The sequence below is a fragment of the Hemitrygon akajei genome, chromosome 3 (genome assembly GCF_048418815.1).
Source record: "Hemitrygon akajei chromosome 3, sHemAka1.3, whole genome shotgun sequence".
Taxonomy (NCBI): domain Eukaryota; kingdom Metazoa; phylum Chordata; class Chondrichthyes; order Myliobatiformes; family Dasyatidae; genus Hemitrygon; species Hemitrygon akajei.
The window spans coordinates 10,340,124-10,484,302 of NC_133126.1; positions in this window are offsets into that span (position 1 = coordinate 10,340,124).

Here is a 144,179-nt window from a genome sequence, read left to right on the forward strand (position 1 = left end):
TGGGGAAAAGGGGAAAGGAGAGGGTGGGAGCAGGAAGCACCAGAGAGACATTCTGTAATGATCAATAAACCAATTGTTTAGAAACAAGTCATCTTGCCTGGTATCTCAGGGCCCGGTGAGTCTGCACCCACACCACCCCCCACCCATAGCTCTCCTGCTCTGCCACCTGTCCCACACTGATCCCATGGTACTCTGCCTTCACCATTCCCAACATCCTTTGCTCCCACCAGATTTACTTGCTCTCCACTTCATATTAAGAAATACAGTACTGTGCAAATGTCTTAGGCATCCTGGCTATATACTGTATATGTGCCTAAGACTTTTGCACAGTACTGTAAAAATCTGTACATTTCTTACTGTAGTTTTATCAGTACTTCCAGTTGAACTTTGCCCTTTTGTGTGTTTTCCCCCTAGCCATCAGTTTGTGGTTTTGTATTGCCATGTGCTCTTGTTTGTTTTCATGCCCCATGTGCTCCTGTCCCCACTCCTGCTCTACTCCGGCCCCTGTATTACTGAGTACTCCATCTCTCACCTATTTCTCATTACTACCTGTTTTGCTGCCACTTCTGTCTCACTGGGCTCCACCTGCCATCTGCCTCTCTGTTTATTGCTCAGTGTATCTCAGTCCTGTGTTTTCACCTGTTTGTTGCCAGATTGTGCCAGTGAATTTTCCTGAGCCTTTCCAGCATTCACATCCGTACTCTGGCCGTCTGAATATCGACTCCACCTGTTCCTGATTCTGGTTTTCGGATCTCCCTGGATGTTTTGATCTCTGCCTGAACTTTGGCGCCGACTTTGTTTGCACCTCAGGATTTGTTACTCATTTAATGTCACTGTGTGCACAGTACTGGGTCAGTGATTGGATCCCTGTTCCAGCGTCCTGACAAGTTCATTGTATTTTTTATGTATTGAACTGTACTGCTGCTGCAAAACAACAAGTTTCATGACATATGTCAGTAATAATAAAGTTGATTCTGATTCTGATTCTGATAAAAACAGAATTATATTGCACTTCAATAAAAGACATGCATGTTTGACACTGTAACAGTGATTTTATTTAATAACCTAGTTACACATGTTATGTTGCAAGGAACGGGGCGAACCCAAGCGCAGGACACAGACATGGAGGTAGAGTAATCTGAAGTGTTTATTAGCGGTTATAGGGAAGGCCGGGGGAGCGAGGACTAGGCAGAGGAAAGCTGAGGAGTGAAGAAGGCATATGACTGGGGACCGGTGGGAACGCAGCATTTAACCACCGAGCCTACAGAGAGTGTAGGTAGGGGGCGGAACAAGGCAGAGCAGGGTGCGAGCGTGGCTTGAGGAGAACAGCAGGCGGAAGGATGAACGGGAAGTCAGGCAGCATGCAATGCTCCTATTAACAAGGAGAGACAGTTAACACAGGCAAACAGCATGGAGCAGAACTTAGATTGCACAACTCCAAACGGTCGAGAGACAGAATTAACACCAGCAAAAAGCGCGGGTGAACGGAGGAGCAGGAGGCAAGCAAAACTTTTTTTGACACAGGGTGCTGCTGGAGCTGAACGGCAAACAGGAGGCAGGCAGCAGGCAACACTTATCTTGACACAGAGCGTAGAAAGGCAAGCAGCAGACAATACTTTTCTTAACACGGAGAGATGGAGTTACACAGGTAAACTGCCGTACTGAAGTAAAACTTAGAATACTTATCTTGACACGGAGAGACAGTTTCGCAGGTAAACCATGGTACTGAAGTAAACTTAGAATACTTATCTTGACACAGAGAGACAGAGTTTCACAGGTAAACCTCGGTTCTGAAGTAAAACATAGAACACACCATTCTAAGCGGCTAGGAATGTGAATTACTGCACTAACTGAAGCAACGGTCTGGCAACGAGTGGATACAAAGCTGGGGTTTTTATGCTGCAGGTTTAGATGGGAATCAGGTGCCACAATTAAGGAGCCCAGGAGAACATGGGGAAAAGGGAATTAGGACAGTGAGAGGAATTAAGGGGCGGGACCATGACATGTTATCGTATTTCTTCATTTTTCCCGATGCCTTTATCTGGAAATCTAATTCAGGACGCAAGGGACATATGTTGCAGTGCTATTACATGAATTCCAATTAAATTATTTTGTGCTCCTTGATTTTCAAAGTTATGCAGGTTTGAATTCCCCTCAGGTGTTGGCAGTATCTCTGAAACCCCCAGCATCATCCACTCAGCAGAAGCAGGGCAGCATCACACATCCCACCAGAGCGTTTTGCACCCCTTTGTCTGGAGGTTTACAACCATAGGAATGAGCAACAAAGCAACACTGTGTTGGTGTTCAAACAACAAGTGATTCATTGAAAGCTGATGTGCATCAGGAGACATCCATTCCTCCGTTGCTATGTAAGGTTCTCCCAGCCTGGATTCTGCAGTTTTATTCCCTTCAGTCTTCTAGATGACTTGGAGGGATGCAAGCTGTGAGGTGCCCACTGCCAACTCATTATAGAGTGCTGGAAAAGTATCATTGCAAATTCCAGAGCCATAACTTGCAGCAGCCGGAATGTTCCAATTTTCATCATTTTCTGTGGGCGCGCTTCTTATCATTCTCACTGGTGTCTGAAAACCGGTCAAATTTCTTTAGCCTTCTGAGGAGGAAGAGGCATTAGTGAGCTTTTATGGTTGTGACATCAACATAGGCTGACCAGGAAAGGTGACGTTCACTCCTCAGAAATTGAAGCTATTATTCCTCTCAACCACACCACCGTAGATGTCGAGAGGCGTATGTACACCAAACCCCTGCTGGAGGTCAATAACTGGTTCCTGTGTTTTGGTGATTTTGAAGGAACAGTTGTTGTTATGACACCATGTTACCAGGCTCTCTTCCTCCTTCCTGTGCTCTGATTCATCACTATTTGTGCTACAACCCACTGCAGTGGTACCATCTGTAAACTTGTCGATGAGTTAGAGCAGAATCACAGACTAGAATAGGGGGCTGATGGCGCCATCTCGTGGTCTGCCATTGTTCCGAATAATTGTGGAGAGGTGTTGCTGCCTAACCTTACTGATTGTAGTCTTGGTCAGAAAGTCAAGGATCCAGTTGCAGAAGGAGCCATTGACTCATAAGAGCCTTATTTTTGTGATGAGTTTGACTTGAATTATAGTATTGAAGGCAGAAGTGAGTGTGTTTGGAAGTATTGTATTGAGATTAAGTATTTAGAAGGAAAATAAGGAAAACTCTCTTGTTCTTCTTTGAAATAATATGAGATTATTTTCACTCCATCTAAAGCTGGATACTTTGTCAGTGTAATATTAGAAAAGGCAGTATCCTGGATCGGCCTCACCTTCCGTCAATACTGTAGCTAAAGTGTCTGATTAGATTTTTAAGCTAATGTTTCTACAACAAGACTTAAACCCAACATCAGTTGACTATAGGATATGAATGCTGTGAAATGAGAAATAGCAGAAACATTACCCCAGCTACAATATGGATCACTAGTCCTTCAAAGTTTATTGGTTCAAAACCTTGGAATCTTTTCATAATTACTGTGGGACTATCTATGCCACACTGTAACTGGGTGGTTGTCAGACTGGGTTAGAACAAAGAACATAGAAATTTACAGCACATTACAGGCCCTTCAGCCCACAATGTTATGCCGACCATGTAACCTACTCTAGAGACTGCCTAGAATTTCCCTAGTGCATAGCCCTCTTTTTTCCTAAGCTTCATATACCTACCTAAAAGGCTCTTAGCCTTTGTATCCGCTTAGCCTTTGTAATATTGTATCCGCTTCCATCACCGCCGCTGGCAGCACATTCCACGCACCCACCACTCTCTGTGTGAAAAATTTAACCCTGACATTCCCTCAGTACCTATTTCCAAACACCTTAAACTAAGCACCCTTGTGCCATTTCAGCCCTGGGAAAAAGCCTCTGGCTATCCACACGTGGGGGAGGAGGGGTGTCGGGAACTGGAGGACTGTTGTGCTCCTAGGTAGGTAGGCAGTGGTAATTCAAGAAGGATGCTCCACAGAACCTTCCCGAAAATAATTATCAATAAATATGAATAGTTTCTTCTCCTAACAGCATTGTATCTGAAAACAGTCGAAATGCATTAGTGCAACAACACCCTGGACATTGTGAACTCCATTCTGTTCTACCTGGTTTTTAAGCCTTGGCAATGTCTTACACGGTGGACTCCTCATCCAAGTTCCTCTGTTATCGTTAATTTTAGTTTACTTCATAAGACATAGGAGCACAATTAAGCCATTGAGCCCATTGGCTGATTTATTATCCCTCTCTTCTGCATTGCCCTGCGTTGTCGCTGTTAACCTTTGACACTCTGACTAATCAAGTATGCACTCTAGTTCTGAGGAGATACTACTGTATCTCAGCACAGTCACTGAAACCACTAATGTTTTAGAAAACATAGAAAACCTACAACACAATACAAACTCCTCAGCCCACTATGCAGTGCCGAGCATGTACTTACTTTAGAAATTACTGAGTGTTACCCATAGCCCTCTATTTTTCTAAGCTCTAAGTCCCTATCATATCCACCTCTACCACCGTCGTCGGCAGCCCATTCCACGCACCCACCACACTCTGCGTAAAAAAACTTACCCCTGATATCCCCTCTGTACCTACTTCCAAGCACCTTAAAACTGTGCCCTCTCGTGTTAGTCATTTCAGCCCTGGGAAAAAGCCTCTGACTATCCACATGATCAATGCCTCTCATCATCTTATACACCTCTATCAGGTCACCTCTCATCCTCCGCTGCTCCAAGGAGAAAAAACCCAGTTCACTCAACCTTCTCTCATAAAGCATGCTCCCCAATCCAGGCAATATCCTTGTAAATCTCATCTGCACCCTTTCTATAGTTTCCACGCCCTTCCTGTAGTGAGGTGACCAGAACTGATAGATAGATAGATAGATAGATAGATAGATAGATACTTTATTCATCCCCATGGGGAAATTCAACTTTTTTTCCAATGTCCCATACACTTGTTGTAGCAAAACTAATTACATACAATACTTAACTCAGTAAAAAATATGATATGCATCTAAATCACTATCTCAAAAAGCATTAATAATAGAACTGAGCGCAGTACTCCAAGTGGGGTCTGACCAGGTTCCTATAGAGCTGTAACATCACCTCTTGCATCTTAAACTCAATCCCACAATTGATGAAGGCCAATGCACCATATGCTTTCTTAACCACAGAGTCAACTTTTGAATGTCCTATGTTCTCGGACCCCAAAATCCCTCTGATCTTCCACACTGCCAAGCATCTTATCATTAATACTATATTCTGCCATCATATTTGACCTACCAAAATGGTCCATTTCACACTTATCTGGGTTGAATTCCATCTGGCACTTCTCAGCCCAGTTTTGCATCCTATCAATGTCCCACTGTAACCTCTGACAGTCGCCCACAACACCCCCAAACTTTGTGTCATCAGCAAATTTATTAACCCATCCCTCTACATATCCAGGTCATTTATTAAAATCACAAAGAGAAGGGGTCCCAGAACAGATCGCCGAGGCACACTTCTGATCACCAACCTCCATGATGAATATGACCCATCTACAACCACTCTGTGCCTTCTGTGGGTAAACCAATTCTGGATCCACAAAGCAATGTCCCCTTGGATCCCATGCCTCCTTACTTTCTCAATAAGCCTTGCATGGGGTACCTTATCAAATTCCTTGCTAAAATCCATATACACTACATCTACTGCTCTTCCTTCATCAATATGTTTAGTCACATCCTCAAAAAATTCAATCAGGCTCGTAAGGCACCACCTGCCTTTGACAAAGCCATGCTAACTATTCCTAATCATATTATACCTCTCTAAACGTTCATAAATCCTGCCTCTCAGGATCTTCTCCATCAACTTACCAACCAACCATTTGCTCTCCAAACATTTTGCTGAAGCTTTATTTTGCTAAAACATTGCAAAATTAAGATACTTTTCACTCTAACTGCTGCTGGGAGATGTATTACAATGTATTTGGGAGTCTGTTGGCACTCCTTTCTGCCTACTGACATCTTTTAATAATCTGTGTTGTTAACAAAGTGTTCCTTGTGTTGTAATATGGCTCATGGAAGAATATTGTGACTATAAAACATTTACATTACCCAAAAACAAGATCATTGCCAAAGTCTGTGAATTTTATTACATAACATGAAAGATGGAAACATAAAATTGCTTGCTATAGGCTGTCCCAGAAAATGAACGTCTCAGTTTTCAGAGTCATCGTAAGTCAATTTTGTCCGTAAATCGAATAATACACAAAAGCACTCAATTTATAACCACATTATTTGAATGAATAGCATCTAAGGCATGTAAGACTGATAAGAAAGAACAATTGTTAAAAGTGGAGGGTTGGAGGAAACTATTTCTGTCACTGGTAGGAAAGAATAAGTACGAGTAAAAAGTTATTACCCCTTAACCATCAGACTCTTGAACCAGAGGGGATAACTTCACTCAACTTTATTTGCCCCATCACTGAAATGTTCCCACAGCCTATTTATTATTATTTTTTTTTACTTATTTTGGTTTTTTTCACACTTTGTTGTCTTTTGCACACTGGTTGTTCTCCCTGTTGAATGTGGTCTTTCATTGATGCTATTACGGTTCTTGGATTTACTGTGAATGCCCGCAAGAAGACAGATCTCTGTATTGTATATGGTAACATAAATGTACTTTGATAATAAACTTACTTTGAACTTTCTGAACATTGAACAAGTTCAAGTTCAAGTTTGTCATTGACTGGCTGCAAATACAGTAACATACAACCAAAGGAAACATACATCTGACGTTTCAGTTCAATAATATTACAGGAACTTGCTCAAAGGTGCAATAAGTCAGGTGTTGTAATCCAGAGATGCCCTGCATCTTTACAAAATAAAGACCACGAAGCTTTACCCAAATTAGGTACTACCATTATCGTGCATAGGAAAAAAACTACTTGATTTAGCTTGCTAGCTATCCCGTACGGAAGTTTCTTCTTCAGGTACCCAACAGTTGCTTTCAAAGTACAAAAAGAGCTCACTGGGCAAGCATTTTTCACTTTGCACACAAAATGCTTGTGGAACACAGCAGGCCAGGCAGCATCTATAAGGAGAAGCACTGTCGACGTTTTGGGCCGAGACCTTTCGTCAGGACTAACTGAAAGGAAAGACAGTAAGAGATTTGAAAGTCTCTTTCAAATCTTTCCTTTCAGTTAGTCCTGACGAAGGGTCTTGGCCCGAAACGTCGACAGTGCTTCTCCTTATAGATGCTGCCTGGCCTGCTGTGTTCCACCAGCATTTTGAGTGTGTTGTTTGAATTTCCAGCATCTGCAGATTTCCTCGTGTTTGATTTTTCACTTTGCTTTGTTTGAATCCAGCTTAACTTATGGCAGAGAAGAAGGCCAGCTCACAGCTGTCCCATTGGTGCTGCTCTCAAGTGCTGAATCCCACAAAGACTGCCTGGATTGTCTTTAGCTGCAGAAGATGAGGAACTGCTGCATGCTTGTTCTTGCAGGAACATGGCTCCTAGGCAGTATCCAATGCACCATCAATCTGCAGGCATTGCCACTCAGTGACCAGTGCTAATAGCTAATTCTAATATTATTTTGTTACTGTGTGTGCTATTATGACTACATATGCTGTGTGTGACTGGTGGTACTTTGTTTTACATCTTGGCCCTGGAGGGACAGTTTTGAACCACACCAGCCAGCAACCCACCTATTGAACACTAGCCTAATCACAGTACAATTTATAAAGACCAATTAACCTACTAACCCATACGTCTTTGGAATAAGGGAGGAAACTGAAGCACCCAGAACAAACCCACTCAATCACAGGGAGAATATGCAAGCTCTTTACAGATGGTACCAGAATTGAACTTCGAACTCTGGAATGTCTTGAGCTATAATAGTGTTGTACTAACCGCTACGCTGCAGTGGCTCCTATAATAACCCTTTGCCGATTATGATTATAGTCCCTTTGCAATTAATGTTGAATTTCATTCTTCTAAAGCGCTAACATACAGCAAATGCTTTTGAATAAGGGCAAGATACGATAATTAATCAGTAACATAACCCAACCAATATTCTGGTAAATTTTCTTACTGATCATTAATAGATATTTTCCAAGTTAAACACTCTAATTTAAACCTGTTTTTTTTTCCAAAGCGTGACATTGTTCAATATGGTCAAGTTAGCAAATTAGTACTAGTACTGAAAAATATTAATTGTGACAGCAGGAGCAGATTAAATAAAAAAGCTCAGAAACCAAGTTAAAAAGTATAATTTCATGGGCTTCAAGGAAATTTCAGTAGCCTTGTAACCTTGTTTAGAAACTGAAATATTTGTATGAGCTATAAGAGAAGACTGTGTTATCTTTCCCATTGGACAGGTATGTAAATTGTTTCAAGTGCTCTCATTTCCCACACAGCCCTTTGAGAATGCTCAGCAGCAGGAGGTGGCATGGAAGCAGAAATGTATAAACAATCAGGATTTCAAAGTGAGCAAGTAAAACCCAAGGTGTGGTGTAAATTAGCTCACATTAAAATCTGCACCACCTACTGAATCTGAATCCATTCCATCGAGCACATCTACATGAAACACTCCCATAGGAAAGCAGCATCCATCTCCAGAGATCCCCACCGCCCAGGCCACACTCTGTTCTCACTGCTGGATCATGCTGAAGGTACAAAAGCATCAGGAGTGCACCACCAGTACAGGAACCATCAGGCACTTGAATAAATGGGGATAACCACACTCACTTGCCCCATTATTGAAATGTTCCCACAACCAATGAGCTCACTTTAAGGACTCATTATTTCACTATCTCATGCTCTTGTTATTTATTGCTACTTGTTTATATTTGTATCCGTACGGTTTGTTGTCGTCCACCCTCTGGCTGATTTTTCATTTATCTTGTTACAGTTATAGACTTGCTGAATATGCCGACAGGAAAGTTAATGTCAGGGTTGTATACTGTGATATATATATTCTTTGATAATAAAATGTACTTTGAACTTCGTAATTGCTTCAAGCTGTGTTAATCCATAAACAGAGTGCATCCAATATTGTATTTTGAGAGTCATTGTTTGATCCATTGAGATCAAACAAATTGGGCTGCCACTTTGCCTGTAAATAAGGCCATGAGCAAGTGCAGCAGAGTTGGTGTTTAGTTGTTTAAGTACTCTCAGGACAGTCACAGGTAAATTCAGATGTCTACCTCTCTGGAGCTGATGGTCTAGCATTTATAAAAACCACACCCAGGTAGCTTTAACTGTTGTCATATACCATTCAGCTACTCTTCTAATATACAGTAATAAACTACGACAAATTCAGAGTGGATCAAATTATAACCACTTGCAGGGGAAGATCTACCTCCATATGTTAAATCATTGGAAGGTAGCTTCAAACTAACGGCTCAGAACAAACCATTTTTATACTTTTACAGAGACATTAATTTTCATGTTTTTGAGGTCATTCCATCTCACAATGGCATCCATCTCACACATCTCACTTCTTTATCTGAATCCTTCTCTGGTTCCTGGCACCTGTTCTTTAATCAGTCCATTTGTCTTTTGAGGTTTCTTCCCCGTGACAGCTGTGTCCTGTTTTTCTCTGTTCTCAAAACATTCTTTATCAAAAATACACACCCTGTCGTAAAACATACATAGACTTATTGTAAGCTTCCATCCAAACCAACAAAACATTCTGGGATCGCACAGGTTCCATTTTGTCACATTAGAGTTTACAGAAGCTATAAATTCATAAAGACTTCGGGGTTACAGATATATTTCACACTGTATTGTGTTTAGTAATACTGCTCATGATGTGGTTAAACTTGTGTAATTGAGAAAAAGGAATATCACATAGATATTCTGAAGTTTACAGGTAATAGTCATTGTCATATTCATTTGAAAGTCTAATATAATTTTTCTTTGGCTATTGCCTGCATAACTGTTAATTACATATTATTTATAAAGCAGCATTTTTCCAAAATATTTCAGACAATACTTTTTATTTACTGATTATATATGATTTGTTCTGCTTTAAAGACTTTTAATCCTTGTATGTTTTAGTCCTTGAAAAGCTTTGAAAAATATATAGCATTTGTGGCGGTTCTTTGAAAAATCCGGAAGCCAATTACATGGTGCACAATTTGAGAAAAAATAGGGAAAATTACTTGTTATTTTTGCTTGTGATTGCATTGTAATATTTATCATATTAATGCCCTCAAATTGTAACCTAAAGCAGATCAAAAAGATATTGAAAGAAAACTGTCGATTTGCTTTTATATGTGGTGTTGGCTGAGGAGTAATTTCCATAATCACCATTTAATGACCCAATTTACAAAGAGAATAATAGTGAGGTTCTCAATCCTCAGTGCTATTATACAGAAAATCTGATAGGAGCTTCTGGAAAATGTGCATGCATAGTTAACTTAAAAATGAACCATTGACTGAGAGCATTTCTTGCTCCTCTGCAAGACATGTGGTTCTGTAGCCCTCTCCAGCAAAAACATGAGACATCAGCACACTCACAGGAACTTAAAATGTTTACAAGCAACTTTCACTACAAAATACCCTGAAAAATTGTGTACTTTATTACATGAAGGTGTGTCAAATTGCTCGAAACTGAAATACTATGCTATAATTTATTTACAAAACTACTTTGGTACTAAAATAAAATTGATTTTAAATGCATAGATTGCTATTTTCTGAAAAGAAATTACTTCAAAAATCAGTAATTGTTCAAGGTCATTGTGATAAATGTATTAAAATGGGAAAACTGTGTCCTATACACAGATCAGTAAATAAACATTTCAGAAATGTGAAAATGATTATGTAAATTAGGCTTAGCATAAGGATGTACAGCATACAACTCTTTTAGTTTAAAAGGAAACATTCCTTGTCTAAGTATCTGAATCACAAAGATAAATGAAATATTTGTAAACTGTTGCTGTGCGAGACTAATTACAACTTAAACAAGTTGGATGTAAGTATCTGAGAGAAAGAACCAGGCTTAGTCAGATATCAAAGAAAGGTCTTAGATAATATGACAGAGGCTGTTTACAAAATATTTTTAGATGCTTCTGATGGAACAGCGAAAACTTTCCTTGTTAATCTCTTTTCGGCTAAATCTCAAAAATAAAATACAATTATCTTGACCATGGCATTTCCTGGCATTGCTTCAACACTTTTGATAAGGGGTACAATGATGGCATAGCAGTTAATGCAACACTATTACAGCTCAGTTCATTGGAGTTCAGAGTTCAATTCCAGTGTCTTCTTTAAGAAAGTTCATACGTTCTTCACATGTGTGCATTGGATTCCTCCATTTGCTCAGTTTCTTCCCACAGTCCATAGAAATACCAGTTAATAGGTTAATCTGTCAGTGTAAATTGTCCTGTGATTGAGCTAGTGCTAAATCAGTGGTTTGCTGGCTGGCGTGGCTCGTTGCACCAGAAGGGCCTGTTTCACGTTGTATCTCCAGATCAGGGGGTGGCATTTCTAGATGCACGTCAGCAAATATGAAAACCAGTAGTCAGCTAAACCACTCCAGTGATTCATCTTTATACCCCTGTGGTGAACTACATATACCTGTTTGGACACGTCCCCTGCTGACTGCTCCTGTGGCTCCTCCCACAGACCCCTGTATAAAGGCGATTGAGGCCTGAGCCCGGCCCTCATTCTCCAGGATGTAGTATGGTGGTCAACTACTGCTTGTTCTTTCTTCCAATCAATAAAAGCCGATATCTCGACTTCACATCTCAGAGAGAGTTATTGATGGTGCATCAACCCCAAAGAGTATAGCCTGGTCAGGAACTATTAGTGGATGGCTACAAAGTCAACAAATCTACAAAGAGCAGAAGAAGTAAGAGAGCAGGCACAGTTGATCATGCAATCATAGAATTGTTTGACTTCCTGCTAACTTCCATCTTTCCATTAGAGTTGTAGGATCATAGAAATGTGCAGCACAGAAACGGGCCCTATGGTCCATCTAGTCCATGCTGAAACATTAAAACTGCTTAGTCCCATCGACCTGTATACCACAACCATCCATGTACCTATCTAAATATGTCTTAATTGTTGAAATCAGACTCACATGAACCACTTGCACTGGCAGCTCATTCCACACTCTCATTACCCTCTGAGTGAAGAATTATCTACCCCCTCATGTTCTTTTCAGTGTTTCTGCTGCCGAAAGCTTGCAGTTGATAAAGGATCTGTGTCAGTCAGCTTTCCTCAGGTGCTCCAGATTTTCAAAGCTTTATTTAACATGCAGATGTCACTGTGAAGTAGAGCATCATAGAATCATAGAACATTACAGCACAGAAACAGGCCCTTCGGCCCTTCTTGGCTGTGCCAAACCATTTTTCTACCTGGTCCCACTAACCTGCATCTAGACCATATCCCTCCATACCCCTCTCACCCATGTACATGCCAAGTTTTTCTTAAATGTTAAAAGTGAGCCCGCATTTACCACTTCATTTGGCAGCTCATTCCACACTCCCACCACTTTCTGTGTGAAGAAGCACCCCCCCATGTTCCCTTTAAGCTTTTCCCCCTTCACCCTTAACCCATGTCCTCTGGTTTTTTTCTCCCCTAGCTTCAGTGGAAAAAGCCTGCTTACATTCACTCTATCTATACCCATCATAATTTTATATACCTCTATCAAATCTCCCCTCATTCTTCTACGCTCCAGGGAATAAAGTCCTAATCTATTCAACCTTTCTCTGTAACTCAGTTTCTCAAGTCCTGGCAATATCCTTGTAAACCTTCTGTGCACTCTTTCAACCTTATTAATATCCTTCCTGTAATTAGGTGAACAAAACTGCTCACAATACTCCAAATTTGGCCTCACCAATGTTTTATACAACCTCACTATTACATTCCAACTCTTATACTCAATACTTTGATTTATAAAGGCCAATGTGCCAAAAGCTCTTTTTATGACCCTATCTACCTGTGACGCCACTTTTAGGGAATTATGTATCTGTATTCCCACATCCCTCTGTTCTACTGCACTCCTCAGTGTCCTACCATTTACCTTGTATGTTCTACATTGGTTTGACCTTCCAAAATGCAGTACTTCACACTTGTCTGCATTAAACTCCATCTGCCATTTGTCAGCCCATTATTCCAGCTGGTCCAAATCCCTCTGCAAGCTTTGAAAACCTTCCTCACTGTCCACTATACCTCCAATCTTTGTATCATCAGCAAATATGCAGATCCAATTTACCACATTATCATCCAGATCATTGATATAGATGACAAATAACAATGGACCCAGCACTGATCCCTGTGGCACACCACTAGTCACAGGCCTCCACTCAGAGAAGCAATCATCCACTACCACTCTCTGGCTTCTCCCATTGAGCCAATGTCTAATCCAATTTACTACCTCACCATGTATAACTAGCGACTGAATCTTCCTAACCTCCTATCTGGGACCTTGGTCAAAGGCCTTACTGAAGTCCATGTAGACAACATCCACTGCCTTCCCTTCATCCACTCTACTGGTAACCTCCTCAAAAAACTCTAATAGATTATTTAAACATGACCTACCACACACAAAGCCATGTTGACCCTCCCTAATAAGTCCCTGTCTATCCAAATACTCGTGGATCCTACCTCTTAGTACTCCTTCCAATAATTTGCCTACTACTGATGTCAAACTTGCCGGCCTATAATTTCCCAGATTACTTTTAGAGCCTTTTTTAAACCACCACAAGCCTTCTATTTGTGACTTTGCATAAACTTTTAACATCATTTATTTTCATCTCCGCTCCACTATGGCACTCTGGTTCTCATCCTCCTGCAAATCTAGTTTAAACCCCCCCCCCCCCACCCCCTAATTGCACTAACAAACCTCCCTGCAAGGATATTGGTCCCCCTGTAGTTTAGGAGTAACCTGTCTCTCTTGTACAGGTCCCACCTGCCCCAGAAGAGGTCCCAATGATCCTGAAATGTGAAACCCTGCCCCCTACACCAGTTTCTCAGCCACGTGTTCATCCCCCAGAGCATCCTATTCTTACCCTCACTGGCATGTGGCACAGGTAACAATCCTGAGATTGCTACCCTCAAGGTCCTGCTTTTTAACTTCCTACCAAGCTCTCTAAACTCACTCTTCAGGATCTCCTCACTCTTTCTTCCTAACAAACCATCCAGGAGTCTCTGTCACAACTACAGAACCTCCTGTCTGCACCTCTATCGAGTCCCCTATCACTAGCGCTCTTCTCTTCTTCCACCCTCCCTTCTGCACTGCAGAACCAGACTCAGTGCCAGAGATCCAGCTGCCACAGCTTGTCCCAGGTAAGTCATCCCCCCGCAACAGTATTTAAATCTCTCCCATTTCCCGCACATCCGCCCTCACCCCATCCGCCCGCCACCCCACTCGGGATAGGGTTCCCCTTATCCTCACCTACCACCCCACCAGCCTCCAGGTCCAACATATAATTCTCCATAACTTCCGCCACCTCCAACGGGATCCCACTACCTAGCACATCTTTCCCTCACCCCCCTTCTGCTTTCCGCAGGTATCGCTCCCTACGCGACTCCCTTGTCCGCTCGTCCCCCCCATCCCTTCCCACCGATCTCCCTCCTGGCACTTATCCTCGTAAATGGAACAAGTGCTACACCTGCCCTTACACTTCCTCCCTCACCACCATTCAGGGCCCTAGACAGTCCTTCCAGGTGAGGCGACACTTCACCTGTGAGTCGACTGGTGTGGTATACTGCGTCCAGTGCTCCCAGTGTGGCCTTTTATATATTGGTGAGACCTGATGCAGACTGGGAGACCGTTTCGCTGAACACCTACGCTCGGTCCGCCAGGGAAAGCAGGATCTCCCAGTGGCCACACATTTTAATTCCACGTCCCATTCCCATTCTGATATGTCTATCCATGGCCTCCTCTACTGTCAAAATGAATCCAAACTCAGGTTGGAGGAATAACACCTTATATACCGGCTGGGTAGCCTCCAACCTGAAGGCATGAACATCGACTTCTCTAATTTCCGTTAATGCCCCTCCTCCCCTTCTTACCCCATCCCTGACATATTTAGTTGTTTTTTTTTCTCTCTCTCTCTGCCCATCACTCTGCCTGTTCTCCATCTGCCTCTAGTGCTTCCCCCCCCACCTTTCTTTTTCCCGAGGCCTCCTGTCCCATGATCCTTTCCCTTCTCCAGCTCTGCATCACTTTTGCCAATCACCTTTCCAGCTCTTAGCTTCATCCCACCCCCTCCGGTCTTTTCCTATCATTTCACATTTCCCCCTCCCCCCACTACTTTCAAATCTCTTACTATCTTTCCTTTCAGTTAGTCCTGATGAAGGGTCTTGGCCCGAAACGTCGACAGTGCTTCTCCTTATAGATGCTGCCTGGCCTGCTGTGTCCACCAGCATTTTGTGTGTGTTGTCCAAATCGGTATTCTTGTTTTTGAGGGGAATGGTCACAGGGGAACCCTGCACTGCCTGCCCTTTCCCCTTCCCTTGCCTGACGGTAACCCAATTACCTGTGTGCATTCCTTTGGCGTAACTACCTCCCTGAAACTACTATCTATAAACTTCTCATTCTCCCAAATGATCCGGAGGTCATCCAGCTCCTGCTCCAGTTCCCTAACGCGGTTTGTTAGGAGCTGCAGCTGGATGCATTTCTTGCAGGTGTCATTGTCAGGGACATCAGTGGAGCAAATTCATTGTTAATTAGGGAACTTAGTTTGTAAAAGGGCACAATCTTACAAAAGGACATAATCATGCATGTTATTTTCTTCTCAGCATTAATTTGTAGTGAGTCTGGCACTTAATCAAATAGGTTAAGAGTTAGTTTTAAAGATTACAATCTTGACTGCTGCTATTGTAGAAATTCAGTATCATGAGGGTGAGGGATATGTGTTTATAGAACAAGCTGCCCAAGAAGTGCTTGATGCAGGTGCAGTAGTATCATTTAAGAAAGATCTGGATAGGTACTAGAAGGTCAGAGCTTAGAGCAGGGTTCCCAACCTCTTTTATGTCATGGACCAACGGGTATGTGGACCCCAGGTTGGGAACTCCTGGCTTCGAGGGATACGAATCAAATGCAGGGAATTAGGACTAGAAGGGTGTACACCTTGGTCCTCTTGGACATATCGGGCTGAAGGCTCATATATATGCAGCCTTCCTCTGTGGCTCTATCACCTAAAAACCTGTTAATTGGACGACACTTAGCTGAAGTCCAGTGTAGATGCAAAGAGCTAATTGAATAATCTGACCAAGAGATTCCTGAGCAATATTTCTGCACAAATAGAAGAAAAATTCCTAAGGCTGTCATCAATTCTTTAGGTGTGCTTTCTTTACATTAACACAGTCTTTGTTTGTTATGTGCCGTGTCGTATGTCGTCGGTGATCACGGACTTTCCATCACCACGATTATTCTTGGCAATACATTCTGCAGAAGTGGTTTGTCATTGCTTTTTTCTGGGTAATGTCTTTACAAGACAGATGACCCCAGGCATTATCAACACTCATCAGAGATCGTCTGCTTTGTATCAGTGGTCGCATAACTAGGACTTGTGATATGCACCGGCCTCTCATACAACCATCCACCCCCTGCTCCCATGGCTTCACAGGTAGGAGGGAGTGGGGATAATCAGGTGCTACACATTGCCCAAGCGGGCCATGATTGTTGCCTGCAGAATAATCTTCCAATCTCTGTCCATTTTCCATTATCAGAATCCTTCTCATCCCCCATCTGCTATCTTCCCTATCAGCTAGGCATTCTGGGTATAACCCACCCCACCGTATCTCTCAAGTATATTAAGTGGTAGTTAATAGTGTTATCCCACTTGGGAGGAGTTCACATCCCGTACAAGAAGAGTTCTCAGTAAAGTTCAGTTGAGTATCCTGCATGCTGGCATTCTGGTGTGATCTGTACTATCCCTCAATAATGCACACAACATTTTCCTTACCTTTACAAGCTTACAAGATTTGAATATCCCCCAAGAACTTGATTAGAGTCATTCATTGCACTGCAAGAATTCTTCCTTGACAATGTAGTACCCTGCCTGAGCTACCATTCCCACACAAGCAGATGAACTTTCCATTATGTTTCTTGTTATCATATTTTTGCCTTGTCCACTGTAAACTCCGTCTCCCTATTCTGTTCCAACTAGGATGAGGAGCAAACAGCCCAGGATCCCTTGGAACTCTCTTGCTTATAACTGAAGCACGTCTCTGATCAGCACTCTAAATCCAAAACCCTAAGATATTGTCAAAGGGGGAGGGGGCGTGGAGACTGAACCTAAATGCAGGACACAGACACTGAAGTACTAGGAACAGGACAGGACAAGTCGTGGAGACCGTGGCGTTAGTGGAGTTCAAGGAGACCTTGGAGTTCAGGGGATTTGGCGTCAAGGAGATCTTGGAGTCCTAAGAGGTCTTGAGGCTTGGCTTGAGGCTTGGCTTGAAGCTGGAGGCTAGGAGTTCTAGCAGGCTAGCCTTCTGGGTGGGCCATGGAACTCCTGGGCAGGACGCAGAGGCCTGGGCAGGACGCGGGGCACAACCTGACAGAGGCGAGTAACAAGAAGGGACAGAACCGGCTAGGGACTAGGTGCAAGGAGCTAGCCTCCTGGGTGGGCCATGGAACTCCTGGGCAGGATGCAGGGGCCTGGGCAGGATGCGGGGCACAACCCGATGGAGGCAAGGGACAGGAAGGGACAGCACCAACCGCAGGGCAACGGCAATCTGGCCTGGCTTACCCGACGGAGGCAAGGGACAGGAAAGGAGCTCGGTCTGGGGTGGCTTCAAGACTCAAGGCGGCCGGAAGACTGGGGCGGCCTACGGAACAGACAAATCTATAACTCACTCAAAGAACTCGCCTTTCAACGGTGAGTACTCCAAGCAGAGACTGACGTGACGACCCACCAATTACGCTCAATCCCAAAGCCCCTTATATACACAGCCAACAGGTGGGCATCAGGTGCAAATGCTTGAGTCCAAGCCGAAACGAGGGGCAGTTGGAGGACCCGGAGTCCGGAGTCCGCAGACCGGACTGTGAACCGGAATGCGGACTTCAGACCGGACCACGACAGATACAGGAATGGAATTTGGCCATTTGAGTCTTCTCCACTATTCCATCATGGCTGATTTACTCTCCCTCTCAACTTCATTCTACTGCCTTCTCCCCTTAACCTTTGACACCCTTATTAATGAAGAACCTATCAACCAGCACTTTAAATATACCCAAAGACTTGTCTCCATAGCAATGAATTCCACAGATTCACCATCCTTCTTCTTATTTCCATTCCAGATGGATGTCCCCCTATTCTGAGGCTGTGCCCTCTGGTCGTAGACTTCCCTACTAGTGGAAACACTATCTCTCTATCCACCCTATCAAGGTCTGCAATATTTGTATGATTCAATAAGATCACCCCCTCATTCACTCATTCCTCTAAACTCCAGCAACTACAGGCTCAGAGCCACAAAATAAATGCACATCCCACATTAACACTTTTGTTCCTGGAATCATCCTCTTGAACCTCCTCTGAAATCCGTATTCATTTTCTTTACCCCCACCCCCACCACACTCCAAACAACTAAGTTCAGCTTCTCAAGTTTTCTCTTCCACCCCTTCATCAGGGGTAAGATATGTTAAAGTGCCGGGGTTAGGACTGAGCTTAAGTTACCATTCAATGTATTTTAGTAAACTATTTAAGAACTTTTTAAAAGCTATTTATTAATGCTTTTTGAGAGGGTGATTTTAGATGCATATCATATTTATACTGAGTTAAGTATTGTTTGTAATTAGTTTTGCTACAATAAGTGTATGGGACATTGGAAAAAATGTTGAATTTCCCCATGGGGATGAATAAAGTATCTATCTATCTATCATGTTCTGGGCCATCTCCAACACACCTATCCACACTCCAGCTCACTTTAAATCAGGTGATGGAAATATATCCTACACCTTCCTCCAGATGGATGGAAATTGTCCCCACCACCTTGTTCGAGGTTTTCCCATTCCACAGACATTTGGCCTTGAAGTTGTCTACTCCTCAAAGGACAGATGGAATAAAGAATCTCTGCCACTAATTCTGACAGAATATCTCTAGACATGGCCATGTACTTTATTCATTTTATTTTAGAGGTACAGCACAGAACAGGCCCTTCTGGCTCAAAGAGCCACACTGCCCAGCCCACTGATCTAACTCTACCCTAATAGACAATAGACAATAGGTGCAGAAGTAGACCATTCAGCCCTTCGAGCCTGCACTGCCATTCTGAGATAATGGCTGATCATCTACTATCAACACCTGGTTCCTGCCTTGTCCCCATATCCCTTGATTCCCCTATCCATAAGATACCTATCTAGCTCCTTCTTGAAAGCATCCAGAGAATTGGCCTCCACTGCCTTCCGAGGCAGTGCATTCCAGGCCCCCACAACTCTCTGGGAGAAGAAGTTTTTCCTTAACTCTGTCCTAAATGACCTACCCCTTATTCTCAAACCATGCCCTCTGGTACTGGACTCTCCCAGCATCTGGAACATATTTCCTGCCTCTATCTTGTCCAATCCCTTAATAATCTTATATGTTGTAATCAAATCCCCTCTCACTCTCCATAATTCCAGCGTGTACAAGCCCAGTCTCTCTAACCTCTCTGCGTAAGACAGTCCGTACATCCCAGGAATTAACCTCGTGAATCTACGCTGCACTTCCTCTATAGCCAGGATGTCCTTCCTTAACCCTGGAGACCAAAACTGTACACAATACTCCAGGTGTGGTCTCACCAGGGCCCTGTACAAATGCAAAAGGATTTCCTTGCTCTTGTACTCAATTCCCTTTGTAATAAAGGCCAACATTCCATTAGCCTTCTTCACTGTCTGCTGCACTTGCTCATTCACCTTCAGTGACTGATGAACAAGGACTCCTAGATCTCTTTGTATTTCTCCCTTACCTAACTCTACACCGTTCAGATAATAATCTGCCTTCCTGTTCTTACTCCCATAGTGGATAACCTCAAACTTATTCACATTAAACGTCATCTGCCAAGTATCTGCCCACTCACTCAGCCTATCCAAGTCGCCCTGAATTCTCCTAACATCCTCATCACATGTCACACTGCCACTCAGCTTAGTATCATCAGCAAACTTGCTGATGTTATTCTCAATGCCTTCATCTAAATCGTTGATGTAAATCGTAAACAGCTGTGGTCCCAATACCGAGCTCTGTGGCACCCCACTAGTCACCACCTGCCATTCCGAGAAACACCCATTCATCATGAGACAATCTACAATGACCAACTAACTTGCTAACCGGTATATCTTTGGACTGTGGGAGTAAACAAAGCACCTGGAAGAAGCTCACACGATCATAGGCAGAATGTATAGACCCTGGAAGAAAGAGATTAAATAGTCAGAGTAAGAATGTTGAGTCAGGAGGAAAGAGGAAGAAGTAGGTTGTAGGTGGTAGGTGAAACTGGGCGAGGGGGAGTGGAGAAGTAAAGAGCTGACAAGTCAAGTGGTGAAAGAGATAAAGGGGTAGAGAAGGGGGGTATCTGATAGGAGAGGACAGAAATCCATGGAAGAAAGAGAAGGGGAGGAGTACCAGGGCAGGTAGGGAGATAAGCTGAGAGAGGGAAATGGGATTGGGGAATGATGAAGGAGAAGGGAGGAGGGCAATTACCAGAAGATCGAAAAATCAATGTTCACGCCATCAGGCTGGCAGGTTACCCGGACGAAATATAAAGTGTTGCTCCTCCAGCCTGAGTGTGGCCTCATCGCGACAGTATGTGAGGCCATGGACTGACATGTTGGAACGGGAATGCGAAGTAGAATTGAATTGGCTAATTTTGCGTATTACTTTGAATTCCAGCATCTGCAGATTTTCTCTTGTCTGAGATTAGGCTGGGTGGGTTGCAGGGCAGGGCAGTGCAGCTCATTAGCGGAGCCTATTCCGCATAGTATCTCTAAATTAAAAAATAAAATCAGCTTTACAGCTTAAAAGTCCCCACTATATATCGTCCATTGATTGGAATGCAAACTGGGGAAATGATCATCTATAACTGGCATTAAAATCTCGTTTTCAATCGTTCCTAAATTGCATGACCTGACATTGACAAATAATGCACTATAGTGTTTTGGCATTTAAAGGCAAACAGGGGATTAGCATAAACTGAGCAGATGTCCTGCTTTGCTGGTGTACCCCTAGGGGTGTTGTCTGTGCTATGTTTGTTGATGTTTAGTGCTTCACAGCTTTAATTAATGCATACAACACACATTGCAAAGAAATCACTAAAACATTCCAAAATTTGGCATTACTTGCTGTCTCAGAAAAAGAAGATAATGAGCAATTTCAAGCCATAATTTCAGGCTATTATGAATGTTCCCAATGAATTTCCTTCTTTAATTCTGTGCTACTTAAGTTTGCCTCAGTGAATGTGGCAGTACAGGACATCTATCCTCATCTGTATGGATATGCTTCCTCCGCGATTGTGATGTTGACCAGCTACTTGTGAAAGGCACTGACAATGTGCCTTAGAAAAGCACACGTGGTACTTTGGAGATATATTAATAGACCTGCCTATAATTCTTCTAGCATTCAAAGGTGACACATCATTACGATTGAAAAGAGAGTTTCTTCCCTCCATTCTGATCTTGACATGGACCTGAGTATCCCTGAGGATTAATGGCACTATTGTTACAGAGGCATCAGTATGGTGAACTATTTTTTCTCCTAATTCAATACTCAGCAAGCTGCTTTTCAGTATTCCAGTCGTATATTGTTTTGCTAATTTGGAATCTAATCAGCATCAGTACAAATTGGGAATGTCAGCCCTCTTGAATCTTTATCTGAAGAAAACAAGAAAACAAAGTACAATAGTAATATTAATCTAGTATTAAATCTTGCCTTTAGCATCAATAAAAAATGACCACACTCTTGTGTTCATAAAACATTGCAATGCATCTACCCTGTTCAATAATGGACAGTTATATTTTTCTATGAAGGAGCAGCGTCATTCTGTTTATGATTTTCAATATCATGCGGGGACATTTATTTACATCCTTCCGAGCTTTGCAGTCTTCCATCAAACTATTGAAATGAGGTGTGTCAACACTTTTTTACAAGGTAAAATAGGTCATTGTGTAGCAGTTCAAATCTTAAATGTGTTGGAGGTACACAAGGGAGATGCAGAGTTCAGACAGAAATACACTGTTTTGGTTTTTTCATATTCCAAGCAGGTTTAAAAGTTCCAACATGAATCAATTGCTTCAAATGTATCAGCAATAAAATGCAGACAAAGTCGTTCTTAGCTAGAGTGTAGTTTAAATCCACTGTGAAAAAAGATCAGGAGACAGTAAATTAGATGAGTTTCATTCACTGAGTGGAGCACATGCAGAAATAATTAATAGTCTAACCAGTCCTCCATACTAATAACGTGTTCTGAGAGATCACGAATTTAATACAAATTGACACATAAATCAACTGAGTTCTGACCACCCACTTAGATACCACATTTTTTTATTGTGCTACCTTCTTTTTGTTTGTGTTGGAGGTGTAGTGGCATCTGCCCCAGATTTCAGAACGAAAGGTCCCGCGTTTGAATCCAGCCAGCTCCTTGCATGGATTCTCTACTTGCACTGGGTTGGGCATCGAGCTAGCAACTCTATTTCATAGAACAGACAAATGTTAAAGAAAGGGCAAGGTTGCAACCCAATGTGCCAAATTGGTGTTGGGTAGAACTACCACCTTTTCATAGGTACACAGCGGAGATTGTGAGATGCTATGAATTTTTACAACCCTATGTGCTTTTTTGCTGTGCCTAATTGATCGTTTGACCAGAGAAGTCTAATGAGTTATATTATTTTTATTATATTTCCTTTTAATTTGAAATACATCAAATGCAAAAAAGGTGCATCTTCCTTCTTTCTTCTCCAGCCTTGACCCCTCCCACACACCTGGTTTCACGTATCACCTTCCAGTTGGCCTTTTTGCCTGCCACGTTTTTATTCTGGCATCTCGGCCTTGAAGAAGGGTCTCAGCCTGAAACATTGATTGGTTACTCTTTTCCACAGATGCTGTTTGAACTCTGAGTTTCTCCAGCATTTTGTGTGTGTTGCTTTGGATTTCCAGCATCTCGTGTTTGTGATCACTTTAATTTAACTCCTGCCTTACTGGATGGTTTCCTGCCACTAGGCAGGTTACAGGGAGGATTCATTAGACTCCACAAACACTTCGGTTAACGGTAGAGATCCATGGCATAAAAAAAGTTTGGGAATCCTGCCTTAGAGCATGAGAAAATTATATTAATGATCCAGAGACGTGTGTTTGAATTTCCCAATGACAGCCTAGAAATGTAAATTGAATTGGTTGCATAGTTAAACCAGAAAACCAAAGTTACTAATAGCAATTGAAAAAATATTAAATTGTTCCAAAAAAGGGACCACCTCACTAGCATTTTTTAGGGAGAGATAACTAGATACTTCAACTATTTTTAGTTTTTAGTTTTAGTCCTTTTGTGAAAACGGGGTTTTTGACTCCCAATACCAACTATCTAGTTGGCAAACATACAGTCTCTAATAAATAAAATTGAAGATATCAGAGCTTGAGTGCTGTATCAGAGGGGTATTAGGACTGCCTGCATCCTCTTAATCCTGATTAACCCCTTCCATACCGGACGCAGCGATTCAGATTGACGGGGTCACTATACACTGTCAGGATAGGACTGTCGAGTCTCTCAAAAGCAGAGGTCAAGATGGTAGTGCTGTATAAATGTATCAGTGCTGCCCCAATTCTGCTCACCAGACCTGGAATATCTCACAATTAAGCACTGTCCATTTTATCTGCCGCGGTAGATTTCTGCAATCATTTTAGTAGCGGTGTACTCTCCACCTCAGGCCAACATCAAACATACTCTAGGCAATAGGATTAACCTGCACAAAACAGCACACCCTGACACCTTCATCATCATTTTGGTGGATTTTAACCAGGACAGCTTGAAAAAGCCACTAAGTACTTTCCGTCAATAAATCAATTGTAGTACCAAAGGAAACAACGCACTGGACTACTGTTACACCACCATCGAGAATGCTTACTGTGCTATTCCATCCCCTCACTTCAGGAAGTCTGATCACCTGGCTGTACTTCTACTCCCTGAGTATAGGCAGGGACTGAAGACTGCCGCACCAATAGTAAGGTCCAAGAAAGTATGGACAAGGGAAGCATAGGAGTTCTTACAGGATTGCTTTGAATCAGTGGACTGGACCACATTCAGGGATTCATCTTCAAATCTGGATGAGTGTGGTGAACTACATATACCCGTCTGGACACACCCCCTGCTGACTGCTCCTGTGGCTCCTCCCACAGACCCCTGTATAAAGGCGATTGAGGTCTGAGCCCGGCCTCTCCGTCTCCAGGATGTAGTATGGTGGTCAACCACTGCTTGTTCCTTCTTCCAGTCAATAAAAGCCGATATCTCGCCTTTACGTCTCAGAGAGAGTTATTGATGGTGCATCAATGAGTATGCTACAGTTGTTACCAGCTTAATTAAAACCTGTGTGGATGAATGTGTGCCTACAAAGACTTACTGTACATTCCCAAACCAAAAGCTCTGGATGACCTAAGAGGTTTCTCGCCTGCTGAGGGCTAGATCTGTGGCACTTAAGTCTGGTGGCCCAAGTCTGTACAAGAAAAGCAGGTATGACTTGCGGAGCGCTATTTCAAAAGCAAGAAACAATTCCGAGCGAGGTTGAAGGCAACATCGGATGCAAATCAATTCTGGCAGGGTTTACAGGACATTTCTTTCTACAAAGTGAAACCCAATAGCATGAAAAGCAGTAATGCTTCACTACCAAATGAGATCAATGCTTGATCTGAAAGGTAGAATATAACTACTGTTGTGAAGATCCCTGCTGGACCCAGTAACTCTGTGATGTCTGCGTTGGAGGCCGATGTTAGCTGTCTTTAAGGAGCTTGAACCCTCACAAGGTGGCAGGCCGCGATGGAGCATGTGGTAAGGCTCTGAAAACTTATGCCAACCAGCTGGCAGGAGTATTCAAGGACATTTTCAATCTCTCATTGTTACAGCTAGAATTTCGCACCTGCTTTGAAAAGGCAACAATTATACCAGTGCCGAAGAAGAATAGTGTGAGCTGCCTTAATGACTATCGCCCGGTAGCACTCCCATCTACAGTGATGAAATGCTTTGAGAGGTTGGTCATGACTAAACTGAACTCCTGCCTCAGCAAGGACTGGGACCCACTGCAGTTTGCCTATCGCCATAATAAGTCTATGGCAGATGCAATCTCAATGACTCTTCACACGGCCTGAGACCACCTGGACAGAACAAACTCCTATGTCTGGAAGTTGCTTGTTGACTATAACTCAGTGTTTAAAACCAACATTCCTACAATTCTAATTGATAAGTCACAGAACCTGGACCTCTATACCTCCCTCTGAAAATGGATCCTCAACTTCTAACCGGAAGACCAAAATACTCAACTTCCAAACTGGAAAACCGCAACCTGTGTGGATTGGAGATAATATCTCCTCCTCATTGATGATTAACACTGGAGCACCTCAGCGATGTGTGCTTAGCCCACTGCTCCACTCCTTCTGTACCCATGATTGTGTGGCTAGCTGTAGCTCAACTACCATCTATAAACTTGCTGATGATACAACCACCGTTAGAATCTCAGATGAAGATGAGAGGGTGTACAGGAGCAGGATATACCAGCTAGTTGAGTGGTCTCGCAGCAACAACCTTGCATACAATGTCAGTAAGACGAAAGAGTTGAGTGAAGACTTCAGGAAGGGTAAGACGAGGGAACATGAACCAATCCTCACAGAGAGATCAGAAGTGCAGAGAGTAAGCAATTTCAGGTTCCTTGGGGGGAGGGGGGGCAAGATCTCTGAGGATTTACTTGTTCCAAACACATCGTTGAAGCTATAAAGAAGGCAAGACAGCAGCTATATTTCATTAGGAGTCTGAAGAGACTTGGTTTGTCACATAAAACACTCGAAAATTCCTATAGCTGTACTGTGGAGAGCGTTCTGACAAGCTGCATTACTGTCTGGCATGGGGCGTGCAGGAGGGCAACTGCACAGGACCAAAAGAAGCTGTGGAAAGTTATAAAATTAGGCAGATCCCTCTTGGGTACTAGCCTCTGTAGTATCCAAGACATCTTCAAAGCGCAGTGCTTCAGGAAAGTGACATCCATTATTAAGGGCCCTCATCGCCCAGAGAATGCCCTCTTCTTATTGTTACCTTCAGGAAGGAGGTGCAGAAACCTGAAGACATGCACTCAGCGATTCAGGAATAACGTATTGCCCTTTGCCACATGATTCCTAAAAGGACATTGAACCCATTGGCACTACCTCACTTTTTTTAATATATACATTACTTCTGTTTTTGCACTATTTTTAATCTATTTTGTATACACATATATATTTACTGCAATTGAATTACTTATTTATTTTTCTTTCTATGCTATCATGTATTGCACTGAACCACTGCTGTTAACAATTTTCATAACACGTGCCAGTGATAATAAGCCTGATTCTGATTCAGAGTTTTGGGCCCCTTACTTAAGAAAGGATGTGCTGGCATTGGAGATGGTGCAAAGGAAGTTCACGAAAATTATTCTGAGACTGAATGTTTTATTGTATGAGGCGCAGTTGATGGCTCTGGGCCTGCATGCACTGGATTTTAGAAGAATGAGGGGGAATCTCATTAAAACCTATCAAATGTTGAAAGGTCCAGATAGAGTGGATATGGAGAGGATGTTTCCTATAGTGGGTGAGTCTAGGACCAGAAAACACAGCTGCAGCATACAAGGACATCCTTTTAGAACAGAGATGAGGAGAAACTTCTTTAGCCACAGGGTGATGAATCTGTGGAATTCATTGTCACAGATTGCTGTGGTTTCTTTTTAAGGTAGAGGTTGATAGCTTCTCGAGTTGTCAGGGCATGAAAGGTAATGGGGAGAATGCAGGACAGTGGGGTTCAGAGGAAAATATATCAGCCATGCTGAAGTAGTGGAGCAGACTCGATGGGCCACGTGGCCTAATTCTGCTCCTATGTCCTAGTCTTATGGAACATGGTACATCTTTGCTTGGAGCTTTCAATGTCAATTTGCGCACATATCTCAATAACACTGTGGATGAGGTCTGAAGTTCACAACTGCCTGACTACAGCAGATGGTAAGGGATCTAGAACCTTAAAACTAGGCATTGGTGAGATGTTGTGTTCCCTCGGCAACAGCAAGATTGTTACTACACCTTCTGTAATCTCATGGTCTATATTCTATCAGTGAGCTCAAGCCAGGGCATGACTCTGTTTCAATGAAGTCAGTGATTGTGGCACAGACCTAGAAACAGGTAGATTGGCCAGTATCATTCAAGAATTGGGCATCGGAGGTAAATGTTGTATACTTAATATTGCAGTAGTATTTGAGTAATCTCTTGTGTGTGTGCATATGTGTATATAGAGGTTGATTCAGTATTCTTGTTTTTTAAAATAACTCATTAAGGGTTATATTTATAAATACATAAATTGCATATATTATCATGCAGCCGATATGTGTGTACCTCATTTGTAGTAAACTCAAAGTTAGACTCGCACTTCGGACTCCTGTGTTTTCCTTTGAATTAGTTTAATATTTTGAAGTTACAAAGCATAACAGTAAGGCTGTCTGAAATGTTACGGTGAGCTGTCAGAGTTGGAGCCACTGTAGAACCTTAACAGTGAATACCTCTTCAGAAACTCCTAAAACGTATTCTCACCTTAGACCACCTGATGTCCAGTCAGAGTTGGTTGTAAGTGTCTCAGGCCCCTGAGGCAGTTGCTAGCCTGAGATTCAGAAAGGCAGAGAACACATGCCCCAGATTCTGAGTCTGCGGATGGGCAATTGGTCTTCTGACTTGCTGTCTGTGTTCTGTAGTGCAGAGAATGGCCATGCTCCTGGCCTCTGATATCAGGAGCAGGGTGGCAGGGTTTCTGCAGCTTGAACACCTGAGAGCAGTGATAAGCAGCAAACTGTTGTTGGAAATAGGCATCTGGTGCTAGTTCAGATGACATTGTTATCATTAGCTTGGTATGTTTGCTCCAGGTCTGCCTGCATTCAGAAGGTTCACAAGCAGAACCTTGGATAGGTACTTGGCAGGAGTATGGAGGGCTGCCGTCCGAGAGCAGATCAATAAGACGAAGCAGTTTAAGTGGTTTGGCAGAGACTAGATGGACTGAATAGCCTGTTTCTGTGCTGTAGTTTTCGATGGTTCTATGCAATTGCCAAAGGAACAGCATAAAATGTTTGGAATTTAGGACATGAGGTGATATCAACATGGCAAAAAAATGTGGGCTCCTCTGCTAAAGGTGTAGATTGAAGTAAACTCACGATCTACACTCTGAGGGAGGCTAATGCTACATTTCAGAATCAGAATCAGAATCAGGTTTATTATCACCGGCATGTATCGTGAAATTTGTTAACTTAGCTGCAGCAGTTCAATGCACTACATGATACAGAAGAAAAAAAAACAAAATAAAATAATAATAATAAATAAATAATTGATTACAGTATACGTATATTGAATAGATTAAAAATCGTGCAAAAAAACAGAAATAATATATATTTAAAAAATGAAGTGGTGTCCAAGGGTTCAATCAACACACACAAAATGCTGGTGGAACGCAGCAGGCCAGGCAGCATCTATAGGGAGAAGCACTGTCGACGTTTCGGGTTGAGAGCCTTCGTCAGGATTAACTGAAAGGAGAGATACAAAGTGATTTGAAAGTAGTGGGGGGAGGGGGAAATGCGAAATGATAGGAGAAGATCGGAGGGGGTGGGATGAAGCTAAGAGCTGGAAAGGTGATTGGCGAAAGTGATACCGAGCTGGAGAAGGGAAAGGATCATGGGACAGGAGGCCTCGGAGAAAGAAAGGGGGAGGGGGGAGCACCAGAGGGAGATGGAGAACAGGCAGGGTGATGGGCAGAGAGAGAGAGAAAAAAAAACAAACAACTAAATATATCAGGAATGGGGTAAGAAGGGGAGGAGGGGCATTAATGGAAGTTAGAGAAGTCAATGTTCATGCCATCAGGTTGGAGGCTACCCAGCCAGTATATAAGGTGTTGTTCCTCCAACCTGAGTGTGGATTCATCTTGACAGTAGAGGAGGCCATGGATAGACATATCAGAATGGGAATGGGATGTGGAATTAAAATGTGTGGCCACTGGGAGATCCTGCTTTCTCTGGCGGACTGAGTGTAGGTGTTCAGTGAAATGGTCTCCCAGTCTGCGTCGGGTCTCACCAATATATAAAAGGCCACACCGGGAGCACCGGATGCAGTATACCACACCAGCCGACTCACAGGTGAAGTATCGCCTCACCTGGAAGGACTGTCTGGGGCCCTGAATGGTGGTGAGGGAGGAAGTGTAAGGGCAGGTGTAGCACTTGTTTCGCTTACAAGGATAAGTGCCAGCAAGGAGATCGGTGGGAAGGGATGGGGGGGACGAGTGGACAAGGGAGTCACGTAGGGAGCGATCCCTGCGGAAAGCAGAAAGGGGCGGGAGGGAAAGATGTGCTTGGTAGTGGGATCCTGTTGGAGGTGGCAGAAGTTACGGAGAATTATACGTTGGACCTGGAGGCTGGTGGGGTGGGGTGAGGACAAGGGGAACCCTATCCCAAGCGGGGTGGCGGGAGGATGGGGTGAGGACAGATGTGCGGGAAATGGGAGAGATGCATTTGAGAGCAGAGTTGATGGTGGGAGAAGGGAAGCCCTTTTGTTTAAAAAAGGAAGACATCTCCTTCATCCTGGAATGAAAAGCCTCATCCTGAGAGCAGATGCGGTGGAGACGGAGGAATTGTGAGAAGGGGATAGCATTTTTGCAAGAGACAGGGTGGGAAGAGGAATAGTCCAGGTAGCTGTGAGAGTCTGTAGGCTTATAGTAGGCATCTCCTTGGATTATGGGAAGAAAACGGAGCAACCGTAGGAAACCCATATGATCACGGTTGAGAACATACAAGCTCCTTACAGGCAGCTGTGAGAATTGAACCTGGGTCACAGGGACTGTAACACATTGTGCTAACCACTACACTACCATGCTGCCCCATATGGTGTGATACCATATGGAATTTGTTGTTTTGCAAGACATAAAAATTTGCTTTATGTTTCTAAAATAAATAAACAGAGGTAAAAAAAATAACAGTGAAGCTCAAAGTTCAAAGTAAATGTATTATCACAGTACGTATGTCACCATATACAATCCTGAGATTTGTATTCTTGTGGGCATACTCAGTAAATCCAATAATTGTAACATATTGGTTTAGTGTTCATGACAAAACTTAAGGAATACAAGGAGAGCCAACATCTTCAGATGTGTGAAACACCATTCCCTAAATGGTGTTAATGCTGGAAGATTACTGATTTTAAGGAATGGGATAGTTTATTTTTAACCTGAGATTATCAAGGGATATAGGACCAATGTAGTGAAATGGAGTTTAGGTGGAGATCAGCCATGATTGACTTGGAAAGGAGAACAGAATGGCATTCTGTTTTCCCGTAAGTTCTTGAAATAGATCTGTGTTATTAAGATGACAAAATTTGCCTTGCAGTTGCACTGAGCAAAGTGCAAAACAGAGTTAACATGTACAAAACACAGTGATTCACAAACTACAAACCATTAAGGAGCAGAGTTTGGTATCTAATGTTACTTGACTTTGGAGCCTAAAAGATTTATTCTACAGCAAGGATTAAAAGAAAACTTATCAGGTAGAAATCGAGTCAGAGAGGTACAATGCCGATCTGATTATTGACTACAGGAGGAGGAAACTGGAGATCCATGAGCCAGTTCCCAACAGGGGATCAGAAGCGGAGACGGTCAGCAACTTTAAGTTCCTCAGCATTAACATTGCAGAGGATCTGTCCTGGGTCTAACACATAAGTGCTATTACAAAGAAGGCATGGCAGTGACTATTTTCCTAGAAGATTGTGCAAATTTGACATATCATCTAAAACTTTAACAAATTTCTGTAGATACGCAGCGGAGAGTACAGTGATTGGTTGCATTATCGCCTGGTATGGGGACACCAATGCCCTTGAGCAGAAAAGCATACAAAAAGTAGTGGATACAATGCAGTCCATCACAGGTAAGGCCCACCACAGGTAAGCACATCTACATGGAGCAGTATCACAGGAAAGCATCATCCATCATCAAGGACACCCTCCAACCAAACCATGCATTCTTCTCATTGCTGTCATAAGGAAGGAGGTGCAGGAGCCTCATATCCCACACCATGAGATTCGGGAAAAATTATCACCCTCAACCATCAGGCTCTTGAACCAGAAGGGATAACTTCACTCACTGAACTGATTCTACAACCTTAAGCTATAGGCTCACTATTAAGAAATCTGCAACTTGTATTCTCGATATTTGTTGCTTGTTTCTTTACTATTATTATTTTCTTTATTTGTATTTGCACAGTTTGATGGCTTTTACACATTGAATGGTAGTTTGTCTTTGTATTGTGTGTGGTTTTTCATTAATTCTATTGTGTTTCTTTGTATTTACTGTGAACACCTGAAAGAAAATGAATTTTGAAGTAGTATATAGTGACACAGATGATCTTTGATAATAAATTCGCTTTGAACTTTGAAACATACTCTTCATCCCACTAAGTCTGTGCTGACCATTGATCATCCATTTACACTGAATCTACCAGTCTCCAGTGGCTCACCCACACATGGGGACTGATGTCAACCTACAGAGCTCAGTACCTTTGGGATGTGGGAAGAACATCTGGAAGAGACCCACACAGGGAGAACGTGCAGACTCCACAGGGACAGCGCCTGAGGTCAGGTGTGCTGCTCAGTCTTCTCATGATTACAAGATATGGGTACTATTCACTCACAACCCATCAGGCTCTTAAACTAAAGGGGTTAACTTTACTCAACTTTTCTTCATCATTGAAATGTTCCCACAATCTAAGGATTAACTTTCAAGGACTCTTCTCATGTTCTTGATATTTATTGCTTATTTATTTATTATTATTATTTCTTATTTTATGCATTTGCACAATTTATGTTTTGCACACTGGTTGAAAGCCCAAGCTGGTAAGATCTTTCATTGATTCAATTATGGTTACTATTCTATTATAGATATATCGAGCATGCCCGCAAGAAAATTAATTTCAGGGTTGTACATGGTGACATATACGTACTTCGACAATAAATTTACTTTGCACTTTGAGCTTTGAAATAAAGTCCAGTTCTGTGAAAGCACTTCAAGTTTTCTCTCTCAAACAACAGAGAACTTCCTCCACAAATGGTACAAGATCTCACTTTTTAGAAATGTCAATTTTCTGAAAAGCACTAATGAAATATTGAACCACATGTAAGAGGAAGAATAAAACTTAAAAGGCTTAAACTGAATAAGATTAAATACTTCTATCTAAAACTACACGAACTACAGGTGAATGTATAAATCCTCAGACCATGTGTTAAATATGTAATGTTATTGCTGACTGAACATTAAATCTATTGCAAATCAGTTTAAAATCTGAAGTTCTCCGGTAGGGTAATGCCAACTTTACTGCTTTAACTGTTGGGATCCTGAGATTTTAATCATTTTGCAGAGAGATCCTAGTTTATGTAGTTCCGTAAGGTTGTTATAGCTGAGGGTGGTATAGCTGGGGATAAGTTTTCACTACCTATTAATTGCTCAAATAGCCTCTGACAACCAAGTCCAGATCCTGGCCTTCACATGTGGCTTAGCTACTAAGCCCAGCAGAACCATTTCTACTGACAGAAGAAGGGGCAAAGGTGGGTTACTGGTACCTTAAAACCAGTCACCTTGAGTAGATGGGGCTTGTCAACTGTGGTTGGCAGCTCATCAAGGAGAGGAAAGACTCTGATCTCAAACCTCCACTGCCTTAGTGCTATACCCAATCATGGGAAAGACTCTGGGAACAAGCCTAGAGAAAAAATCCAGAGGTGGAATCCCTAAGGTAGTGCTATGTTGAGTTTAACATAGACTGGCAACCCCTGTGATGCTGCTGATGCCAAACTGTATCAGTCTCTGCCATTCCTTTGGGTTCATCAGCTGCGAGGAGAGGGGGAGGCTGCAGCATTGTCTCCACATCATACTGTCCTGGCTTGTGTAATGTCTGGTGTATCACATAGACAGCTAGGACGCAACATCCTTGATCGACGTCAACCAGCAAAGGGCCTTCTCCTGGCATCCTCTCCTCCCTAGTTTACGGAATGGTGCTCATGTGCCTGCTTTTATTCCCACAATTGCTTCCCAACTGCTGCTAATCCTTAGGTCTGTTGATTTTTTTAGTCTGATAAAAATTGAACCCGCAATTAGCTATCTGTTTAGTTAACACTTCTAACTGACACCGGAACTAGCATCCTAACGCTCTGTCAATACTCACAACCGCTGATGTTCTCAATCCCGTTAATCCACAATATTATTGAACACTCTAGCGCATTCTTGGCCTTCAACAGTGGAAACTCACAGCTGTGAAAAGATACACAGCACTCACACAGATTCCCCTTAACATCACCATTTCACTGCAGCTGCATTAATGTCCCACTGATGGCTACAGCATTCTTGCCCTTGTGATCCATCCAGAAAGTGACAACTGGGTTGTTGGGAGTAGGCAGTAGGTCAACGGAAGCAGACACTTTAAATGATTTAGCATGGACTAGATGGGCCAATGGGCTTGTTTCTCTGCTGTACTTTTCTATAATTCTATGGGTTCCAACTAAAGAAGTGCCATTTTTTGCTCCAACTCATCTTTCATAGTGCCTCATATTTACGTAATTATATACATGATAAAACAGCTTTAGTTTTACAGCATATTTTAATTGGAACATTTGTTTCAACCTGAAATAAATCCTTTTTTTTTATTGTGCTCATAAACAAAGAGTCTCCTTTGAGTAGGAAGTGTAAACATTTACTGCTATGGAGCATTTTAGTGTATTCAATACGTAATCCCATTGGAGAGTTTGGTCTTTTAAGTACCAAACTTATTTGTAGAATAGAATCTGTATTGTCTATATAGGCTCTGAAAAACCTATATAAAGCTATTACTAGACTAAATGTACAAAAGAATCATCTGGGACATATTACAAAAGCATTAAGTCAGGACATTTATCCTTTGGTTCAGTAGTTCTTATGAAATTGCTTTAAGATTATAAATGAAAAGATTTATGTTTATTTTACTCTAGAATTATTAACTTGGGTAACATTGTGTACATATTCTTTAAGATTACAGATGTTTTTAACAACCTCTGTCATTTTCAAAGGTGATTTCTATAGTTCTGTGTTTTCAGAATTTGTCAGAAATATATTAATGTTATAGATAACAAAAATATGCATTCCTTTGGACAATTTAACATTTACGACATAGGTATTCATGGGATGAATGTACACAGGATTTTACATCTCTCACTAAACTGACAGAAACCTCTTAGGAAAAGACAATTTATAAACATTTATGCAATTCTCTGATCTTCTACTGCAGTTCTGGCAAGTAATCTGGAGAATCCCCACTGAACTAACAAGCAATCTTATATTCCATTTTAACTGGAACAGCATTTTTGAGGTTGGAAACTTGAAACAGCTCATGAGAAATCTTGAAATTAAACCGTGTGACATTGTTGGTACAATACATTTATGTGACTTTTTATACATGCTGATTAAAAATAAGCAAGCAAACATTTCTAATTGAAATTGTTTACAAAGAAATTTTTCAGGCATTCATAATAAAAGCACTGCAGAGCATTATATTAAAGAATTTACTGCAGTTTTCTATTGGGTAAATTCAATATTTAGTCAGGATTAAAGTGTCAAGGATCAAAAGTGGAAAATTAACCTGTGTTCATACCACTTCTACATGCCAACCAAGATCCCCTACCTGAACCCATCCTGTCTGTGTTTCACTGGTCTCCCTCTCTTCTCACTACTACTATTGGACGAGAGGTGTCGGAGTCTTGAGTCTTATACGGTCAGTTTCAGGAGCACTGTAGCCCTGCAGCCAACAGGTTGATGGACCGGATTGGCTCACCTCAGCACCGAACTCTCTCCACAACCTGTAGACTTACTATTGGGGACTCTGCAGTTCATGTTAGATATATTATTTATTTACATTTTTATCATTTGCACAGTTTGTTCTTTTTTGAACATTGGATGTTTTTATTCTCTGTTGTGTGTGGTTTGTTGTTGATTCCATTGTATTTTTCAAGATGGCGGTGCGACGCAGTTTGCAGCGGCCTCCCCGGAGCTGATATCTGTTATTTGTCAAGCGGGGTGCCATGCACAATCCTAATCTGATGAAGAACGGATGTGGGAGCCAGGAGGAACATCTGGAAATCTCATAGGAAGGCCTTCTTCATTGCTGCTGCTGTTGTGAGGTCCGGGTCTCTGCTGAGAAGCGCAGGCCCCCAGTCCTCGGGGTTGCATTGCTGGTGGCCATTGGCGGGGGCATCGTAGTGTGCTCAGCAAAGGAAGGTGCTCAGAGAGGCTGTGCCGGAGGGGATGGTCGGAGGCTCGAAGATTCGACGGATTCGGAGTCCGCTGCAGTCAGGGTGCTTTCATTGTGTGTTGCGTCTGCAAGGCTGAGTCTGGCGGCGCCTTGGAAGTCTATAGCGTGGGTATTCTCTTCTGCTGCCGGCGTGGGATGACGAGTCTATCGGGACCCTGAGGACTTGTGGAAACTGTGTGGTGGTTTCTTTCGAACTTATAGTCTTTTAACATCTTTGGACTATTTTTTACTATGCCCATGGTCTGTTTTTTTTATCAATTATGGTATTGTTTGCACTGTTGAAACTATATGTTGTAACTATGTGGTTTTGTGTAGGTCTTGTAGCTTTAGCTTTTGGTTTGTTGGGTGGTAGAGTTGGTCTCCTGACTTGGTGTGTGAGGTAAACTATGTATACCTGTCTGGACACGCCCCTCTGCTGACTGCTGCTCCTGTGGCTCCTCCAACAGACCCCTGTATAAAGGCGATTGGAGGCATTGCTCCTCCCTCAGTCTCCGAGATGCCGTGCTCCGTTTTGCTGCTAATAAAAGCCTATCGTTCACCCCCCCCCCCCCCATCTCCGAGAGTTATTGATGGTGCATCAGTGTGTCTGGGTAGTCTTGTTTTGTCTGCTGGGTTTGGAGCTCCTTTCTGGGAAACGTGCTAAGATGGTAGCACGATATTAATATGCAGCAGCCTCTCCGGACTCTGGATTTGGGGATTGCCAAACGTTATGTGGATTTTCTGATGTAGTCTGTTTTTGTCGTGTGCTTTTGTGATATCATTCTGGAGGAACGTTGTTTCATTTTTTAACTGCATTGCAGTTGTGGTTTTTAAATGACAATAAACCAAAATTCAATTCAATTCAGTTAATTTTTTTTTTGTTTTGTGGCTTCCTGCAAGAAGGTGACTCTCAAGTTTGTATATGGTATAAATACATTGATAATGAATGAACTCTTCAGTGAGTTTTATATTCAATAATACAGGCTTATTGCACTGTTAACTAAATTGAATTGTTATCATTTGTCACCGTCAATTCTTAACAAAACTTATACTATTTGGGCTTGTGCTTCATATCATAGATTTAAAACTCAAAGACTACATTTTATTCTGGTATAACTTCATATTTACCGTGAATTCTAACAGAATGTACAGATGGGATTTTTAACCAATCCTGGCTAAGCTGTTGGATCAATTAAACATAATGTGTACTCTTATTTTTGTATGTGAATCTTGTGTTTATCAGTTATGCTACAACTGTGAATGGATAATTTGGAATGATGATACAACAAGTGTATAAGAAGATGATACAAGAGGATGATACAATGCTGTAGATGCCACTTCACCTGGAAATGAGATTAGGTATTTCAAATTGATTCCGAACGAAGCCGTCCAGCAGAGAGGCATTTTCTCTACCTCAGTTTTACTTCAAGCCTGTTTTCAGAGTTGAGTGCTTTCAGTCCATGAAAATTGACTTTATTTCTAACATGTGTAAGTTAAATATCCGCAGCATAATTTTCTCTCATGTCGCAGACCATTGGAAATACACTCTAACATTCCAATATCCTTTAAATTATTTTTTCTGTGCCTGTCTACTGATGTCTAATCATTCATGAATATGGATCTCTGATTCTTTCTTTCACCTTCCATGCTTCATCTGTCAACATTTGGAAAGCACTCTTAATTTTTCATTGTCCATGAGGTACAGGGGCAAGGAACTTCTCCGATTGAGAAAAAAAAACACAAAAATTATGCTGAAATGCTTCTCGTTAGAATCAACTATATACCCAATAAACAAGTTCAAGTTCAAATTTATTGTCAATCAACCATACACACGTATACCACCAAATGAAACATTGTTCTTTTGGACCAAAATGCACAACAGAGGACATATAACTCATATAGACAACAAAAAGTAATAGTATCACAAATATATTAACAAATAATAATGTGTATTTACCACAGGAGAGCAGCCAACATAATCAAATACCCACACTTCTGTTCTAAAGGGATGTCCTTCTGTCCTGAGGTGGCGCCCACTGATCCTAGACTCTCCCACCATTAGAAACATCTTCTCTACATACACTCTATCTAGGCCTTTCAATATTCAGTAGGTTGTAATGAGATCTCACCCTTCCCCATTCTTTTTAACTCCAGCAATTCACTTCATTCACAGAATCATTCTCATAAACCTTCTCTGGCCCCTCTCCAATGCCAACACATCCCTAATTAGATAACGGTCCCAAAGCAGTCCCAAATTAGATACACCAAATGTGATCTGATCAATGCCTTATAAAACCACAGCTATTTCATTATCTTCCTACAATAAAATCTATGTATTCAATAAATTTATTTGGCTATAGGCTGTATCTTAATTTCATCAGTAATGCAGCCCAGTTTCCTGAAGTCACTCATCTTCAGTCCATTAATGTTCTCCAACTTTCTTCTCAAACAATTTAATTATTGTTGCCTTTCTTTTAATCAATTACTGCTGTTTCTTTCCTTGACAATTTGTGAGTTTCTCCCACACTTACGAAATCAATTTCTTCTTATGTTTGGCCAAGCTTTCATATCCCCTAATCTTTCCCAACTGCTATGATCTGGTCTTTTAATCAATTTCTCCCATTGTTTTGCAAATAGTAGAGGAAAGTGGTTGTCTAGGAGTATATTGGAAGAGTTATTGCAGTATTTGTCTCAGTTATTGCCATCATATGGGAATAATATTTAATTCATGAGGTTTATAAAAATCATGCAGCATAGAGGAAAGGCAATTAACCTCCCTTGCCTGTATTGACTCTTTGAAAGATCTAACCAATTAATCTCAGTGTCCAGTTCTTGGCTCACAGTTCTGATAGTTTTTTTCATTCCAAGACCAATTGTTATTCACCTTGAAAAGTTGCTGTTAAGTTTGTTATCTTGATAGTTTATTGTCAAGATAGTTGAGTTATCTTGACTATACCTCTTCCCACCCTGTCTCCGGTAAAAATTTCTTCTTTTCTCAATTCCTTCATCTCCATCGCATCTGTTCCCAGTTAGAGGCTTTTCTTTCCAGAACACCAGAGATGTCCTCCTTCTTCAAAGAATGAGGCTTCTCTTCCTCTACCATTAATGCTGTCCTTACCCTCATCTCTTCCATTTCCTGGACAACCATGGTCACTACATCTTTCTGTCACCTTTACATTGATAGAGTGTCTCTTGCCTTACCTACTTCTTTATGTGCCTCTGCATTTTACATATCATTCTGCAAAACTTCTGCCATCTCCAAAGAGGTCCTACCACCAAACACATCTTCCCACCTTCCACTTTCCATAGGGGTCGCTCTCTCAGTGACTCCCTTATCCAATCGTCCCTCCCCTGCTAATCTCTCTCCTGGCACATCCCTGCAAGTGGACAAAATGCTACAGCTGGCCATTCACCTCCGTTCAGAGCTCCAAACAGTCCTTCCAGGTGAGGCAGGTTTTTGTTGAGCATCTGCATTCCATTTGCCAGAAGTGGAACTTCCTGGTGCCTAAACATTTTAATTCCAATTCCTATTTCTGCTCCGAATATCGGTCCATGGCCTCCTCATGCCCCTCAGGATGGGTAGTGTTTGGGTAGCTCCAACCTGATGGAATTAATATTGATTTCTTCTTCCGGAAATTTTTCCCTCCCCCCCTTCTTCTGTTCCCCATTCGGACCTCACTTTGCCTTTTCTCACCTGCCTATTATCTCCCACTGGGTCCCCTCCTCCTTCCTTTCCTCCTGTGGTCCACTCTCCTGTCCTGTCAGATTCCTTCCTCTCCAGCCCTTGAACTTTCCCACACAGCTGGCTTCATCCAATACATTTTCCTTCCCCTCTCTCCCACCACTTTTTATTCTGGCATCTTCCCCTCTCCCTTTCTAGTCCTGAAAAAGGGCTTCGGCCCGAAACATCTACTGTTCGTTCATTTTCAGGGATGCAGACTGACCTGCTGAGCTCCTCCAGCATTTTCTGTATGTTGCTGTTGAGATTATTGTTACTTTCAGTATCCCAGAGGCTCTTTGACCTCCCATCATTAGGCAGAAGATATCACAGTATAGGAACAAGGCTGCGTAATGGCTTCTTCCCTCAGGCTGTGAGGCTTTTGAACATCCTGCTACCACTAGTATGCATTATTTATTACAGTGCCAGTAGCAGTAATGCAGTTGTATATTTAACTATATGTTATATATGCACTCTATGTCAAATTGTGCATGTACAGATGTTTTAGAAAATTAATTATCTGTTAATATTATTTCTTAAAACCAGTTACTTCGGCTGGTTGGGGCTCATCAGCCGTGGTTGGCAGCTCATCTGAGAGAAGGAAAACTCTGATCTCAAACCTCCAATGTCTTGAGGCTACACTCACTCATGGAGAGGATTTCAGGAGTAAACCCGGAGGCAAAATCCAGAGCTGGAGTCCCTAAGGCAGTCCTACATTGAGTTCAATGCTGACTGGCAACTCCTGCAATGCCGCTGGTTCAAACTGTATCAGTATCTACCATTCCTTTGGATTCATGGAGAGGGTGAGCCTGCTACATGGGCAACAGCTTATTCTCCATATTGTACTGCCCTGGCGAGTATGGCATAGACAGCAAGGATTCAATGTGCAAGGTCAACCACGACCAACGGAGGGCCTCAATATGATTTCAATTGCTGTCTGTGAGACATGTATTGTGTTTTATACCTGAGGAACGCCATTTCGTTTAGCTGTGTACATGTGTATAGTTGAATGACAGTGAACTTGAAATTGAACTTGAATGTGAACTTGGCTAAATGCTGGGCAGAAAGAGTGGGCTCACTGGAACAGTTTAGCACCTCGTCAGTTTAGCTCGCAAAATGCAATCATGGATTGATATAGGTTTTGTTTATTGGCCTTTTATTAGGATTTTAAATTCCCGCAGAAAGAAGTGTAGTCATTTTATTTATTTGTTTGTTTGTTTGTCTATTTATTTATTTGAGATACAGCATAGAATAAGCCGTTTCAGCCTTTGAGCCACACTGCCCAGAAACCCCCGATTTAACTCTAGCCTAATCACAGGGCAATTTACAATGACAAATTAACTGACCAAACGGTATGACTTTGGACTGTGGGAGGAAACCAGAGCACCTGGAGGAAACCCAACTAATCACAGGGAGAACATACAAATCCCTTACAGACAGATTTCTTCTTTTATTGGATTTCAAACCCCAACCTTCAGATCCAAAATCGAAGGAATTTTTTATTATGAAGAAGGTGGTATATATATTATTGGTTCTGGTGGTCTCCTGGGTGGCACAAGTGGGGAAGGAAGGTGGGGGAGATCAGTTTGCTGGCTTAAGGAAAAATAAAAAAGAACACTTACTTGATGGAAACTCATTAAAATGAACCACTGACTGTTTCCCTCTCCACAGATGCTTCCTGGCCTGTTGACTATTTCCAGAAAATACCTGCATTTATTCTGGGGAATCGATTGATCTGTATTAACTTACACAAATGCCTCAATGGCATACATTAACAAGAGCTGACTAAGTGCTTGGACTATTGGCTCTCTGCACGTAATTGACTGGCTTGTTAAAACCTCTCCATAGGACAGTTTTAAAGATGGATATTTGCTGACCACAGAGTTGCCCGTATCTCAAACCTTAGCAAGAGATTGGGCTGCAATCTCGTCTGGATGCCAGACACTAGCTTTGGGTAATAAAACTTCATGGGTATTAGAATGTCAAATACAACTACATCCTAATGAAGACAACTCTTTTCTTTGTACATTTCTCAGATTCTTTATCTAATTTCCAATGGAAGTAACAATTTTAAAAGTAGATGTTGTCATAAGAATCAAAACCAAAAGCAGTCAATAAGATCATCGAAACCTGGGCCCCACTGTAATGTAGTGGTTAGGGTACTACTATTACAGCCCAGGGTGTCGGGGTTCAGAGTTCAATCATGGTATCCTCTGTAAGGACTTTGTACATCCTCCCCATGGAGTGTGTGGGCTTCCTCCGGGTCCTCCGCTTCCCTTCCACAGCCCAAAGAAATACTGGTTAGCAGGTTAAGTGGTCATTGTAAGTTGTCCCGTGATTAGGTTAAATCATTGGGTTGGTTGCTGGGCAGCACGGCTCAAAGTGCCAGGAGAGCATATCCCATGCTGAATCTCCAAAACAAAATAAGATTTTGAAAATCATGCGAAGAAAACTTAATAAACAACTGGCTTCTCTAGGGCTTTACTCTTTGAAGAGAAGGAGGATGAGAGGAGACATGATAGAGGTATACAAGATATTAAGAGGAATAGATAGAGTGGACAGCCAGCGCCTCTTCCCCAGGGCACCACTGCTCAATACAAGAGGACATGGTTTTAAGGTAAGGGGAGGGAAGTTCAAGGGGGAGATTAGCAGAAGGATTTGTTACTCAGAGAGTGGCTGGTGTGTGGAATGCACTGCCTGAGTCAGTGGTGGAGGCAGATACACTAGTGAAGTTTAAGAGACTGCTAGACAGGTATATGGATGGATTTAAGGTGGGGGGGTTTATATGGGAGGCAGTGTTTAAGGGTCGGCACAACATTGTGGGCCGAAGGGCCTGTATTGTGCTGTACAATTCTATGTTCTATATGTTCTCTCTAACATAACCAGTCTGGTCCAAGTAATTGAAGTAATTTGGTGGATTGGATAATAACTAAGGTTAAAGTACAAAAACAAAATTACAGTCAGAAAAATCCCACTGCATTTAATTGAATTTTTATTCCTTTCAAGAACATAAAATCTCAGCAGGTCTCATCAACTCTACAGCTTTATTAGGAAGAAGATCAAGAAAGGTGAATTGAATTAGAGCTATCCTCTAATATCCATGATCTCTATTCCAGTCTGAGCAAGGCTAATCGAAGAATTAGCTCCTTTCTGTGCTATTTGCTTTTAACTCAGGAGTGAATTAGTTCAGCTGGACAATTAAGATAGCTTCTTAATTGACAGCCAGATTTAGAGAAGAGAAAAGGACACATTAAGTAGGATTGGAAAGGTTGAACGTGGAGAATATTTTCTGAACTGGGGCAAGAGAGCCATTAGGCTTATTGTCAGTTCATTGTATTGTACAACTGAAGAGAAACCTTATGAATATAACTCCTTTAAATGAGCACAGCTTCTCAATTTAATGACCAAATGTTCTTACCCTTTCATTTTCACCAGCATCTTAGCTCAAATGGTAGACTGTTCCAACACTAAATTGCAATGTAAAACTACAGGAGCACAGATGTAACTAGGATCCAACACAGGACGCTGGGGAAGCTCAGCAGGCCAGGCAACATCTATGAAAAAAAGTGAACATTTGACATTTCGGGCTGAGGCACTTCATCAGGACTGATAAAAGTTTTCAGCGGAAACCTCTTATCCATAGATGCTGCCTGGCCTGTGAGTTCCTCCGGCATTTTCTGTGTGTTGCTTTGGATTTCCAGTACCTGCAGATTTTCTCATGTTTGTGAATAAAAATAAAGATTATCTTTATTGGTCACATTTACATCAATACATATAGTGAAATGTGTCGCTTGTGTCAACTAATGCAGTCTGAAGATGTGCTGGGAGCATTTTGCAATTGTTGCCATGATCCCTGCATCAACACAGCATGTCCATAACTTATTAACAATAACCTGTACATCTGTGAAATGTGGGAGAAACTGGAGCACCAGGAGGAAACCTGCATGGTCACGGGGAGAACATACAAACTCCTCACAGACAGTAGCAGGAAATGAACCCCAATCACTGATCACCAGCACTGTAATGCATTGCTCTAACCACTATAGTATTACTTAAAATTAATTCTGGGCTGTGGACTATGCTGGCAAGTGCTTAGTGGACCTGTTTTCTTCTGGTGACAATACTCAGATATTTTCAGAATCAGATTTATTATCACTGATTTAGGTGATGTGAGATTTGTTGTTTTTCTGCAGCGGTATAGTGTAAAGATGTAAAATTATGATAATTTACAAAAATAAATAAACCATGCAAAGAAAAAGCACGATGAGATAATGTTCAAGGGTTAGACCAGAAGATTCTAGGATGTAGCAGAAGCAGGCCATTTGGCCCATCGAGCCCAGTCCACCATTTCATCATGGCTGATCCATTTCCCTCTCAGCCCCAATCTCCCACCTTCATCCCCATGATGTCCTGATAATCAAAAATCCAATGACTTGGCCTTCACAAATTCACCACTCTCTGGCTAAAGAAATTCCTCCTCATCTCTGTTCTAAAAGGACGCCCTTCTATTCTGAGGCTGTGTCATCTGGCCTAAGACTCCCCCACTATCGGGAACATCTTCTCCATATCCACTCTATCAAGGCCTTGCAACATTCGATAGGTTTCAATGAGATCCCTCCTTATTATTCTGAATTTCAGTAAGTACAGGCCTAGAGCAATCAAATGTTCCTCATATCAGAATCAGAATCAGACTTTAATCGCCAAGTACCTATGCACATACAAGGAATTTACTTCCGGCAGATGTTGTCTCTCTGCTCATAACAATAATAATGATAAATATAAATGAAAATATAGATTATACATACAGGTAGTGCAATCCAAGTAATAGTTAGCCGACAGTTAACCGGCAGTTAACTGTTCAGCAAAGTGACCGCAGTAGGGAAAAAACTTCTCCAGTGCCTATTAGTCTTAGTCTGGAGGGATCTGAAGCGCCTACCAGACGGAGGCAGATCAAATTGATAAACCTTTCAATCCCAGAATCATTTTTGTGAACCTCCTTTGAACCCTCTCCAAGCTCAGCACATCCTTTCTCAGATAAGGGGCCTAAAATTGCTCACAATACTCCAAAGGAGGCCTCACCAGTGTTTTATAAAGCCTCAACATTATCACCTTGCTTTTATATTCTATTCAATGAACGATTCATGGGCTGTTCTGAAATCTGATGGCAGAGGGGAAGAAGCTGTTCCTGAATCACTGAGTTGGGATTGTGAGGCTCCTATATTTGACAGTAACAAGATGATGAATAGTGAGAGTCCATCGATCCTAATGGTGAAGCAGTGGAAGGGCCTCCAGTTTCAATTTTTTGGGGATGAGCATCAAAAAGGAGCTCTCTTGGTCTGTCAATGCAACCCTGATACTAGGGAAAACACAACAATGACTAAACTACCTGAGGTGCTTAAGGAGAGCTAATCTGCCTCAAAAATTGCTGGCCAACTTTAGTGGTGTGCGATAGAGTGCATACTGACATACGGAATGACAGTGTGGTACTCTAGCTGCAGCAAGACGGATCACAGAGCATTCCAACGGGTAGCTAGGATGGCTCAGCACATCACTGAGAATCAACAACCAGACCTGGAGACAACCTACAACTCTTGATGCCTACAGCATTCTCGTAACATCATTAAAGACCCATCCCATCTCAGACATTGTCTGTACAATCTCCTGCCATGTGGTAGGAGAGACGGAAACATCTTAGTCAAGAGAGTAAAACTGAAAAAACAGCTTCTTCCAGAGGGCTGTTGTGCAGCTGAATAATGCTACTCCAGCCTGCTCATGGTTTTTGAGTGTTATGGACTATCAAAGTCACTTATTGAATATAAATATGGGATCTTTTTTTAATTAAGCCATTCCACACGCTTTGTAAGTATCTATTTGCACAGATTGGAATAGCATCACAATCTTGTTGTCTTGAGCAACGACAATAAAGTTCTAATCTATTCTATTCTAATGGTGATGGTCCTTAGTGGTGGATGCCGCCTTCTTGAGATGCCTTTTAAGATGGCCTGTTGAGGATGGCCTGCAATTACTGAGATGGACTAAACCAGAAATATATACATAGATACTTATGTCTACCTCTTCTGCTGCATCATTACAGCTTTTTCTGCTTCTGTTTCAGATTATCAGATTTCCTTTTCCATTTTATTGTTTGTCCATGACAAACCGTGCAAAGAATAGAAGATTCTGCTTTTACTAATTCTATTTGTTATATGTTTATTTAGAGGTACATTGGGAATCTGGTCCTTCTGTCCCAACGAGTCTTGTCACACAGTGACGCAGCTAGTTAACCCCAGCTTAATGACAGGACCATAGTACCATAAGACTATAAGATATAGGAGCAGAAGTAGGCCATTTGGCTCCTTGAGTCTGTTCTACCATACAATCATAGGCTGATCCAATTCTTCCAGTCATCCCCGCCTTCTTCCTTTACCCTTTGATGCCCTGGCTAACCAAGAACCTATCTATCTCTGCCTTAAATACATCCAATGACTTGGCCTCTACAGTGCCCATGGCAACAAATTCCACAGATTTATCACCCTCTGACTCAAGTAATTTTTCCACATCTCTGTTCTAAATGGACATTCTTCAATCCTGAAGTCGAGCCCTTTTGTCCTAAACTCCCCTACCATGGGAAATAACTTTGCCATATCTAACCTGTTCAGGCATTTTAACATCCAGAATGATTCTATGAGATCCCCCCTCATTCTCATGAACTCCAGGGAATACAGCCCAAGAACTACTAGATGTTCCTCATATGGTGACCATTTCATTCCTGGAATCATTCTTTTGAATCTTCTCTGAACCGTCTCCAATGTCAGTATATCCTTTCTAAAATTAGGAGCTCAAAACTGTACACAATACTCCAAGTGTGATTTTACGAGTGCAATATGCAGCCTCAACATCACATCCCTCTAGAAATGAATGCCAACATTCATTCACCTCATTCACCATCAACTCAACCTGGAGTTTAACCTTTAGGGTATCCTGCACAAAGACTCCCAAGTCCCTTTGTATCTCTGCATTTTGAATTCTCTCCCCATCTAAATAATAGTCTGCCCATTTATTTCTTCCATCAAAGTGCATGACCATACACTTTCCAACATTGTGTTTCATTTATAACTTCTTTGCCCATTCCCCGAAACTATCTAAGCCTCTCTGCAGGCTCTCTGTTTCATCAACCTATCTTTGTATCATCGGCAAATTTAGCTACAAATCCATTAATCCCACAGTCCTAATCATTGATATACATCATAAAAAGCAGTGGTCCCAACACAGACCCCTGTGGAACTCCACTGGTAACCGGCAGCCAGCCAGAATAGCATTGCGTTATTCCCACTCTCTGTTTTCTGTTGATCAGCCAATGCACTACTTTTGCAAGTAACTTCCCTGTAATTCCATGGGCTCTTAACTTGCTAAGCAGCCTCATGTGCGACGCCTCGTCAAAGACCTTCTGAAAATCCAAGTACACCACATCTACAGCATCTCCTTTGTCTACCCTGCTTGCAATTTCCTCAAAGAATTGCAGTGGGTTAGTCGGGCAGAATTTTCCTTTCAGGAAACTATGCTGGCTTTGGCCTATCTTGTCATGTACAGTACCTCCAAGTATTCCGTAACCTCATCCCTAACAATCAATTCCAGCAACTTCCCAACCACTGATGTCAGGCTAACAGGTCCATAGTTTCTTTTCTGCTGCCTCCCACTCTTCTTAAATAGCGGAGTAACATTTCTAATTTTCCAGTCATCCGGTACAATGCCAGAATCAATTGATTCTTGAAAGATCATTGTTAATGCCTCAGCAGTCTCTCCAGCTACTTCCTTCAGAACCCAAGGGTGCATTCCATCAGGTCCAGGAGACCTATCCACCCTCAGACCATTAAGCTTCCTGAGCACCTTCTCGGTCGTAATTTTCACTGCACATACTTCACTTCCTGACACTTGAATGTCAGGACAATTTACAATGGCCAATTAACCTACTAACTGGTACTTGTTCAGACTGTAAGAGGAAAATGGAGCATCCGGAGGGAACTCACCTGGTCATATAGAGAACATACACATTTCTTACAGATAGTACCAGAACTGAACTCCGAACTCCAGAATGCCCCAGGCTGTAATAGTGCCACTGTGGCCCACCCTGCTGCCCCATTCTCAAAGCTGAGACTCCAGTGCATTCCTGGTTTCTTTGGGAAAAGATATTAAACCACCTTAGGTTACATGCGGAAGAAATCACTGATTCAAAGAAAAATTATCCAGGAGGCCGGGTTACTTCTTTAATGTTAGTAGAATAAATTATCTGCACAATATCACCCTTTCCATCTGTGGCATTTTGATGGAAGTGTGATAATGTGCAGATAATTACAAAATGGGCCACAATTCAAAAAGTACTTCGCTGGCTGTAAAGGGATTGGTAATATCTTGACAGAAACATGAATGGCACTGAAGTAATATAAGTCTTCATTTCCCTTCATCGGGTGACAGTGAACGTTTAGCCTCAAGCCCGCAGTTATTTTTCAGATAAGAGTCTGAGGATTTGTGGTTATTGAATCACAGAAGATGATTCAGGCTCAGCCTTTTCCACAGCTGTTCAATCATTATACATCAAGGGTTGATGAAGAATGATTGTGAAGAAAGTGGATACTTATTGCCACTAATATCACCATTGATTCTGTCCACATTAGAAACAGATAGTATCTACCTACTTTCTGGACAGCCCCAACACAACCTTTTGATCAAGACTTGATCTCTTGAGGCAATGGAGTTCAGTGTTCGATTCCAGCATCCACTGTAAGGTGCCTACGTGTCCTCCCCATGGAATGTGTGGGCTTGCTCTGGGTGCTGCAGTTTCCTCCGACAGTGCACAGGTGTACCAGTTGGTAGATTAGTTGGTCATTGTAATTTCTCCCGTGATTAGGTTAGGGTTAAATTGGGGGTTGTCAGCAGTTGCTGGGTGCTGTTGCTCACTGGGCTAGAAGAGCCCATGTTATAAAATAAGTAAATAAATAAAATAAAATTAAAATAAATAAATGTAATCTCTCATGACTGATGCCATGGCCACACTTGGTTGTAACCTTTAACATTCTTTAGTAGCAAAGGGAAACAACAATTAGATAAAAATATGAGGATTTATGAACCCATGAAAATGACCTCACTATTATGCTTTCTTATTGAACTTTGTTTTCATATTTATTTCTTATTGTCACATAAAATATTTTTATGTATTGCCCTGTACTGCTGTTGTAAAATGCATTTTCATTCATATGTCAGTGATAATGAATTTCCACTTCCCATTTCTATTCCAGCATGGCCTTCTCTGTTACCAAGGTGAGGCCACTCTCAAGTTGGAGGAGCAAGACCCCATATTCAGTCTGGTGGATAGCCTCCAACCTAATGGCATGAATGTCGATTTCCCTACCATCTACTAATTTATTTGCCTCACCCTTCTTTCCTTTCCCATTGTCCATTCTGGCTACCCCTTTACCCCTTCTCTTTTCCTCACCTGCCCAACACCTCCCTATGGTGCCTCTCTTCCATCCCTTTCTCCCATGATCCATTCGCCTCTCCGATAAGATTCCTTCGTCCTTAGCCTTTTACCTCTTCCAACTCCAAGCTTCTCACTTCATACCCTCTCCCCCACCCACATACCTTCCACTCACCTGGTTACACTGATCACCTACCAGCCTGTACTCATTCTTCTCTGCCCAGCTTTTTTTTTTTACGCTGGCTTCTTCCTCCTTCATTTTCAGTCTTGATGAAAGATTTTGGTCCGACAGGTTGACTGTTCATGTGTGCAGCCTGACCTGCTGAGTTCCTTCAGCATTTTGTGTGTGTTGCTCTGGATATCCACCATCTGCAGAATCTATTGTGTTTATGAAAATCTGATTCTGGTCCTCGTTCTGAAACTCCAGTGCAAATTTTAATCTCTGTTAGTAGAGAAGAGAATCAGAATGAGGATCACTTTATTGCCAGTATGTGAAACATGCCAGAACTGATCGTTCGAAGTTTCAAAAGTTCAAAGATTCATTTATATCAAAGTATGCATCCAGATACAACTTTGAGAGTCGTCTTCTCCAGTTAGCCATGAAACAAATAGAGAACATGAAAGTCATTCAGAGAGAAACATCAAACCCAACCTCCCTCCCCGGGTACAAAAGAGAATGGCATCCTAGTCATTAATCCCCGTGGCCCCCTTTCCAAATACAAAACATCGACACCAAATCCCACTACCCACACACAACAAAATAGAAAGAAAAGAGTGAAAAACAGAGAATATAAAATCCATAAGCCTGAGGAAGTCCACAGTCCATAATAGCAATAGTCCAATCCTCAACGCAGAACCACGGTAACATTTTCCTTTGTCAATGAAGAGAGGGACATCTCATGAACGCAGAGGCCTACCCACGTGCCACAGCAAGTCCCACAGTGATAGGCGGCTCACAAACTCCTTCTCAGCAGCGAACAAAAGGAAGGTAGTCAGCATTGTACTCTCACTGGCCTTCAGCATTGCCTCGAGGTCTCAAACTTTCTCAACTCTTTGATCGGGAAATTGAGTTGAACATAAGCCCACACCCCATCTTGAAGCTTCTTTACCTCAAGGCTGTATAAGAATTGCTTCCCAGAATTTTCATGAAGACAGCAAAGCGCTAATATTCTAAATAAGAAGAAATTTTTGAATGAAGGAAAAACACTACCATGGCTTACAAGTGAAGTCAGAGCCAAAGTAAAAGCAAAAGAGAGGGCATACAAGGAAGCCAAAGCTAGTGGGAAAAGAGAGGACTGGGAGCTTATAAAAACTTGCAGAAGGAAACTAAAAAGATCATTAAGAAGGAAAAGATGAATTATGAAAGGAAGCTGGTGACTAATATCAAAGAAGATCCTAAAAGTTTTTTTAAGTATATAAAGGGTAAAAGAGAGTTGGGGGTAGATACAGGACCAATACATTACATAACGGACACTCAAGAGTGTCAGGGAAGTGAAGTATGTACAGGAAAATTACAACTGAGAACTTGCTCAGGAAGCTTAATGGATAAATCTCCTGGACCTGATGGAATGCACCCTTGGGTTCTGAAGAAAGTAGCTGGAGAGATTGCGGAGGCATTAACAATGACCTTTCAAGAATTGATAGATTCTGGCATTGTACCGGATGGCTGGAAAATTGCAAATGTTACTGTGCTAGTTAAGAAGGGTAGAAGGTAGCAGAAAGGAAACTATGGACCTATTAGCCTGACATCAATGGTTGGGAAGTTGTTGGAATTGCTTGTTAGGGATGAGATTACGGAGTACCTGGAGGCACATGACAAGATAGGCCAAAGCCAACATGGCTTCCTGAAAGGAAAACCTTACCTGAGTAACCTACTCCAATTTTTTGAGGAAATTATAAGCAGGGTAGTAGACGTGGTGTACTTGGATTTTCAGAAGGCCTTTGACAAACTGCCGCACATGAGGCTGCAGAGCAAGATAATATCCCGTGGGATTACAGGGGAGTTACTAGCATGGGTGGAGCACTGGCTGATCAGCAGAAAACAGAGAGTGGGAACAAAGGGATCCTATTCTGGCTGCCTGCCAGTTAGCAGTGGGGTTCCACAGGGGTCATTGTTGGGTGTGCTGCTCTTTATGATGTATGTCAGTGATTTGGACTATGTGATTAATGAATTTGTGGCTAATTTTGCCGATAATACAAAGATAGGGGGAGGAGCAGGTAGTGTTGGGGAAACAGAGAGCCTGCAGAGAAACGTAGATAGTTTAGGGGAATGGGAAAAGCAGTGGCAAATGAAATAAAATGTTGGAGAGTGTATGGTCATGCAATTTGATGGAAGAAATAAACAGGCAAACTATTTTTTTTAGAGGGGGAGAGAATTCAAAATGCAGAGATGCAAAGGGGCTTGGGAGTCCTTGTGCAGGATACCCTAAAGTTTAACCTCCAGGTTGAGTCAGTGCTGAAGAAGGCAAATGCAATGTTGGCATTCATTTCTAGAGGTATAGAATATAAGAGCAGGGATGTGCTGCTGAGGCTCTATAAGGCACTCATGAGACCACACTTGGAGTATTGTGTGCAGTTCTGGGCTCCTTATTTTAGAAAGAATATACTGACATTGGAGAGGGTTCACAGAAGATTTGCAAGAATTATTTCAGGAATGAAAGGGTTACCATATGAGGAACATCTGGCAGCTTTTGGGCTGTATTCCCTGGAGTTCAGAAGAATGAGTGGGGATGTAATAGAAAAATTCCGAACATTAAAAGGCCTGAACAAATTAGATATGGCAAAGTTATTTCCCATGGTAGGGGAGTTCAGGACAAGTGGGTATGACTTCAAGATTGAAGGACGTCCATTTAGAACAGAGACACAGAGAAATTACTTTAGTCAGAGGGTGGTAAGTCTGTGGAATTTGTTGCCACGAGCGGCTGTGGAGGCCAAATCAGTGGGTGCATTTAAGGCAGAGATAGATAGGTTCTTGATTAGCCAGGGCGTCAAAGAACAGGGGAGAGGGTAGGAGAATAGGTGTGACTAGAGGAATTGGATCAGCCCAGGATTGAATGGCGGGAGCAGATTCGATGGGAAGAATGGCTTACTTCTGCTCCTGTATCTTACGGTCTTATGATCACTCAAATGATCTCTGGACTGTAAATCGCAGGCTTAACAGTTCCAGAAAACTGCTGAGATGAAAAACAGATGTAAAAGAAATAAAATAGACATCTTTGTGGGCTATCTGGAAGATATCAACTGAGGGAGCATTGTATGCTGGTGCCACCTTGACTGTATTTTGGTGCCAAACATAAAACACGGGACAATACCACAACAGACAACACAAAAGCAACCAACAATTTATAAGGCAATAGTGCAAACAGCCATGAGCAATTGACAATTAGCACAAATTTTAAATTCTTTGGTGCTATCATTTCCGAGGGCCCTGCACGCAAGTGTAGTTATGAAGAATAAACAGAATCACCCCTACATCTTCTGAGTTTGCGGAGATTCGGCACCACATCTAAAACCGTGACAAACTTCAGTGGATTTGTGGTGGAGTGTATATTGATTGGCTGCATCGTGGCCTGGTATGCAAACACAACATTTTTGAATGGAAAATCCTCCAAAAAATACAGCCCAGCCCATCACATGTAAAGCACTCCCAACTATTGAGTATGTCTACATGAAATGCTTTGGCAGGAAAGCAGCATCCATCATCAGGGACCCCCACCATCCAGGACAAGGTTTCTTCTCACTGCTGCCATCAAGAAGAAGGTACAGGTGTCTCAGGACTCACACCACCAGGTTGAGGATCCAGTTACTACCCTCAACCATCAGGATCTTGAAACAAAGGAGATAAAGGCCGTTGGCTTGATTCAATTGTTTGCACAATGTGTGTTTTTTTCTCTTTCTCTCTTTTGTTGCATAGTGTATTTTTTAACTTGAGTTTCTTGTTTTGTTGCTGCTGGCACGCAACCAAATTTCAAAGTGTATAGTTTATACATTCTTTGATAATGAATGTGCTTTGAATCTTGGAACTTCACTCAATTTCATTTGTCACATAATTGAATTGTTCCCACAACCAATGGACTCACTTTCAAGGGCTCTTCTTGTCATGTTCTCAATATTTGTTGCTTATTTATTTATTATTATTATTATTTCTTCTTTTGTAGTTACACAGTTTGTTTTCTTCTGCACTGGTTGAATGCCCTAGTTGTGCGGTCTTTTGTTGATTCTGTTATGGTTATTATTCTTAGGCTTACTGAGTAGAACTACAAGAAAATTAATCTCGGTTGTATATAGTGACAGAAATGTACTTTAATAATTAAATTCACTTTGAACTTTAAATAAAAGTGAACATATGAACAGACAATAATTGCCAACAGAACAAAGAGAGCAGGAAAGACAATGTAATGGATGTTGTACAATGACAGTCAGACTATTACACCAGAGTGAGATTTGTTGAGCAGCTGGATAGCTCCAGGAAAGAAGCTTCAGAGATGCCATGTAGTCCTGGTGGTGATGGACTTGTAACAGCTCCCTGATGGCAATTTGGTGAAAAGGTGACTGCTGGGGTGGATGGAGTCACAATATTTTTTTCCCAAATCAGGAGATCCAAATCAAAGTCAAGCTTTGATCATGCACCTTATTGGTTATCTATTCAGCATTTTCTCTGAAGCTGTTACATTTTATTCTGCACGGTTATGATTTTATCTTACTCTGCATCAATGCACTGTGTAATGATCTGATCTGTGTGAGGCCAGCTGTATCTTGGCGCTTGTGACAATAATAAATCAATTCCAATTTAAATTTCAATTCCAGTCCCTATCCTATGAAACAACAATTCACAACCTCAACTTTCCTACAGAGCAACGAGTTAGTTATGAATACTGCCATGGTTCTGAATGTCTTCTTTTCTGGTTACACATATCACTTAGAATGCCCATACTTCTTCAATGGTCTAATAAGTTCTTAAGACCCTAATACTTAGGAGCATAATTAGGCCATTTGGCCCATCAAGTCTGATCTGCCATTAAATTATAGCCATTTTATTATCCTTCTCAACCCATTTTCCTGCCTTCTCCCTGTGGCCTTGACATCCTTACTAATTAAAAACCTATCAATTTCTGCTTTGTCAGGAAATGAATAGGATATTTGACTCAAAAGCAGAGTAGCTGAGATGATTTGGCAGTAAATGCTACTTTACTAATAAGCTGCAAAATAAAAAGCCATGAAGGGCTACAAAACAAGAGAAAACAGGTACTAAACTCAACAAGGTTATTGAAGACTGGGAGCAACTGATTGAGGCCGGCTGTTTCAATGGGTGAACAAAAGGCTGTGGCTGAGATCTGGGTTAAAAAAGGCTGCAGGTAATGAACCGGAAACAAGTGGCAGGTGACTCCTGTTATCTGAGGGGAAACTGGGAGGTGCCTGCCTGTGCAGGACTAGCAGACCTGGCCTCCATGACCACCTATAGCAATGAATTCCACAGATTCTCCACCCTCTGGTTAAAGAAATTCCTTCTTATCTCTGTTCTAAAGGGATATCCTTCTATTCTAAGGCTGAGCCCTTTGGTCTTAGACTCTACCCACTCTAAGTAACATCCTCTCCACTTCCACTCTATCTAGACCATTCAATATTTGATCATTTACAGTGAGATCCCCCAAATTCTTCTAAACTCTTAGCGAGTACAGGTCCAGAGCCATCAAGTGCTCCTCACACATAAACCCTTTCCTTCCTGGAATCATTCCTATGAACCTCCTCCGGACCCTCTCCAATGCTAGCACATACAGTATTTTTTTAGATAAGGGGCTTAATACTGCTCACAATACACCAAGTGTGGTCTGACCAATGCTTTATAAAGCCTTAGCATTACATCCTTGATTTTATATTCCAGTTTCTCGAAATAAATACTGTTACTGCTTTTGCCTTTTTTACTACCAACTCAACCTGCAAGTTAATCTTCAGGGAATCCTGCACGAGGACTCTAAAGTCTCTTTGCACCTCATATTTTTGTATTTTCTCTCCACTCAGAAAATAACCTATGCCTTTATTTTTATTCTTCTTCTCCCAAAGAGTAATACAAATATGGAACTTTGCACACAGAGCGTGATTGAGTCTAAACAAATACATGAGGGGAGCCTGATTTTCCCAATATTGCATATTAAACTCCCCCATGGCTTCAACATTGTCCTTTTTACATGCCTTTTCTATCTCCCATTGTAATATGTACCCCACATCCTGGCTACTGTTCGAAGGCCTGTATATAACTCCCATTAGGGTCTTTTTACCCTCGTAGTTTCTCCACCCACAAGGATTTTACATCTTCTGGTCCTATGTCACCTCTAAGGATTTGATTTCAGTTTTTTACCAACAAAGCCACCCCACCCCCTCTGTCAACCTGACTGTCCTTTCGATACAATGTGTATCTTTGGACGTTAAGCTCCCAACTATGACTCTTTCAGCCACAAAGTCAGGGATCCATTGCTCTCAGGGTGACTTTGACTGAGCTTGAGTTGACTGTAAACCGTTGGAATTAGAATGCATTAGCAGCAGTAATTAACAACGAAAGACTGCACAAGGAGTATTTATTGCGATACTAATTACACAAACATACTCCCAAACGTATGAGTTTTCTGACACTATACTATGCAGTAGGGTTTAGAGCAGACACAAAGATGACGAGGAACAATTAGACTCTGTGTAAATCCCCATGCTAAAACAAATTAAGTCAAAACCTGAATGTAAATGATCCATTGCATTAAGGTAAACTGTTTTACCATGCTGTCTGAATGCCTCATCAGACCAAAACTAGGTGCATTGGAGAATCTCATTAGTTTTTTCCCAAAAGGAAGTTAATAGCATATTCACTTAATCCGAGCCAGTGGAAGTTAGAATGTGACAGCTATCTTTAATGTATTGATAATGACCTGCCTTACATGTGCTATGCTTGGCAGGAGGCATTGTCAGCAGAAAGGAGTTAACAGGCGCATTTCAGCAATGCTCTGTCTCAGGTACACAAAGGGGTAGCTGTACACTTTGTGCATTAGTGTTAGATGTGTCAGCCACGTGTCATGTAAATGTGAGGCCTTAAGGCCATACGATAAAGGAGCAGAATCAGGTCATTTGGCCCATCGGGCTTGCTCTGCCATTTCATCATGGCTGATCCATTTTCCCCCTCAGTTCCAATCTCCGGTCTTCTCCCGTATCCCTTCACGCCCTGACTAATCAACGATCTGTCAACCTCTGCCTTAAACATACCCAATGACATGGCCTCCGCAGCTGCTTGTGGCAGCATATTCCACAGATTTACCACCCTCTGGCTAAAGAAGTTCCTCCTCATCTCCATTCTGAAAGGGCACCCCTCTCTTCTAAGACTGTATCCTTTGATTTTCTATTTCCACAGAAGCTACTTGACCCTACAAGTATTTCGAGCTTGGATTTCATATTTCAGCCCTTCCTGTGTTCTGCCTCTCACAGTTCAACCACAATCCTTTGTTTATTTATATTGTCACTTTAGCTACCTTTCCCATCTATGAACTGATGGCATTAAAGGCATCCTCTTGATCTTCATCTTGTTTATTTCTTTACGACTTACAATGGGAATAGGCTATTCAGGCCTTTTGAACCACGTTGCTTTCCATCCCACCTACTTAACACTAGCCTAATTACAGGGTGGAGATAGGTCTCTACCAAAGGAGAATACAAGGTGCTCTTTCCCTCCTCTAGCATGCAGGTCACCCTTCAGCAAGGTGTAGTGTCTGCTTAGCTCCCTTTTCCCACCAATCAGGGTCACGTGAAGCACCACGGAGCAGGTGGTGGATGGTCATGTGAGCAGCGGATGCATATCACAAGTTCTGGTTATGCGACAATTGACTCCAGAAAATGTTGGCTGGGTTCACCCATCTTGTAAAGACACTATCTAAAAGAAGGCAATAGCAAAACAGTTCTGTAGAAAAATTTGCCAAAAACAATCATGGTCATGGAAAGACCATGATTGCCCATGTCATATGACATAGCATATAGCAAGGGAATGAACTAATCATGGGACAATTTACAATGATCAATTAACCTCCTAACCAGACTGTGGGAGGAAACCAGAACACCTGGAGGAAACCCACACATACCATGGGGAGGACATACAAACTTCCTTACAGAGGATGCTGGGATTGAACTCTGAACACCAACACCTCAAGCTATAAAAGCATTGTGCTAACCGCTAAGATACCGTGGCCTTGAACTCCCCCCTGTCCATGCATCACCAACTCTGTGAGTCACTTTTTCGTATTTCCAACAACGCTTTAATTCTGTTTTCAGGGGACAAGGCAATATTCCAGAGGTGCATTCGTAGCACACTATGTGTCAGATGACATCTGGTACCCCCTCACAGTTTTACTCATTGTGAAATTTTGTGCCATGAAATAGACTTCGTAAAGCCAACCCCATCTGCATTGGCAAAACAGCAATGTACGGGATCAAAGCCAGGAATGTTCAAGTTCAGCTTTAATTGTCATTCAGTCCAATGAATACCCAAATGGCCAAATAAAACAGTGTTAATCTGGGCTAATGTGTCAAACACATTACCAAAAGTTAGACATAAAACAAAGCACATTTAGCACATATAAGATAGAAGTAAATTATAGTCTCACAAAAATATATATAGTCCAAGTTCCAGAGTCCATGAATGTTGCAGCAGTCTGCAATCAAACACAATACAGCTTGTTGTTTGCCAAGTGAACACAGGGGGGCAGCACTGATGCCAGCCTCGATGCCGCACCACATCGCCTGCAGAACTGACTCGCCTGGACTGCTGCAGACATGCGACACATATGGCTAAGGCCTAGTCCTTGCTATGGCCGAGGACACGCAGCTCTCCCACTATCTGTTTCTCCAATAAACTAGTGACTTGCAGTATTCCACATTACCAATGTCCAAAATGGTCTTGCAGTCACAAGAAAAGCAACTAAGATAATAACGTGCTGTTCAACTGCACAGTGCCAATGGACAACAACACGTTGGTGTGCAAAGGCAGTTGATCTATAGGTCAGATTGGATGAAATCAAATGGGAGTACAAGCTGTGGGATCAGTAGCCTGTTTCTGCTCTTGGACAATAGGTTAGGGTTAGGACTAGAGTCAGAGAACACTACTGCACAGAAACAGGCCCTTCAGCCCATCTGATCCATGCTGAACTATTAATCTGTTTAGTCCCATTGCTTTGCACCCAGACTATAGCATTCCATTTAGTAAGTGCTTGTTTTCTAAAAGTTGATGTAATCCATCATCTGTTAAATTCCACTGTCCCTTTCTTTCTGGACTCCTCATCATTACCTCAGGCTTATTCAGCTGTTGGGCTCCATTTTGTTTAGAGATACAGTGCAGAACGTGTCTTTCCGGCCCAATGAGTCGCGCCGCCCAGCAACGCTAGCCTAATCACCAGGCAGTTTACCACGACCAATTAACCTACTAACTGGTAAGTCTTTGGACTGTGCTAAGAAACAGGAGTATCCAGAAGAAACCCACGTAGTTCATGGGAAGGACAGCTTCGGCTTTGAACTACGAACTTCAATGCCCTGAGCTGTAAGAATGTTATGCTAACAGCTATGTTACCATGACTTCCCTATGGTTTACTGTTGTGGATGCTTTCCCCAAAACTCTCTCACAATTAAACCAAAGTCCAATAGCCCGTGGATAATTTACAGGGGTCTGCACAATGGCTGCTGCTTTGAACAATTAAAGGCTCATTCTGATTTCTTTCTCTCTCTCCTTTCCCCTCTCTTTCACCCTCCTTCTCTTTAAAGAGAAGAGATAGATAGAGATAGAGACAATTAAAACCCATTAAAATCCACAATTTTCAGCAAGGTTTTTCAAGCTGTCAACGATTATATATAATATCTATCTATCTCTCTATATATCTGTTGGTTGTCTGTTGATTTCGAAGATGACGATAGGAACCTGTGCCAGAGAGTTTTTTAAAATGGGAAAGTCCTTGCAATGGGGCATTTCCACTCTCTCGACCTCAGAAGCCCTATTCCAATGATAGAGGTGATCATCACAACTGGGGACCTCCTTAGTTGCAGAGGATGACCGTGACATCTTCCATGCCTTGCCATGCCCTTTGCTCTCCACAAAGCACTGTAGAACTACAGGTCATCCCATCCGCCCAGTCCACCAGAGCCAGCATTGCATTCTAGGACAAGCATGTCACCATCTCACCTGGGTATGAGGCCTATATGCTATCCTCACCTGGTTCAGCCCACCCATTGAAGCAGCATACCGGCATGTGTCCCCTGTCACATTCAAGGAGCTACTTGGAGCCACAGGTGAGAGCTGAGTGTCTGGTGGAGACCAAAGGTGGATGAACTGTCCCAAGGGACACACAACAAGCTCCTTCACAGGGGTGTTACCCTCCCTGAACACCCCATACACTCGTACACTATAGTACCGTGCAAAGGCCTTAGAGACATATATGTATGTAGCTAAGGTGCCTAAGGCTTCTGCACACTACTGGATTTGACAATGTGAAGAGGAGAGTGAATTTATAAATCTGGTAGGAGCAAATGATGTTGGGAATGTCGAGGGTGGGCGGTGTGGGAGGGGTGGCAGAGAAGGAGTACCAGAGGTGGGGGTGGAGGAGGTGGTGCAGGTGTAGACACACACAGCTCTGAAACACCAGGCAAGGTAATTTGATTCCAAACAATTGGTTTATTGATCAATACAGAATGTTTCTCTGGTGCTTCCCGCTCCCTCCCCTTTCTCTTCCCCTTTTCACAACCATGATAAATTTTCCCTGTCCCCTTCCCACTCTCAGTCCACAACAGAGACACATATCAGAATCAGGTTTATCATCACTTACATATGTCATGACAGTTGTGTTTTTTGGTCATAGCAGTACAGTGCAATACATAAAATTACTACAGTACTATGCAAAAGTCTTAGGTACTCTAGCTATATACTGTATACGTACCTAAGAATTTAGCAGAGTACTATACTTTATATATATAGGTAGATATAGATATATAATATAGATATTAAATGTGTGTTAAGAAAATAAAATAAAAATCAAAGCTAAAACAGTTATAAATTATTCAAACCATTAACCTGAGCATTTACAATTCACAATGGTAAAGCACATGTCAATTAACCAGCTGAATAACCTGTTAAAAAGCCCATGGAAGATAAAACAGAATAAATGAAGTAGTAGAATTTAAAACGAATTTTATTTACTATGTACAGTACAACAACCCCCATTAAAATAATTGGATTTGTGAATCTGCAATAACTTGATTCTGGTGCAGGATATGAGAAATGAATCTGCAGCATAAATCATGGCAATATCACTAGTACTGGACTCAATGTGAGGCCTATGCTTCTCAACATATGTATTGAAGTTTGAGCTACACTGTTGTTTGAAAGACTATAAATATCAGCCATTCCAGCATTAGCCAGGAGGTTAGTTACTTACTTAAACCCAATTACAGGGGCATAAGCCACAAACAGTTGCTCACCAGAGTCCTTTATCCTGGGCCCATCTTTCAAGTTGGCTACAGGTGTAGCCCATCTTCTTGATGTCAAGATCCTTTCTCTCCCAGGGATGTGGTCTTTGGGGCTTCTGTTAGCAGTTCTTTAGCTCTTTAGTGTTTAAATGGTATGGGGTTGCTGGCCCCATGTCCAACCCCCCCCCCCCCCTTTTGCAACCAGGCTTGGGTCCATCCATTGTGGAGTTAATTAGCCCACAAGAACAGACTCAAAATAATCAGAAGCAGCTGAGGAAATACTTCTGTATTAATGAATGAAAATGTATTTGTAAATTTAATCATGAAATATACATTTTGGAAATGGGCCTAATTTTAACCACACTTCACTGGAGTTAAAGGAGGAGGAATGGTCCAACGTTGTTTTTGTTGTCATGACACAATAAAAGATTTGCAGATTTAACTGTGGATTTCCACTTCAAATGTATTATTTAAGATAACTCGAAACCAGGAGCTCTTCCATCCATCTGCCTCATCTTCAATTATGTAACTATTTAAAACTCCCTTGGAAACTGGGTTAGAAAAGATCCTGTAAAGTTAACATCAATGATATTAGAACCATAATCCCAAATGGACACAATAAATACTCTTCAACAACATAATTGTTCTGTTGAACTCAAGAATGTAAGAAATAGGAACAGGAGTATCTCAAATCAGGATCCAGGCTTGATAAAGAGTCTTGACCTGAAACATTGACTGTTTATTCTTCTCCATAGATGCTGCCTGACCTGCTGAGTTCCTCCAGAATTTTGTGTGTGTTTCTCTAGATTTCCAGCATCTGCAAAATTGCTTGTCTTTAGGAGTATCACAAATTTTTCTTTAAAGTGGAACCTGGGTGTGGAACATAGATGTGGAAGTAATAACCCCTCAACCATCAGCCACTTGAACCAAAGGGGATAATACCACTCAACTTCACTTGTCCCATCACTGAACTGTTCCCACATACTATGGGCTCACTTTCAAAGACTCTTCAACCTACGTTATTGATATTTATTGTTTACTTTTATATTTATTATTTTTATCTTTTTGTATTTGCACATTCGTTGCTTGTTTATCTCATGTAGTTTTTCACTGATTCTATTATATTTCTTCGTATTTACTGAGAATGCCTGCTAAAAAGAATCTCAGGATTGTATATGGTAATATAAATGTACTTTGATAATAAATTAACCTTCAACTTTGTGCTGGGGTGGGAGGTCCATTTATGGATGTGAGTGGGTAGAAAGGGATTTCTTTTGCTGTTATTTTATTTCATTGCTGTTGCTGTGTTGTTCTGAGAAATATTGTGGGCATACTATGTTAGCACTAGAATGTGTGGTGACACCTGTGAGCTGCCCCCAGCATGTTCTTAAGTTGTGATGCGAACTACGCATCTCACTGTTTTGATTAGTCTGAACCTGAATCTGCACAATCAGAGCTGCTAGCTTTGTGCATGTACTAGGCAGTTAAAATTAAAAACTAAAGACACTGGAAAAGCTCAACAGGTCAGGCAGCATCTATGGAAAGAGAAACTAAATTACAAAGTTTACAGGACAAAGGCTTTTCACCACTTCAGTTTCTCTTCCCTCTGATGCAGCAGACTTGCTGAGTATTTTAAGTATTTTGTGGTTTTATCTTAAATATCACATACATGTCTCCAAGGTAACCTCAGATACTCAGGATGTGTGGGGCTATTCAGCCTGCCTGGATTCGTGGATGCTGTTAAAGACAAGTCGAAGAAATGCTCTTCATATCACTCACTTCTTGTAGTCCAAGATATAAGAGGTCTCTCAGCTATTTTATCATTGCTGCTGTTACATAAATGTTCAATAAAACACACAAAAATTGTGTTGCTCAGAGAACAAATGTGTATTCCAATATACTTCAATGTTCAAAGCTCAAAGTAAATTTATTATCAAAGTACATGTCACGATATACCACCCTGAGATTCATTTTCTTGTGGCCATACTCCACAAATCTATAGAATAATAATTATGTCAGAATTAATGAAAAACCACCCAACCAGAGTGCAGGAGATAATAAACTGAGCAAACTGGAAAAGAATAAACAATAATGATAGATAAATAAACTGTAAGTAATAAGAACGTGAGATGAAGAGTCCTCGAAAGTGAGTCCACTAGTTGTTGGGACATCTCAATAATGAAGTGAGTGAAGTTATCCCCTTTGGTTCAAGAGCCTAATGGTTGAGGGGTAATAACTGTTTCTGAACCTGTTGGTGTGAGTCCTGAGGCTCCTGTACCTCCTTCCTGATGGCAGCAGCATCACTTTGATTGTTGCAAAAGAGCAAATAGTGAAACTTGACATTGAGATCTAAATTTATTCAGCCTTTATTCCAGCTTGGTTCTTAAACTGTTATCCAGTTCCCAATAGTATGGCAGACAAAATTGCAAAGACTTCCATTAAGGATTAATGACATCTCCCTCAGCAAGGCTAATAGTGTTGTGCCCTTTCTTCAGTTTTCATCAATTCATTTTGAACATTTCATTCTAAGCTGCCAAACATCCTTGTTTTGATGTTGTTGGGTTCGCTGAGCTTGGCAGTTAACTTGCAGATGTTTCATCACCAGTCGAGATGACATCCTCAGTGCACAGTCATTGGTCTTTTTCTCTGGGAGTGCTCACATTTATTCAGGCCCCTGGTCACTAGCCTCAGTCCTGATTGGCAGCCCCTTCAGTTGACCTTTGAATTCTCTTTGGTTTATGAACCCTTAAGAGCCAAAGAAATGTGTGCCAATAGAATGCAAAAGCTGCAACATCAAACACCTCAACCCGGGTTACCAATATTCATCACCATCCTTTTTTGAATAATCAGACAGGCAATTGAAGTGACAGCTAACCAGCTCATTAATTCACTGCCAGAGACATCACTGAGGATGTGTTTTACCTCATGAATTAACAAATGATCTTGATTTTGAGAGCGAGTGTGTTCACAAGGAAAAAGAAATTTGGAAACGAACAAAAAAACTTTGGAGAATAATGCGTATTGAAAGCCCACGTGTTGGGTGGATCAGTATTGTAATGGGAAAAGGTTGTTGCTGATCTTGAGTGAGAACAGCCATGATAGTATTACAGGTTTTTTGCCCAGCTCTTGCTAGAAGTTTGCTAAAGTATTCCAGAAACCATTAGTAACACACATAAAATGCTGGTGGAACTCAGCAGGTCAGGCAGCGTCTATTCAGGGGAACAAGCAGTCAATGTTTCAGGATGAGGCCCTCCATCAGGACTGGAAGGGAAGTGGAAAGAAGCCAAAATAAGAAGCTGGGGGGAGGGGAAGGATAATGAAATGAGAAAATAGTTGGGAGAGTTAAATAGATAAAGAAGAAGGAATCTGTTAGGAAAGGACAGTGGACCGTGGGGAAAAGGGAAGAGGAATAATACCAGAGGGTGAGGAGAAATAAAGGAGTTAGAGCATTCACTTTTGTTACAGAGATGCTCACTTTCCTGATCCTCTGGGCTCCCAACCAAAGCTTTGAGCATTCCACTCCCATGACATCTCAGAGCAAAATGCAAGCTGTGGTTGGACAAGTTTCAAATTCCAGTGAAGAGTATATTACACAAATGTGAGCAGATTTATCCCCTCTAGAGGGAATGGAAGAGTATGTTCAGACATGAAAATTAGGAACAGGTGCAGGGCAAACTACCACTCAAGCTTGCTCTCTCAATTAATAAGCCATGATGAAATGGTGGAGTAGACTCGATCGGCAAAATGGCCTGACTCTGGTTCTATGTCTTATGTTCTAATAAAATCACGATGGATCTGACTGATCTGTTGTGTGCTGGGGCAGCAGGCTGAGGGTAGCAGACACCAACAGAATCAACAAACTCATTCGTAAGGCCAGTGATGTTATGGGGGTGGAACTGGACTCTCTGACGGTGATGTCTGAAAAGAGGATGTTGTCCAAGTTACATGCCATCTTGGACAATGACTCCCATCCACTCCATAATGTACTGGTTAGGCACAGGAGTACATTCAGCCAGAGACTCATTCCATTGAGATGTAACACTCTGCGTCATAGGAAGTCATTCCTACCTGTGGCTATCAAACTTTACAACTCCTCCCTCGGAGTGTCAGACACCCTGAGCCAATAGGCTGGTCCTAGACTTATTTCCACCTGGGATGATTAACTTATTATTATTTAATTATTTATGGTTTTATATTTATATATTTATATTATAACCAACTATTCTTGGTTGGTGCGGCTGTAACGAAACCCATTTTCCCTTGGGATCAATAAAATATGTCTGTGGGTCTGTCTGTCTGTCTGTCTGTAAACTCAATGCCACATTGCTAATGATCTGGGAGTCTGCAGTTCCTCCACACCCGGGTTCAGTTGTTGCCAGCACTCACCGTGACACTGAATGTTTCCCTTTCTGAAACATATACACATCTCTCTATCTAAATAAAATCCAACATTATCTCCCCAGCCACTGAGTAACTGAGTCCCCATATGCCTAACAGCTCTTATGAGTTCTAATTTCATGGCAGTTTCTCGAAAGATGTACAAAGAGTCAACCACATCTGTTGTATGGGGTTCACCCAATATTTGAAAATTGATTGTTGAGCAAGAGGCTTTACCTGAAAACATTGAAATTATTTGCAAAGTTCTCACTTTTGAGTGTGAGAATTAAGCAGGTGAATGCAAATTGCAGGCATAATTCTCTTCACTGATGATATGCAGCCTTCTGAGTATCTACCGCCCTCACAGTGTGTTGTGTACAATGCAAGGCAGGGAGTTAAATACCTTCTCAACAATCCCCTGAGCTGGAAGCTTCCTTCAGGGCTTTGAAGGAGAAAACTTCATGAAACTACAGAAAGATAAGTAAAACACATATTCTTAGGATCAGCATCAAACAAGATAAAGCACGCATGCAACATTCTATACTTATGCTGTGGAGTGAACTTGCTTAAGAGCGATGAAGGAGCAAAAGATGGTACCAGAGGTTTTTGTGGACCTGGGCGACTTCTTCCAATTCATCTGTGACACTGTTTAAATCTCCTCTTCTCATGTCTTCTTTTTTCTTTCTCAACATGGCTGGAACCTTGGCAGACAGCTGCACTCAAACTACATTCTTCATGGGCAGTGGGTTCTCACTCTCAGAACTTGCTGAACGGCCTGGGGTTTCAGTATGTCTAACAGCGGCCTGGAAGACGGGCGCCTGCAGGATGTGGCCCTGTGAACGACCCGATTCCTCGCTGATGTCACAGCAGATTAAGACATTGAGACAACGGGTGCAGCTGTTGGAGGCCTCTCATGCTGGTGAATGAGAGTCTGCTGGTTCTTGAGTTGGGGAACTCGAATAAATGATGCTGCAGATTGTAACATCAAAACAGCCAACAGTTGGCTTCCCCTCTCATTGTGGTAGAGTGATATCTCTTGGTCCTTCGTTAATGAGAGAGAGATTCCACCTGAGATGTCAAAGTGTTGGGATGAACAATAATTTCTGGTGGGCTCTATATCATGGTCTCTGGGGGCTTTGCTGTTGCTTGCATGGTGGGTGGTTGGGTCAATGAGTTTCCTGGAGCAAGTAGGGGGAGGGGAAGGGGGGAGGATTGATGCTTTTGCTGCTGCTTGTGCATGGAAAGGGGAGGAAGGGCTTTAGGGTTTTTTTCACTGTTTCATTGATGTCTGCAAAGAGTAAGAATTTCAGGCTGTATACTATATACATTCTCTGAGAATAAGTTGAATCATTGAACCATTAATCCATTAGACAATAAACATAATGCTTCCTTCAGAATACATCTACCAATTGCTTACCAATGTTAATAAGGCTTAAGACTCAAAGATATTGCTGTTTCAAGGGCAAATAGAGTGGATGGAGATGGATGTGTTTCAACCATGTTTGCTCCAATTTGAAGTCCAAATTAAACTGCACAGGAAGTGATGTAAAACAGAGTTTATCAACAGGAAATGATGTCTGTACAAAAAGATCTACATAGAAAATTAACAGTGTCTCAGTCAGTCACAGTTAACCATGGATGGTGCATCCTAGCTCTCTGGAGCTGGGGCTAAGCCAGGGCAGTACAACATGGAGAGCAAGTTGTTGCCCATCTGATGAACTCAAAGGAATGATAGAGACTCCAACAGTTTGGTGCCAACAGTATTCCAGGAGTTACCAGTCAGTGTTGAATTCAACTTGGGATTACCTCAGGGACTCCAGCTCCAGATTTTTTCCCTGTGTTTACTCCAGGAAGACCCCTCCATGAGTGGATGTAGCTGGCAGCGGAGGGTTGAGGTTCGGTCCTGCCGAAAGGTCTCAACCTGAAGCATCGACTGTACTCTTTCCCATAGCTGCTGCCTGGTCTGCTGAGTTTCTCCAGCAATTTGTGTGTGTTGGAGCTTTGAGATCAGAGTTTTCCTTCTCCTAGGTGAGCTGCCAACCATGGCTGATGAGCCCTATCTGCTTGAAGTGAGTGCTTTTAAGGTGCCAGTAACCTGCATTTGCCCCTTCTCCTGTCAGTAGAAATAGTTCTGCTGGGCTTTTTAGCTGAGGCATGCGAGAAGGACAAGAGCTGGACTTGTTTGTCAAAGGCTATTTGAGATGCACGCTATTGAGAACATTTACTAGGTAGTGGGAGTTTGTCCTTATTACCATCCCCAGCTATAACAACCTTACAGAACCATCATGGATAGACAACTTGTGTATTTCTGATGGAAAGATCAAAACAAAAAGCTGTCACCCAGATTTCAGAACAGCAAGTGAGGATTGTACAAAACAATTGCATACAAAATGAATAGTGCCTCTAGACGTAGAACAGAGAATCGCCAACAATATCAGTATACAATGGAGAACAATGTGAATTCCAGATGAATGAAATTGCACCAAATGCACCCCCTGAGTTATGCCTGTACTCTACATTACAGAACCAATTTAGAACCAGCATGAGGTTAAATATCATTGCACATCTTGTGAAATAGTCTTGAGTCCTGAAGAACGGTTTCAGCCTGAACGTAGACTGCTTATTCATTTCCATAGATGCTGCCTGACCTGCTGTGTTCCTCCAGCATTTTGTGTGTGCTGTCATAAAATTTGTTCATTTGTAGCAGTACTATGCAATGCATAACAAAAAACTATAAATTACAGTAAGAAATATATATATATATAAATTAAATGAACTAAGCAGTGCAAAAAGAGAGTGAGAAATAGTGAGGGAGTGTACATGGTTCATTATTGTCCATTCAAAAGTCTGATAGCAGAGGGAAAGAAGCTGTTCCTAAAATGTTGAGTGGGTGTCTTCAGGCTCCTGAAACTCTTCCCTGATGGTAGCAATGAGAAGAGGGCATGCTGTGGGTGAGAGTCCATAATGATGGATACCACCTTTTTGAGGTAAACGGAGAGCAGATGTTTCAAGTAAAAGTCCTACATCAGTTTCTTAATTAAATTAAACAAGTAGTGCAAAAAAGACAGCAGAAAATAATAGCAAGAGAGCATGCCCTAGGCGATAGGGTTACTTAATGATGGATGCTGCCTTCTTGAGGTATCGCCTTCTGAAGATGTGTCACATGCAGTCAAAGCTAAATGTAACCCCTTTTACTGTTCATAGGTATTCTGCTATAGTAGCTCACTTCATTTACTTACACCAATAGATTCTCTAGTCCTGGCTTCTACATTCAGTTCCCTCCAATTACAGAGGTATTGTAGTAATCCTATAGACAATTGTATAATAAATATATTCTATGTGCTAACATCTCTACAAAAAATTACATGTAATGTCTAATCATTTTGAAATTTTCATTTATGTTCATTCTTGGAAGTTCAAGATTAACAATCAGAAATACTCTGTGTATTTCAATTAATTGGTAAGGAGCTACATAATTTTGCATGTTCAGCTTCCAATTATTGTAGCAGTGAAACAAATTATTTTTAATTATCTGTCACGGGCACTTGATGCCAAATATTAGCTGGCACTGTGTGGATTCATTTTCACCACTACTGTTGGCAGGCTGGTTTTCCTTGTACTATTTTCAGTCATTAAGGTATGTGGATTTTTTGAAGCAGGATACATATGTCACTTCAAGAATCTTTATTTGAGGTGACTTTATGAAATGAAAGCAAAGTTAAGGTCCAAATTTCTTCCGAAGTTTTTTTTAGAGCTGTGCAGACGAACCATTGATCTGAGCAGGAAATTCTTACACAGCCTGAAAATTGTGCAGCACTTAAAATGTTTGTTTTTATGTTCTAACAGTTTTTTTAAATTAAAAGCTCTTATTTTTTGATATTTTTGAAAGATTACTTAACAGAAAATCAGAATATGGACATTTCTCACATCAAACCTACAGAAACCAGAACTCACACATAAGTAAATGGTGTCAGGGAGTCAAACAACTGCCAGGCACAATAGCAAAAGTAAAATGTTATAACTAGATGGCACTGGCATTTAGCAGACCAGCGGTATATTTACAATGAAGTATCGACTTCCATTCTGTGTTTGTTGTTGCAATTTGTAATAGCACTGTAACTTGAAACACGGACAATGTAAGTACATTGAAGCTGTAAAATGTTTCAAAGTAAAGGTTGTGGCAAGTTTATAATTCTAGAAATTTATGGATTAGATTCTTTAACATAATTAATTAAAGGGTATTTCACAATGATATTCACATCAATTTCAAAATTATATTAGCATTGCATAAAGGAAAATTCCATCTGCACAGCAACAAAGACTATGTGTGGGAGGGGGGGGGGGGGGATCATTTCAGATACCGAGCAGCCCTGAATCTGCGCAGCTGAAAAGAAACAGTGTCATGCTCATTGTCTTCTGTACTGTGTGCCAATATGAGTAATAAAGAAACAATGGAGTATAAAGAATTAAATTCAACATAGATCAATGTGTCTACCCATGTTGTGACACAGAGATTCTCAGGGTATATAGGATCACTGATACACTACCATGTCTGCATAATACCTGCCATTCAATTTGTTACCTTAAATGAATCGCCAAATCTTATACTTGACACTCAATTAATCACCTTCTACATTGTACTTGTAGCTGAGTAGAAATGACACCATACTTTTATTTTTAGCTTCAGAGATGTAGATGCTTCCAGGTATATTGCACTACTTGATGGATTGCTTTATTGTTTTATCAACATGGCTTGCTTTGGACAAGAAAGAACATCAGGCAAAAAAAAAAGCTAAATGTATCTCTTGACATTCACTTCAGGAAACTGACTTTCAAACTGTGATTTGCATGCATATTACGTTGCAAGTTTATCAAACATTGTAAAGCTGGAGTAAAGCTGGACTCTTACATTTTTTTCTAACTGTCACATTTCAAGAAGGTGCCAAAGGAGATACAGAAGGATATACTAGAAAGGTTGCAGAGTCTTGGGAATTCAATTGCGAGTCCCAAGCAATGCTCCCCCTCTCCCATTCTCACCACTTTCTAGTGGAGTACCATTGAAAGTGTCCTGACCAGCTGGATAGGGAGGACTGCTGAAAGAATCATTTGGGTCTCTCCCCACCCCACATATACCAGGAGCACTGCAAACTGTAAACTACTGAAGGTAGTGCCATCAGTAATGTCAAAGACCCCTCCCTTCCTTCCCACAATCTTTTTAAACTCCTGCCGTCAAGAAGAAGGTACTGCAGCATTAGAACCAGAGCTTGCAGTCTGCATAACAGCTTTCTCACCCAGGTTACGAGACCTGCTGCCGCGCTGTATACACGTACACCCTGAATGCCCTGCTATTCCCACTCTCCAACTCACAGACACACTCTCATCCTTCACAGGACAATTTCCATCTTTCTTTGCTGCCATTTCACATAGTTATACCACTGCTTGTTTTATTATAACAGCGTCAGTAACAATAAACTGTCTTACAGAAAAGTGCACCTTACATTTAGGTCAACCTGTTTATCTGCAGGCCATGCTGCTAAGGGACTTGCGCTAATATTAATTTGTGACTGTATGTGCTGGATAATTTTCCTAATCTTGTTATAGCTGGGATTAGTAATGGGGACAAACTCCCACTACTTATTAAACGCTCTCATTTGCGTATGCCTCAAATAGCCTCTGACAACAAGTCCAGCTCCTGGTCTTCATGTCTAGCTTAGCTACCAAACTCAGTGGAAGTGTTTCTACTGACAGGAGAAGGGGCAAAGGTTGGTTACTGGCACCTTAAACCAGTCGCTTCAGGCAGATGAGGCTCATCAGCCCTGGCTAGCAGCTCATTCAGGAGAAGGAAGACTCCAATCTCAAACATCTGTTGCCTTGTGACTCATGGGGAAGGTTTCAGAAGTAAACCCCGAAGGACAAATCTGGAAGCGGAGTCCCTAGGGCGTTGAGTTCAGCATTGACTGCCAACTCCTGCGATGCTACTGGTGCAAAACTGTATCAGTCTCTGCCTTTCCTTTGGGTTCATCAGCTGCGCGGAGAGGGGGAGCTTGCTACATGGGCAACAGCTTGCTCTCCGTATTGTACTAACAACCACGTCCAGTTGCTGGACTTGTATATCTGCATATCTAGGCAGGAAGGACACAACATCCATTGGTCAGCCCTGACCGACAGAGACTTCATCATGTTCTGGAATCCAACTGAGTGTGGTCATGTGTACTGTGTGTTACACCTTTGCCCCAGGGGAATGACGTTCATACAGCCGTATACATGTGCATGCTTGAATGGCAATAAATCTGAACCTGAACTTATAAAGTTTAATCGGCTTGCTCTTCTTGGAGCAAGAAAGATTAAGACGAAACGTAATGATCTTCATGGTTGATGGAGGGAAGCATTTTCCTGTAATGTGTGATTCTCTCACCTAACAACACAGGGGTAAAATGTTTGACAAAATATGGAGGAGAGGAGACATGAGAGAAAATCTTTTTAACTCAAAAACAGTTTGAGTATCTGGGACTCAATGCCTATAGGAGTAATGGACATAATCTTTACTGCGATAGGAATACTCTTTCCCCACAGAACTTTGGGTTGGTATAGTGTCTTTAATGTAGAAAACTATTCAGCATTAAACAGCTCCATCACCACCTGCTCTGGGAATTGCAAAGTGTCAGATTGCTAGATCCTGCAATGGATAGTGAGGACTGGCTTTGGCGACCTTCTGCCGGAATGTGTTGCTGTGAAAAGTCTCCCTGTCCTCTAACACGAGTAACATGCCTCATGAAACCACTGCTGTTTACCACCTGACCAAGTCCATGCTATTATCTGTGATCAGCCCTCCCATTCTCTTTCTGTCACCACAGCCTCCATCCATCTGGTTGCAAAACAAACCCTATTGCTGAATGTGTATTGCTTGTATCATTGTGTGTCTGTTTGAGTGCTGGCAGATTCTACCTCAAGAACTAGGAGCCTCATGGTAATATAGTGGTTAGTGCGACACTATTAGAACTCAGGGCATCAGAGTTTCGGGTTCAATTCTGACGCTACCTGTAAGAGGTTTGTAGCTCCTTCCTGTGTGCGTGTGGGTTTCCTCCCACAGTCCAAAGATGTACTGGTCTGTAGATTAATCGGTCATTGTAAATTGTCTTGTGATTAGGCTAGGGTTAATTACGGGGCAAGAGATTTGCTGCCCAGTGTGGCTCATTGGGCTGAAATGTCTGTTCTGCACTGTATCTTTAAACCCTTTTAATGCCGTGGTCCCTTACCATTAACCGAGAGGTCCATCAACCCCAGGTTGGAAACCACTAGTTTGAATAAATAAACTAGAAGGCATAGGTTTAAGGTGAGGGGGAGAGTTTTAATCGGAACATGAGGGGCACTGAGATGTACAGAGGAGATGCCGGGGGTAAGTTTTTTACACAGGGAATGGTGAGTGTATTTAATGGGCTGCTGGCAACAATGGTGGAGGTGGACACGATAGGGTCTTTCATTTTCTTTTTCCAATATTTTTATTGAATTTCATATACACAAATACAGGAGTTCGTAAGGATACTTAGTATAAATCAAAATAAAAATAGCACAAAATGCACTATATATAAATCACACTGATACAATCACAGTATCCCATATTGATGATCTATCAAATAAAATAAATTGAATGATGAAATACATTAGTATGGTTAATTATATTATTAAAAAAACTATACCCCCTACCAAGACAAAGCTGGTTGGATAAAGAAAAACAAGACAAAAAGAAAAGAGTACTTTACCATATAGTATTTTACAATAATAGACCAGACCTATATTATAATAATAATTCAAAGATTTTTAAAGTAGTTCAGAAAGGGTCCCCATGACATTTGAAAATCTTGGCTAGAATCAGAAATCGAACAACGAATCTTCTCTAGATTTAAACATGACATAACTTCACATAACCATTGAGCATGTGTGGGGGGTGCAATTTCCTTCCAGTTAGGCAAATTGCCCTCCTACCCTAAGAGAAATAAAAGCCAGCACCTGCGAATACGAAGGCTCCAAAATTATAGTTCTTTCCTCAGCAATACCAAATAAGGCAGTTGAAGGATTGGGCTTAAAACTAACTTTAAAAAGTACAGAAAAAGTTTGGAATACATCTTTCCAATATTTTTCAAGGCTTGAATATGACCAAAACCTATAAATTAATGAAGTCTCTCCATTATTGCATCTGTCACATTAAGGAGATATATCTGCAATATAATGAGAGAGCTTGTCTTTAGACATATGAGCCCTATGTACTACTTTAAATTGTAGGAGGGAATGACGAGCACATAATGATGAAGAATTAACCATTTTGAAAATAACCCTCCAGGTCTCATCAGATAATAAAGTCTGTAAGTCCTTTTCCCAATCTTTTTTAATTTTATATAAAGGAGCCATTCTCAATGCAGATAACCAGTCCATAAATATAAGATATTGAGCCATTTTCAAAAGGTTTCAAATTAAAAATTACATCTATTAAGTTCTTATCCAGGCTAGTAGGAAATATATGTAATTTAGATCTTAAAAAATCTCTAATCTGTAGATATCAAAAAAAGTGGGTATTAGAGAGGTTATATTTCCCTGAGAGTTGCTCAAAAAAAGAGAGATTCCCTCCAACAAACAGATCCTGAAATTGTTTAATGCCTAATCTATCCCATTCTCTAAGAAACAGATCGGTCGTAGATGGTTTTAAAAAAATTTTAAAATTAGACTGGAAAGAGAAACTCTCAATAAACCAAAATGTTTTCTAAACTGTAGCCAGATCCTCAAAGTGTGTTTAACCACCAAACTGTCAGTTAATTTATTTACTGATAAAGGAAGAGGGAGGATCGAAGAAGAGAAATAATAGAAAATTTCGTAACAGAATTGGCTTCCAGAAAGACCCATATTGGACAATCTTCACGATTAATGTAATATAACCAGAACATAAGATTTCGTATGTGGGCTTTATTTAATCAAGGTTTCCTGTTCTTTCATATGTAGGAAGAAAGAATCGAATCCAGAGAATCAAAAAAAGACTTAGGAATGAAAACAGGTATGGCTTGAAAGAGGTATATAAATTTAGGTAAAATGTTCATTTTAATAGAATTAATTCAACCAATCAATGATAAAGAGAGAGGCAACACATTAGAAAGTGTCTTTTTCACATAATTCATTGCTATAAAATTTTCTTTGATTAGATCTTTGTAATTCTTAGTGATTGTTACGCCCAAATACATAAATTGTGTTTTTTACTATTTTAAAAGGAAGGTTAATATCCATTGGTATCAAATTATTTAAAGGAAACAATTCACTCTTATGTAAATTCAATTTATATCCTGAAAACTGACTAAAATTAGTCAGTAAACGAAACATAGAGAGTAAAAAAGTTGTAACATTAGATATAAAAAGCAATAGGTCATCAGCATAAAGCGAGACTTTATGAATTGTACCTTTCCTTAAAATACCGGTGATATCTTTAGACTTTCAAAAGGCAGTTGCTAAAGGTTCTATCACCAAATCAAAAAGCAAAGGACTCAACAGACACCCTTGTCTGGTTCCATGTTGAAGTTTAATTAGTTTAGAAGTCTGAAAATTAATTTGGATCTGAGCAGAGGGAGATAAATAAAGTAATTTAATCCAATGAATAAAATTGGGTCCAAAATTACATTTTTCTAAGGATTTAAATAGGTAATTCCATTCAACTTGATCAAAAGCCTTCTCCGCATCTAAAGAAATCACACATTCTGATCTTTCCTTGGTTGGAGAAGGGTCTTTTAAGAGACTTTTGGATAGGTACATGGAGCTTAGAAAAATAGAGGGCTATGGGTAAACCTAGTAATTTCTAAGGCAGGGACTTATTTGGCACAACTTTGTGGGCCAAAGGGCCTGTATTGTGGTGTAGGTTTTTTATGTTTCTATGTTTCTAATGTTTTCACCTAGACAGTGGTCAAAATGGAACAAGCTACCAGAAGACACATTAATAACATTTAAAAGGTAAAATATTGGAGGATCTCAATGCTGTTCATCGACTATAGCTCAGCATTTAATACCATCATTCCCACAGTCCTGTCTGAGAAGTTGCAGAATCTGGGCCTCTGTATCTCCCTCTGTAATTGGATCCTCGGTTTCCCAACCGTAAGGCCACAGTCTCTGTGGATTGGTGATAACATATCCTTTTCGTTGACGATCAACACTGGTGCACTTCAGGGGTGTGTGCTTAGCCCACTGCTCTACTCTCTGTATACACGTGACTGTGCGGCTAGGCATAGCTCAAATACCATCTACAAATTTGCTGATGATACAATCATTGTTGGTAGAATCTCAGGTGGTGACGAGAGGGTGTACAGGAGTGAGATATGACAGCTAGTGGAATGATGCTGCAGCAACAACCTGGCACTCAACGTCAGTAAGACGAAAGAGCTGATTGTGGACTTCAGAAAGGGTAAGACGAAGAAACAGATACCAATACTCACAGAGGGATCAGAAGTGGAGAGAGTGAGCAGCTTCAAGTTCCTGGGTGTCAAGATTTCTGAGGATCTAACCTGGTCCCAACACATTGATGTAGTCATAAAGAAGGCAAGACAATGACTATACTTTATTAGGATCTTGAAGCAGTTTGGCATATCAACAAATACACTCAAAAACTTCTATAGTTGTACCGTGGAGAGCATTCTGACAGGCTGCATCACTGGTAAGGAGGGGCTACTGCACAGGACTGAAAGAAGCTGCAGAAGTTTGTAAATCTAGTCAGCTCCATCTTGGGTACTAGCCTACAAAGTACCCAGGACATCTTCAGGGAGCAATGTCTCAGAAAGACAGAGTCCATTATTAAAGGCCTCCAGCACCCTGGCCATGCCCTTTTCTCACTGTTACCATCAGGTAGGAGATACAGAAGCCTGAAGGCACTAACTCAGTGATTCAGGAACAGCTTCTTCTTCTCTGCCTTCCAATTTCTGAATGGACTTTGAAGCTTTGGACACTACCTCACTTTTTTTACAGTATTTCTGCTTTTGTACTTTTTTAATAATCTATTCAATATGTGTAATTTACTTGATTATTTATTATTATGTTTTACTCTATTTATTGTTACTATTTTTTTTCTATCTCTGCTAGATTATGTACTGCATTGAACTGCTGCTGCTAAGTTAACAAATTTCACGTCACATGCCGGTGATAATAAACCTGATTCTGATCAGGCAGCATCAATGGAGGGAAATGAACAGTTGATGTTCCAGGCCAAGATCCTTCATCTGCATATTTTGGATCCAATCCACATATTCCCAATATTCCCGTAGGAGTCTTTGGTTGTTCCAGAAACCTTTGAAATGAAAACATGTACATGTGAAGAACATGTTTGTGTGCACTGGTTAATCAGAACAGAAACTGTTCCACTCAATGTCTTCTGCACTAGAGCAGGCACGATTTGTCCATGCAGTCCAGATCAAAGATAATGACCCAAGATGTAATTGTCTATTACCTTCCTTAAATGCTGCCTGACCCTCTGAGCTCCTCCAGCACTTTTTGTGTGGTATCAAATAATCTGGATTCCTTTAATATCTTAAATAAAAGCACAAAATGCTGGCAGACCTCAGCAGGCCAGACAGCATCGGGCTGAAACACCCCCCCCCCCCATTGTCACTACCTCCTCCCATAGATGCTGTCTGGCCTGCTGAGTTCTGCCAGCATTTTGTGTTTTTATTTATTTCCAGCATCTGCAGATTCACTCGTGTTTCCTTTAATACCTTCATTGTTTAACCTGTAATAGGGTCATGCTAACTGCTATGTTACCATGGGGCACCACAGAAGCATAGGTATTAGTGCAATGCTATTACAGCTGGCAGTGTAGGAGGTCAAAGTTCAATTCCAGCACCATCTGTAAGGGGTTTGTACATCCTCCCAGTGAATGTGTGGATTTCCTCAGGGTGCTCTGGTTCCCTCCCACATTGCAAAGACGTACTGGTTAGTAAGTTGATTGGTCATTGTAAATTGTTCCGTGGTTAGCCTAGAGTTAAATAAGTGGGTTAATGAGCAGTCAGCTCATTGAGCCTTAAGGACCTGCTGTACACTGTATCTCTAAATAAATAAATATTAGTTAATCTGGAATAAAGCAAGGGCCAAAAAGGCCTATCTCACTCTGTATCTCAATCAATCAAACTTCCATCATTAATGCCGGCTTTAAAATAGCTAGACTATCCTTCAAACAGAACTGGCTGATGAACATCTCTGAGGACGGTTTATTGGCCATTTTTATTTGTTATGGATGATCCCAGCTATCCCTTCAATTTGACCAGTCAGTCCCTAATTAAAGGACAATTGGGAGAGATTACAGCCTCTCAAAGCCCAACCCTCCATCCGGGTCATGAGAGGTGGAAAAGAGTGAGACTGGCCAACAGGGCTCTGGTGTATTTTGTAGAGGTCAATCCCCCATAGAGATGATGTAATGGATTGCTGAAGTGATGAGGAACCCCAACCATTCAATCGACTTTGGAGGACAATGGAGGCGGGAAGTTATCAATGGCCTACGCTTCACTGGGAGCCAAGGGCCCAAAGGAGGAAGGAAGAGAATACAAATGGCAGCTCTGCAAGCAATCTCCACATCTCACAGAAGACTTTTTCATGAAGCTCCTCACTACCGTGGAAGCTCTGCCTGATTTTCCAACTCCCATCCGAAGGAGACTTTTCTTCTTTTACAAAGAGTTTGATAGCAGAAGGAATATAAAGCACACACAATAAATTTGATGTATCTTCCCATGACAGTCACATAAAACAGTATTTACGCACTACGGAGCTGTGAGCAAGGTTATAAATTACACAGGACATTTCTTATTGGTTTGCATCTCTGCCTTGCTAGTTTTGACGTATTTTGTGACCTGGAGTGGAGAAAAATACTGAGGGATTTAAAATCTAATTGCATCTGTAGATGTCCATTTGTAACAGCCAGACTTACTTCCTCTCTAGTTCTTTAACTATTACTGAGACCAAGTTTTATTCCACACAAATACAGATTGAACCAAGTGAAGTATATGCATGTAACTTTTAGCATATTACTTCTACAGGTTAGATTTAATGGAGAGGTTTACCAGCTTTTATCATCATTATTATTATTTGCAGTATTCTGAACATGCTGAAGGTCACTGGTTCAAAACTCAGCTGAGGTAGCGTGTTTGTGTCCTTGAGCAAGGCACTTAACAACACATTGCTCTGTGACGACACCGGTGCCAAGCTGCATGGGTCCTAGTGCCCTTCCCTTGGACAACATCGCTGGCGTGGAGAGGGGAAGGCCTGCAGCTTGGGCAGCTGCTGGTCTCCCATACAACCCTGCCCAGGCCTGCGCCCCGGAAACCTTCCAAGGTGCAAATCCATGGTCTCACGAGACTAACGGATGCCTATTCTTATTATTATAATATGGCATGGACAATGTATAGGCAAATTTTTCTACAGAAGTGGTTTGCCGTTGCTGCCTTCTGGGTAATGTCTTTACATGATGAGTGACCCCAGCCACTACCAATACTCTTCAGAGATTGCCTACCTGGCATCAGTGGTCACATAACCAGGACTCGCGATATGCATCAGCTGCTCATACGACCATCCACCACCTGCCCCCATGACTTCACGTGACCCTGATCATGGAGCTAAACAGGTGCTATAAGGCTAGAGGAGGGAAGGAGAACATTACACCTCCTTTGGCAGAGACATATCTCCACCCCACCACCCAATTACCAGCTATAACCTCACGAAAACTGCATTGCTTCTAATCTTTAATTCTACAACACACTACATGAATTTTGAATTACATTTTATTAACTTATCTGTGGTAATAATTTATTTTATGTTCTATACGTGATATATGATTTGTGGGTCCAGAGGAACATTGATTAATTTGTTTGTATATATACAAGCAAATTAATCAATGTGTGAGGGTCACATGAGGTTTAGCTACTAGGCCCAACAGAACTGTTTCTACTGACAGAAGAACAGAAGAAGGGGCAAAGATGGATTACTGGCCCTTAAAACCAGTCACTTCAGGCAGATGGGGCTTGTCAGACATGGTTGGCAGTTCATCTAGGAGAAGGAAGACTCTGACTTCGAACCTTTGCTGCTTTGTGGCTATACCCATTCATGGGGAAGGCTTCAGGAGTAAACCCTGAGGGAAAATTCTGGAGCTGGAGTCCTTAAGGTAATCCTACATTGAGTTCAATGCTGACTGGCAACTCCTGTGGTGCTGTTGGCACCAGACTGTATCAGCCTCTGCTATTCCTTTGGGTTCATCAGCTGTGTGGAGACGGGGAGCTTGTTACATGGGCAACAGCTTGCTCTCCATTTTGTATTGCAGAGGCTTGTGTATCTAGACAGCTAGGAAGCAATATCAATAGTCTACTCCGACTGACGGAGGCCTCAGATCTCAGTTATATATATGTACAGTCAGATGAGAATAAACTTGAATTTCATCTTGAACTTGAACATTATTGTGGACCACACGGTAGCATAATGGTTAGTGCAATCACATTAAAGTGCTGGCAATCACTGATCAGGGTTCAATTCCCACCGAAGAGTTTGTACATTCTCCCTATGATCACGAGAATTTCCTCTGGCCACTCCAGCTCCAAGACATACATTCCAAAGGTTTACGAATTGGGGGCATTCTATCTCGGTAACAGAAACATGGCAAAATTATAGGCTGTTTCCAGCAATTGCAAAAGATTACACAATCAATGCATTTCACTGTATGTTTTGACATTTCAACGATATAGGATAAATAAAACTAATTTTTATATTTCACTAATTAGCAGTCTGACTCAACCTTATTGGATTGCTTTGGATTAATACTTCTGTGCATGTTTTTTTTTACATTTTTTCAGTGCTAATGTGCCACTAAGGAAGCTTCTTCCACAACACATATTAGAAATTGTTAGCGGAGGTACCATGGACGTCACTTCCCAGCAGGCAATCTACACTCAGTGGCCACTTTACTAAGTACACCTGTATACCTGCTTGGCAATGCAAATATCTAATCAGCCAGTCATGTGGCAGCAACTCAATGCATAAAAGCATGCTGACGTGGCCCAGGGGTTCAACTGGTATTCAAACCAAACGTCAGAATGGGGAAGAAAGATGATCTAAGGGACTTTGTCTGTGGAATGATTCCTGGTGTCAGTCAGGGTGGGTTGAGTACCTCAGAAACTGCTGATCTCTTGGGCTTCTCATGCATAACAGTCTCTGGAGTTTACAGAGAATGATGTGAGAAACAAAAACATCCAGTGAGCAGCAGTTCTGTGGGTGAAAGTGCCTCGTTACTGACAGAGGTTAGAGGAGCATGGCTAGACTGGTTCAAGCTGACAGTAACTCAAATAACCATGCATTGCAACAGAGGCGTGCAGAAAAGCATCCTTGAACACACAACACATTGAACATTGAAGTAGATAGGCTACAGCAGCAGAAGAGTACACTGGGGCCTACTCCTGTACCTAATGAAGTAACCACTGAGAGTGTATTTCAAGAAATACTGAGGACATCTATTGTACATCATCTCAAGGAAGAGTCTTTGGTTGTTCCGTGAAAAATTAAAATTCCACATATGTGTTGTAACAAAGGTTTCAAAGGTACGTTTAAAGTCAGGCCTTTTTTCAGATCTTCAGCCTTTTCTGGTTAGTATCAGATTTCCAGAATCACACGTATTTTCCTTCTCTAATATAGTCACGTGAGTGGTGGTGTGGAGATATGTCTCTACCAAAGGAAGTGTAAGGCACTCCTTCCCTCCACTAACCTGCAGGTCACCCTTGGGCAAGGAGTAGCACCTGCTTAGCCCCCGATCAGGGTCACATGAAGCCATGGGAGCAGGTGGTGGATGATTGTATGAGTAGTTGGTACACATCACAAGTCCTGGTTATGTGTCCACTGACACCAGGCAGACAGTCTCTGAAGAACACTGATAATGGCTGAGGTCACCTATCTTGTAAAACCACTGCTCAGAAGAAGGTAATGTCAAATCACGTCTGTAGAATCTGTCAAGAATAATCATGGTCCTGGAAAGACCATGATCATCCATGTCATACGATATTGTACATAACGAATCAACAAGATCCTTATAGACTCTTTTATTATACAATTAAATTTGTATACACACAAATGCTGGCCCAGTAGAGCAGCCACCAAAGACCCCAGCCACCCTGGACCTTCCCCTTTTGCCCATCTCCCATTGGGCAAATGATACAGAATCCTGAAATTGTATACCACCAGGCTCAAGGATAGTTCACACATCATTGTTATAAGATTGTTGAATGGTTCCCAAATTTTAAAATGAACAATTAGCCTCACTATCAACCACACTATGATCTTGCATCTGATTGTTAAAGTTTAAAGTCTCCTTACATACAGCCACAACTCAAAGAAACCCAATAGAACCCACTAAAAAAAGACATGGCACATAATGAATGAATGAATGAATATATTTTGTTTTGCCTTGTTTAAAATTGCTTTCATACATGCTTTTATCAATTCTCCTGGCAGCATATTCCAGGCGCCAACCATAGAGTCATGGAGTTATATAGCACTGAATCAGGGTCTTCTGCCCAGCTGTTATATGTTGAACAAGATGTCCCAAAACCGTTCCAGACCAGATACCACACTCTTAGTCAAATACTTAGCTTGTAAATCTCCTTTATACTTTCTTCCTCACACTTTAAACCTCTGCCCTCTAGAATTTAAAATTTCCACTTCAGGAAAAAAGATTCTGACTATGCACCCTTCTTACATCTCTCATAATTTTATATGCTTGTCTTAGGTTCCCCCTCAGCCTCCAACACTTCAGAGAAAACAAACCAAACTGATGTTTTCCAGTACTTTCTGAAGTTACTTCAAATTTCCAGCAGCTGCAATATTTGAATTTTTTAACTTGGTGCCTCCAGGCCAATGACCTATATGTCAGAATATAATATTTTTCTGTCAATTTTGAAAAATTTGCATTAGATCTTGAAAATTACTCATAAATCTCCACTTCCTTACAAGACACTGTGTCGCTCCACACTGCCCCCAACACAATCAGTAAAATATCAGACCTCACCACTCCCTTGACAGCTCACGTTGATCATATAGCTCAGAAGTGAAGCCCTGCTCTTTCTGCCGATGCCCCCCCAGTTGCAGGCTATTAACGCTGATGTTTGATCAGTTCTATTTTGAGACAGACAGAAAGTAACAGAGAAGGGGGAGGGTGTTATGTTTTATAAATCCAAAGCATGAAACTAATTGAAAGCAAAGCATGGAACTGGGAGATATGTGTGCTTACTGTCATTTTACTTCTAGCAAGTCATGAACATAGGAGGTGGTGGCATGATAACATAAGCCATTCATGTACTTTTACATATATCCTGTAATAAATTATATAAACAACAAAGTATGCTTAATCATAAGACCATGAGATACAGGAGCAGAAGTAGGCCATTCGCTCATTGAATCTTCTCCACCATTCAATCCTGGGCTGATCCAATTCTTCCAGTCATTCCCACTCCCCTGCCTTCACCCCATACCCCTTAATGCCCTGGCTAATCAAGAACCTATCTATCTCTGCCTTAAATGCACCCAGTGACTTGGCCTCCACAGCCATTTGTGGCAACAAATTCCACAGGTTTACCAGCATCTGACTGAAGTAATTTCTCCACATTTCAGTTCAAAAAGGACGTCCTTCAATCCTGAAGTCATGCCCTCTTGTCCTAGACTCCCCTACCATGGGAAAAAGCTTTGCCATTTCTGATCTGTTCAGGCCTTTTAACATTCGGAATGTTTGTGAGATCCTCCCTCATTCTCCTGAACTCCAGGGGATACAGCCCAAGAGCTGCCAGATGTTTCTCATACAGTAACCTTTTATTCCTGGAATCATTCTTGAGAATATTCTCTGAACCCTCTCCAATGTCAGTATATCCTTTCTAAATTAAAGAGCCCAAAACTGCACAGAATACTCCAAGGGTGGTCTCACGAGTGCCTTATAGAGCCTCAACATCACATCCCTGCTCTTACGTTTTTCATCTCTAGAAATGAATGCCAACGTTGCATTCACCTTCTTCACCGCTGACTCCACCTGGAGGTTAATTTTAGGGTATCCTGCATAAGGATTCCAAAGTCCCTTTGCATCTCTGCATTCTGAATTCTCTCCCCATCTAAATAATAGTATACCCGTTTATTTCTTCCACCAAAGTGCATGATCATACACTTTCCAACATTGTATTTAATTTGCTACTTCTTTGCCCATTCCCCTAAACTATCTAAGACTCTCTGCAGGCTCTCTGTTTCCTCAACACTACCCGCTCATCCACCTATCTTTGTATCATCGGCAAATTTAGCCATAAATCCATTAATCCTGCAGTCCAAATCATTGACATATATCATAAAAAGCAGTGGTCCCAGTACCGACTCCTGTACTTCTGAAAATCCAAGTACACCACTTCAAGATCGAGGTCCAGTACTGGCCTAGTTTTCCAAATCCACTTTCATGTTAAAATCCTCAACAATTATCATGACATTGCCCTTCTGACACGCCTTTTCTATCTCCTGCTGTAATTTGTAATCCACATCCCGGCTGCTGTTTGGAGGCCTGTATACAACTGTCATTAGGGTCCTTTTACCCTTGCCATTTCTTAACTCAACCCATAGAGACTCTACACCTTCTGATCCTATGTTATCCCTTTCTTTTTTTTTTGTAATTTATTTTTTTTATTGAAGTTCATCATCAAACAAACATTTCCATAAGATGTATTTCAGACATTGTACATATATATCATATAATCATATATATATATATATAGCAAAAGGATTTGAGTACAGGAGCGGGGAGGTTCTACTACAGTTGTACAAGGCCTTGGTGAGACCGCACCTAGAATATTGTGTGCAGGTTTGGTCCCCTAATCTGAGGAAAGACATTCTTGCCATAGAGGGAGTACAAAGAAGGTTCACCAGATTGATTCCTGGGATGGCAGGACTTTCATATGAAGAAAGACTGGATCGACTAGGCTTATACTCACTGGAATTTAGAAGATTGAGGGGGGATCTTATTGAAACGTACAAAATTCTAAAGGGATTGGACAGGCTAGATGCAGGAAGATTGTTTCCGATGTTGGGGAAGTCCAGAACGAGGGGTCACAGTTTAAGGATAAAGGGGAAGCCTTTTAGGACCGAGATGAGGAAAAACTTCTTCACACAGAGAGTGGTGAATCTGTGGAATTCTCTGCCACAGGAAACAGTTGAGGCCGGTTCATTGGCTATATTTAAGAGGAAGTTAGATATGGCCCTTGTGGCTAAAGGTATCAGGGGGTATGGAGAGAAAGCAGGTACAGGGTTCTGAGTTGGATGATCAGCCATGATCATACTGAATGGCGGTGCAGGCTTGAAGGGCCGAATGGCCTACTCCTGAACCTATTTTCTATGTTTCTATGTTTCTATATCACAAATCTCCACAAAGTATTTATCTGAGGTATACACTTATAGAAAAGAGTGGAAAGAAAAAACAAGCAAAAGGAAAAAATTATGTACAAGTAGGGAGTGATCTTTTTTTTTACAACAGATTCATTGATTTGTGAGAATAAAATCAGGCCTATGAGGCATTATGTAGTTAAACCATTTTTCCCAGTATGAATCAAATTGTTCCAGCTTATGGTTAACAGATGCTGTTATTTTCTCCATTTTGTAAATGTCCATTGTAATTTCCATCCATGTATTTAAAGTTGGGCTCTCCTGTGATAACCATTCCCTAGTAAGAGTCTTTTTACCAGCCACCAACAGTATATTCATTAATATTTATCTCTTTTCTTTCTTTTCAAATCTTTTTATTATTATTATTCAAAAATAGCACAAGTACATCGAAGTAAGAACACTTACAATGTCTCATAAAGAGGAAATTATCTTAAGAATTGAAAATTTTGTGAATAATTTAACAAAAACCCTACTAAGCAAGAAAAGTGAGGGAAAAAAAGAAACCCATTGGGGGTACAACCCCGGAGCCATGCGTCATACAAAAGCTTCTAAAAATAAACATCAAATCGCCAACAAGAAAAAAAGATATATCAAAAAAAAATCCATGGTATTTCTGTGTCTGACCAACATGTTATTGCGTTTGTTACATTGATAGCTAGGAGGGCCATCTTGTTGAAATGGAAGACTATATCAGCTCCTGCTTTGCCACAATGGTTCTCTCAAGTGATGCTGTGTCTCAGCTTGCAGAAAATTAGAAGTCGAACCTTTGAACCTTTATTTGATTTTGAGAAGAGATGGGGCTCATTTGCTCATTATTATCATTTCAGTTAACTGATAGATTTCCTCCACGATCTCTTTTCAACCATTCTTGAGGTATATATCCAAAACATATGGTCTTACTCTCTAAGGGTATTTCACATTTAAAATGTCTTGTAGGGCATTGTGTATCCCTCTCCAATAGTCCCTTTCTAATGATTTAATATTATTTCTTATACACAGGGTCACACCACCCTCTGCCTACTAACCTATCTTTCGGATACACCATATATCCATGGACATTGAACTCCCAATGGCAGCTATCCTTTAGCCAAGTTTCAGAGATGGCCACAACGTCATACCTGCCAATCTGTAGCTGAATTTCAAGATCATCCCATTTTCTTTCTTATGCTGCGTGCATTCAAATACAACACTCTCAGTCTAGTATTTGCTGCTTTTCATTTTAACTGCACCATGCCTCTATTGCCCTGTAACTCATCCCACTGGCTGTGATTATGCCTCATCTCCTACCTGTCCTTTCTATTATCTCTGTTGCATGCTATCTTTGATTTATTTCTGCTTTCCCCTTCCTCAGCCCTATCACTCCAGTACCCATTCCCCTACCAAATTAGTTTGGTAGGATATTGGACCCTTTTGGGTTCAGGTGTAACAATATATCAAACAATAAAACAATATATTTACAATATTACCCAAATATTACTGAAATATTAAATACGCAACACTCCTCCCTGCTTAGCTATAAACTCCAACTCAATATTGGATGCATCTCAACTTATATACATATGCTATGTATACAGTGTACTACATAATGCAATGACTGTATAGACATCCACAATATGGTAAATTTTAAATTGTGCCATTTAGGCCTAAAGATTTAGTCACTGTGGAAGATTGCTTACTCTTGTGGGACACCATGTTTTCCGATAAGGGGAGAGGGGTCACTCTGGTTTGCGGGTGAGATTTGAGGCTGTGAAACAATCTCAGGTTCTGGGGACTCCTCCGTGGTGGTTGTAGGAGTTGACTTTTAGATGCAGGAAGTGATTCTGACAGCACTGAACATCTTCTCCTTTTCTCTCTCTCTGGATCTCCTTTGATCCCTTTCTTTTTCTTTCTCAAATTCCTTCTCTCGTTCATATCTTTCTCTTTCTTGTTCACATTCTTTCACTTCATCCTTCCCCTCCTTTTGACCCTGGGATGGCAGGAAGTGGCTCAGACTGCTCAGCACAGCTTTCTTCTAGATGTGTTGGCATCACAAACGGCGCACGGCAAGCTACTCGAACTGCTGATCTATCCCAGGCCTCCAGATAAAGTTTTGAGCCGACACTTTCATTTTGACCATGCCTAAGTGACTGGCATGTAGCTCCTTCAACATTTTAGCTCTCAGCTTGAATGGTACAACTCTTAATCCCCACATAAAGCAACCACGGTCAAGGGCAAGTTCATCCTTGTTCTGGTAGAAATGGGGGAATTGGAATTTCTGCTGCACGTTCCAGCCATTTTGGGTGTCCATGTATATCTGAGACAGTATGGGGTCTTTTCTAGTTTCTCTTTGGATCATTACTGCTGTAAAAGAGAGAATTCTGATTTTCATTAGGGACAATACAGCAAGAGGAGTGTCCTGTTTTATAATTTTTTCAGGTATTTCCTTTTCCAAGGGTAAACAGGATAATCCACCAAGATTTCCATGATCAGTTATCCTCTTCAATTTGTTCCTGTAATTGTGTGCTTTTTAGAGCAGCTTGTGCTTGAGCCTTCGCAGGGAAAGGCTACCTTAGATTAGGTGTTGTGTAATAGCCCAGATCTTAACAGGGAGCTTAATGTAAAGGAACCCTTAGGAAACCGTGATCATAATATAGTTGCATTCTTACTGCAATTTGATAGGGAGAATCATAAGTCATATGTATCTATATTGCAATGGAATAAAGGGAATTACAGAGGCATGAGAGAGGAGCGTGCCCAGGTGAACTGGAGGAAGATACTGGCAGGGATGACGGCAGAGCAGAGATGGCTGAAGCTTCTGGTAATAGTTCACAAATACTGGATAGATATGTCCCACAGAAGATGAAGTCCTCAAAGGATGGGGTAGGCAACTGTGGTGGACAAGGACTGCATAAACCCCAAGGAAAAGGCATATAAGGTAGCAAAAGTGAGTAGGAATTTGGATGATTGGGAAGCTTTTAAAATCCAACAAAAGGTAACTATAAAAGCTATAAAAAAGGAATAGCTGAAATATGAGGGCGAACTCATTTGAAGTAGTAAAATGGATTCAACGCTGGCTGGATGGGAGATGCCAGAGAGTAGTGGTGGATAACTTTGTCAGGTTGGAGGCCGGTGACTAGTGGTGTGCCTCAGGGATCTGTACTGGGTCCAATGTTGTTTGTCATATACATTAATGATCTGGATGATGGGGTGGTAAATTGGATTAGTAAGTATGCAGATGATACTAAGATAGGTGGCGTTGTGGATAATGAAGTACGTTTTGAAAGCTTGCAGAGAGATTTAAGCCAGTTAGAAGAGTGGGCTGAAAGATGGCAGATGGAGTTTGATGCTGATAAGTGTGAGGTGCTACATTTTGGTAGGAATAATCCAAATTGGACATACATGGTAAATGGTAGGGCATTGAGGAAAGAAGTAGAACAGAGTGATCTAGGAATAATGGTGCATAGTTCCCTGAAGGTGGAATCTTATGTGAATAGGGTGGTGAAGAAAGCTTTTGGTATGCTGGCCTTTATAAATCAGAGCATTGAATATAGGAGTTGGGATGTAATGTTAAAATTGTACAAGGCATTGGTGAGGCCAAAGTTGGAGTATTGTGTACAGTTCTGGTCACCGAATTATAGGAAAGATGTCAACAAATTAGAGAGAGTACAGAGGAGATTTACTAGAATGTTACCTGGGTTTCAGCACCTAAGTTACAGAGAAAGGATGAACAAATTAGGTCTTTATACTTTGGAGCGTAGAAGGTTCAGATTCAGATTCAGTTTATTGTCATTTAGAAACCACAAATGCAATGCAGTTAAAAAATGAGACAACGTTCCCCCAGAATGATATCACAAAAACATATGACAAAACAGACTACACCAGAAAATCCACATAACATTTGGCAATCCCCAATCCAGAGTCCAGAGAGGCTGCTGTGTATTAATATCGCGCTACGGACTTAGCGCGTTCCCCGGAAAGGAGCTCCAAATCTACCAGACAAAAACAAGACCAAAAACTAAAGCTACAAGACCTGCACAAAACCACATAATTACAACATATAGTTACAACAGTGCAAACAATAGCATAATTGATAAAAAAACAGACCATGGGCATAGTAAAAATAGTCCAAAGATGTTAAAGGACTATAAGTTCAAAAGAAATCACCACACAGTTTCCGCAAGTCCCCAGGGTCCCGACAGACTCGCCATCCCACGCCAGTGGCAGAAGGGAATACCCGCGCTATGGACTTCCATGGTGCCGCTCGACTCAGCCTCGCAGATGCAGCACACACCGAAAGCGACCTGACCGCAGCGGACTACGAGTCCGTCCGTTGAACCTCTGAGCCGACGACCATCCCCTCCAGCACAGCTTCTCCGAGCACCATCCTCTGCCAAGCGTATTAAGATGGCCCCGCCAATGGCCATCGGCAACGCGACCCCGAGGACTGGGGGCCTGTTCTACCCAGCAGAGTCCCAGACCTCACAGCAGCAGCAGCATCGAAGAAGGTCTTCCTGGAATTTCCCGATGTTCCTCCGTGCTCCCACGTCCGTTTTCAATTGATTATGATTGCGCACGGCACCCCACTTCACAAATAACAGATAATCAGTTCCAGAGTGGCCACTGCAAGCTGCGTCATGCCGCCATCTTGGATCTTGATAGGTTGAGGGGGGACTTGATAGAGGTATTTAAAATTATGAGGGGGATAGATAGAGTTGACGTGGATAGGCTTTTTCCATTGAGAGTAGGGGAGATTCAAACAAGAGGACATGATTTGAGAGTTAAGGGGCAAAAGTTTAGGGGTAACACGAGAGGGAACTTCTTTACTCAGAGAGTGGTAGCTGTGTGGAACAAGCTTCCAGTAGAAGTGGTAGAGGCAGGTTTGATTTCGTCATTTAAAAAAAAATTGATAGGTATATGGACAGAAAAGGAATGGAGGGTTATGGGCTGAGTGCAGGTAAGTGGGACTAGGTGAGAGTAAGCGTTTGGCACGGACTAGAAGGGCCGAGTTGGCCTGTTTCCGTGCTGTAATTGTTATATGGTTATATGGTTAACTAGCCACTAATATAAACCAGGATACTTAAAGACTTTTCAGTTATATAATGAGTAAAAAGGAGGTGAGTGTTGATATTGTACCACAGGAAAATGATGCTGGTGAGGTAGTAATGGGGGACAAAGAAATGGCAGATGAACCTAATGGGTACTTTGTATCTGTCTTCACTGTGAAAGCCACTAGCAGTGTGCCAGACGTCCATGAGTGCCGGGGAACAGGAGTGAGTGCCACTGGAATTACAAAGGAAAAAGAGTCCTGAGAGTTTGCTGAAGAAAGAACAGATGCATAAGTTGTAATCTTTGAAGAATCACTTGATGCTGGCATGGTCCCAGAGGACTGGAAGATTGCAAATGTCACTCCATTCTTTAAGAAGGGAGGAAGGTAATAGATACGAAATTGTAGGCCAGTTAGCCTAACCTCAGTGGTTGGGAAGATGTTGGAGCCAAATGTAATGGATGAAGTTATGGAGTACTTGGAGACTAATGATAAAATAAGTCAAAGTCAGCATGGTTTCTGCAAGGGGAAATCTTGTCGGAAAAATCTGTTAGAGTTCTTTGAGGAAGTAACAAGCAGAGTGGGCAAAGGAAAGGCAATGGATGTCATTTACTTGGATCTTCAGAAGGCATTTGAAAAGGTTAGCTGCCAGTGACTAGTGGTGTTCCTCAGGGCTCAGTATTAGGACCACTAATTTTCACATTGTTTGTCAGTGATTTGGATAATGGAATTGATGGCTTTGTGGCAAAGTTTGCAAATGATATGAAGATAGGTGGAGGGGCAGGTAGTGACGAGGAAGGATTGTGATTGCAGCAGGACTTAGACAAATTGGAAGAACAGGCAAAAAAAGTGGCAGATGGAATACAGTATTGGGAAATGTATGATATTGTATTTTGGTAAAAGGAACAATAGTGCAGACTATTATCTAAATGGGGAGAAGGTTCAAACATTAGAGGTGCAGAGGGGGGAGTCCTTGTGCAAGAGTCCCAGAAGGTCAATTTACAGGTTGAGTCTGAGATAAAGAAGGCAAATGCAATGTTGGCATTTATTTCAAGGGGAGTAGAATATAAAAGCAAGGAGGTAATGCTGAGGCTCTGTAAGACACTAGTCGGGCAGCACTTGGAGTACTCTGAGCCCCATATTTCAGAAAGGATGTGTTGTCATTGGAGAGTGTCCAGAGGAGGTTCACGAAGATGATTCCATGAATGAGGAGCATTTGGCAGCTTTGGGCCTGTACACACTGGAATTTAGAATGTGGGGAATCTCATTGAATCCTACCAACTGGTGAAAGGACTAGATAGGGTGGATGTGGAGAGGATGTTTTCTATGATAGGGGTATCTTGAACTAGAGGGCACAGCATCAAAATTTTGGGGTGACCTTTTAGAACAGAGGTGTGGAGGAATTTTTTTTAGCCAGAGAGTAATGAATCTGTGAAATGATTTGCCACGGGCTATGGTGGAAGCTAGGTCTGTGTGTATATTTAAGAGGGAAGTTGAATATTTCCTGATCGGTCAGGGCATCAAATAATATGATGAGGAGGCAGGTTTGTGGGGTTGAGTGGGATCTGGGATCAGCCATGATAGAGTAGCAGAATATGCTGAATAGACAAATTCTGCTCCTATGTCTTATGCCCTAACCAATCAAGCTCTGCCTTAAATATACGTAATGACCTGGCCTCCACAGCTGTCTGTGGCCATGAATTCCACTGATTCAGCACTCGCTGGCTACAGAAATTCCTCCTCATCTCCATTCTAAAATGACACCCCTCTCTTCTGAGGCTGTGTCCTTTTGTCTTAGACTTTCCAAGATAGGAAACTTTCTCTCCACATCCACTCTAACAAGGCCATTTGATAGGTTTTAATGAGGTCATCCCTCATTCTTCTGAATTCCAGTGAATATATGCCTGGAGCCATCAAACACTCTTCATATAACAAACCGTTTATTCCGGATTAATTTTTGTGAACCCTCTTTGAACTCTTTCCAGTTTCACCATATCCTTTCTGAGATAAGGGGCCCAAAACTGCTCATAATACTCTAGGTGAGAGCTCACCAGTGCTTTATAAAGTCTGAACATTACATCCTTGCTTTTATATTGTAGTCCTCATGAAATGAATCCTAACATTGCATTTGCCTTCCTCACCACAGAATCAACCTGAAAATTAACCTTCAAGGAATCTCAAGCCCCCCTGTGCCTCAGATTTTAGTATTTCTTCTCCCTTTAGAAAATAGTCAATCCTTTCATTTCTTCCATACACTTCCCGATACTATATTCCACCTGTCATTTCTTAGTCCTTTCTCCTAATTTGTCTGAGTCCTCCTGTAGACTCCTGTTTCCTCAAAACTACCTGCCCTCCACCTATCTTTGTATTATCTGCAAACTTTGCAACAAAAAAATCAATTTCCATTATCCAAATCGATGATATATAACATAAAAAGCCTTCTATGCCTGCATTGAAAGGGAGAACACAACTACAGCTGTGAAGATCCCTGCTGCACCTGACGACCCTGTGATCCCCGTCTCAGAGGCCGAAGTTAGGCTGCTTTAAAGAGAGTGAATGCTCGCAAGGCAGAAGGTCCCCATGGAGTACCTGCTAAGTCTCTGAAAACCCGTGCCAACCAACTAGCTGGAGTACTCAAGGACATTTTCAACCTCTCACTGCTACAGGTGGAAGTTCCCACTTGCTTCAAAAAGGCAACAATTATACCAGTGCCTAAGAAGAATAATGTGGGCTACCTTAATGACTATTGCCCGGTAGCACTCACATCGACAGTGATGAAATGCTTTGAGAGGTTGGTCATGAGTAGAATGAAATTCTGCCTCAGCAAGTATCTGGACCCATTGCAGTTTGACTAACGCCACAATAGGTTAATGGCAGACACAATTTGAATGGCACTTCACACGGTTTTAGACCATCTGGACAACACAAACACCTACGTCAGGATGCGGTTCATCGACTATAGCTCAGCATTTAATACAATCATTCCCACAATTCTGATTGAGAAGTTGCAGAACCTGGGCCTCTGTAATTGGATCCTCAACTTCCTAACTGGAAGACCACAATTTGTGTGGATTGGTGATAACGATCAACACTGGCACACCTCAGGGGTGTGTGCTCAGCCCACTGCTCTACTCTCTCTATACCCATGACTGTGTGGCTAGGCATAGCTCAAATACCATCTATAAATTTGCTGACAATACAACCATTCATGGTAGAATCTCAGGTGGTGACGAGAGGGTGCTGACCACTCTGTCTGTGTGTCAGACAGAGTGGTCAGCAGCACTGGGGCTCCACAGGGGACTGTCCTGTCTCCCTTCCTCTTCACCATCTACACCTCGGACTTCAACTACAACACAGAGTCTTGCCATCGTCAGAAGTTTTCTGATGACTCTGCCATAGTTGGATGCATCAGCAAGGGAGATGAGGCTGAGTACAGGGCTACGGTGGGAAACTTTGTCACATGGTGCGAGCAGAATCATCTGCAGCTTAATGTGAAAAAGACTAAGGAGCTGGTGGTGGACCTGAGGAGGGCTAAGGCACCAGTGGCCCTTGTTTCCATCCAAGGGATCAGTATGGACATGGTGGAGGATTACAAATACCTGGGGATACGAATTGACAATAAACTGGACTGGTCAGAGAACACTGAGGCTGTCTACAAGAAGGGTCAGAGCCATCTCTATTTCCTGAGGAGACTGAGGTCCTTTAACATCTGCCGGATGATGCTGGGGATGTTCTAGAAGGCTGTGGTGGCCAGTGCTATCATGTTTGCTGTTGTGTGCTGGGGCAGTAGGCTGAGGGTAGCAGACATCAACAGAATCAACAAACTCATTCGTAAGGCCAGTGATGTTGTGGGGGTGGAACTGGACTCTCTGACGGTGGTGTCTGAAAAGAGGATGCTGTCCAAGTTGCATGCCATCTTGGACAATGACTCCCATCCACTCCATAATGTACTGGTTAGGCACAGGAGTACATTCAGCCAGAGACTCATTCCACCGAAATGTAACACTGAACGTCATAGGAAGTCATTTCTACCTGTGGCCATCAAACTTTACAACTCCTCCCTCGGAGTGTCAGACACCCTGAGCCAATAGGCTAGTCCTGGACTTATTTCCACTTGGCATGATTAACATTATTTAATTATTTATGGTTTTATATTGCTATATTTCTTCACTATTCTTGGTGCGGCTGTAACAAAACCAAATTTCCCTCAGGATCAATAAAGTATGTCTGTCTGTACAGGAGTGAGATATGCCAACTGGTGGAGTGATGCCACAGCAACAACCTGGCACTCAACTTCAGTAAGACAAAAGAGCTGATTGTGGACTTCAGGAAGGGTAAGATGAAGGAACACATACTAATCCTCATAGAGGGCTCAGAAGTGGAGAGAGTGAGCAGCTTCAAGTTCCTGTGTTTCAAGATCTCTGAGGATCTAACCTGGTCCCAACATATCGATGTAGTTATAAAGAAGGCAAGACAGCAGCTATACTTCATTAAGAGTTTGAAGCGATTTGGCATGTCAACAAATACACTTAAAAACTTCTATAGTTGTACCGTGGAGAGCATTCTGACAGGCTGCATCACTGTCTGGTATGGAGGGGTTACTGCACAGGACTGAAAGAATCTGCAGAAGGTTGTAAATCTAGTCAGCTCCATCTTGGGTACTAGCCTACAAAGTACCCAGGACATCTTCAGGGAGCAATGTCTCAGAAAGACAGAGTCCATTATTAGGGACCTCCAGCACCCAGGACATGCCCTTTTCTCACTGTTACCATCAGCTAGGAGATACAGAAGCCTGAAGGCACACACTCAGCGATTCAGGAACAGCTTCTTCCCCTCTGCCATCTGATTCCTAAATGAACATTGAACCCTCGGACACTAGCTCACTTTCTTTAATATACACTATTTGTGATTTTTTTTTGCACATTTTAAAATCTATTCAATATACATATACTGTAATTGATTTTACTTGTTTATTTATTATTGTTATTATTTTTATTTTATTTTATTTTCTCTTCTAGATTATGTAATGCATTGAACTGCTGCTGCTAAGTTAACAAATTTCATGTCACATGCCGGTGATAATAAACCTGATTCTGATTCTAAAAAAGAACCGGTCCCAACACAGACCCATGTGGAACAGAAGTGAGTGCCATTACCAAATCAAGGGAGAAGGTATTCAAAATTTGAAAGACCTAAGGGCACATAAGTCACCTGAACCAGAGGAACTGCACCCTAAGATTCTGAAAGAGGTAGTGGAAGAGATTCTGAAGGTATTAATAATGTTCTTTCAAGAATCCTTGGACTCTGGACTAGTGCCAGAGGATAGGAAAATTGCAAATGTCACTCCACTCTTTCAGAAAGGAGGAAGGCAGCAGAAAAGAAATTATAGACCTGTTAGCCTGACCTCGTGGCTGCCCCTGTCCCTCAGCCAACAGGCTCTTGAACAAAAGAGGACAACTACACTCATTCTATTTCTGGTGTTCCCACAACCGAAGGTCTTAGTTAAAAGGAGTTTGCATTTGCGCAGTTTGTTGTTCATCAATCCTGTTTACAGTTACTGTTCTACATATACCTCCAGGAAAAGAATCTCAGGGTCATATATGGTGACATGTATGTACAAAGATCATAAATTTTACTTTCAACGTTTGAACTTTGATATTGAAAAACAGCTGGTTGGTGAACCCCAGAGCGGGAAACGTCGCTGTAAAGAACTGCAGTTTGAGGGCAGCTGTAGATCACAGACTCCAACAGATCCCAATCAACCTTGAAAAGGTGAAAAAGAGATATTAGAGGGAATAAATTAAGCTGTTTCCATAGATGAGCTCAAAGAATCCACCCTCTGGTGTCATTTTATTTGGAGATACAGCATGGCAACAAGCCCTTTTGGCCCAATAGTCTGTGTCCCCATGTGTGACCAATTAACCTACCAATTGATGTGAGGAAACCAGAGGATCCAGATAAAGCCATGCTGTCACAAAGAGAACACACGAAGTCCATATGGGCAGCAGCGGGAAATGAACCTGTGCCGCTAACGCTGTAAATCGTTACGCTAACAGCTGTGCTACCATTCTGGGGAAACTTCACAACATTACCTCTGCATCAAGGGTTTCTAATAAATGCATAGTCTGAAAGTTTAATCTAATTATATAGTATTCATTTATTTTCAGAAGAATTATTTAAGTATCGTTTATGCAAAAACATTACCTTTAAACACTGCCAACAATTAATATGTATAATTCAAAAATCACATGTTCCCAAGGAATTTTGGCTGGCTGATATCTACTGCAGTGACATTCCACTGGCTTTTTATTTAATTAACTGAGCTTAAGTGGCTCATTTGCTTCTGCTGGATTTGAACCTATTTTTCTGAATCTTTCAGCATGGGAGAACTGCTAATCCAGTAAATTAACAATGTTGCCATGGCAACTGTGGTCACTGACATCTTGGAAAATCCTGCCCAGTTTCTGTGATATTTGGTCCATAACACTGCAGTTAAAATCTTGTACTTTTTAAAATAATACCCTCACTGTTTCAGGAGTGATCTCTTCCTCCCTTGCTGGTGAGAGAGAGTCTGTTTGAGATACCAAAGCGCTGGGTTATGGACTATGATTTTCAATTGACTCTAGATCAAGGTGTCTTTGGGGGGCATTTGCTATTGTTTGCATGGTGAGGAGTGGGGGAGTGTCGGTGCCTCTGCTAGCACAAGTGGGAGGGGAGGGTAATGTTTCTGCTGTTGCCCGTGTGTGGGAGGGGGAGGGAAGGCTTTGAGGTTCCGATGTAACCATCATTCATTCCATAGAGTTTCATGTTTCGTGGGTGTCAGCAAAGAGTAAGAATTTCAGGTTGTATACTATATATATATTTTCTGATATTAAATTGAACCATTTGAATTTGTTCCAGTTGCTGTATGCATTATGTTAACTCTGAGAGAAATGCAGCAAGGAGCACCAAACAATATACTGTAGGTACTCGGTCTTTTTCAACACTGCTAAAACTTCTCATTCAGTCAACTGGATAGAACTGGAGAGCGTTCTACTCATATTCAGCCTCCCACAGCAATCCATCACCATTGTATACTTGCTTGTTGATGACATGTAAGCCTTGTTGCTAATCAATGGCTCTACAATAGAGCCAATCTCACTGAAGAGAAGTGCCAAGCCAATGTTACTGTCTGATGTTTTTACAATCTTTCTCACAGCATAGTTACCTTTCCACACCAACATCCTACAGTACAGTTACTATATATATCAGAAACAAGGTTATCATAAGACCACAAGACATAGGGGCAGAATTAGGCCATTCAGCCCATTGAGTCTGCTCCACCATTCCATCAGGCTGATTTATTTTCACCCTCAACCCCATTCTTCTGCCTTTTCCCCGTAACCTGTGCTGTCCTGACTAATCAAAAACCTATCAACCTCTGTCTTGAGTATACCCAATGACCTGGCCTCTACAGCCATCTGTGACAACAAACTCCACAGATTCGCCAGCCTTGTATTTGCACAGCATTTTGTCTTTTGAACACAGGGTGAAAGCCCAAGTTAGTGCAGTCTTTCATTGATTCTATTTGATTATAGACTTACTCAGTATGCCCGCAAGAAAATTAATCTCTGGGTTGTATTAGGTGTACTTTCTATGTACTTTGATAAGAAATTTACTTTGAACATTGAACTCTGGCTTAAGAAATTCCTCCTTGTCTCTGTCCTAAATGGATGTCGCTCTATTCTGAGCTTGTACCCTCTGATCATAGATTCCCTGACTATAGGAAGCGTCCTCTCCACACCCACTCTATCTAGGCCTTTCAATATTCAACAGGTTTCAATGAACTACCCCCTCCTTCTTCTAAACTCCAGTGAGTGCAGATCTAGAGCCTTCAAACATTCATAGAAATCAAAATGAGACCTTAGAAAACATGAATGACTTTCCACCTCTTTGAAAGCCACCTCAGTGAAGGCAGGAAGCAGTGATCAAAATTCACCATCACTTACGATGTCCAGCATTGAAGGAAAGTGTTGGAAGGTCAAGGCCTGACACTTGCCATGAAAGTCGCAATCTATCAGACAGCAGTGAGCAGTGATCTTCAGGAACAGTCATTACCCCTCAACAGTCAGGCTCTTCAACCAAAGGGGATAACTTCACTCCACTTCACTCACCCTTCCACTGAACTGTTCCCCACAACCTAGGGACACACTTACAAGGATTTAGCATCTCATATTCTTGATATTTATTGCTTATTTTTTTATTATCATTATTCCATTTTTTTCTCTTGTATTTGCATAGTTTGTTACCCTTTGCATACTAGTTGCCAGCACTGGTTGTGCAGTCTTTCATAGATCCTATTATGGTTATTGGGTTTATGCAGTATTCCAGCAAGGAAATGATTTTTATGGTTGTATATGATGACATAAATGTACTTTGATAATAAATTTTCTTTGAACTTTTGAACTTTTAACTGTCCTTCTCTGTGCTCCTGAGACCTGGTTTAATTTCGTTAAGGCAGTGGAAAAAGCCAACCAACATTGCCTCTGCAAAATCCTCCACAGTCACTGTAAATATAATATCCAGCATTCCTGTTATCCCACAGGCCAACATCCCAGCATTGGAGGCCTAGTTACATTTATCCTGGGAAAGGTATCTATTTATATACCCAATACCAGAATCCCAAAACAGGCATTTTATTGTGAGACTTAACATGGGAAACAATGAGGAAGAGATTAAAGTGTAAAAGAGATGTAACACCCTGGGAAAGGTTTCACTGCTAACATAAAAGTCTTTCTGTAGAAGCAGTGTTTGGGTTATGGTTAGAGGTAACGGGTACTTTGGAATGTGAGCCGTCCAATGAAGGGAGTGTGTTTTCGTGTTGTGTGCCTGACATGGGCTGAGCAGGGTCTTTGGTTCAGTGGGAGATGAAGGGAGAAGACACCAGAGAGAAGAAGTCATAGGACTCGACCCAGAGTGGGGCCATGATTTGACAAAGCGCAGGATGATCGAAGGAGGATCAGTGATGGGGAAACCATGAACTCCAATTTGTGCATATTAGACTGTTTCATTACAATGGGCCCTTTTCTTCCTTCTTGCTTTTTCTTTACTAACCTGCTAGTCAAAGTAAGATTTATAAAGCTAAATCATTTAATTGTATGTGGTGTACTGTCTGTTATTTTGTGGTATTTATTTGTAACAGGGCAACGAACCATGCAGCATCCACACAAACAGGGGTTTTTGATGCACTTTGGCTGGCAGGGCCAGAGATTGTCTTGCCTAGAATTATGCAACCGACGGAACAAGAGTGTTTCAGAGCGGCAAAAGTAGGTATTGGACCACTGCAAAATGATGCTGGACAGGTAGTAATGAGGGACAAGGAAACGGCGGATAAGCTGAATAAGTATTTTGCATCAGTCTTCACAGTGGAAGACATGAGCAGTGTGGTGGAAGCTCCAGATTGTCAGGGGTCAGAAGTGTGTGAAGTTGTCATTACCAGTTAGAAAGTTGTTGGGAAACTGAAAGGTCCGAAGGTAGATAACACAACTGGAGTTCTCAAAGAGGTGGCCGAAGAGATTGTGGAGGAATTAGTAATGATCTTTCAAGAATCACCAGATTCTGGAGCAGTTCTGGAGACTGGAAATTTGCAAATGTTACTCCAGTCTGCTAGAAGGGAGACAGGCAGAAGAAAATAAATTATCGGCCAGTTAGTCTCAACTCAGTGTTTGAGAAGATGTTGGAGTCAATTGTTAAGGATGGGGTTTTGGGATTCTTGGAGGCACATGATAAAATAGGCAGTAGCCAGTATGGTTTTCTCAAAGAAAAATCTTGCCTGACAAATCTGTTGGAATTCTTTGAAGAAATAACAAACAGGATACACAAAGGAGAATTGGTTGATATTGTGTACTTGGATTTTCAGAAGGCCTTTGGCAAGATGCCACACATGAGGCTTTTAACAAGTTAAAAGCCCATGGTATCATGGGAAAGATGGATAAGGCAGGAAGCAAAAAGTGGGAATAAAAGGAGGTTTTTCTAATGGCTGCGGGTGACTTGCTCTACAGATATCTGTGTTGGAACCAATTCTTTTTAGATTATATGTCAAATGATCTGGATGGAGTACAGTGTCAGGAATTGTATGGCCATGCAGTTTGATTGAAGAAATAAATAGGTAGACTATTTTCTAAATGGAGAGAGAATTCAAAACTCCGAGGTGCAAAGGGACTTGGGAGTCCTTGTGCAGGATTTCCTAAAGGTTAATTTGCAGATTGAGTCTGTGACGAGGAAGGCAAATGGGATGCAAGCATGCATATCAAAAGGACTAGAATATAAAAACAAGGATGTAATGTTGAGACTTTCTAAAGCACTGGTGAGGCCTCATTTGGAATATCGTGAGCAGTTTTCAGCTCCTTATCTTGGAAAGGATGTGCTGAAACTGGAGTGGGTTCAAAGGAGGTTCACAAAAATTATTCTGGTATTGAACAGCTTATCAACAGAAGAGTTTTGCTCGCTCTGGACCTGTATTCACTAGAGTACAGAAGATTGAGGGGTGACCTGATTGAAACATATTGAATGCTGAAAAGTCTTGACAGAGTGGACGTGGGGAGCATGTTTCCTATGGTGCGAGAGTCTAGGACCAGTGGACACAGCCTCAGAACAGAGAGGTGTCCTTTTAGAAGGGAAATGAGGAGGAATTTCTTTAGCTAGAGAGTGGTGAATCCGTAGAATTCTTTACCACAGGCAGCTGTGGAATCCATGTCTTTATGTATACTTAAGACAGACATTGATAGGTTCATGATTGGTCAGAGCAGAAGGGATACAAGGAGAATGCAGGAGATTGGGGCTGAGAGGAAAAATGGATCAACCATGATGGAATGTCCAAATGGCCTAATCCTGCTCCTATTACATATGTTCCTATGATCTTAAATATAAATATTGAATAGCCTGATGGGTACCCGGCCGAATACTAAAAACCTGTGCTCATCAACTGGCTGGAGTGCTGACTGATATCTTTAACCTCTCACTTCAGTAAGTTGAGGTATCCGTCCACTTCAAGCAGGTTTCATTTATACTGATGTCTAAGAAGAACGTGGTAACCTGCCTTAATGACTATCGTCCAGTAGCACTTACATCCATTGTCACAAAGTGCTTTCAGAGGTTGGTGATGAAACACATCAGCACCTGCCTGAGAAGTGACTTGGATCTGCTCCGATTTGCCTACCAGTACAGCACGTACACAGAAGATTGCATTTCATTGGCTTTTCACTCAGTCTTGGAACATCTAGACTGCAAAGATGTACATATACAGTACATCAGGATGCTCTTCCTTTGCATTCAATATTATCATCTTCTCAAAAATAATCAGTAAGCTTCAAGCCCTTGGCCTCAATAACTCCTTGTGCAATTGGAATTTCCTCACTTACTTTGCCTCACCCAAGCCTAATGAGCCAAAGCCACCCAGAGAATGGCTGCTCCACTTACACCTGCATTATTCTTATTGACCCTTTCTAATGAATTCCTCTTGCTGATTAGAGTGTATTGATCAAAAGAGCTGAAAATAACTGGCAAAGAACTTACATTTATCTACCAGATGATTTTCACAAGCTTTGAATGTCCCAAATACTTTAACACTTAATGTATTCACTAACATAAATGGGGAAAAGACAGCCACAAAACTATATGCAAGGATATTTGTAAACACCACAACTGAGATGTTAATTGAACAGAATTTTATAAATTTGTTTTTGAATCAAATTCTTGGCCAATAATCATCTTCTAACCAACAATCTAAACAAAAAGTAACTGATGATGATCTACTGAACTTTGTTCCACAGTTCAAAGTTCAAAGTCACTATATACAATGCTGAAATTCATTTTCTTTGGACATACTCAATTAATCCAATACTCTATTCATAATAGAATCAATGAAAGACCATGCCAATTCAGTGTACAACCAGTATGCAAAAGGCAACAAACTGTGTAAATATTAAAAGAAAGAAGAAATAATCATAATATAATTTTAGAGTTAGAATCCCACAGATTATATTATGGCCAATTTTTTAGTACAGCTGGACCAATCCATAATAACCGTCCAGATATAATAATACTGGATAAACAAACAAGACCAAGTTACTTATTAGATATCGCCATTCCAAACACACATAACATACAGAAATCAAGAAGTGAAAAACACCAGAAATATGCTGAACTAAAAGAGGAAATTGAAAAACTTTGAAACAGGAACAAGGTATACATTGTTCCGATAGTAATATCTGATCTGGTGTCATCCCAAAGGCACTACACAATAGCATTAAACAGTTAGGGCCACACAGCAATATTTATGTAAATCTTCAGATAGCCACAATACTAAACACCACTAGAATAGTCCAAAAGCTCCTAGCAGTTGAGAAATGAGCGTGATTGGACTCAGGTTTCACCAGCCTGCGGTGAGACAAAAAAAAGTAAATAAATAAATAAGCAGTAAGTATTGAGAACATGAGATGAAGAGTCCTTGACAGTGAGTCCATAGGTTCTAGGAACAGTTCAGTAATGGGGTAAGTGAAGTTGAGTGAAGTTCAAGTCATCAAGTCAGGTCAAGTCAACTTTTACTGTCATTTCGACCATAACTGCTGGTACAGTGCACAGTAAAAATGAGACAACGTTTTTCAGGACCATGGTTTACATGACACAGTACAAAAACTAGACGGAACTACATAAAAAACAACACAGAGAAAGCTATACTAGACTACAGACCTACACTGGACTGCATAAAGTGCACAAAAACAGTGCAGGCATTACAATAAATAATAAACAGGACAGTAGGGCAAGGTGTCAGTCCAGGCTTTGGGTATTGAGGAGTCTGATAGCTTGGGGGAAGAAACTGTTATATAGTCTGGTCGTAAGAGCCTGAATGCTTTGGAGCCTTTTCCCAGATGGTAGGAGGGAGAAGAGATTGTATGAGGGGTGCATGGGGTCCTTCATAATGCTGTTTCCTTTGCAGATGCAGCGTGTAGTGTAAATGTCCATGATGGTGGGAAGAGAGACCCCGATGATCTTCTCAGCTGACCTCACTATCCGCTGCAGGGTCTTGCGATCCGAGATGGTGCAATTTCTGAACCAGGCAGTGATGCAGTTGCTCAGGACGCTCTCAATACAACCCCTGTAGAATGTGATGTGGATGGGGGGTGGGAGATGGACTTTGCTCAGCCTTCACAAAAAGTAGAGACGCTGCTAGGCTTTCTTTGCTATGGAGCTGGTGTTGAGGGACCAGGTGAGATTCTCCATCAGGTGAACACCAAGAAATTTGGTGTTCTTTACGATCTCTACCGAGGAGCCCTACCGTTATTCTCTTTGGTTCAAAAGTCTCATAATTGAGAGGTAGTAACTGTTCTTGAACCTGGTGATGTGGGTCCTGAGGCTCCTGTACCTTCTTTCTGCTGGCAGCAGCAAGAAGAGAGTATGTCCTGGGAGATGGGAGTCTCTGATGATGGATGCTGCTTTCCTGTAGCGATGCTCTGTGTAGATGTGTTCAATGGCGGACTAGCCTGTATCCATTACTTCCTGTAGGATTTTCCATTCAAGGGCATTGGTGTTTCCATACCAGGCTGTGATGCAACCAATCAATATACTCTTCATCACACATCTATAGAAGCTTGTCAACGTATTAGAGAACCAGTTTTGTAGTTGAAGGATTAGTATTGGCAAGGACATTGGTTCAAAACAAATATGTAAAATTCAATTCAATTAATCATTTTTAATTTGATTACAGACAAAAAATACACAAGAGAGCATTCTGGTTATTCTAGTGATGCAGCTAGTTAAGTAAAATCATTTTGAAGAGAACATTTGTCACTCCAACTTAACAGTCTCAAAATCTTCAGTTATACAGTACAAGGGAGGATTAATTCTCGAAGTCTACCAAGCCATTCAAATGTAAAATTCAGGGCAACTTAGGGAGGGGAAATAAGTGTATTGTTCGTGGTGTTGCCAACAGTTGAGGGAAATTTGAAGTTTCTTAGCCTTGCGATCCCTTTGGACTGCAGTGCGTGATGATGTGGGACTCTTCCCGGTTTCATGAGGAAGAGGGTACAGAGGATTCCGGTTAATTGGGTCATCAGTTAATTAGGACAGCAGTTTATTCGGGACAACTCGTAAAAAGCAAAAACTAATCGAGAAAGTGCAGCCTGTCAGGAGTATAGTGACATCAGCACTGGACTTTGAGGCAAGTGGTTCCGTGTTCGAATCTGGCTGGCGCTTTGCACGCTTTCCATCCATGCTGGGTTGAGCATCGAGCTAAAAACTCGGCCTCATTAAAACAAACAGACAAAATGCTGAAGAAACAGCAAGGTTGCCACCTGATGCACCACACGGCATGGAGAGGAATAACATCATCGAGAAAATGGCCGGGATTCTCTTCATTTATTTGGGTCACCATGCCGCTTAATTGAGATAGGATGCTGTTGCCACACAGTTTCCAACTAGCATCAGTTGCGTGCACTTTTGTGACTGCTAGACGTTACACTGTGCTTAAAGCGAACAGTTTTTAAATAGCATCAGTTGTGTGTGTTTGGGTTCAAAAAGCAATGTTTTTTTGTCACTGATAGTCGGCAAGAAACAAACAGTAAGACAATTCAGACCTGTTTGTCTCACTGCGGTTTCAAGCATTCAGGCTTGGAGATGCCCACAATGGCAAGGAGTGACTTCTGATCTGTAGCTTTTATTAGTATGCATTGCAATATATTGCTGCTGAGAAAGAACAAATTTCACAATGTATATTAGTGATATTAAGCTTGATTCTGAAGGAAAGAAAACTGGATGAGGTGCAACTTACAATTTACTAACTGAGAAGACCACTAGGACAGAAAAAAATGATGGAAAATTAAATTGATGTGTTAGCCCAATCATTAATAAAATACACATTGCCATATGGGAAACTAAAACTGGGAAAATAAACAAATTTAAATCTATTATTCATGCAATAGGCAGTTGAACTTGACAGCATAAACAGCATTTTATGCCATTGAGAAGGAATGTCTATTATTTTTGGCAATGCAAGGTAGATCAGTTAAACAAAAATTCAAGAAAATGAGGAACAACCATAAATTATGGAAAATATTTCAGGTAATAGATTGATCTACTTGTAGATGCAGAGAGAATTGAAATGTAGCCGTAGAAGTGTCCTTTCTCAAAACAAATGACTATAGGTGGGGAAGTGCTTGTGTTGTCTCTCCTAGATCCCATGGGCTGAGGGGAAATTGAATGCATTTCACTCTCCTTTGGATAGAGTCTGGATGAGCTCCCTAATGGAGCAGCAAACAAGGAACTGTAAACCTTGGCAGAGATCGACACAGCAGCCTGAGAAGGTCCTGTGCTTGCTTACTGCCATTACACAGCTGGTGTTTAGGGCAGCAATGAAGATCCCCCACCTCTGGCAGTGGTCAGGGCTTCCTTGATCATGTCAGTAGCTTCCCCTCAGTTTTCACTATTGTCAGTCATTCAAGTCCCAGTAATCCTGTTGCACTCAGATGTAGAAGGATTCTTCATTCCTATTTCTGTATCAATTTTGTTTTACCAAACCCGGAGGGCACTAGTGTGCCCTCTACCCTTTGACCTGTTTGGCATGGATGAACCTACCAGGAGCCAAAACGTAAAGCTCCGACCCTAACCAATAGAGCCAATAGGTCATTGAGGCATGCAAGCCTCCAAAATCTGTGACAAGCTGTGGTCCTCTTGGAGAAATGATCCTATATTTCAATCCAAATCCTTGCAGTGGGAAGAACACAAGTTGGTTTCATGAATGGTTTGAGGGGAAGTGATTTTATAATGCACTTAGTATTCATGAAGGGTATATTGGCCACAGCAATCTTCATCTCACCCTCAGATACATGAACCCACATATAGATTAAATGCTGAAATATCACTGCAAAATCCACATGAGACCGATGAACGTTTAACTTCAGTCACCCACCATGCAAGGGGCACTATTGAGGACCCTCTTACGTCCCCAGGCAGCAGGTGGCTGAATGCTTTGTGCTTCATAAAACCCTGGCTAGTTTTATCATTACTTGTCAGTCGCCTATCAGACACTCCTGTGCCTGGCATCACATTATGGACATACAATCTATTTGTATGCACTATCTTACAGTAGGTATTTATAGTTAATGCATTTTTAAGATTATTTTTGTATTCTTTATCTTACAGTGTTTTTTGTGCTACATCAAATCCAGCGTAATAATTATTTCATCCTCCTTTCCACTTGTGTACTGGAGATGACATTAAAAAATCTTGAATCTTAAATCAGCTTCACTTGCCCCATCATTGACCTGTTTCCACAACCAATGAACTCACGTTCAATGACTCTTCATCTCATGTTCTCAATATTTATTGCTTACTTACTATTATTATTATTAGTAGTAGAAGTAGTAGTATGAGTATTACTATGATTTCCTATTTTGTTTTTGCACAGTTTGCTGTCTTTTGGTTGAACACCCAAGTTGGTGAGGTCATTTGGTTATGGTAATTATTACATGGATATATAAAATATGTCTGCAAGAAATTGAATCGCATGGTTGCATATGGTGACGTATATGTACTTTGATAATAATTTTACTTTGAATTTTGAAATGTGCAGTGAGGTACAAGTGAGTTGAGGTGAATGTGAGGTAAAGATCAATGTGATCAGCATTTACTTAGATTCCTCGCACATTCACTCCATCACAAAGACAGAGGATGGGTTTATCTGAGAGTTGCAGGATATTTAAGATTCAAGATTTAAGATTCACTACTGTTAATTGCCATTTGTCAGTACACAAGTGTAAAGAAGAATAAAGTGATTGTGATAGGTGAATCCAGGTTAGTGGGGGAGAGGTATGATGTGAGAAGCTGGAAGGTGTTATTTGGGGAAGGTAAATGGCTGAAGGGTAGGCTTCGCCTGTCACCTTCTAGCTTGCACTCTTTCCCTTCTGCCCTCTATCTTATTCTAGCTTCTTCCCCCCTTCCTTTCCAGTCCTGATGAAGGGTCTTGGCCAAAGATGTTGACTCTTTATTCATTGCGATAGATGCTGCCTAACCTGCTGGGTTCCTCCAGCATTTTGTGTGTGCTACACTGGATTTCCAGCATCTGCAGAATCTCATGTGCTTATAGAATTATTGTACTCTAGATCTAATGCAGCATTAAAATCACAATAAGCATAAAGAACACAATATAAAAAAAACAGAAAAACGATATATATAAACATAAAATACATTGTACGAGTAACATCAAGGTTAACCTCATGATTTGTTTTGGGTTCTTCAATGCTGAACTAAACGGTTATTTATTACATTATTTATTTATTTACCATTTGCACAATCTGCTCTTTATTTTTCTTTGGGTTTTTGATGGTCATGTTGAGTGGGGTTTTTCTTTTAACCAGTTCCTTTGTGTTTCTTTGATATTTGTGGCTGCCTGCAAGAGGACAAATCTGAAGATTGAATACTTTTATTCTGTATACAGTACGTACTGCGATAATAAATGTACTTCGAACTTTGATGATTCAAGGTTTTGAGCTGCTGGCAGAATTTGCAGCAATGGCAAAGATAATTTAGGTCTCTGGTGAGGTCCTGTTCCTGAAGTGCGGACTCCATCTACTTTGACTTTGGCCCACAGGAGCAGGAAGGAGGGCACAGACATCACCCTCCATTACAAGCATCCCAAACTGTACGCATTGACTGGCTGTGCAGTATCCCTACAAACGACCTCCTAGTAAATTCCACCTGACCCACTGAGAGTTTCCAGCAATTTATTGTTTTACTTCAAACTTGTGTTATCTGCAATTTTGCATTATTTGATTCTCTTGCCAACAGCATCTGAGCACGTGAAAGGTCGTGGGGAGAAGGCAGAATGATGAGGTTGAGAGTGAAATGGACCAGCCGTGATGAAATGGCAGAGCAGACTCAATGGATCTAATGGCCTAATTCTGCTCCTATGTCTTATGGTCTCGTGGATTGTGGTCCGAGAGACTGTCTGTGACCACGCAGTCAAAGGACATGCCTGTTCTTCACAAACATATCCAGCTTCTTTTTCGATGATTCAGGAAGACTCTCCAAAACTGCCATCATCTTTGCAGGATCCACTCATTCCACAGTAATGCTCCCCTGTAGTCAGTAGGTTTGGGTTAGGGTCTAAATTGTAATTTTTTCTTGTAGTTTAATTTTTTGTATGTTTGTCTGCAAATGTTCACTGTATTTTTAGTAACTTGCAGTACAGTTGATTCTGGATTTTTTGCAGCTTCTTTGTCAAGTTGGGCAGTCTTTCATCGATTCTATTATGAGTAACCTTGCAAGAAAATGAATCTCAGGGCTGTATATGTACTTTGATAATAAATTTACTTTGAACTTTGATCTTTGCAGCCAGTCATGCCAAGAATTGAACTGTTTTATAAGCTCTAGAAATTTTGCAGATGTTGGAAATCCAGAGCAACGCACACAAAATGGTGGAGGAACTCAGCAGGTCAGGCAGCATCTATGGAAATGAATAAATAGTCGAGATTTTGGGCCAATACCCTCCTTCAGCACATGTCTTATTGGCTGTCCTTATCAAGGAATTTCATTAACATGAGAAAATCTCCAGATGCTGGAAATCCAAGGCAAAACACACAAAATGCTGGAGGAACTCAGCAGGTTAGGCAACATCAATGGAAAAAAATAAACAGTCAATGTTTCAGGCTGAGACCCTTCATCGGGAATTCCATTATTTGTCTGGTTTGAGCTATTTTTCAGTATAAGACTACCACAACTTCATTGCTTCTTTCTCTTGCCTTTGTCTTCTTTATGCAGTTTTTAATTATTGTGAAGTAAGCTGGTAATTGCTATGATCACCTGAAGTTTGGCATTTGTCCATTGTGTCTGACAATGACAGGAAACCTGTGCGGGAGAGTTTTTAAAGTGAAAACGCCATGGGACTGGGTCAGGTCCACTATCTCAACCTCTGATGTCTGGGTCCAGTGGTACCAATGAGTGTCACGAACTATGGTCTTCCTTGGTTGCAATAGATGACCATGATGTCTTCTGTACCTTGTCGTGCCCTTTGCTCTAAATGGAACATTGCAGTACTGCCTTCCTGGCCATTGGATCTCACTGTAAGACATAGAAAACCTACAACACAATACAGGCCCTTCAGCCCACAATGCTGTGCTGAATATGTACTTATTTTAGAAATTACCTAGAGTTAACCATAGCCCTCTGGTTTTCTAAGCTCCATGTACCTGTCCAGGAGTCTCTTAAAAGACCCTATCGTATCCACCTCCACATCGTCACAGGCAGCCTATTCCACACACTCACCACTCTCTGCGTAAAAAACTTACCCTTGGCATCCCTTCTGTACCTGCTTCCAAGCACCTTAAAACTGTGCCCTCTCATGTTAGCCATTTCAGCCCCGGGGAAAAACCTCTGACTATCCACACGATCAATCTGCCCAGTCCGTCAGAGCTCACTTCACATGTGAGGACAGGCCTGTCCCTATCCCACCAGGCATGAACCAGCCAGCTACCCTCACCTGGCTTAGGCCGCCGGTTGAAGTGATGTATCAGGGTGTGGCCACGTTTACTTGAGCTTAGAGCGTGGATCAGTACTTGGAGATATGATGTGGTGGCCGTTACAGAGACTTGGATGGCTCAGGGACAGGAATGGTTACTTCAAGTGCCGGGTTTTAGATGTTTCAGAAAGGACAGGGAGGGAGGCAAAAGAGGTGGGGATGTGGCACTGTTGATCAGAGATAGTGTCACGGCTGCAGAAAAGGTGGATGCCATGGAGGGATTGTCTACGGAGTATCTGTGGGTGGAGGTTAGGAACAGGGAGGGGTCAATAACTTTACTGGGTGTTTTTTATAGGCCACTCAATAGTAACAGGGACATCGAGGAGCTGATAGGGAAACAGATCCTGGAAAGGTGTAATAATAACAGAGTTGTTGCGATGGGAGATTTTAATTTCCCAAATATCGATTGGCATCTCCATAGAGCAAAGGGTTTAGATGGGGTGGAGTTTGTTAGGAGTGTTCAGGAAGGTTTCGTGACACAATATGTTGATAAGCCTATAAGAGGAGAGGCTGTACTTGACTTGGTATTGGGAAATGAATCTGGTCAGCTGTCAGATCTCTCAGTGGGAGAGCATTTTGGAGATAGTGATCATAATGCTATCTCCTTTAGAAAAGCATTGGAGAGAGGAACAGACGTGTTAGAAAAGCGTTTAATTGGAGTAAGGGGAATTATGAGACTATCAGGCAGGAAATTGGAAGCTTAAATTGGAAACAGATGTTCTCAGGGAAAAGTATAGAAGAAATGTGGCAAACGTTCAGGAGATATTTGTGTGGAGTTCTGCATAGGTACGTTCCCATGAGACAGGGAAGTCATGGTAGAGTACAGGAATTGTGGTGTACAAAGGCTGTAATAAATCTAGTCAAGAAGAAAAGAAAAGCTTACAAAAGGTTCAGAGAGCTAGGTAATGTCAGAGATCTAGAAGATTATAAGGCTAACAGGAAGTAACTTAAGAAGGAAATTAGGAGAGCCAGAAGAGGCCACGAGAAGGCCTTGGCGGGCAGGATTAAGGAAAACCCACGGCATTCTACAAGTAAGTGAAGAGCAAGAGGATAAGATGTGAAAGAAAAGGACCTATCAAATGTGGCAGTGGGAAAGTGTGTATGGAACCAGAGGAAATAGCAGAGGTACTTAATGAATAATTCACTTCAGTATTCACTATGGAAAAGGATCTTTGTGATTGTAGTGATGACTTGCAGCAGACTGAAAAGCTTGAGCATGTAGATATTAAGAAAGAGGATGTGCTGGAGCTATTGTAAATCATCAAGTTAGATAAGTCGCCAGGACCAGATGAGATGTACCCCAGGCCACTGTGAGAGGCAAGGGAAGGAGACTGCTGAGACTCTAACGATGATCTTTGCATCATCAATGGGGATGGGAGAGGTTCCCCAAGATTTGAGGGTTGTGGACGTTGTTCCTTTATTCAAGAAAGCAGTATAGATAGCCCAGGAAATTATAGACCAATGAGTCTTACCTCAGTGGTTGGTAAGTTGATGGACAAGATCCTGAGAGGCAGGATTTATGAACATTTGGAGAGGTATAATATGATTATGAATGGTCAGCATGGCTTTGTCAAAGGCAGGTCATGCCTTACGAGCCTGATTGAATTTTTTGAGGATGTGACTAAACACATTGATGAAGGAAGAGTAGTAGATGTAGTGTATATGGATTTCACCAAGGCATTTGATAAGGTTTCCTATGCAAGGTTCATTGAAAAAGTAAGGATGCATGGGATCCAAGGGGACATTGCTTTGTGGATCCAGAACTGGCTTGCCCACAGAAGGCAAAGATTCAGATTCAGTTTATTGTCATTTCAAAACCACAAATGCAATGCAGTTAAAAAATGAGACAACATTCCCCCAGAATGATATCACAAAAGCATATGACAAAACAGACTTCACTAGAAAATCCACATAACGTTTGGCAATCTCCAATCCAGAGTCCGGAGAGGCTGCTGCGTATTAATATTGCGCTACCGTCTTAGCGCGTTCCCCGGAAAGGAGCTCCAAATCCACCAGACAAAAACAAGACCAAAAACTAAAGCTACAAGACCTGCACAAAACCACATAATTACAACATATAGTTACAACAGTGCAAACAATAGCATAATTGATTAAAAAAAAACAGACCATGGGCACAGTAAAAATAGTCCAAAGATGTTAAAGGACTATAAGTTCAGAAGAAATCATCACATAGTTTCCACAAGTCCCCAGGGTCCCGACAGACTCGCCATCCCATGCCGGTGGCAGAAGGGAATACCCCCACTATGGACTTATACGGCGGCGCCTGACTCAGCCTCGCAGACGCAGCACACACCGAAAGCGACCTGACTGCAGCGGACTCCAAGTCCGTCGAATCTCCGAGCCGATGACCATCCCCTCCGGCATAGCTTCTCTGAGCACCATCCTCTGCCGAGCGTATTAAGACGGCCCCACCAACGGCCATCGGCAACGCAATCCTGAGGACTGGGGGCCTGATCTTCCCAGCAGAGTCCCGGACCTCACAGCAGCAGCAGCAACGAAGAAGGTCTTCCTGGAATTTCCTGATGTTTCTCCGTGCTCCCACATCTGTTTTCAATCGATTATGATTGTGCACGGCACCACGGCACAACCGATAATCAGTTCTGGAGTGGCTGCTGCAAGCTGCGTCATGCTGCCATCTTGAATCTTCATCAAAGAGTGTTTGTAGATGGGTAATATTCTACATGGAGATCGGTGACCAGTGGTGTGCCTCAGGAATCGTTCTGGGACACTTACTCTTCATGATTTTTATAAATGACCTGGATGAGGAAGTGGAGGGATGGGTTAGCAAGTTTGCTGATGACACAAAGGTTGGAGGTTTCTATGAATAGTGTGGAGTGCTGTCAGAGGTTACAGAGGGTCATTGATAGGATGCAAAACTGGGCTGAGAAGTGGCAGATGGAGTTCAACTCAGATAATTGTGAGGTGTTTCATTTTGGTTGATCAAATATGATGGCAGGACATAGTATTAATAGAAAGACTCTTGGCAGTGTGGAGGATCAGAGGAATCTTGGGGTCCAAGTCCATAGGGCGCTCAAAACAGATAAGCATGTTGACTCTGGTTAAGAAGGCATATGGTGTATTGGCCTTCATTAATCGTGGAATTGAATTGAGAGGTAATGTTGCAGCTATATACGACCCTGGTCAGATCCCACTTGGAGTACTGTGCTCAGTTCTGGTCGCCTCACTACAGGAAGGATGTGGAAGCCATAGAAAGGGTGCAGAGGAGATTTACAAGGATGTTGCCTGGATTGGGGAGCATGCCTTATGAGCATAGGTTGAGTGAACTTGGCCTTTTCTCTTCGGAGCGAAGGAGGATAAGAGGTGACCTGATAGACGTGTATAAGATGGTGAGAGGCGTTGATCGTGTGGATAGTCAGAGGCTTTTCTCCCAGGGCTGAAATGGTTGCCACAAGAGGACACAGGTTTAAGGTGCTGAGGAGTAGGTAAAGAGGAGATGTCAGGGGTAATTTTTTTATTCAGAGTGTGTGGAATGGGCTGCTAGCAACTGTGGTAGAAGTGGATACGATAGGGTCTTTTAAGAGACTTTTGGGTAGGTACATGGAGCTTAGAAAAATAGAGGGCTATGGGTAAGCCTAGTAATTTCTAAGGTTGGGACATGTTCGGCTCAACTTTGTGGGCCAAAGAGCTTGTATTGTGCTGTGGGTCTTCTATGTTTCTATGTATAGTGGGACAGTGAGGAAGGACAGGCAGATGATAGGGCAAAATTACAGACCATGGAATGAGCTAATGTGTAACAGGGGGCCAAATTTAAAAGTGATGAATACAGAATTAGAGGTGTTATATTTGTAAAGGGGGATTCTTCTTTTTTCTTTGTTACTGTGTATGTAATCAAAATGGCTTCTTTGTATTGTTAAAAGCAGGAATGCTTCTTTGTTGCGAGAGAGTGCTGGAAGCTTGTTTGGGTTAAAATTTACTGATAACGAGAATTGTAATCCTTTGTAAACCAATTGGGATTAATGTTGTTCTTTCTTCTGAGTCTGTAAGCTGTTGTTGGTGGGCTTTTGGGGAGATTGGCGCGAGGGGTTGAGAGAGAGAGGACGCGATGCTGTAAGCTGGACGAGGAACGGACCCCAAGCAGGGGTCCAAGGCCAGGAGGTACCCCGAGGAGAGGAGATAAAGCTATATGTGCTTGGTTGACCACTTTGGGTGCTCCTAAGCTGCAAGTCGAGGAGTTCGGAGGGGATCGAATGGTGGCCAGAAGACTTCAGTAATTGAGCTCCAACGGTTGTGCACGAAGTGGTTTGGACTTTGATAAGTTTGGCGCCTTTTCTTTATTGTTTTTCCTTCATATATACTGTATCGTTATTAATCACTTAGTTATAGTAACCTTTATAGACTGTACTCACTTAATCGCATATGGTGTACTGTCTGTTTTTGGGCGAGGCGGGGACATCACACAGCATCCACACCAGCTGATTACCTAGTTTGGCGGGGCCGAAGGCTGCTCCCCCTAGACGAGAACGAGCTGAGCGAGCCTGAGGCAACCCAGGGGGTTACATATTTAAATGCAGACAGTTTACAAAATAAGGTAGATGATCTTGTAGCACAGTTAGAGATTGGCAAGTATGACACTGTGGGCATCTCTGAGTCGTGGATGAAAAATCCTAGCTGTGAGCTTAACATCCAAGGATACACATTGTACTGAAAGGACATGCAGGTAGGCAGAGGGGGTGGGGTACCACTGTTGGTAAAAAATAAAATAAAATCCTCAGAATGGGATGACATAGGACTAGCAGAAATAGAATCTTTATAGGCCGAGTTCAGGAACTGCGTGGGTAAAATGATCCTGATGAGAGTTATCTACAGACCCCTGAACAGGAGCCTGGATGCAGGCTACAAATTACAATAGGAAATAGAAAAGGCAAAATTTAGTGGGAAGTTTGAGGATTGGGAAGGTTTTTAAAACCAACAGAAGACAACTAAAAAGCCATAAAGAGAGAAAAGACGAAATAAGCTACCCAGTAATATAAGAAATGATACAAAAAGTCTTTTTGGATATATAAAGTGTATAAGAGAAGCAAGAGTAGATATTAAACTACTGGAAAATGATGCTGGAGAGGTAGTAATGGGGGACAAAGGAATTGTGGAGGAACTTAAGTATTTTGCATCAGTCTTTACTGTTGCACTAGCAGAATGCCAGGAATACAAGAGTGTCAGGAGGCAGAAGTGAGTGTCATTGCTATTACTAAGGAGAAAGCACTTGGGGAGTTGAAAAGACTGAAGGTAGATGAGTCAGCTGGATCAGACAGACTACACCACAGGATTCTGAAAGTTGTAGCTGAAGAGAATGTGGAGCATTAGTGATAATATTTCAAGAATCACAAGATTCTGAAATGGTTCTGGAGGACTGAAAAATTGCAAGTATCACTCTACTCTTTAAGAAGGGAGGGAGGCAAAAAGAAAAGGAAATTATAGAGGCCAGTTAGCCTGACTTCAGTGGTTGGAAAGGTGTTGGAGCCTGTGATTTAGGATGAGGTTTCAGGGTACTTGGAGGCACATGATAAAAATAAGCTAAAATCAGCACGGTTTTCTGGAGGAGAAATCTTGCCTCACAACTTTGTTGGAATTCCTCGAGGAAATTATTTGGGTGCCACGATAGTGTAGCAATTAGTACAACATGATTACAGTTCAGGACACAGGAGTTCAGAGTTAATTTCCAGTGTCATCTGTAAGGAGTTTGTACATCCTCCCGGTGGAATGCATGGGTTTTTCCTGGGTGTGCCAATTCCTTCCCACAGTCCAAGACATACTGCGTAGGTTAATTAATCCTTGCATGCTTTCAATCTGTGCTGGGTAAAATGTCAAGCTTACAACTCATCCTTGTAAAAAAACAGACAAAAATTGCTAAAGAAACAGTATAAGTTTGCTGCCTGATGCACCACAAAGCACAAAAAGGAATAAGAGTTTTCTAAGTGGGAAGAAAATTCAAAATTCCATGGTGCTCATGCATGACTCCCTAAAGATTAACTTGCAGGTTCATTCGCAAGGAAGGGAAATGTAATGTTAGCATTTATTTAACGAGGATGAGAACAAGGATTTAATGATGTGGCCTTATAAGGCATTGGTCAGACCACACTTGGAATACTGTGAGCAGTTTTGGGCCTAAGAAAAGATGCACTGGCATTGAAGAAGGTCCAGAAAAGGTTTACAAAGATGGCCCAGGAATGAATGGATTAACATATGAGTAGTGTTTGATGGCTCTGCGCATGTACTTGCTGGGGTTTAAAAGAATGAGAGGGGATCTCATTCAAACCTTTTGAATGTTGAAAAGGCCTAGATAGAGTGGATGAGGAGAGGATGTTTCTTATAGTGAGGGAGTCTATGATCAGAAGGTACAGCCACAGAATTGATGAATGTCCGTGTAGAAATGAGATGAGGAAATATTTCTTAAGCTGGAGGGTGGTAAATCTGTATGATGCACCATCAATAACTCACTCTGAGACGTAAAGGCAAGATATCAGCTTTTATTGACTGGAAGAAGGAACAAGCAGTGAGTGACCACTATACTACATCCTGGAGACAGAGAGCCCGGGCTCAGACCTCCATCACCTTTATACCGGGGTCTGTGGGAGGAGCCACAGGAGCAGTCAGCAGGGGGTGTGTCCAGACAGGTATATGTAGTTCAACACACTGTGCAATTCATTGCCATAGGTGGCTGTGCAGGCCAGGTCACTGGATATATTTAAGACTAAAGTTGATAGTAGTAGTAGGCAGCTGTCGATCCCAGGGGATCAGGGTTTGTGCCTCTGGTGGGCTGTGTTCTCTCCAGGGTGCAAGCCTGGGTGGGAAGATTTGAAGAACCGGCTGTTGCCCCTGCAGCGGGTTCCCCCTCTCCACGTCACTGATGTAGTCCAAGGGAAGGGCAAGCACTGATACAGCTTGGCACCAGTGTCGTCGCAGAGGTTGCCAGAGTGAAGTGGTAAACAACGTCAAAATGCCTCAGAGACCCCGGCTCTGGATTTCTCTTGGGGGTTTACTCCCGAAGCCTTTCCCATGGGTGGCTACGGCAGCAAGGCAGCGGAGGTTTCAAATCAGAGTTCTCCTTCTCTGAGGTGGGCTGCCGAGCCCCACCTGCCCAAGGTTGATAGGTTCTTGATTAATCAGGACATCAATGTTTATGGGGTGAAGGCAGGAAAATGGATTTAAGACAGATATTAAATCAGCCATGGTGGAATGGCAGAGCAGACTTGATGGATCAAAGGGCCTAATTCTGTTCCTATGTCTTATGGTCTTATAATTTGTCCCTTTGTAACATTTTTGCTTCATTTATACAGGGAAAACCCAGCAAAGCTGTTCTGTGAACCTCACTTCTCACTCTTTATCCAGCTTTCACGCATAATGTGGGGTGACTCACAGCATCGTTTCAGTGCTAAATAAAAACATCTTGGACCTGGTGTTTAACGATCTTTCTGTCAGATTCAGTTTGAAGGCAAAATATGGTAATTACCATAAATGGACCCAGACCTTCAATTTTCCATGCTAAGCAACAAGGATAAGTTTGCACTTAGGTGCCTTGAGGTTCCCTGAAATTTACATACAAATTTATACCAAAAGTGTCTCTTTGAACATCACACTAAAATCTGTCTTCCAATTTCTGCTGACTTAGCAGACAATGACTGGGACTATTTATTCAATTCCATCAATACTGCCTCGCTTGCTGTGTTCCTTCAGTATTTTGTGTATGTTGCTTTCAATTTCCAGCATTGCAGACCTTCTTGGGTTAATGAATGATTTTTTTAAAATATTTTCTTAAAATGAAATGGCCACATGATAATATAGAAGTTGAAATTCTTCTTCTTCTGCAGTCAGTACTATCCTGATTTCTTTCTTTCTACTCCTGTATGTCCTGTGGTGAATTGAAGCTAATGTAGGATCTAGCAAAGAACAAGAGGTCCCTGTAGAGTTGGAGGATGTGTAACTTGTAAAGTGGTCCTCTCCTTCCATTGGTTACACAGGCCCTGCGTGTGCCCCTCATGCAAGCACTCCAGGTTCCCAATACCATCTCAGATTCCCCATTTCCACATGAGCTGCTGGGTTATTGTAATTTTGGACAGCACACAAAAATGGTGGAGGAACTCAACAGATCCGGCAGTATCCATGGAGGGAATTGAACAGTCAATGCTTCCGGCCATGTTTGAACACTTCCTTGAATGCTCTCCTGTCTACTTGGTGTGGTAAACTATGTATACCTGTCTGGATATGCCCCTCTGCTGACTGCTCCTGTGGCTCCTCCCACAGACCCCGGTATAAAGGCGATTGGAGGCACTGCTCCTCCCTCAGTCTCCAAGATGGTGTGGTCACGTTTGCCGCTAATAAAAGCCTATCTTTTGCCTCCCGTCTCCGAGAGTTATTGATGGTGCATCACTTGGTTATCTCTTCCTATGAAGGAAAGAGTAGAGTAAACACAGAAGATTCTGCAGATGCTGGAAATCTTGAGCAACACACACTAACTGCTCTTGAATGGAAAATCCTACAAAAAGTAGTGGATATGGCCCAGTTCATCATGGCTAAAATTATCCTCACCGCTGAGCTCATCTACATGGAGCATTGTCGCAGGAAAGCAGCATCTATCATCAGGGAATCCCACCACCCAGGATGTGTTCTCTGCTGCCAACAGGAAGAAGGTGTAGGAGCCTCAGGGACCACGCCACTAGGTTAGGACAGTTATTACCCCTCAGCCATCAGGCCCCTGAACAAGAGAGGATAACTTCACTCAACTTCACCTCCCCCATCCCTGAAAAGTTCCCACAACCCACTGACTCGCTTTCAAGGACTCATCTCGTGTTCTCAATATTCATTTAGTATTTTTTCTCTATTTTTGTATTTTCACAGTTTGTTGTATTTTGCACACTGGTTGTCTGGCCTGTTGGTGCAGTCGTTCATTGATTCTATTATGGATATTGGAGTTATTGAGTTTATCTGTGAGAAAATACATCTCAGAGTTGTATATGGTGACATATATGTACTTCGATAATAAATTTACTTTGATCTTTGAACTATAAACTTGAGAGGAACCCAGCAAATCAGGTAGCATCTATGGAAAGGAATAAACAGTTGACATTTTGGACTGCGTTCCTTCATGGGAATAGAGTATCTGTTTTACAGCAGCACATGCTGGAGAAGGGTGACATCCAACCACACTTATTTTCTTGTATTCTAGTGTTCGTGTGTCTGACATCAAGCTTACAAGCAACATTCGATGCATCTAACTATTACACTGCAGCAAAAATGCATTAAAATAATCCATATTCTTTACTGAATTCCATCATAGATCAGTGTCTCTCAGGCTTTGTCAAGATAAGGAAAATAATAGACCAGAACTTGTTTGATTCTATTTCTCCTAGAGTCCAAAGAATGTTCAAAGATATTTAAAATCAGTTGGACTGGAAGTGATTATTTTTAAATTTGTAGTGATTGCAATAAATTAAAATATATTAACTAAGTACACCAAAGTACTTATAAATACCTATAAATTATTAATGTTGAGCAAAGCGATTAGAAAAATTAATGTGATGTTTCTTCTAAATCTTTTTCCCCTTGAAATCAATTGAACACTGGTGTAGGACCCAATGTGTGATATCCTGGTGTAATGCTGAGAATGGCAGAACAAACTGACAGATTCAGTCTTCACATCCGTTAATGAGTCCCAGTTTTCTGCAATTCAGTCTGCTGATGCCGGAGTCAGGCACTCACTTCCACTTCAACGGCTGAGTTCTGATGTTTCCAATTGGAACTGCCAGCGATAGAAAGGCTGAACCGGTCTAATGAGATCCCAGGGAGAAAAAGATTAGAAGACAGGAGGATGCTGGGAAAAGCCAACTCTGTAAACTGAGCCCCAACACCTTCAGCTTCACGAAGGGCGGCATTCCTGAATGAATATAACAATCCCACATTTTCTGGCCAAGGTTCCCCAGCTACAATCCAAGGTTGCCCTCCAACATTGTCTACATGGAATGCACACTTACTGAATTCCCTAATAATTACGATGGAAGTCTACTGCTAAAACCACAAGCAGGCTAGACAGATTTTTGGACGATAAAGACCATTCATTCGCTTGTTTCTTCCTTTTTCTTTTGCACATTGGTTGTTCGTCAGTCATTGTGAATTTTTTTTGTGAAATTCTATTGTATTTTTTCCTGTAAATGCCTGCAAGCAAATTAATATTAAGATAGTATATAACATGCAGTATACACACCTTGATAAGCTATTATCAAAGAGGGAAAATATATCAGCCATGATGAAATGGTGCAGCAGACTTGAGGGGCCGAATAGCCGAATTCTTCTCCTATATTTTATGGTTTTATAATAAATTTACTTTGAACTTTGAACTCATTCAATTGAAAAGCAATGTTTGTGAAGGAGAAGAAGGAAAAGATACTATGCACATTTAAATTCATTTTTGTTCCCTTTAATATTTTAATTTTTCAGAAGTATTTCAAGTGATTTATTTCTTTGTCCATTTGTTGTAAAGTTATTTTGTTTAACAGGTTATAAATGTACTGGGGTATCAGAAACATTCAAATCCTCAAGAGGTTTGACAGCTAGAATGGCTGGGCCAGAGTTTGGCCAGCCAGAATTTTATTTCATCTCTCTCTGAATGGGCTTAATCTGGTCCACCCCTTTGATATCATTACATCACTCACGGCTTGTTACTGCACAGCGTTCAGCAACTGGTTCCCATTCAACACTTCCAAGCAAGGCAGCATCAGGGGATCCGCTGTCTGTTGATAGTTTTTCCGGATAGATCAGTGCTGAGAGAAGGATCACCACTGCCAGTGGGTTCCGGACCATTAGCTTTCCAGCTCATTAAACACAGCCTTTAATGAGGATTTATTGGCAACAAAAATCTGTTTAGAAGTTCTGTTCAGGAAAATACAAGGCAGAAAAGAGTTGACAATAGGATTAAGAATACATATCTCATGTTCTTAACCTAAACTGTGAGGAAAACAGCCATCGTTTTACAAACACCGATGCTGGAAATCTAGACCAACACACATTAAGTACTGGTCCTGCTGAGTTCCTCCAGCACTTTGTGTATGTTGGTCTTCATTTTCAAACCCACAGCAACAGATTATTCACCAAAGCAGACTCTTAATTGTGCATATTTTCAGCTTTTGAAAATTAAGCTGTTGTTTCTCGACACAGAAATAGTAAAAGAGCCAACATTTACTATTACCACACATGATTATTTTAGTAAAATAATAACAAGCTCAATAGTTCAATGGTTCAGAAGTTCAATTTAATATCGGAGACTGTGTACAGTATATAACCTGAAATTCTTACTCTTCGCAGAGACATCCACGAAACAGAGAGAAAAAAGAGTTGTCAAAGACCATGATTTAGAGTCCATCACAAGCAACTGATCATCCCAATACTCGCCATCTCAACAGTATTCCTCTTGCTAATGAGGGAAAGAGAGAGATCACTCTTGTGACAGCGAGAGGGGAGGCCAACAGCTCACTGTTTCCATGTTACAGTCCGCGGCATCACATTTCGAGTTCCCCGACTTGAGAATCAACAAACCCTTGCTCAGCATTGGGAGTTGTTTACGCAGGCATTATCCGCAAAGGGTCACATTGGGCTCGTAGCTTTGAGCTCACATCTGAAATGCACATGTGGTTTGGGTCATAAGGTCATTGCACACTACGGCAGAGAAACAGACCCTTTGGCCCATCCAGTTCATGTCAAATTATTATTCCACTTAGTCCTGCACCCAGACCGTAGTCCTCGAGACCCTCCTATCCATGAACCTATCCAAATTTCTCTTCAATTTTGAAATCAAACCTGCATCCAGCACTTCTGCCAGCAGCTCGCTACACACTCTCAGCATCCTCTGAGTGAAGAAGTTCCACCTCATGTTCCTCTTGAACATTTCACCTTTCACCCTTAACCCATGACCTTTCGTTCAAGTCTCATCCAACCTCTGTGGAAAAAGCTAGCTTACGTTTACCCAAGCTATATCCCCCATAATTTTGTCTGCCTCTATATCAACTCTCCCCGAAAACTCCTACACTCCAGGGAATAAAGTCCTGACCTATTCAACCTTTCCCTATAACTCAAGTCCTCAAGTCTTGGCAAAATCCTTGTAAATTTTGTCTGTACACTTTCAATCTTATCGATATCATTCCTGCAGATAGGTGACCAGAACTCCAAATCAGACCTCAACAATGTCTTATACACCTCAACATAACATCCCAACTCCTGTATGCTGATTTATGACCCTATCTACCTCTAACACCACTTCCAAGGAATTGCGGATCTGTATTCCCAGATCCCTCATTTCTACTGCACTCCTCAGTTCCCTACTGTTCACTGTGTGATCCTTTTCCTGGTTTGTCCTCCCAAAGTGCGACATCTCACACTAATCTGCATTAAATACCATCTGCCGTTTTTCAACCCAGTTTTCCAACTGGTCCAGATCCCACAGCTGGCTTTGAATGTTCTCCTGGCTGTCAACTCAAAATGTTGGAAAGTATATTATTTTATGGCTCATGAGATTTGTAGTGCATGATTTCCACTGTCAGAGACATAAAGCAATTGAACTGTGCCATTGAATTTATAAGAGAACATAGTCAGCTAACATCACCAGGCAAATCTGCCACTTGGACTGTGCTATGGCAGTGGCTCTCCGGTGTCTAAATGTGCATGAATTAGTAATCTGGTAAATCGGTTTATTGTGGTCACGTGTACTGAGGTACAGTGGGAAACATGCATACCATCCATAAAGATCAAATCATCACCCAGGATATGCCCTCTTGTCATTGCTACCGTCAAGGAGGAGGTACAGGAGCCTGAAGACACACACTCAATGTTTTAGGAACAGCTTCTTCCCCTCTTCCATCAGACTTCTGAATGGACAATGAATTGTAAAATGGTCCTCTCCTTCCATTGGTTACACTACTTAATAATTTAATTTATATAACAGAGAAATGTATGCAATGTACATCCTGAAATTCTTGTTCTACACAGGCATCGTGTCATATCAAAACATGAGATCCAGCTCTCAAGCACCACAACTAATGCCCAGGGAGAGGGCAGGGATGAAGGGAGCTGTTATTAGAGTAGGTAGCCCTGTCAGGTTGGATACGATTATAGCAAGTTACAGCGACACACACAGCTGGAGAAATGCTGAAATTCAGCAAGTCAGGCAGCATCTATAAAGGGGAATGAACAGTAGCTGTTTCAGGCCACGACCCTTGTTCAGGACTTCATCAAAATTTCCAACACCTGCAGAATGTTTTGTGATTGTAGCGAATTAGGGGAAGCTTCATCAGTTAGAAAAGCATTGCAATATTCCAGCAGAGGCACAAGAGGCAATAGACGAAGGAGGGGCAGCTGAGCAGGATAAGGAAAAGCTGCAGAAAGTTGCAAACACAGCCAGCTCTGTCATGGGCACTGGCCTCCCCAGCATCCAGGATTGTTCAAAAGACAATGCCTCAAAAAGGCAGCATTCATCATTATGGACCCCAATCTCCCAGGGCATGCCCTCTTCTCATTTCCTCCATCAGAGAGAAGGTACAGGAGCCTGAAGCCACACATTTATTGTTTTAGGAACAGTATCTTCCCCGCCATCATCTGAGTTCTGAATGGGGAATGAATTGTATACTACCTCGTTTTTTTTTTGCACTCTTTAATTGACTTAGTTTATATATACATATATACTCCTAATTTATAGGTGTTTTATCATTATATATTGCAATGTACTGCTTCCACAAATCAACAAATTTCATGACCAGTGATTTTACACTTGATTCCGTTTCTGTTTCTGTCAAAGCAGCAGTGAGCAAGTCAAACAATATCAGATTGTACAGAATGAAGTGTTACAGTACAGAGGAAGTGCAACACAGGCAGACAGTAAGGTGCCCGTAATAAAGTGGCACAGAAAGGAACCCTTCCTAATGAGCAATCAAGCTGAAAGGGTGGCACTCACGTCAATGATGGCAACGTCAAATTAAGTTGTCTGGAGCTGAGAGTAAATGGCAGCAATGAAAGGTAACATTGGAAGTGGCAGGTGGTACCACACCGCCATCTAGTGGCAGGTCCCCATTCAGCCTTACTTTCATTTCTAAATTTGATATTGCAAGAGAGCAATCACAAATATTCGTGTTTTGACTGGACAAGTGGAAGCTCTCAAAGTGGCAGAGGGTATCAGGGTGTAAGTAGATATAAGTGAGAAATCCTAGGATTTTAATCATGGCATGATATGGCGTCGGAATTGACTCCAAATTCCGGAACACCCCAAGCTTCAATACTGTCACGCTAAACACTACTAATCATGGTATTCTGCCATTATACTTCTTGACCTATCAACTCCCTCCTTCGGAACGTCTACCTTGGTGGAAAGAAGACAGAAAATATTGTTAACACAGGAGATTCTGTGGATGCTGGAAATCCAGAGCGACTCAGGCAAAAAGCTGAAGGAACTCAGCAGGCCAGATAGCATCAATGGAAATGAATAAACAAGTGATGCTTTGGGCCGAGACCCTTCATCAGGACTAGAAAGGTAGAGGGAAATCAGCAGAATAAAAAGGAGGGGGAAGGGAAAGGAGGATAGCTAGAAGCCAGGTGGGTGGGAAAGGTAAAGGGCTGGAGAAGAAGGAAACTGATAGGAAAGGAGAGTGGACCATGGAAGGAAAGGAAGAAGGAGGGGCACCAGGGGGAGTTGATAGGCAGGAGGGGAGACGAGATAAGAGGCCAGAGTGGGTGTTTTACTGGAAAGAGAAATCAATGCTCATGCTATAGGATTAGAAGCTACCTAGATGGAATTATGATGTGTTACTCTGCCATCCCAAGAATGGCAAAAGTGGAGGCAATGGACCAACGTGACTGAATGGGAATAGGGATTAGAAATAGAATGGCCACTGAGAAACGTTGATCTTCTTTTCCAGTTCCTCAACCAGTTTAACTTGCCAAAACTTAATTTGGGAGTCTTCCCTGCTCAGGCCCCTTCTCAATTTATCCAGGTCCTCTTCTATAAATCTCAGTGTGTTCCAGCCACGGTACAAACCTCCTTCAATGGAACAGTTACTAGGTTCCCTGCTCGCTTCAGCTATTGGCTGGACACTGAAAATAGTTTGACTCTCAGATAGCTCCAACTGAATTGGTATTATGGTTTTGTCCATTTTAGGGGGGGAAATCACATTTATAAACCCCTGCTAAAGCATAATGCATTATTGGTCAAAAATTCAACTTCTCAGTATCCCTTTGAGCTTGCCAATCTTCACACATTTAGCAAGCATTTGGACAGGAACTTGGATAGGAAAGGACCAGAGGGAGACAGCCCTAGCACAGATAAATGGGCTTGACCTAAGTAGTAGACACAAGAGATTCTGCAGATGCTGGAAATCCAGACTGGCATACATAAAATGCTGGAAGAGCCCAGCAGGTCAGGCAGCATCTGTGGGAAGGAACAAAGAGCCAACATTCTGAGAATTGAATGGTCAACTTTTATTCCTCTCCATGGACGCTGCCTGACCTGCTGGGTTTCTCCAGCATCTTGTGTGCATTACTTTGGCATATATAGGAATTGCCACCTTCATAGAGGAGAAAATGGCCAAAGTACAATACTGCTCTGTGATTCTATGCCCCGTTGAGTTTCATCAGAAACAGACGGCTAGTTGATGATGCAAAATAAAACAGAAAGTAATTGGATACAACACGATAAGCAAAAAATGTGGGAAGAGAAAACAAGCTCATCTCTGAGGTTCACGGACGTTTGCAGGTTGGGGGAAAGTTAAGGGATAAGTTTTGAGATCAAGAGAAAGGTGGGAAGAGAACAAAAAGTGATAGAATGGAGGGTAAAAGAAATTGAGTCACGAGACGGCCGATCGAGCAGGATGAAATAGGATGATGATTAACAAAAGGTATGTTTGAAGCAGATGGAAGCAAATGAAGACAAAATTGGGGCAACACAGTAGCATAGCGGTTAGCATAACCATATACAGTGTCAGCAACACGAGTTCAATTCCCACCACTGTCTGTAATCAAATCAAATCAAGTTTAATTATCACTCAAACCACACATAGATATCGCTGAATAAAGCAGTGTTCCTCTGAGGCCAAGGCGCAAAACATTCAAAATAGCAAACAAACATTCAAAAATAGTGAGTAAAGAAACATATTCACTCAAAAGTATATATATAATCCAAGACCCTGAGCGACAATGTCTGGCAATCGATGTATGGTGTGCTGAGGCACCCAATCCAGCCTGTCATTCCACTGCTCAGACACAGGAGGGCAGCACCAGTAGGAGAGACCAGGCCCAGCCGAGCTCAGAATACACTGCAGCACCTCCTCTTCGCTCACCTGGTCTGCAGCAGCAGGCAAGCCTGAGGCTGAAGGCCTAGTTCTTGCTGCAACTAAGGCTACATAGCTCCCATATAAGGAGGTTTTTTTTTCCCCTGTGACCATGTGGGTTTCTTCCAGGTGCTCTGGTTTCCTCCCACATTCCGAAGATGTACGGGGTTAGTAGGTTAATTAGTCACATGGATGTAATTGGGCAGCATGGGCCCTTTGGGCCGGAAGGGCCTGTTACTCTTGTATTTCCAAATAATAAAATCATTATCCAAGATTAGCAGCAGAGAGTGGAAGAAAATGAGAATGGTAGAAATATGAAATACTGACTAATGGCTGAAATGGATGAACTCAGGGAACTTAGAGCTGTGAATGATCTTCACTCAGTATCCTCGCATGAGTAAGGTGTCACAAGAAAGCAGTCAGAAGAAAGAAGCTTAATTCTCACCTTCTGTTGAGTTCTGAAGCTAGGCTCATCTTCATGAGCAATCAATTATGAGGCAGGCCGGGAACCTGAAACGGGCTATTCCCGTTATGTGGTTCAACAGTACTTACTGCCTGTTATGCCACTGACGTTCAGGACAGCAAAGTAAGTCCCCCATCTCTGGCGCTGTTCAGGGATTCATTCACCATGTCAGTAGCTTCCTTTCAGTTTTCAGTACCATCAGTCAGGCAAGTCCTGGACAGACATCGCATTCAGATGTAAAAAGGATTCTTCATTACTGTTTCCGTGACAGTTTTGTTTTTACCAGTCAGGGTTGTTAGCCCTGAGCTGAACTCCTGAATCTGGAGGGTTAGAGGACCACTTTTAGTCTGGCCTCTACTCTTAGACCTGTTAGGCATGAGTGACCCTACCAAGAGCCAAAGCACAAGGCCCTGACTCCAGCCTGCGTAGCTCTCCGGGTTATTGGAACATGCAAGCTTCCAAACACAAAAATGTGGTCCCTTTGGAGGAATTCAGCAATGCATTGAGTGATATCCTTTTGTACTGAGCTGCTTTTTAATTATAATATAGAAATAGAACAGTACAACACAGGAACAGACCCTTTGGCCCACAATATTGTGCTGAACTAATTAATATTTTAGATAACCTCTTTGGAAAGAAATCTAAAGTATAATAGTTCTTTAAATTCAGTGCAGACACATTAAAATTTTGTTTTTCTCTAGGAGAACCATTTAAAATTAAGCTTGATCATTAGTCTCATACTATATGAGCATTGTAACTATAACGTGCATTTGGGAGGATGGTGTGAATAAACTTTCAGTCGTTTTACAATATCACTATTCCTCTCAAAGGGATGTAATAGTAAACTCTAGATTAAATCATTTCTCAGTAGGCAGAAACATTCAAGTAATTAGCGCATATTTCAGAAAAAAATGTAAGTTTCCTAAGGAGTCTAAATGAATAATATAAAACATCTTGAACTTATTACTGCTGATCCAACAAATAGATGGGCTGGGAATTTCTTTGCAGATAACTATCAATGTCTCTTACACAACATATAGTTTCTTTAAACTTTTGCTAAGTTCTTCTGTCTATTTCACTGGAAGAACAATTAGTCCATAGTGTTTTCAAAATCAAGAAAACTACGTGTTGATGTATGTACTTAGTGCCCATTATGCTGCTGGCATTTAGAGCAGCAATGAAGGTCCCCCATCTCTGTCTGTCCTTAGCTATCTTCTCTATCGTGGCTCATTTCTGCAGCCATGCGAGTCCCGGGTGGAGGCTCAGGAATACCATTGCACACAGTTATAGAAGAAATCTTCATTACTGTTTCCGTAACAATTTTTTTGACCAGTCAGGGTTGTTAGCCCTGATCAAAAACCTTGAACCCAGAGGGTCGATGGTGCTCTTAGTCTGGCCTCTACCCTTTGACCTGTTTGGCATGGGTGACCCTACCAAGAGCTAAAGCATAAAGCCCTGACTCCAGCTGGCATAGCTCTCTGTGCCATTGAGGCACACGAACCTCCAAACCGCAGCAAAGTTCATGATCTTCTTGGAGGGCATCTAGGTATAGTTTTACATAAATTCAGGCATAACGTCAAGTGAAACACTTCTGAAGTTTTATAACGTCGGACATGTGGAAGCTACTGTACATACATTAAAGCCCTTTAACAGGGATAAAGTGAATAATCATCTGATTTTAAAGATTAGCTTTATTTGTCACATGTGCATAAAAACATTGAAACGTACAGAGATATGTGTCATTTGCATCAAAGACCAACCCAGTCCATGGACATGCTGGAAGCAGACCATAAGTGTAACCTTGCATTCAGCACCAAAGTAGCATTCCCATATATTACTAACCTGCGACCAGTACATCTTTGGAATACGGGAGGCAACCAGAGCACCTGGAGGTGATCACAGGGAGAATGAACAAACTCCCAAGCATTACCATTGGTCAAGACTCAGACAAGTCCACGGTACCTTATGAAACTATTGGATATGATACCACTTATCTATTTGAGCACCCCGTTAGCATAGCGGTTAGCACGATGCTGTTACACCTCAGGGCGTTCGAGAGTTCAGATTTCCATCCTGACGCAGTTCTGTAAAGAGTCTCTGTACGTCCTTCCTGAATTGTTACGTCATTGTTCTTGTAGAAACATGGCTCCAACCAATCTACAGGCCATGACACTCAGGGACTTGGGCTACTTCCATTTTTTAGGGGGGGACTCTGTGCTTTTCTGTGATAGTCTCTGTGCTATATCTGCTCTGTGCTGGGTGGGACTCTACAACTGTAAGAGGTAGGAGAAGAATTAGGCCATTCAGCACATCGAGTCTGCTCTGCAATTTCACACTATGCAATTTGACTCTTGATGCAGTGTTTTGCACCCTGGCCCTGGAGGAATGCTGTTTCATTTCACTGCATCTATGTCTGAGGTTGAATGACAATTAACCTGAACTTGACAGACACTTACCTTAATCTTATATCTTAATTTTAATGAGCCAGTGTTAACAAAATGTTTCAGGTTTTTGTGTAGCTCACTAAAGTACATGAGATACAGCACAACAAATCCCAAAGTTCCCAACTTCCCAGTATCACTCCCTCTTCTGATTTCACTCATCAACTTCCTTTCAAATCAGATTCAATTATCTGCTGACCTTTGCTCTCACCATTAATTGCTCCCCAGTCCACCCGTCCCTCTCTCACCTGCCTCTATCTGCCCTCCAAACCCACCTCAACAGGATACACTTGTCACCTGCCAAACCCTGTTTTTCCTCTCACTCCATACCTCCTTATACAACCCATCTTCTCTTCTGCTCTCAGTCCCAATACGGGCCTAGCGTGATGCTATTACAGCTCAGGACATCGGATTTCAGAATTCATTTCTGGTGTCCTGTGGAAGAAAGCTTGGACATTCCTTCCCTGTGGGCATAGGGTTCCAGCCGCAGTCCAAAGACAATTTGTAAATTGTCCTGTGACAAGCCTAGGGCTAAATTGGTGGGTTGCTGGACAGCACAGCTCTGTGGGCCAGAAGGTCTGTTCCAGGCTGTATCTCTAAAATAAAAATATTGACTATCCCTTTGTCTCTATAGATGCTCCTTGACCCATTGAGTTCCCCCAGCAAGTTGGCTCTTTGATTACTCTTGATTGCAGCTTGTGCTACCCCCTGTGTCTCTGTGAACAGACAATTTATGACTTTATAATTTTTTCCAGAAACAAATGGATCCTCCTGGACATGCAAATATCAGTCTTGCTGGATCAAAATGTTCTCTACCTATAGGAAAGATGCCAAAGAGATTGAAAGACTGCAGAGAAAAATTACAAAGGATATTGCTGGACTTCAGGACCTGATGGTAGAAATAAATGTGTGAACTATTTTCTAAACAGGGAGAAAATCCAGAAATCTGAGATGCAAAGGGACGTGGGAGTCCATGTGCAGAACACCCTAACTTGCAGGTTGAGTCGGTGGTGAGGGAGGCATATGCAATGTTAGCATTCATTTCAAAAGGTCTAGAAATGAATCACAGGGATGTGATGCTGAGGCTTTATAAGGCACAGGTGAGGCCTCACCTTGAGTATTGTGAACAGTTTTGGGTCCCTCATCTTAGAAGAAATGTGCTGGCATTGGAGAGGGTCCAGAGGAGGTTCACAAGGATGATTCCAGGAATGAAATGGTTCTAGGAACATTTGATGGCTCTGGGTCTGTACTTGCTGGAATTTAGAAGGATGAGGGGGGATCTCATTGAATCCTGTCAAATGTTGAAACGCCTAGACAGAGTAGATGTGGAAAGGATGTTTCCCATGGTGGAGAGTCTAGGACAAGAGGGCACAGCCTCAGGATAGAGAGGCATTCTTTCAAAACAGAGATGCAGAGAGATTTCTTTAGCCAGAGGGTGGTGAATTTTTAGAATTTGTTGACCAATGCAGCTGTGGACCTGTAGAGGTCGTTGAGTATATTTAAGGCAGAGATTGATAGGTTCTTGATTGGACATGGCATCAAAGGTTACGGGGAGAAGGCCGGGAAATAGGGTTGGGGAGGAGAGTAAAAAGGATCAACCATGATTAAATGGCCTAATTCTACTCCTATGTGCTATAGTCTTGTGGTCCACTGAGGAAGCAGGGAAGCGGCCAAAGGACTTAGACAAATTAGGAGAATGGCCAAACAAGCAGCAGACGGAACACAGTGTCAGGAATTGTGTGGTCGTGCATTTCGGTAGAAAGAATAAAAGCAACAAGTATTTTCTAAATGGAGAGAAGTGTCAAAAATCTGAGGTGCAAAGGGATTTGGGAGTCCTCATGCAGGATTCCTAAAGGATAACTTGCAGGTTGAGTCAGTGGTGAGGAAGGTAAATGCAATGTTAGCTCACACTTTGAGAGGATCAGAATATTAAAATGAGGATGTACTGCTGAGGCTTTATAAAACACTGGTGAGACCTCACTTGGAGTATTGTGAGCTGTTTTGAGCTGACTCAAAAGATCTGAGATTTGCTGGCTTTGGAGAGGGTTCAGAGGAGGTTCACAAATATGATTCCAGGATTGAAAGGTTTATATGAGGAGCATTTGATGGCTCTGGACCTCTACTGACTGGAGTTTAGAAGAAAAAGGGGGATCTTACTGAAACCTATCGATAGACTAGATAGAATGGATGTGGAGAGAAAATCTCCTATAGTGGGAGAGCCTAAGACCAGAGCATACAGAGCCAGAATAGAGGGATATCCATTTAGAACAGAGATGGGGAGGATTTCTTTAGCCAGAGGTTGGTGAACCTGTGGAATTTGTGATTGTGGAGACCACCATTGAGAGTAAGTCAGGGCATGGAGAAGACAGGAGAATGGGGTTAAGAGGGAAATGGATTAGCCATGATCAAATGGCAGAGCAGACTCAATGAGCTGAATGATTTAATTCTGCTCCAATGTCTTATGGTCTTGTGGTTACATCAGTCAATTGTACTGTGCCTCCAGGATTGATTCCATTCCCTTCAATGTACTTGAACTTCCGAACCTGATGTGGCACTTTTATATATCACATTTATTGCCAGCAACTAGGGATGAATCGCTAGGTAAAAGAGCCTGAAGAGCATAGCTGATGAATTTTTAAAACCGGGAGTCTGACTTGTTGTCATCTTGAATTCTATCCAACGATAAAGCAACAATTCCTCTTTCATTATCATTATCTGCGAATGAGTCCAATTGTAATATTGTCACAAGTCATCCAGGTCATTCAGACATTCATAATAAAGAAGAAATCCTTGCATTTTGAGAATGTTGTTCAGGAAGTCAATATGTCATCGGCACATGATGGAATACATTTGGAGTGTGATCACTTTTGCAGTGTCTTCCCTCTTCCAGTAAGATAATAGTTAAGTGTCTGTACTCTGACACTACAGAAGGAACTTGCAAATATTTATTTGATGAATAATATTCTTCAGAGTGGAATATGAATTTAAATACTTTAATTTTGTGTAAGATGATGAATTCACCAATTAGCCGCCAGTAGTGGAATTTATGCCATAATAGATTTTGTCAATTCTCGGTCTATTCAAATTCAATATGAAAGTAGATTGAGCCTCCTCTACGCATAATCCAAAATAAATGAGCAAATTTAATCATAATTTTTGCATAATTTTAAAAAACGTTCTTGGCAGTAAGTTATGGAACAGCATTTTGTTCCCAATCTGCTCAGCCAGTTGACACTTTCATTGCGCACTTTAATACGGTATATGATAAAGTAGGTCATATAAACTTCCAAGATTAATCTACACTGTGCAAGAATGATTAAGGTTAAAAGATGGACATAATTAATTGGCCCTTTGTTGCATGGGGATTCAAGAATATTGAACAAGCAGCTTCCTCTGATAGCTGTTATTATTAATCGACCTCACTGACAGCAGCACACAAATTAAGTAACTGGTTTGGCCTATGCTTACCATTTTTTAAGTGTTTGCAGTAATTTATAAAGTCAGAATGATGTTCTGCAAGCTGTTAAAATATTGTGGAGTGTCGTTCTTTCCTCGCAGATGTGAACATTTAATCAGGTCGATAAGGTGGTTAAGAATGTTTGTTTTTATTAGTCAAGGCACGGAGTTCAAAAGTCAAGAGGTTATGTTGCAACTTTATAAAACTCTGGTTAGGCCACGTCTGGAGTATTGCATACATTTCTAGTCACCCTCCACAGGAAGGATGTTGAGAGTCCAATTGTAATATTGTCACAAATCGTTCAGATTATTCAAACATTCCTAATAAAGAAGAAATTCTTGCATTTTGAGAATGTTGTTCAGGACATCAGTATGTCATCGGCACATTTTGAAATACTTTTGGAGTGTGATCACATTTGCAGTGTCTTCCCTCTTCCAGTAAGACTGTAGTTAAGTGTCTGTACTCTGACACAGCTGAAGGAACTTGCAAATATTTATTTGATAAATAGAACTGTTACAGAATTTAAAGGAAAAGGAAAACAATGAACACTGGGCCAACAGGGGCGTTAACTAAACTCTCAAACTGAAAGCTGAATGCTAACACTATGGCAGGAACCAATAACTAAGCATTAAATGATTTCCACTGCTTGACAGTGTCAGTGGAAACAGTAGTGTTCTTTCCCAGACAAGGATGGGAATAAGCAGGGAGCGTGAATGTTGCTGTGCTTTTAGTCAAGTCTCAACAAAACTAGAATGAAAAGAAGGGAGTTAAATGCTACCATAATGGAATACTAATTAGCAGGAACGTGCATACTCACGAGTGCCGTTGCCGAACCTGTTCCGCAGCCCACTTACGCGGCAGGTAGATCCTGCAGCACAGTCCATGGTTGTGACAGGAAAGAGTTAAAGGGATATGGGCCAAATTCAGGCAAGTAGCTTTGTGAGTACGGACAAGTTGGGCCAGAAAGCCTCTTTCTATGTTATGTACAGTAACTCTATGACTAAACTGAAAGTGTTAACCCACAAACATGCATTGTAACACCACCAGCTAGATATGATGTGGTTTTCTTGTCTTATTGCAACTGGCACTCAAATTTTACAAATTCCATTATATTCCATTATATTTGATTGCCAGGTATCTGAATCTAATAAAACTACTCTCTCTCACTCTTCCTTTAATCATGATGTTCCTTTCTGAGACTATAATAAAAGCACATCAAACACAGTGCATATCCCCAGTGGGCTTCAGTTTCTCTTTTATTGTTTTTTATAAGTGAAGAAAAATGCTATTGAATTTTAGTGCATTTACAATTGTATGCATGTCCTGTATGTGTTGCAAAAAGCTTAAAAACTTTTCAGATTGTGATATTACATGAGACAGAGCAATTGCTTTAATAGAGAGCTCTCAGTTGTTTGGAAATGTGAGCTTGTGCAACAGTGTATTTTCATTGGTCTCAATTCTTTTTATATTTGAAAGATGGCCACTCGTTTTCCCATGAATTATATAACAGAGGAGGTTGATAGATTCTTGATTAGTCAGGGTATGATGGGATATGGGGGATGGCAGGAGATTGGGCTGACAGGGAAAATGAATCAGCCATGATGAAATGGTGAAAAAGACTTACAATAGATTACTATTAAGCAACACATGCAAAATGCTGGAGGAACTCAGCAGGCCAGGCAGCATCTATGGAAAAAAGCACAGCTGATGTTTTGGGCTGAAACCCTTCAGCAGGATGGAGAAAAAAAGCTGAGGAGTAGATTTAAAAGGTGGAGGGATGGGGAGCGAGGGGAGAGAGAACCACCAGGTGATAGGTGAAACCTTGGGGGGGGGGTTGGTGATGAAGTAAAGAGTTAGGAAGTTGATAAGTGAGATGATTTCTCCAGTCCTGCCAAAGGGTATCAGCCCAAAACGCCGACCGTACTTTTTTTCCACAGGTGCTGCCTGGCCTGTTGAGTTCCTCCATAATTTTGTGTGTGTTGCTCTGATTTCCAGCATCTACAGATTTTTCTCTTGCTTGTGAACAGATTACTAGTTATCTATTGTAAGTCTTAGGTACATAGTAATCTATTGTAAGTCTCCACCATTTTGTCATGGCTGGTTCATTTTCCCTCTCAACCCCAATCTCCAGCCATTCCCCCCCCCCCCCCCCCGTATCACTTCATGCCCTGAGTAATCAAGAATCTATCAGAGACTTGATGGGCCAAATGGCCTATTTCTGTCCCTAGCTTCTGAAGTGCCCTGATGTTGTGCTTAAATGTTGAAGATGACACTGCTGTGAGGTTTTCTCTGGAAGGCAGATCCCAAGCTTTTATCGTGTTTCTTCTCTACAACTTCTAGTGGCTCCATTAGTAACTTGTGACCACAGTGCATTATCCTTCCTAATCCTCTCTTCAAAGTTTGAGATGGTCATCAATACCATTCCCCTCCAGAGCAAACCACAGGTCAGGCAGCAACTATGGAAGTGTCGGCGCTTTGGGCCAAAACCCTTCTTCAGGACTGAGGTGAAAGGAAGAAGATGTCAGGGTAAAAAGATGAGGGTGGGGAAAGGAGGCTGGCTGAAAGGTGATAGGTGAAACCAAATGGGTGGGAAAGGTCAAGGGCTGGAGAAGAAGGAATCTGATAGGAAAGAAGATTGGGCCATAGGAGAAAGGGAAGGAGGAAGGGACCCCGGGAAGTGAAAGACAGGTGAAGATATCTACTGGGTCTGGAGGACCTGAGTGACAAGGAAAGATTGAATAGGTTAGGACTTCTTTCCTTGGAATGTAGAAGATTGAGAGGAGATTTGATAGAGGTATACAAAATTATGAGGGATATAGGTAGGGTAAATGAAAGCAGGCTTTTTTCACTGAGTTTGGCTGGGACTACAACCAAAGGTCATGGTTTAAGGATGAAAGGTGACAAGTTTAAGGGGAATATAAGCAAAACCTTGACAGTGTGGAACAAGCTCCCAGTGCTTGGTCCATTTGAGCTTGATTTCAACGTTTAAGAGAAGTTTAGGTAGGTACATGCATGTGAAGGGTATGGAGGGCTATGGTCCGAGTGCAGGTCGATGAGAATAGGCAATTTAAATGGTTTGGCACAGACTAAATGGGCCAAAGAGCCTGTTTCTGTGCTGTACTTTCCTATGACTCCATTACTCTAAGAGGTAAAAGGTTAGAGTGGGGAAGAGGAGAGAAGTGGAGGAGGAGAGGAGAGAGGGGGGAAATTTTACCAAAAAGAGAAATCGATATTCATGCTATCTATTGGACACTACCCAGACAGAATATATGGTGCTGCTCCTCCAACCATCTGTCTAGATTTGTAGAGTAAAACATGAACCCTTCAACCCAATGCGTCCACCTAAGCTAGTGTCATTTGCCTGCATTTAGATCATTCCTTTTCTACCGAACTACTCATCTAAATATCTTTTAAATGTTGTCATTGTATCTACCTCAACTACTTTTTGGCATACATTCCAGCCTCAGGTCCACAGGTCCCTTTTAAATCTCTTATTCGTCACTTTAAACCCTTGCCAAGTTTTTATTTCCATTCCCTTCTGAAAAAGATTGTGCGCATTTACATTACCTGTGTTCCTCATGGTCTTCTAAACCTCTATAAGATCACCCCCTTCCCTCTCAGTGTCCTATATTCCAATGACTAAAATTCTGGATTGTCCAGCCTCTCCCTATAACTTAGGCCAGGGGTGGCCAACCTTTTACATTCCATGCATCAGTTTTTTCCACGCACCAGTTCAGATGTGCCATATAACTCTTGTACCCCCATCCAATTCTTGTAAAAATATGTTAATAAAGACATATTTAGCATTTTTACATGATATATTGATTTAATATAAAAGCAAGATAAACATTACTTACCTTAATGAGACTTTTAACAAATATATTTTGTCTTCTTTTGATTTCTTCCTTTTTCTTAATCACATATTCTTTCCGTAACTCTGACCCAAGCACTGGCTTCAGTTTTCCTTCTATTTCAGTCTGATGTTGTGTTTTATAGTGTCTATTAAGATCATGTCTTCTATTATGTGAGAAAGTGTTTTCACAAACAAAGCACAACGGTTTTCCTGATGGACCTGCTATAAATAAGATCTCATTTTCCCACTGTTCATTGAATTCATGCTTACTATCACTTTATGCTTTTTTTTTGCTCATTTTCTTTTGCACTTACTTCAGCACCCTCCCTCACACCTATCACTCGTTTCCCCCCCCCCCCCACCTTCTTATTCAGGCTTCTTCCCCCTTCCTTTCCAGTCCTGATGAATGGTTTTGGCCCCAAATCTCAACTGTTTATTCATTTCCATAGATGCTGCCTGACCTGCTGAGTTCCTCCAACATTTTGTGCATGTTACTCTGGATTTCCAGACTGTGCAGAAACGTTAGTGATCATGACGCCCTGCCCCACCCTTCCCTCTCACTTACTTGCTATCTTCCCTCTACATTCCCATTAGCGATGCAGAATTTAAACAAAAGTCACTGGAATGCCTGCACTTGATTCCCATAGGAAATCCTAGATGTTAACCACCAGTGAAAATCGATCATATCTATATATTGTTCAGTCAGGACCTTGCCTATTAGTAGGTTACACTGGACAGCAAAGATTTTGCTTCCTGAATACTTTTGGGTGCATAAAACCCAGGGGGCTTAAGGAAAAATTGGTGAAAGCAATGAGAAAGGAAGGTGAAGGACTTCGGTATTTGAGACAGATCTTTCTCAGAATAACTGATGCCAAGATTAAGGAAGGCAATGTTGTTGGTCCACAAATCAAACAGGACGTAAATGACAGGCAGTTCGAAGAACTTCTAGTGGGGCTGGAGAAAATCACATGGAAGGCCTTCAAGGATCTTGTTGAAAATTTTCTTGACAACTACAGAGTACCAAATTACGTGAAGCTGGTTGACGGCATGCTTCAAACATACAAAACCACGAAGAACAACATGTCACTAAAGATAGATTTTCTGCATTCCCATTTAGAATTCTTCCATGCAAATCCTGATGCTATCAGTGATGAACATGATACAAGATGTCACCAAGACATCGCAGGCATGGACAGTCCATCAATGCTGGCCAATTATTGTTGGACGCTCAAGTGAGAAGATTCAGATACTGAGTACAAACAAATTCATCAACAAAACACTTTTAGCTAAGTTGAGTTATTGCAAAGTGTCAGCATCATTACACAATTAAAACCATTACATTCAATAAAAGTTAATTTTATTGTTTCTCCTAATTTTACGTGACACAAGTAGTCTGAATTTATATTTGCGTTCAGCTTCAAGTGGTCAATCATAAACAAAAAAAAAATCAACTAAGGAAGCAACACTTTCAAAAGTATTTGCTGTCCAGTGTTATCAGCTGTGTGAAGCTGGCTGCCCTTAGTTCTTGCTCTTAATAAACCCAAAAAGATGCAGCAGTTGGTCCAGCTGCCTCACAGTTCCTGCAACCCAGATTAGATCTTTGAGTTCAAAGTTTGAACTTCAAAGTAAATTCATTATCAAAGTACACATATGTCACCATATATAACCCTGAGATTTGTTTTCTTGCTGCCATACTCAATAAATCAATAACCATGACAGAATCAATGCAAGACCAGACCCAACAGGGTGAACAGCCAGTGTGAAAAGAGAACAAACTGCAAATCTGAAAAGAAAGAAAAAAAATAATAATGAATAAGTAGATATAAAGGATCAAGAACATGAGATGAAGAATCCTTGGAAGTGAGTCCATAGACTGTGGGAAAAGTTTAGTGAGGGGGAAGTGAAGTTGAGTGAAGTTATCTCCTCTGGTTTGACAGCCTGGTAGCTGAGGTTATTACTGCTCCTAAACCTCATAATGTGAGTCCTGGGGCTCCTGTACCTTCTTCCTGGTGGCATCAGTGAGAGAAGAGCATGACCTGGGTGTTGGGGTCCCTGATGATGGATGCCGCTTTCCTGCGACAGCACTCCATGTAAATATGCTCAATGACAGACAGACAGACAGACATACTTTATTGATCCCGAGGGAAATTGGGTTTCGTTACAGCCGCACCAACCAAGAATAGTGAAGAAATATAGCAATTTAAAACCATAAATAATTAAATAATAAGTGAATCATGCCAAGTGGAAATAAGTCCAGGACCAGCCTATAAAGTTTGATGGCCACAGGCAGGAATGACTTCCTATGACGCTCAATGTTACATCTCGGTGGAATGAGTCTCTGGCTGACTGTACTCCTGAACCTAACCAGTACATTATGGAGTGGATGGGAGTCATTGTCCAAGATGGCATGCAACTTGGACAGCATCCTCTTTTCAGACACCACCGTCAGAGAGTCCAGTTCCACCCCAACAACATCACTGGTGGGGATGGCTTCACCCGTGACGAACCATATCCACTACTTTATGCGGGGTTTTCTGTTCAAGAGCAAAGTTTAAAGTTCAAAGTAGATGTGTTATGAAAGTACGTATATGCCATCATATATAACTGAGAAATTCATCTTTTTATGGTCTGATTGTTGATACGAAGTTTGCATGTCTGGTTTACACTTCAAGGGGTTTCACCCAGCTTCGTCATTTTCCTTCCAGATCCAAAAGAAGTGACCTTCGTAGGTTAAATGCCTACTGAGTATTACTCCTGGTGGGGATAGGTGGAAAGAGAATTGAGGAGAGAGAGTAAGAGGAGGAATAGAACTGGTAGGAATGTTCCGAGAACCAGCATAGATTTAAGAGGCTCACTAACTTTCTTCTATAAATTACAAAATATGAAATGTGAAATACAATCCAATCAGGCTCAGAGTTCCTTGGCAGTAATTCAGGTTAGCCTTATTTTAGGTACTTAACTATTAAGATTTAGATTCACTCTCCTGATGAAGGGTTTCGGCCCGAAACATCGTTACTACCTCCTCCCATAGATGCTGTCTGGCCTGCTGAGTTCTGCCAGCATTTTGTGTTTTTATTTAAGATTTGGATTTACTCATTTGTCACATGTTAATCAAAAACATACAGTGAAATGCTTTGATTGTTTTAACGAACAACACACCTAAGGACGGGCTGGAGGGCCACCATGAAAGTGTCATCACACATTCGGCATACTGCCCCAGAAGTCAGCGCGAATTCCATTCCAGCCTGGAGTGCCAGAGCTCAGAGTTCAATTCCGGCACTGTCTGTAAGGAGCTTGTGCATTCTTCCTGTGACAGTGTGGGTTTCCTCTGGGTGCTCCAGTTCCCTCCCACAGTCCAAAGACATACCGGTTAGTCAGTTAATTTATCCTACTGGTACGGACATCCGATTCTGGGGCCCGCTGGCCTGTGATAGTCCAATATCCACGGTTGTCCTTCGTCTCCCATCCATATCACTGACCTTTGAGTGCAAAGTGCAAAACGAAGGCCTAGACTCTGGATTTTATTATTGAATTGAATTGACTTTATTTCTTATATCCTTCATGTACATGAGGAGTAAAAATCTTTACATTACTTCTCCATCTAAATGTGCAATGTGCAATCATAGTAATTTATAATAATTTATAATAAATAGAACAGTCAATGTAGTATAGAGTTCACTCAAATCAGTGTGAGTTCAGCAGTCTGATGGCCTAGTGAAGGAAGCTGTTCTGGAGCCTGTTGGTCCTGGCTTTTATGCTGTGGTACCACTTCCCGGATGGTAGCAGCTGGAGTAGATTGGGGTTGGAATGGCTTAGGTCCCCAATGATCCTACGGACCTTTTTTACACACCGGTCCTTGTAAATGTCCTGAATCATGGAAAGTTCACAACTACAGATGCACTGGACTGTCTGCACCACTCTCTGCAGAGTCCTGTGATTAAGGAAGGTACAGTTTCCATACAAGGCAGTGATGCAGCCAGTCAGGATGATCTCAATTGTGCCCCTGTAGAAAGTTCTTAGGATTTGGGGGCCCATACCAGACTTGCTCAACCATCTGAGGTGAAAGAGGCGCTGTTGTGCCTTTTTCACCACACAGCTGGTCTGTAAAGACTGTGTGAGGTCCTCAGTGATGTAGATGCTGAGGAACCCAAAGCTGTTCACCCTCTCAACCCCAGATCCATTGATGTCAATAGGGTTAGCCCGTCTCCATTCCGCCTGTAATTCACAAATAAATTTTATTAAAAAAGTATTCAGTTTTGTTTCTGAGCTTCCTTCATAAGGTGAAATAAGGTGGACTACTTTAGATGAGAATGTATTCCCATTTACCTCCTCCCAAAGGTGACTGTCAGAATGAGTGGAGGAAAAGTTTCACAGCATATTGTGCCTCTTGCTGTAAAGAGGGATCTTTAATTTTATCTTGGAAGATCTCAAGAGCATTTTAGAGTTAAAAGTAAATGTGGATGAATATCTCAGAACTTCTTTAGTTTTAGTGTTAGTCAACTATTTACTGAGATACAAGAGAGACTGCAGATGCTGGAAATCTAGATCTTTTCATTTTCCAATACTTCTGTTAAATTTAATATACACAATTACAGAATTCATAAGGATACTTACTATAAATCAAAAAAGATACACAAAATGCACTATATATAAATCACACTGATACAATCATGGTATCCCATATTGATGATCAATCAAATAAAATAAATTGAATGATGAAATACAATATTATGGTTAATTATAATTATTTAAAAATCTACACGCCCTACCAAGACTAAGCTGGTTGGTAAAAAAAAACAAGAGAAAAAAGAAGAGTACTTTACCATATAGTATTCTATAATAATAGCCCAGATCTATATTTTAATAACAATTCAAAGATATTTAATATAGTTCTGAAAGGGTCCCCATAATGTTTGAAAATGGAAATCTAGATCAACACATACAAAAAGCCCAAGGATCTCAGCAGGTCAGATGATAGATGATGGCAGACCTTTTGAGCTCCTCCAGCATTTTGTTGGTCAACTTTTTGCTGCTTTTTGAAGCTGATAATTTTTATAAATCATATAGAAAGGAGGCATGAGGCATATCAAGACCGTGCTGCCCCCCTCACTGGACTCCCTGCAGTTTGCGTACCGTCCCAACCGCTCAACAGATGACGCCATTGCCACCACCCTCCACCTGGCCCTAACCCACCTGGACAAAAAAGACACATACGTTCAGATGCTGTTCATAGACTTCAGTTCAGCATTCAACACAATCATCGCTCAGAAACTGATTGGAAAGCTGAGCCTACTGGGCCTGAACACCTCCCTCTGCAACTGGATCCTAGACTTCCTGACTGGGAGGCCTCAGTCAGTCCAGATCAGGAGCAGCATCTCCAACACCATCACACTGAGCACGGGGGCTCCCCAGGGCTATGTGCTTAGTCCACTGCTGTTCACTCTGCTGACCCACGACTGTGCAGCAACACACAGTTCAAACCATATCATCAAGTTCACCAATGACATGACCGTGGTGAGTCTCATCAGCAAGAACGACGAGTCAGCTTACAGAGAGGAGGTGCAGCGGCTAACAGACTGGTGCAGAGCCAACAACCTATCTCTGAACGTGAACAAAACAAAAGAGATGGTTGTTGACTTCAGGAGGGCACAGAGTGACCACTCCCCGCTGAACATCGACGGCTCCTCGGTACAGATCGTAAAGAGCACCAAATTTCTTGGTGTTCACCTGGTGGAGAATCTCACCTGGTCCCTCAACACCAGCTCCATAGCAAAGAAAGCCCAGCAGCATCTCTACTTTCTGCGAAGGCTGAGGAAAGTCTATCTCCCAGCCCCCATCCTCATCACATTCTACAGGGGTTGTATTGAGAGCGTCCTGAGCAACTGCATCACTGCCTGGTTTGGAAATTACACCATCTCGGATCGCAAGACCCTGCAGTGGATAGTGAGGTCAGCTGAGAAGATCATCGGGGTCTCTCTTCCCACCATCACGGACATTTACACTACACGCTGCATCCGCAAAGGAAACAGCATTATGAAGGACCCCATGCACCCCTCATACAATCTCTTCTCCCTCCTGCCGTCTGGGAAAAGGCTCCGAAGCATTCGGGCTCTCATGACCAGACTATGTAACAGTTTCTTCTCCCAAGCTATCAGACTCCTCAATACTCAGAGTCTGGACTGACACCTTGCCCTATTGTCCTGTTTATTATTTATTGTAATGCCTGCACTGTTTTTGTACACTTTATGCAGCCCTGGGTAGGTCTGTAGTGTAGTGTAGCTTTCTCTGTGTTGTTTTTTTTTACGTAGTTCAGTCTAGTTTTTGTACTGTGTCATGTAACACCATGGTCCTGAAAAACATTGTCTCATTTTTACTATGTACTGTACCAGCAGTTATGGTCGAAATGACAATAAAAATGACTTGACTTGATTTGACTTGATAATATAGTTCCTTGGGAAGACAGACTAAAGGAGCATTTCAACAGAAGAAAGCCAAATACCAGGAGTTGGCACAGTGGTGCCCAGGACAGGAGTAGAGGGCACGATTGGGGCCCATTGAGGTGAGGTGTGGAGGTTTTGCTAGCTGCTCACTCTGCAAAACCTTCTCTCTCTTTGGCAATATGGGAGGCGGGGAGTGGGGGTTGCTCCAAAGTAAAGAGCCATCAGGACCGTCACAGAGCTGTGGGCTAGTGATGCTGGGACACAAGCCAGAGCTTGACCAACCCTGGCTGGGTCACCAGGCCGAGAGTGTCTGATGTTGAAAGATCGCCTGATGACCCCAGGTTACGTCACTGATAGATAGATAGATAGATACTTTATTCATCCCCATGGGGAAATTCAACTTTTTTTCCAATGTCCCATACACTTGTTGTAGCAAAACTAATTACATACAATACTTAACTCAGTAAAAAATATGATATGCATCTAAATCACTATCTCAAAAAGCATTAATAATAGCTTTTAAAAAGTTCTTAAGTCCTGGCGGTTGAATTGTAAAGCCTAATGGCATTGGGGAGTATTGACCTCTTCATCCTGTCTGAGGAGCAATGCATCGATAGTAACCTGTCGCTGAAACTGCTTCTCTGTCTCTGGATGGTGCTATGTAGAGGATGTTCAGAGTTATCCATAATTGACCGTAGCCTACTCAGCGCCCTTCGCTCAGCTACCGATGTTAAACTCTCCAGTACTTTGCCCACGACAGAGCCCGCCTTCCTTACCAGCTTATTAAGACGTGAGGCGTCCCTCTTCTTAATGCTTCCTCCCCAACACGCCACCACGAAGAAGAGGGCGCTCTCCACAACTGACCTACCTATAGAACATCTTCAGCATCTCACTACAGACATTGAATGACGCCAACCTTCTAAGGAAGTACAGTCGACTCTGTGCTTTCCTGCACAAGGCATCTGTGTTGGCAGTCCAGTCTAGCTTCTCGTCTAACTGTACTCCCAGATACTTGTCCCTGTGCATGCCAGGGTGTACCTCAACATCAATTACCAAGATATGGTACTAACATATATTAAAGGCACCATCAATTATCATTACAGTGCAGATGGCTACGATTCTAAGCTTATTTACATGTTTCATGATATTTGCCTGGTGTCCTGATTAACTGTGAAAGGATAACAATTTATTGTAACTATTGGGGGCAGATGTTCCTTGAAAATGTTTATGATCATTCAGAGAGTTTCTCAGGATCCCAACACATAAATAATCGCAGGAATAGCAAACATTAACAGCCTCGTTTGCATGCCATCAGAATTCAAATTGAAAGCATCACTGTAATCTGTTTGCCCATCATAACGTCAGCAGTCTCAACAAGATGCACAGCTATTCCATCTTCACATGCAGCAAAGTAATCCGGCTGCACGTACAAAAGGAAATTTAACACCATTAAATATGATTCATAGAGTTTCTAAAATTTCTGACCTTTCCTCTTCATCATGCAGTGCCTTTTTCCCAAGTCAAAGGTCATAGGTAAGTGAAGGGATGAGGCATGATGCAAACAGCAGGCCCTTGTTACCTGGCCAAACCTGTTGGTTTCTTGGGTTTCTCTGTCCAGTACCCATCACCATCATATAAAATGCCAGAGCCAGGGTGGTGCAGAGGTTGGCATTAAATCTACAACTTACAAAGAAGTGTCTTGACATTTTTAATGCAAAGATTTCCCCTGGCTTGATGGGCAATAGAACATAGGACTAGCCCTCTGGTTGACTCATTACAGAAAGGATGTGGAAGCTTCAGAGAGGGTGCAGAGGAGGTTTACCAGGATGCTGCCTGAATTAGAGAGCAAGTTCCATAATGAGAGATTGGACAAACTTGTGATGTTTTCTCTGACCAAGGTTTGTAAGATTACAGGAGGCACAGATAGAGTAGATAGAGTGGTGAGTGCCTGCAATGCATTGCCCAGGGTGTTGGTAGAAGCAGATACATTAGGTAGACACAAAAATGTGAGGAAAATGGAAGGATGTGGACAATGTGTAGGTATACTGTAAGGGATTAGTTTAGATTGATTATTAATTTATTTGGTTTGGCACAACATTGTGGGCCAAAGGACCTTTTCCTAGGCTGTACTGTTTTATGTTCTTCTCCATGATGATCTAACTCTTCCCTCCTACATAAGCCATAACCCTATTTTTTTTCATCCACATGCCTACCTAAGTGATTCTTAAATGTTCCTAGAGTTCAGATCTACACTCACCCCAAAAAGTGTGTTCCAAGCACTTACTGCTCTCTGCAATAAATGCCTACCTCTGGCATGTCCCCCAAAACTTTCCTCCACTCATCTGAAAAGGATGCCCTTGAGTATTAGTCCTGGGAAAATGGTGCTGGTGCTCCACTCTATCTATGATTTATAACCTTAAACATCTCTACAAAGTTCAATTTCATCCACTGTCACTCCAAAGAGTAAAGGTGTAGCTCACACAGCCTTTCCTCATGAAATATGCTCTCAATCCAGACAGCATCCTGGTAAATCTCTGCTGCCCCCTCTCTAAAGCTTCCATATCCTTTCCATAATGAGGTGACCAGACCTGAAAAATGAACAATGACTTACAAAATATACAACAGGTCAGCCGTATCAAATGTTGCAACTGTTT